This window comes from Sphaeramia orbicularis, chromosome 4, assembly GCF_902148855.1.
Source record: "Sphaeramia orbicularis chromosome 4, fSphaOr1.1, whole genome shotgun sequence".
NCBI classification, from domain to species: Eukaryota; Metazoa; Chordata; class Actinopteri; order Kurtiformes; family Apogonidae; genus Sphaeramia; species Sphaeramia orbicularis.
The window spans coordinates 44,727,504-44,849,276 of NC_043960.1; the positions used below are offsets into that span (position 1 = coordinate 44,727,504).

At 37.8% G+C, this 121,773-nt stretch overlaps 7 protein-coding genes and 1 long non-coding RNA gene across 22 annotated transcripts; 3 read left to right on the forward strand and 5 right to left on the reverse strand.

Annotated features, from left to right (window-relative positions):
• Positions 1–1,904: 1,904 nt before the first annotated feature.
• Positions 1,905–13,181, reverse strand: olfml2ba (olfactomedin-like 2Ba). The gene is made up of 8 exons (XM_030132815.1): positions 12,723–13,181; positions 12,337–12,600; positions 12,026–12,133; positions 10,872–11,057; positions 9,245–9,470; positions 6,114–7,028; positions 5,113–5,289; positions 1,905–2,653 (listed from the first exon to the last, which is right to left on the reverse strand). The coding sequence occupies exons 1-8, from the start codon at positions 12,885–12,887 to the stop codon at positions 2,040–2,042; spliced, it is 2,655 nt and encodes an 884-aa protein (XP_029988675.1). The 5' UTR covers positions 12,888–13,181; the 3' UTR covers positions 1,905–2,039.
• Positions 13,182–13,508: 327 nt separating this feature from the next.
• LOC115418389 (torsin-1A-interacting protein 2-like) lies at positions 13,509–20,113 on the reverse strand. 10 transcript variants are annotated; one of them, XM_030132841.1, is made up of 8 exons: positions 19,976–20,113; positions 19,233–19,415; positions 19,039–19,128; positions 18,868–18,951; positions 15,531–15,725; positions 15,272–15,409; positions 14,988–15,152; positions 13,509–14,878 (listed from the first exon to the last, which is right to left on the reverse strand). In XM_030132841.1, exons 2-8 carry the CDS (start codon positions 19,270–19,272, stop codon positions 14,118–14,120), a joined length of 1,473 nt encoding a protein of 490 aa, XP_029988701.1. In that variant the 5' UTR covers positions 19,273–19,415; positions 19,976–20,113; the 3' UTR covers positions 13,509–14,117. The 10 variants fall into 10 exon arrangements, with proteins under 10 accessions (XP_029988701.1, XP_029988704.1, XP_029988703.1 ...); XM_030132844.1 differs by having other exon boundaries at positions 18,868–18,948; positions 19,039–19,125; positions 19,233–19,323; positions 19,976–20,104; XM_030132843.1 differs by having other exon boundaries at positions 19,039–19,125; positions 19,233–19,323; positions 19,976–20,104.
• Positions 20,114–20,134: 21 nt separating this feature from the next.
• On the forward strand, positions 20,135–25,409 carry LOC115418386 (torsin-1A-interacting protein 2-like). 3 transcript variants are annotated; one of them, XM_030132835.1, is made up of 9 exons: positions 20,137–20,359; positions 20,529–20,630; positions 20,718–20,852; positions 21,128–21,232; positions 21,645–21,749; positions 22,473–22,613; positions 22,892–23,014; positions 23,244–23,297; positions 23,393–25,409. In XM_030132835.1, exons 1-9 carry the CDS (start codon positions 20,287–20,289, stop codon positions 24,169–24,171), a joined length of 1,617 nt encoding a protein of 538 aa, XP_029988695.1. In that variant the 5' UTR covers positions 20,137–20,286; the 3' UTR covers positions 24,172–25,409. The 3 variants fall into 3 exon arrangements, with proteins under 3 accessions (XP_029988697.1, XP_029988695.1, XP_029988696.1); XM_030132836.1 differs by having other exon boundaries at positions 21,134–21,232; XM_030132837.1 differs by lacking the exon at positions 22,473–22,613 and having other exon boundaries at positions 20,135–20,359.
• A 3,231-nt stretch (positions 25,410–28,640) lies between these two features.
• LOC115418416 (uncharacterized) lies at positions 28,641–30,296 on the reverse strand. The gene is made up of 3 exons (XR_003935285.1): positions 30,233–30,296; positions 28,774–28,854; positions 28,641–28,706 (listed from the first exon to the last, which is right to left on the reverse strand). It is a non-coding gene; the product is annotated as an uncharacterized LOC115418416 (long non-coding RNA).
• A 152-nt stretch (positions 30,297–30,448) lies between these two features.
• LOC115417589 (putative ferric-chelate reductase 1) lies at positions 30,449–38,524 on the reverse strand. The gene is made up of 6 exons (XM_030131608.1): positions 38,398–38,524; positions 36,675–36,864; positions 36,444–36,580; positions 33,092–33,183; positions 32,892–32,974; positions 30,449–30,456 (listed from the first exon to the last, which is right to left on the reverse strand). Exons 2-6 carry the CDS (start codon positions 36,862–36,864, stop codon positions 30,449–30,451), a joined length of 510 nt encoding a protein of 169 aa, XP_029987468.1. The 5' UTR covers positions 38,398–38,524.
• Positions 38,525–41,072: 2,548 nt separating this feature from the next.
• xcr1a.1 (chemokine (C motif) receptor 1a, duplicate 1) lies at positions 41,073–42,505 on the reverse strand. The gene is made up of 2 exons (XM_030132867.1): positions 42,445–42,505; positions 41,073–42,288 (listed from the first exon to the last, which is right to left on the reverse strand). Exon 2 carries the CDS (start codon positions 42,270–42,272, stop codon positions 41,259–41,261), a length of 1,014 nt encoding a protein of 337 aa, XP_029988727.1. The 5' UTR covers positions 42,273–42,288; positions 42,445–42,505; the 3' UTR covers positions 41,073–41,258.
• A 1,554-nt stretch (positions 42,506–44,059) lies between these two features.
• On the forward strand, positions 44,060–68,514 carry fyco1a (FYVE and coiled-coil domain autophagy adaptor 1a). 4 transcript variants are annotated; one of them, XM_030132801.1, is made up of 18 exons: positions 44,060–44,118; positions 44,939–45,051; positions 47,928–48,034; positions 48,223–48,348; positions 48,816–48,922; positions 49,435–49,578; positions 49,785–49,878; positions 50,947–53,451; positions 55,479–55,571; positions 56,310–56,428; positions 56,524–56,691; positions 58,131–58,283; positions 58,715–58,944; positions 59,489–59,639; positions 64,495–64,587; positions 64,704–64,914; positions 66,608–66,717; positions 67,779–68,514. In XM_030132801.1, exons 2-18 carry the CDS (start codon positions 44,991–44,993, stop codon positions 67,852–67,854), a joined length of 4,548 nt encoding a protein of 1,515 aa, XP_029988661.1. In that variant the 5' UTR covers positions 44,060–44,118; positions 44,939–44,990; the 3' UTR covers positions 67,855–68,514. The 4 variants fall into 4 exon arrangements, with proteins under 4 accessions (XP_029988661.1, XP_029988660.1, XP_029988663.1 ...); XM_030132800.1 differs by having other exon boundaries at positions 44,062–44,124; XM_030132803.1 differs by having other exon boundaries at positions 44,076–44,118; positions 44,942–45,051.
• Positions 68,515–74,229: 5,715 nt separating this feature from the next.
• Positions 74,230–117,694, forward strand: ghrhrl (growth hormone releasing hormone receptor, like). The gene is made up of 13 exons (XM_030132856.1): positions 74,230–74,518; positions 93,114–93,219; positions 94,974–95,081; positions 96,531–96,622; positions 98,595–98,698; positions 102,600–102,732; positions 102,899–103,049; positions 106,551–106,611; positions 109,325–109,394; positions 109,755–109,846; positions 113,399–113,528; positions 116,131–116,172; positions 117,048–117,694. Exons 1-13 carry the CDS (start codon positions 74,465–74,467, stop codon positions 117,147–117,149), a joined length of 1,245 nt encoding a protein of 414 aa, XP_029988716.1. The 5' UTR covers positions 74,230–74,464; the 3' UTR covers positions 117,150–117,694.
• The last annotated feature ends 4,079 nt before the right edge of the window (positions 117,695–121,773 follow it).

Sequence of the window (121,773 nt, forward strand, 5' to 3'; positions counted from 1 at the left end):
TGAGACTGAATTATTCTGTATGTGAAACCTGAACTAAAGTGATTTTAACATCCTTGACTGTTAATATCTTCAGTGTAATTTTTGTGCTTCACAAATTCATCCCACAGGCCAGATTGGACCCTTTGATGGGCCGATTTTGCCCCATGGGCAGTATGTTTGACACCCCTGTTCTAGACAAACTGCAAAGCCAGAACTTAAGAAACTGACAATGCACCCATGATTTATGTCAACTTAAGACCTTAATATAACTAGACTTGCAATATCAAAGTAAAACTAATTCTGTCAGCCAGTGTCTCTTCTACATTTGTAGTCTTTTGTCTCTGGTTTTTCGAGCCACAGATGGTGAACTGAATAGAGGTGTGCAGTAAACTCAGGATGTCAGATGTGTCAGCTGTCTAACCACTATGTTGTCGACTGGTTCCCAGTTGTGTAAATACACCAGGTGCTCCATATTATTGATTAAGAATTGCAGTTGTTGTTTTGGAATCTTTGCACTGTGCTTCACTATATTAATAAACAGACTGAAATACATATTTATTTCTATAATGGTGGGACAGTAATGTGGAGGCTACCGCTCTTCTCTGCTGTCTAAGGTTTCTTACGTCAGGATTTATTGGTTTTTATTTTCGCTGAGTGATTACAAGCTGTGGGAACTTTTTTATATTGTATCTAAAATAAGCTAATTCTGATTAGGACAAGGGGACACATGGTCAATTTTTTACTTTGGGATTTCTTTTCTGTTATTTTATTAGATTGGACATGAAGAGATTTTATATTCTAAAACATGACTTTCATTTCATTAGATTTATGTCAAATTTCTACTCTATCATTGTAGCTAAAGCAAGTACTAGTGACAAACACAACCCCTCCGTCCATTTCTCTTTACACCCCTTGTTTAATGAAGTTATTGAATAAATAAATAAATAAATAAATGGTCTCCGGAATTTGCACTTAACATACAGGGTGTGGGAAGTTCCTTGATTCTTTTGTCTGTAACCTCATTTTGACTATTTGTGATATCAGGTGAAAATGCGAAAATTGTACATAATAATTACACATTAAACAATATCTAAAGTAAACATTTGTTTTTGCATATGTTGTGGTGGTTTCACGTCTGTCTCTGAGCGTGAATCTCTTTTAGCTCTATGATTGTACAGATGGTTGTGTTTTAGCTCAACAGATGCCCATAAAATTCTGTTCTGAAAAAAACATGCCCATCACTTTTGCTTTTTTGGCGCCTCAGACCTTTTCTCTGTGTTCCTTTTTTTCCTCTTTTGGTTTAAAAAAAATATATCTGATTCACCGCAATGTTTTCTCTGCATCCCGACTGTACTTAGGGATAAAGCCTTGGTTTTTATATTCAGTTGTGTGCATAAACCAAAATAAACACTGGATTTTCTCTAACTATACCTGTGTGTGTTTTTATGCTTTGTGCTCAAATTCTATAATTGCTTCACTGACTTCATTATTTTCAGAAACAAGTACAATAGATTGACTGTTGCTTCATGTTTTCTTGAACTTCAGATGAGATTAGCCAAACAAAGAAGACACTGAGAGTTAGTATAACTGATGTTTATTGCAAATTGTCTCAAAACAGTCTGATATGGAGGGAGTTAAGCGCTTTCACAAAACAAAGTTCAACAGAAACATCTGTGATATGAACCACACAGGTTCTGTGGTATATGTTGCAAATAATATTAACATAACATAATGTAATTAGAATTTTGTCCACAAATGATTTCTTGGTAGAGTAAGGTTTTCTTGAGCTGGTACTTAAATGTGAGTTGTACCAGCTTTATACCCATTAACTTATTCCGACACCTTTCTGTATTCATTAATCTCATAGGGCTTTTGTACAGTTTTACAATATATACAGTACAACTTGACATGTTGACTGGGGAACCAAGGACATTTTTTTCTGAACTGATAAAAAAAAAACAATAAAAATAATAATCCCCATACATGGGCTGCCATGTGGACTGATCTACAATCCACTTCAATGCAGATTAACCTCTAAAATTCCTACAGTCTAACTGTTTCTAAGGCTCTACATAGGCAAACTTAATGTTGTATGTGACTTGATGTCCATTGTCCCACGCATACAGCACACCCTCTTTGGGATTGTAGTCAATATGTGTTGTGTAAGTGTAGTTGTTGGTGAATGGCATTCTGGGTATCATCTGTGTGTTAGTGTGTGTGTCAAAAGCATATTCCAGGTTGGCATCCCTTTGGTTGTAGCTGTCAACAGCATACAGGACACCGCACACGATGAAGCAGTTCCCATAGTGATGTCTCCTGAGCCCCGTTCTCCACGTGGTCTCCCTCTGCATGGTGAGGTCTGAAGGGTTCAGTCGACTCAGAACAATCACTTCCTGTAAGAAGCCTTCGTCGTCCAGCGCAGGGTAGATGATCCACAGGCCGCTCTCGTCCACTGCTATGTCTATGTCCGAGTGACTGCGCCACTCCCACGGTGACGACGACTCCTCAAACAGGGCGTCGTGCAGCATCGTCCAAGCAGCAACGTAACGCTGACGTAGATCAAACTTGATGATGTCACGAGAAAAGGCGCGGTTGTAGTAGAAGGCCCCGTCATAGACCACATGACCTGTGCCGATCCAGTTGTAAGGGAGCTTGTAGGAGTTGGTGAAACGGCCTAAGAAGGATAAGAGGAGATGAGATTAATAAAGAATACAAGAAAAAAAAAAAAAACTACATCAGCACTCTGACAAACAGGACAAACAAATCTGCACATTACACCTGTTTTAGCTTCTTTACACTGGTTCCTCATTGGTTTTAGGGTTGATTTTAATAATGATAATAATAATAATAATAATGCATTGGTTTTATATAGCGCTTTTCTACGTACTCAAAGATGCTTTACAATAAACAGCCTAGGGACAAACACACAGCAAACAGCTAAACAGATTCGGAGTTAATACTAAATGGCAATCAAAGAACAAATACAGAGACAAAAAAAGAAAACACATGAGAGAAGAATTCAGTCATTGCTTTTAACCCTTAATCGAGCAAGTGACTATTTTGGTAATTTCTGTATACATTACGAGGACAGTGACAGCAGCAGTTCCAGTGAGGACAGTGAGTCAACAATCTCAGGTCCAATGTGGTCTACAGGGTCTGTAAGGTCCACCTCTGCATGAACAGTGAGTGTACCTGCTGTGTTAGGTACCATGAAGTAATGGTACTAATGTAAGGAATGATGTTCAAAGGGAGAATGTGGATGTGGACAGGGGTCTGGATCAGCACTTATGTTGGTCTAATGTTCTAAAAGTGATGTTCTAATGTTCTAAAATACATGTTCCTTTCACTTGAATTTCCCTCGGGATTAATAAAGTATCTATCTATCTATCTATCTATCTATCTATCTATCTATCTATCTATCTATCTATCTATCTATCTATCTATCTATCTATCTATCTATCTATCTATCTATCTATCTATCTATCTATCTATCTATCTATCTATCTATCTATCTATCTATCACATGTTTTTCGTGTATTCTTTACATATACTTCTTGTATTTTTTTTTTTGCTACTCATGGGTAAGGAACCAAATATAGTAACTTTATTGACTTTGATTTTCTACATAATAAAAAATTCACAAAAGTAATAAAGTCTTGTTATGTCCTCTAATAAGGTTAGAGGACATCTACTAAGGTTGAAATTTTGAATTTCAGAGTAATTCTGTGAGTGAACTATAAAGGGTTAAAGCTCTTCATGAATTGACTCCAGACTAGATTTGAGACTTTTTAACTCAGTATCAACCTCTGCTCAATCTGTGGTCCTTGGGCAGTGGTCTTCTTCTGTACCAGTGTCCAGGATGAAAACTAAAGGGGGTTGAGGGAGACAAAGTCTGAGTCTCTTTTGAAGTCTTTTCTGAAAATACACTTACCAGAAAGTGTATCGTGTTTTTTTTTTCTGCTGAGCTTCTTTTTCTGTTTTCTCTTCTTGCATTTCATCAATTTCTTTTTAAAGCTCTTTGTACTTTGTATCCTATAGATAAAGACTATTATTAAAAACTACTGCACTGTAGTGACTGAACTGGTGACATATTTGAGCCAAATTAAATACATTTTTGGAGTTTTTGGTAGATTTTCTTTTTACATTTTGACATAGGTATTGGATGTTTGGATATCAGGGCTTTGAGGCCTTAGTGGAGGTAAAGCTCTAGTACATGATTTGTTCCAGAATGTGATGGGTTCATCTTGACATCCACTAAGTTTCAGGTAAATCAGTGCAGTGGTAACCTTGCTGACCGGGGGCCAAACAATATCCACTGTGTTTGTCGTTGCATCATAATCTTGAGTTATGTCTGAACATGTTCTGTGCTGTCACAGCGACCTTGACCTTTGGCCTCCTAAACCGAATCTGATCAAGTCTAAGTGCCAAATGTATAAAATCAAAAGGGGCCACACCTACCAAGGGACAAAAGATAACTTCCTTGGTGGAAAAACAATGAGACAAATTAGAATTAGAGAAAGCTTTGATTAATCTCAATGATGTTTACTTCTATATTTTTTTATTTTGGAAGGGCCATGTTCTGTAATATAGGTTCTATCAAGCACACCTCTCTTAACATTGTGACGCTTTAGGGTTTGGTATTATTTTGATTATACTTTTTTTTATATAAACATGCCTTACATTATGTTACATATTTTTTGGGCATGTACATGTGTATGTGCTTACATGTACATATAATCTATATGGGAATGTATGTTATTTTACATTTTATATGTATATGTGTACGTTTGTATTTATATGTATGTAATGTGTGTGTGTGTGTTTTTTTTTTTTCCTTTTCTGTTTGTGATCTTTTGTACCTATGTTTAGGTATATGTTTGCGCATTACAAACTCTCAGTTACATTCATATTGTCCATGGTGATAGGTGGCTTGTTTTGTTTGTTTTTTTGCTCTTTTCTGTATAAAAAAACAGTTTTTATTGTCTTGGCATCTTTTTGCACTATTGCTGTAAAAAAAACTCAATAAAAATTACTTTGAAAAAACAAACAAACAAACAAAAAAACATGACTTGCTTGGTGGAAAAACAATGAGACAAATTAGAATTGTAGAAACCTTCGACTAAAATCTCTCACCTTGTTTAAAAACCTCCAGGTTTCGGAACTCCAGGAGGTTGTTTCCATAATAGAAGTTTGTGACATAGATTTTGTCATTGTCAGACTTTGGATCCTTCATCCATGCCCCCTCAGTCCTGCCGTAGGTGTTGTGAGTTACCGGTTCTGAAATAGTGGCTAGCGTGTCCTTGCAGTCCCCTGTGAAACAACCAGAGAACAACGGGTGAGGATGTAGAAACACTTTAACATCATCCAGACTTTCTGTGTGTGTCAAGGAGTCTGAAAATAATTAGAGGCTTTGTTACAACCAGCTTGGATCATGGAAAAGACTAGGCTGCCATACAAGAATTTAATTATTAGAAAATCAAAGAGGAAAGATTTCTTTTTTGGCACTTTTTAGGTTCTTAGCTCTTGCTTGGCATCTGTTCTTGCCAATCACCCTCTGTGGTGTTTTTCCCAGGAATTTTTAATAATGATTGATGGTGATGATTAACTTTTTTGGGATATTTAGAGCTGTGCAGGTGATTGCACCCGCCACGTCCACAACTGACAATAGAAAATACAACCAAAAAAAGTCACACATGCAATGTTTGACAGCACCACCTTTGATTTTAATTACAGGAGACATTCACTGACATCTTTTTTGTCACATAATGCTTATGTAGTGTCGCAATAAGGTTCATCATATTTTTTCCATCCATAGTTGCATTAACTCTAACTGATGCAGGAAGTGTCCTCTCATGTCTTTAACATCAAAACGATTGGACAGTGCCAGGATTGATCAGGATCATCAGGCTTGTGACAGAATGGTTGAAGGAGAATGAGACATAAAAAAATATGATGAACTTTATCCTGACACTACAGAAGCATTATGTGGCAAAAAAAGATGTCAGTGAATGTCTCCTGTAATCAAAACCAAAGGTGGTGCAGGCCGGACAGTGTATAAATGCTATTCTAAGTTCATCTCAATGAGGTTTTTCTTGAATCATTAGGATTGGTTTGGACATTTAAAACCTATTTACCAGGTTTCCTTGAAGGAGATTCCTCTTGTCTTTGCATCGGCTCATCTGATTCCAAGTGTCCGTCTTTGTCTTCTTCCCAGCTGATCTTGTATTTCGGTTGGACTGGGGTTGTAGTGGTGGTGGTGGTGGTGGTAATAGTAGTGGCAGTGGGTGAAGAAACCATGGCCACAGCTGTAGTTAAAGGCAGAGTAAAGTGCGGAGTCAAAGTGTTTGGTCTGTTTGTGGTTGGAATGGGTTCATTTTCTTCTTTGGGTGCTTTGGTAGCGGCCTGCGTGAAGGAGGCTGTAGTTGGGTTTACAGATGCTGAGGTCGGGGCAGGGTACGTGGTAATGGTCACAGGGGCAGTAGTGGCAGCATCTGGAGCCTCAGTGGATATATTTGGTCTCAGGGTGCTTGGATTAGCTGCAGAACCACCAGCGGTGGTTTGCATTTGGTCCTCCAGGTCCAGGTCAGAGTCATCCTTCATGGTGGTTCGTGTCTGAGTCTTCGTAAATGCTGTAACGGCGCCCTTCGAGGTCGTCTCTCCAGGGGGTTGGGTTATGCTTGTAGTTGTGGTTCTGTCTGGTTCAGCTGTTAAAGGAATCAGCCTCTGTGTAGTGTGTGGGGCGGGTGATTTGTTTTTCTGTGTGGTGGTGGTCGCTCCAACTGTGACACTTAGTTTTTGGGGTTTTTCAGTTTGTGATGTTGTTTCCATGAGGTTAATATACTTATTCTCAGCTTTTATGGCGGGCTCAGTGTCTTTTGGTTTTGTCGATTGACTGGTCTTTTTGGAGTTGTTGAAAGGCTCTGCTGTCTTGGGTCGAAATGTTCTAGGTCCTGACTTCACGCTGGGGCGAGAGACTCTATGCTGAAGAAGATTCTCCTCAATGAATAGGTTGACTGGGCCATCACCACTAAATCCATGATACTCAAAAACTGAAGAAAGAAAAGAGGCTGAAATTAACTTAAGGAGAGAGGACTTCAGTTATGATGTACAGTGAATTAATGAACTGATGCAGACACATGATCAAGTGTGTGATTTGTAAACATGAAAATTACAATGGAAATAGTTTGGCAATAATTATTTTCATTGTTGATTAATTGGAAACATTGTAATAATTGGAAAATTATGCCTTTAGTCCAGTGTTTTTCAACCTTGGGGTCAGGACCCCCCGTGGGGTCATCTGGAATTCAAATGGGGTCACCTGAAATTTCTAGTAATTGATTAAAAAAAAAAAAAAAATTACTAATAAAAAATATATGGTGAGTTGACAGAGACAATCCCAATCCATAAAAGACATGACGAACTCTGAAGCTGAAACTGAAGCACTGTGGTACTGTTTTATTGTGGTCAGTTTCAGATGCTGCAGCTCTTTCATAATTCATAGTTTGAGTTCTTGTTTGTTCAGTATTAATTGTCAGCCTTGTAAATCCAAGCTGGACTGACTGTACATATCCTGACCAAGGAAAATAAAATTCTCACTTTGTGCAGTAATCTACACCTGGCTTTTCTGCCTCCATCCATAATAATATACATTATATAGACTAAATGTCATCTAAAATTAACGTTTATTTGCAACATAGTCTAGCAAACTATTACATGATCAAAAACAAATTAATTTTAGCAAAACAAATGTCTCTGTTTTGAATGTCTGGGGTTGCCAGAAATTTGTAATGTTAAAATGGAGTCACGAGCCAAAAAACGTTGGGAACAACTGCTTTAGTCTTTAAAACAGGGGTGTCACACTCATTTTAGGGGCCACAAACAGCTCAACAAAATCTCAAGTGGGCCGGACCAGTAAAATAACAACAGTGAAAAGTAAAATTACATTGTGAAAATGTGAATAACATAAAGAACCTGAAATTTCTTAGGAAAAATAAATGCAATTTTAACAATATTATGCGTCCGCTTATCATTTACACAAGTTAATTTTAACTAATAGATTGCACTGGATCTATAAATGTACAAAACATTTAGTAACAAGCAGAACATTGTTAAAATTGCATTACTTCCCGTAAGACCTTTCAAGTTGTTCATATTTGATCAGGTTCTTCATAATTTTTGTGAAAGGATAGTTTCAGGGTTGTAAATATTTTTTTGTAATTTTACTTTTTTACACCAACAGAAAGAGAACAATTTGGAGTTGCCATTATTTCTAGGTTATTATGATAGTGTTCTACTGGTCTGATCCACTTCAGACCAAATTAGGGCTGTTTGTGACCCCTGAATGAAAATAATTTTTACAGCCTTGATTGCTAGTATTTTCAATGCCATTTTTGCATTTCACAAATTCATCCCACGGGCTGGATTGGACCCTTTGGCAGGATTTAGTTGCCAACTAATTGAATAATTGAATAACTGTTGCCGCAAACGAACAGTTGAATCCAACCCAGTTGTAATTACATGATTCAACATCAGGTCCTATGACGTAGTTTTAATCTACTCCTTAAAACACCTGGGTGGAAATATGACAAAATTACTGATACTTTTAAAGCATAGTTTTGAATTAGATTATTACTGAGTAGTTGCACTGCTTTAATATGCAAAATTTAAAGCAAACCCACTGACTTGATATTTACTACAACTCAATATAAATTAGTTTTCTTTGCCAAAGTCCAGCTCTGTGGAAACAAAAGAAGAGAGTACTGGAAAAATTATGAAACCATTGGTTCTGCTATTTATAAGAATGTTGTTTATTCTACAAACTACAAGGAAAACTTTACCCAAATCCCCCAAAATACTGTTAATATCACATTAATCTGCAGAAAATTACAACTGGTCAGAAGAACATATAAGTCATCCCAGCGCAGTGTTTTCAGGTGACAAAGCTACAACCAACCAAGCTAAAACAACTTCATGTTAAATACGACTCTGCCATGTTGTCTTGTTTTAACTTCATAATTCATGCATCTCTCCATGCTTTCCACCAAATCTTCACATTGCTGTTGGATGTTTCATGCGCTCATGATACAAATATAGCAGCTCTGCCTTGTTTGATGACTTGTGACCATCCGTTTTCCTTGTGACAGTGATGTTTTCAATAGAATTAATGTTAGGAAACTTAATTTAATTATTTTTTAGAGGTGTAGTTTTTTCTTTTATTCTTATTTAAATCCATTCTCTTAATGCTGATCGGGGGGGTTGAACTTACAGTTCTCTCCTGGCTCTCCATCATCTGCTACCATTGGATCCGGCTCTGATTTATAGAAAGTCATTCCTCTGATGATCATTCCACTGGACCCGGTCTTCGACACTGGAGAAGACCCCTGGGTAGCTGCATTTTTAACCTGAGGGCTGACCTCAATGATTTCAACATCAGATTCATGTCCATGTAGAAAGGACTGATTCTCCTGGATGAACTTCTCTTCATACTTGTCCTGTTAATGGACAAAAACAAACACAACTGAGACAATGATCCTTTTCTAAGATTATAAGATCTGGTTTTGAAGATGATTAAAATTCTCTCTCAGTTTTATTAATGCAACCAAAATGTATGTATGTATGCATGTATCTATAGTAATCCTATAAATACAGAAACTAGAAGAAGAAGAAGAAGAAGAAGAAGAAGAAGAAGAAGAAGAAGAAGAAGAAGAAGAAGAAGAAGAAGAAGAAGAAGAAGAAGAAGAATTTTCAAATAAATGAAGAAGAAGAAGAAGAATTTTCAAATAAATGAAAAAAATTTTTTTATATTCTACATCCTGTACATCAACTGTTAAAGATTACATAAATGTTGCATGTTTCTATAATATTGCATTAACTGCTCACACATCCACAGTAATACATGGTACACAAGGCTAGTCAGTTAGCTTAACAAGGTAAGGATGATTACCAAAAAGGTTCATTTTAATTAAAATCTGTTTTTACCAACATTACAGTGATACGATAAAAACATTTAAAACCAACTAGATAAATATTTCTGATAACTCAAATCCTAATACCACAAAATACAGAGAGAAAATATAGTTACTGTGCTAGACTACATGGAATTTACAGGATAGTAATATCCATTGCCTTTTGCCTTGATAATCTGTCCAAGCAAAAGCAAAAAGAGGATGGATCCACTGTTTCACAACTTAAATACACTATTGAAACACGAGAATATTACAACTGTTTTAAAAGTTAAGAATATAAAAACATAACATACTTTCTTTTTTATGTTGATTCATGTTTATATTTACTGATGAGTATTTCAGAGTGAGTGGTTTTCTGTTGTCATTATACTGAGGGAAGCATTTTGTAAATATCTTAATATTATATGTCATATTATTAGTCTAATCCTTATCACATCAAGCAGCACAACCGTTATGTTCTCTGATACTAAACAAACTCTGAAATGGTACACCTCATTTAAAATCATTACAAAGATGAACTTTTTTTTTTTTTTTTTTTTTTTTACAATGTATGTCTTTTATGTGAACTTTCACTCTTTATGTTAATGTTCCAGCCATGAGCATCTTTTCCATTACTGTTGTGTATTTATTGTGAAACAGCAAGTAAATCAATAACATAGAGTACATTTAGCTATGATTTCACTTCATACATATTACACCTTATTTTTCAGAACTCATTTTCTTGTGCAAACAAGTAACAAGTAAACACAAATTATGCCCTGTACTAGAGTAACCTTATCTTATTCTGATGCATGTACATAACCTGGGGTTATTTAGTAATTGCTATGTTATTATAGTACTGCAAAGAAATGATGCCCATTTACTTTAGCTCCACATCGCTGACTCTATATTAACCCTGTGATTTCAGCACCATGATGTCACACTTACGTCTGGATTTTGATAAACCGCTGCCCTGCCGACATCACTGAGTGTCTTCTTGTCCTCATGCTGGGGAGGAGGAGGAGGAGTAGAAGGAGGAGGAGAGTGGGTGGGTGGACTTTGAGTCCCATCAGGCTGAAGGGGAGGGCTCGGCTGGGGCTTCACCTGATCCACAGTCTGGTTCAGAGAGACCACCTTCATGCAGTCAACGCATGAACAGATATGGACTGTCAGTGCACTTCGTTTAGAGGTTCATTCCTCAGTGAGCTCAAACTCCACAGGATGATGGAAAAGTCTCTGCACTCCTTCATCCAACTGCCAATAAACCTAAAAACAGTCCCTAAGGGAGGATTTCATTTGACCCACTAAATCCACCCATTCTTTCTCAGTCTGAAATTTTGAACATGTAAAATGTTGAAAATAATATAATTGCTTTTGGGATTCGATCCTCTGGCTCCCATATCATAGACTGTAGGGTTAGTTCATGAGCTTTCTGTCCACATGTACTTGAGGGCGCAAATGTATACATCCAAGGCTCTTCTATCTTATATTGGAGGGGGGTCTACTGTGCACACACCATTTATGATGAGAGTCTATATGGTAAAAGGAGTTCAATCTAACCTACACTAAAGTCTAATCATGAAGAGACAACTGTCTATTCAAGCAGCATTTGGGTCTGAATGAAAAACAAACAGGCAGTCACAGAAGGTATGGAATGCATTATTATAGAGAGGGAACCATAGAACTGCATGGACTGAGTATTAAATATGTTTGAACACAGCCAGTGACTGAGTGAATGACACAAAGTTTCCAATCATAGGCCTATACTTCTACTGTATCCTGTTGTTTCTAATTTTAAATGATTTGGAATGCAATGGAATTCAAAGTCTTAACTGAGGACAAACTTATTAAAACCAACGCTTTGCTTTGGTTCCAAAAGTGTTCACATTAGTGAGGTTAAACTGTATTCATTTTATTAATGTATGATCATAAGAAAATACAGTTTTATGTGATTTGAAGTATTTATTCTGTTCATTTCACTTCAGCCCCTTGAACCCCCACCGGGGCTCTGACCCCGGACCCCACCATTCTCCTGCACCCCCCTTTCTATTTTTCCTGGATCCGCCACTGATGTAGACTATATTTGTATTACTGTGTTGTACCTTTTCAATGTGATCCATGCGATCCAGGAGTTTGCTGGTGATGGAGTGCAGCTTCAGCAGATCCATCCCATAGAAGGAACCCTCCAGCAGCTCCAGAACAGTGGACAGCTAGAGGGATCAGGTAGATGCCGTCAAAAAGCTTTGCCGTTTCAAGACATCACACACACAACAGGCCAAGGCCATCCACAATCTGAACCTGATGTCGTGAATTAAATGTGGAGTTGATGAGAAGTAATATCCACGTCCACAGAGAATCAAATGTGATCCACGAGCAGAACCCATCAGGTGTGTTCTAGCTGATGCCACTTCACCTTGACATGGTCTTTACCAGCCTCTTTAAGTGTTTGCATCCTGAACTCCCTGTCGCAGGGGTTGACCGCAGACGGAGGAGCCACGCACACGCACTTGCACTCTGGTCCAGACGTGATAGTCTCCACAGTGTAGAAGTCCTGTGGATGCGCGTGTCCTTCTTCGATCCGCCGACACGCGCTCCTGCTCAGGGGTCTGACAACACATTTACACCGACAGTCAGAACCTTCCGAGAGGGCTTTCACTTTGTCATAATCACCCAGCAGCTACAAAGAGAAAAGGATGCACGGGTTTCCATAACAACACTCCAACTGACACGTGTGAATGCGTGCGCACCAAAAGATGAAAGATGAACTAAACAAGGACAAGAAAGAGGCTGGTGTCTCACCTTGGACAGGAGGCTGTCCTGTCCGTCCATGTCCTCCTGCACTCTGTCCCTGTGTCCTGCCCCGGGACTAGGGTCCGACTCGGGATCTGCAGCCCAGACCTTTGGCACCGCAGAAGCCCCAGGAAAAAACGCACAGCATGCGATGACAACGCATAACTTATCCATACTATGTGTGTGTGTGTGTGTGTGTGTGTGTGTGTGTGTGTGTGTGTGTGCGTGCGTGTGTGGCTCACAGAGACTCTAACAGGATGCAACAATGGATGCAAAGCAGGCACAGCCTACTGATGAATTTCACTGCCAAGAAAATGTCATAGCCTACTCTGGCTCCGAAATCAGAGTTGTATCCAGTCGTGGAATCTGACAGTTGAATTAACATTTATGTCGCGACATCCTCACACTGACTGTCCCAGTGATCCTGGTGACTATAGAGGAGAAGAGCCGAGCAGTGTGTGTTTGAGCACCGGCATCTGCATCTGCAGGAGGATGACAGGAGGCGGACCTGGGCCCGATGAGGCGGACCTGGACCCGATGAGGCGGAGTTCAGTTCAGCCGCTCCTCAGACTTAAACCTGATCAGCACCGTAAATACACCCCATGTACAGATGTACTGAATTCAAATGACAGCCCCAGTCTGTTAGTTCACTCTAACATTCAGTCAACGACTATTTAAACCCTTCCTGAAATAAAACTACCAGTAGTTGCACGACTCAGGCGACAGGAGGTGATGTGTGTGGATGTACTGCCCTCTGGCCGCAAATGTGTTCACTCAAATAAAAAACACCACAAGTATTGGAATAAAAATGTTTAATTGGACTTAAGGCACATTTCTTGTACTTTATTCAATCTTCATCCAGTAGTGAAATGTAGCTACGTGTTTATGAAATAAATCAACATGAGAAGTTGACTTAAGGCACGTGGTGCCATGAAGGTTAAAAATCTGCAGAAATATGATCTATTAACAGAATAATTCTGATCCCAAATCAACTACTATTAATTGCAACTCTAGGAGAAAAAACACATTTTAATTTAAATGATTTTTAATATTTGTAATATTTTACATTAAAAAAATCTACACACATTATACAATCCACTTAAAACCCAAATTAAATGTTTTTCCACTTGGAAAAACCGTCTCATCAAAGACTAAAACAATAAAGTGCCACAGCGCTTTTGACAGATGTTCTCATGGTGAATATCCAGATCTTTTTACAAAGTTCATAACTGCCTGAATTGTATGTTGTACTTATCCTTGATGCCATCACCTGCAGTGAGCTGCATAATTAGTTTGGTAGATCCATAAAACCTCCAGCATGATGAGGCCTGAAGTGAGAGATCTCATATATATGTGACAGTGGTGGTTTGTCAGAAACTAAACAGGAGTAATGAGTTCCATCCCCTAACAGCCTTTCTGTTCAATCCCTTCCTCTGCTGCCACTGGCAGGATGAGGTGGGAAATGCGGCTCCACAGTCCACCATACTTGTCAATATCCATCTTGTCAAAGGCAGTGGGGTGGCCATGAGAAAGAAACTTCTTCTGAAGGTGATCATCCACCATTTCCTCCACTGCACTCAACCGAACCTTGGCAGGGATCTCCTCTTCTCCGAGCAGTATTGTGAAGATCAAAAATGTTTTCTTATAGGCAGCGTTTTCATGGTCACAATAACGGTAGAAAATCAGAGTGGAGCCGGGAGGTAGCTCCTCAAAGCGGTGAATGACAGCCACAGGTTTGTCTCCTTCAAAAGCTCCCTGCAACTGACTATCAATGTCCAGCTTGACCTGGTCACTGTCCTGACTGGCTTTGCTGACCCCATCAATGTGGAGAACAGAGGCGTTAAGAGCAGTGGAGAAGGCGGAGGCCAGGCCCTTCGCTAAGCACCGTAATGTCCTCTCAGCTTTGAGGCCGGCGGTCAGGATCAGACTGACAGGCTCTGTGGGATGAGCAATCTGGAAGTGCCTTTGCAGGTGGATCTTGCTTCTATTCCACAGCTCAACACGCTGGTTGGGGAACTGAGTCTTTACTTTTGTCATTTCCCTGAGGAACACATCTATTTGTCGGACATCCTTTTTCTGAGGTGGTGACTCATGTAGCAGGAGCTGTTGCACCAGAATGGCAACAAGGATGACTATAACAACTGGGATCCAATATCTTCTATGTCCTGCGGAGACGGATGCACATGTCATTTTAAGATAGTTAAATGTCTTCATGAATCAGAAAGAATAAACAAAATATATATATATATATATATATATATATATAAAAATTACCTTCAAGATTTTTAGCAACCTCTGGAACAATAGGTTTTGTCTCTTCCTGAGTAATAGGACCAACCTCTTCAATGACTTGCTTTCTGAGTGTTGTTGTTGTGCTGTTGTTTGAATCCTTTTGTTTCTCAGGTGTTTCATCTTTCTCAAGTTCTTCTTCTTCATCATCTGATCAAGTAGAGAAAACACAACAAACTAAACATTAATGGAAAAAAAGACACAGCACTGACTCCAAAATGCAACACTGCCACAGTAGGTAATTCTTTTTGGAAAACTCAACCTTCTACCTTTAGACATAGCCTCTCCAGTGTCTTCCATCTCAGGGGATTCTTCATTTTCTACAGAGGATAGTCCATCTGTTTGGTCACCCATGAGTGATGAACAGGCCATTTCTGTTGTTTCTTTATCCCCACTTCCATCTTTATCTAAAATAACCATCAATAACATATATTCATTATTTCCTTACTGCAGTAAAATGGTAAAAACATGCACATCAATTCGACAAGTGATGCTCTCGATTGTGAAAACTCAGATTATTTGTAACACCTGATAAAGGACCCTCATCCGAATGTTTGTTAGTTGTCACTGCTGACTCATGTAGTGTCTCTCCGTTTTTATCCCCATTATCCTGTTCTTCAGGAGAAGTGTTGTTTTCCTGTGCATTCAAGACACTGAGTTCCTCTGAAATGTCACAGGATCCTTCAGTAGAAGGCACTGACACATCCTCAGCTGAACTGCTGCCTAAAAGCACAAAGACAAATAAAGTGTCACTTAAATACTAGATCACATCTGGTATGGTATGGTGATTACACCATCTACTCATTCACCTTCATCTACACTCAAAGGATTTAAAAACACACCACGGTCATTGTTTTTTGACTCAAGATTCCACCCAAAAACCAACTTCTGGTGTTGAAAATCTGAACACTTTCTTTACTCACTGTGAGAGTATTGAAGAATTGGTCATAAAAATCTTGTCTTATATTATTTTAAGTTCAAAATTGAGTGGTGCCTTTTTAAATCTTTTGAGTGAATAGCTTCAACTATGCATCTCAATAGAATGTTTCCTTATCAGCATTATGTTTAAAATGCAATATCTCAGAATCAGCTTGACAATGTGGCTTCAACTATGCTGCAAACATTCACTTGGATTCAAGGATGAAGCGATTACACTTTAGTGGCCAAAGGTTTAAGCATTAAGTCACTAATTAAATCAACTAAAGGTGGCCAAACTAAAAAGTCTGCCTCAAGTTATTAGTAATGAGAGAACTGAATGAGAGGTTATGATGTAAGAATAGCACATACATAAGATGGATTGGACTTGGGGTTTGCGTAGATATCTGTCGGTAACGCTTTACAAAAAAAAACTGTCAAACATGTAGGATACTTGGAGTACAGCACAGAATGTAACCCCCAATAACAGGGCTCAAAATTAACTTTTTGACCTAGGAGCACTGTGCTCCTAACCCTAAAAAGTTAGGAGCACAGGCTAAAATCTAGGCGCACTACTATTATATAAAAAATTTGGAGAACAAGCAAAACTCTTGGCCATACCAAGTAATATTCCTATATGTATTTAAGCAATGTTAACAACCTAGAATAAAGTATTTGAATAGAGTATGAAAGAAAAAGCTTACATTGACACAGGTGCAAAACAATTGTCAATGTGTGGTATATACTTTAGTTGGTTCTTGGAGAAAAAAGACGAATCACACCATTATTTGCAACAACCAACTTTTTTATTTCATGGCCTAAAGGCCCTTAGGGGCCGTTTACACGGCGTCGGCTTCAGTCGACTCCGGGAAGATTTCATCGCGGATTAGCCTTCTGTTAACATGGAAACGGTGCCTAGAGTGCCTGAATTCGGAAACTTTTGATACCAGGGTCCAGGGTGGAACGTTATCGATACGCTCCGCATTCCAGCTCCGTGTTAACGCGAGTTGGAGCGTTCCGGGGTAAAATATGGCGTCACCGCATGCGCGCGCAGCCAAGAACCGCCAGTTAACCCACTCCGGGCCAGTTGGTGGCGGTAATGCGCCTCCAAGGTGGTTTGCCAGCCTCTATGACACAATAAAGCTGCAGAAAAAGAAGGAACAACCACAACAACAATGGCCGGTTTCAGAACAACATACGTGTTGCTAACTGTGCTCAGCTCGTCTGTCCAGACAAAGAAGTCCTGCGTCTTTGTACGACCACTCGCCATTGTTGTTTGTAAATAGTTGTCCGCCTCCTCCTCTTCTTCTTCTTCTCCTCCTCATTTAAAGGCTGTCTAAACCGGAAATTGTTTGTGCGCAGGCGCCTGTTTTACCACCACTGTTTCACTACAGCTCTACATCGCCAGCTACTGGTCTGGCATGGCCACTACAGTGTATTCAGCCGTCCTCGCGGACTCATGTTAACGCAGATCGTTATCATAGCGGCGTCGTCTTAACGCGGAATGATTTTATAACGCAAAGGAGAAATCTTTGCGGAGTGTTGCCGTGTAAACGTAACCTAGTCACTGTGGTCTACACCACGCCTGAAGTCAAGTCTCCTTGACCTGGTGCCCCTTAGTCACTGTGGTCTACACCACGCCTGAAGTCAGGAGATTGTTTCAAACATCGGTGGAGTTATTTGATCCCTTTGTTTATGCCGCCTGCGCACGCGAGGGGCGGGGACTAGATTTTCCGCTTCAATCAGCGGGGCGTGGAGCTTGTTTATTTTCAGCTGACGAGTTACTTCTGCAGCCATTATTCTAGGCGCACGTATTAATTTTCGCTCATTTTTTTATTGGCGCACCGCGCGATCGTAATCTCAAAAACAGTCGCACTACCGAAATTCTCAGGCGCATGCGACCGTAATTCAGTCGCAGTCACGAGTCCTGAATAAACACAGATAGTACAGTCATTAATACATTTAAGTTAAACTTTGAAACAAAACAGTAGAACAAAAAGGGGAAGAGGCCTGAAAGTAGGGGTAGATGCAACTCCTCTGTAACCTCTGTGTAAAACCCAAGACAAATATTCGATGCACAAAGGATTCTAACTTCTAAGGACAATGGTCGCACCACATGATATTTTGTCTGTTGCAGTGCTCAGTGTGTAAGATTAGATGACCCTGGAGTCATAAACTCATGCCGTAGCATGGCTAAGTGACATGTTAGACTACATCTTGTTACCTCTTTGGCGTTTGCGATCTTTCATAACACGTATGAGTAATTAAGACGGCCGTGCTATGGACTGACTGTAGAAAAAAATATGGAAAGGTCTGTCAGAAACCCTAATACTCTGAGAGTCAGTCTCATGTGTCTGAGTTCAGTCTCACAGTAAAAGTGTCTACAGCTTTTATTGTGAATAAATAAGAATATAAGTAGCAGATGTCAGATGAGCTACAGCTGTATGAAGCATTTGTGTAAGGCAATACCTCAGTGAATACACAGTGTCCATGTTATTATTTTATAGATATAGGTGTAGTTTTTAACCCTTGGCCAAGGATGGCGTAAACACTGGTGTGTGTGATACAGATAAGGAACTTACACTGATGCTGCCATACTCATTGTGTTGGATGAGTATTAGTAAAAGCTTAAAATACAACATTGCATCCTCTGAGAGAGATGGAGTCTTGAGAAGTCTACATATTAGCATCTGTATTATCGAATATGTATGAAATATTAAAGGTTGAATAGATTGACTAAAATTTTCCACAAGTAACTCAGGGCAGCTTCTGATCTCTAAGAGGAGTCCTTCCAAATGTCATCCAAAGAAAAAATAACATAACTCATGCTAAGTGGAATAAAGACCTCTACACTTTTTACTATAAAAGCCTCCTCCTGGGTATGAATGTCCAAAAGACTGCACTGAAGTAAACTAAACACAAACATAATAGACGTGAAGTACATACTAACCTTGAACATTAAATGAGTGTGTATCTTTGTCTTGGTAGTTATTATTCTCTTTCTCTGTGGATGCAGGTGGTGAAGTAGAATCTAATAAAGGGGCAAGAGAGCAGATTAGTGTGTAAGACAAACAAATCCATTGATCAAAAAACCTTTGAAAGGATGACTTGATTAGTTTACCTTCAGAGTACTCCTGCTCTGCAGTAGCAGTTTGTGCTTCCTGTTTATTTTCCGAAGGTATGGATTGTATTTCTTCTTTAATGACACCTGCTTTTAGATAAATAATTGCATTACTTGTAGAGTTCAACAAGTTCTGTAAATGTTTTGTAAATCCAGTATCAGAGACCGATCCTCCGTCATAGATAATTCAGTACCTGCCGTCTGCGGGTGGGTATCTGTGCCTTTATCTGCCATGTCTTTGGAGGAGGGTGATTCACTCAAGATGGTGAAAAGGATATTTCATATCTGCATACAAACAAGGACGTTAGTTCAGTCCTAAGTGCACTGATTGGCTTTAGTTATGTTTGGTCTCGTCACGTTCAAAGTCCAGGTTTATGCTGTAAAAGAAACAAAATTGAAGCCAATTTAAGGTCAGCAGTGATGACGTAAAAGAACAAATGTAGCCGAATTAAATAAAAGGTAATTGACAAAAATGTAACATCGTGCACGACTGATACATTGCAAAACTCATTCAACGAATGTAAGTAAAAAAAACTGAACTAACTCAGAAAAAAACATGGCTAATAGCTGACATAACCAGCAGTTAGCTAGTGGTAGCTAATTTATTACCACCCTATTAGCAATAGATACGAAAGAAAACTAGTAATATATGCCCACAGCTATGTGTTGGTTGGTAACGTAACTAGATGGTTAAAGGCATAATTTTTTAAACACATACAATGAAATAATTATTAGGACAATCTACAGTATATGGTTAAGCTAGCTGAATGTTAAGCTAACGAAGCTAACCGGCGGGTTGACGTCCCAGTGCAGTCTTCAGTTAGCACGGCTAATGCAGACTGTAACGCGAATATATACGAACACCTACTCTAACACTTCAATATTATATGTGCACATATCAAAGCGGTTTTCGCCATTACCCCTGAGGGATTCTTACCAAATAAGTCTTTGATTACATCCCTGCGAAATACGGGCAATGACGCTGACGTTTCCCTGTAGTTTCAATTTGGCTACGTGCTCGGATCATGGATATATTATCAACAATATTCTTGCGGAACCTTAAACCGTGTCCGAGTTTCAGTGGAGACTAAGATTAGGGTAGAACTCATTTCCGGACCCTGACGACGTCCTGTCACAAAATGTTTCCCCTCAGGTTAAATACAAGGAAGTCCGCTATAAGTCTGAACGTGATGTTTGGTCGTGTTTAGCTCATGTTTTTAGCATCGTAGTGTTGGGTTGTAAGCACAAATGGACTCCAAGGATTCACAAAATAAGGCAGTATTCCAGTTGAGACGATCGACAAGGCAGTCATCCGTGAAAAGTGAGTAAGCGCTACGTTATTGCTAGCTAGCAGCCGGAGCTTGTATTATCCAACCATACGTAAGTTGTGAACAGACCATGTATTAGAGTAATGGCTTAATTTGAGCCAAATTCTCTTAAAACCTAACGCTAACTTTTGTGTTCTTAAAATCTCTATTATGGCTACCCAGTGCGTGAACCGACTCCCAGGGATCCTATAAAGAAAAGTAAACGGAAGAAGGTGTTAGACAATGAAGCCCCAGATCCAGCTGTCAATGGGTCTGAGGATGAAGGTAGGGATGATTCCGTGTCTTGTCTCTTAATAGGCTTATCCTCCAGTCAGCTTCACTGTAAGTGATGGACTGTGTCTCTTTAAACAGAGTCCCCAAGCAAGAAGATCCGACTGCATCTTAATGGTGCTGGTGACGAAAATGAAATGGACATCCAGGAATCAGGCAAAAGTCAACAGAAAACTGAAGAGCAGAAAATGGATATTGAAGTGGATATATACAGGGGTTAGACCAAATAATAACCACTTTTATGCATATTACGTGCCAGGAGTTTTGACCTGGCAGGTCATTTTTAACCTTTGCTAATATTTAATGGAGTAAGTGGAGAACTATCCATCTTAAATATATTAATTTCTTTATTTTCCGTTGCAGTTGGTTTGTAATGTCATATGGATGTAATCTTATTGTATCATTTCTCACAACTGTCTCACCAGTATCTCATCAAATATTGTTTGTATGTTGTGTGTATGTGGTGGTACATTAATCATTTTTCTTTATAAAAATAGGCATTGCTGGTGATGTGAATCTACACCCCCGTGTAGTGCTTGGTGAGCCCTGCAAATTCAGTCATGTTGTCATTTCAGACAACTTGATAACTCAGAGAGGTATGACAACACTGCAAAATAATTCTCTATGACACTAATTATTGTACATTAATCATAGCTGTGTCCAAAATCCATCACATATTCACAACTCCACACATAACAAACACCAAATAATTATCTAATAGTGAGCAGTGAATTGAGATTCTAGACACTTTTAATTTAATGTATCATTATAGCTGTAAAATGTAGTGTATTGCATTGTAGGATTGTTAACAGAAGTAGCATATACGCCATAGATGCTTTTTTTTGTTCCTTCTGTTGTTGAATAATTTGAGGTGAATTATTATGTGGTGCTTCAGTTTTCATGCTCAGCAATCAGATGGTGAACAGTAAATAAGTATTGTGTACTGTAGTAAATAGGGAGTGATTTCAGACACATACAGTTCACTTAATGTGGCTTGTTTGTTTACAGGTAAACCAATGCCTTCCCTAAACTCTGCATCTCAGATTAGACCAACAGAGAGGAGACACGAAGCATATGCCCCAAATCCTACTCAGATGGAGGAAAAGATCACTGGTATTGTGGACATTTATAGTTCTCAGAATATTAAGCAAGCATGCTGCAAACATTTTACAGTCAGAGCATGAAAAATATTTTAGAAATTTAGAGGTAGAACATTTAAAATCATAGTCCTGAATTAAAAAAAAAACAAACAAACAAAAAAATCAATGTGAGAGAATTTAAGAAAAAAACATCTCTGAGGCATTTTGGAAGCAAAGACAACAATTTAAACAAAACTAAACAATGGAATGGTATTTATCGAAATATAAAACTATATTATGACATTTCTCATTATTGCTTTGTATCCCAGACCTCCGTTAGAAAAGAAACACCTGAATTCCACATGTCCCAATACTTTTGTCCATATAGTGTATCTTAGTATTGCAGTAATCTCTATGATGTCTACTCTGTATCCCAAACAACCCTACTGCATGTTCACATTATTCTCCCACCATAAAGAAGTGTACCAGAACACTCCTATCTTCCTCATCAAACACAAATACGCAGTAGTTAGACTTACAACCAATTTTATATGTGTTTTCTATAACTTTTGAAAATATTAATCCTAAATACATGATTTTACAGAACTGTCTGTTCAAAAGGTATTTATTTATTTTACATTCAGCTGTCAGTTCAGAAGCAGTTGCCTTAAAATGTCAGCTTGTCTCTTGCAGGTGGAGTCTTCTTGTGTTATTTTATCTCCCTACAATTGACTTAATGTGACTTGTGTGTTTACAGTTCAACAATCAAAGAAAGAATCAGGAGCTCCCCCCAAAGTTGCCACTCAAGTAAGACCTTTAGAGAGAAGTCATGATGCACCTGCTCCAAATTTTACCAGTATGGCAGAATACAAGAGGAAGATGGAGGAAAAGATCACTGGTATAGTAGACATTTTTAGTTTACTGAATTTAGTGAAGAATATTGCACTGTTTGCAATGTTGACATTATCACTCAGTGTACGTGTTGGAAATAGCATATTGTATTAAGATATAAAATGTTTATTTGACAGGTTTTGCATTTGGCTACATTCCTTTTTTAATTACCAAATTTTGTTGATTTAAAAATCTCATATCTTGAGAAAAATGTATCTCAGTTGATAACATTAACCGAGCTGAGTTTAGTGTTTCATATATTAACTAATTCTGTCTCCTGTTTAGATACACATAAAGGCAATCACTATGTCCCAAGGGCGTATGCTGCCTCTGATGTGTCTAAAACAACCCGACAACGTGTGTCCAATATTCTACCACCGAAAACAAGTCTCCCGGACATAAAAAAAGGTATTGTCAAGATGGAGCTGAATGATGAAACAATAATGAAAATAACATTTTTTTTTGTTTTTTGGGTTTTTTGTTTAAATTTTCAGTTAAATATTTACAAAGTAGTTCTGTTTGATGAAATGTTCATGTTGAAATATAAGTTTGTAACTTAAATTAACATAATCTTGAAAAATTTGAAATATAGTTGGAATATTTTTTTTCTTGGGTTTAATAAGATGTTCTCATTTAGAGGGAAAAAAGAAAACCGCTGTTAAACCACAAACCTCAGGAAGTTTTTTGAAGGGTACGTTGCAGTCAGATTTATAACATACTCTTTACTCTCATCATTTCTTACAGTCATTACTTTCCTATATTCTCATTCTGTTCTTTTCCTTCCAGGGTCCTTGTGGTATTTATGTCATTTGATTCTCTTGGTACTTGTCAGTTGTGGTGTTTTTCTGGCATACAAGAACATCCCTGTGCTCCAGAGGACTAGGGCTGGTGCAGGGCCTCCACTTCAGTCTGCCAACTCAGGTATATTTATAGACAGACTGTCTCTTCTAGAGGCTCAGTTCCCCAGCCAGCGTCCTGACCTGTGGAAGAGGAGCAAAATCCACCTGCAGAGGCACCTGGAGACGGCCCAGCCCACAGAACCAGTCAGTCTGATCCTGACGGCAGGCCTCGGGGCTCAGAGAACGCTGCGTTGCTTGGCTAACGGCCTGGCCTCCGCCTTCTCTTCTGCCCTCAACGCCTCTGTCCTTCACATTGACGGAGCCAGCAAAGCCGACCAGGACAGCGATGAGGTGAAGCTGGACATCGACAGCCAGCTCAGGGCAGCCTTCGAAGGAGACAAACCTGTAGCCGTCATTCATCGCTTCGAAGAGCTGCCTCCTGGCTCCACCATCATTTTTTACCGTTACTGTGACCATGAGAATGCTGCGTACAAACAGGTGTTCTTGTTATTTACCGTGTTGCTCCCACAGGATGAAGTTGAAGGCCAAAAAAATTTAAAGGAGGTGGAGGAGATGGTGCAGGACTATGTGAAGGAGAGGCTGGTGGGAAATGAAACTGCCTTCAATAAGATGGACACCGATAAGTACGGTGGACTGTGGAGCCGCATCTCCCATCTAATCTTGCCTGTGACATCTGAGAGGGAAGTTGAGCAGAGAGGATGCTGATGAACCAAGAAGGACCCCAAAGTGGTCTGGAAACCACTTTGGATCAGACTATTTGTTCTGTAAGTACTATGACCCCCATTTGAAATAAGAACATATACTTTGTGTGTGGTTATTTTTCACTTGTACAGAATGATACAGTCTGAAATTTCTTTTAATTTCCCTTTGTGTGAGGTTGGAACTGAGTATGATTACATAATAGTAACCCATTTTTTGCCCTTATTCTGAGAACAACAAAAATCCTGATACATTGTTCACAAAGCTAGTGGAAATTTCACCAATATTCTGGTTGTATGCCTCTGTGCACCAACCCCTCCATTTAAAAAAAAACAAAAAAAAAAAAACAAACAAAAACAAATTAACAGATGCCCCACCATGTGAATTGAGCCTCCTTCTTTCATTCTTTTAAATGTGTTTGTGAAAATATCATCTTTTTCATATATGCTCATATCAAAAATCTGTTGCTATCCTCTTTCATAATGTTTTAAAAGTAGATGTTTTTCTCCTTCTGACTAGAAATCTTTCATTTCCATCTGTCTCAACCCCTGGTTAAACCCACAAATTAGATGTGTATTACCAATGCAACGTATACATGTCCTAAGAATCATGACAAAACGAGAAAAAATGTTAGCACATGTCTATTTGAAACTGCTTTATTTGGGGGAAAAGCCTAATTCAGAATATACAGAATGACAGTCCTCAAATTCAGAGCAATAGTGGAGTATTAGTCTATATGTAAAGATACTCTGTTCTATTTTTTTCATTCCACTTCCAAGGTAAGTAATCTGCATGTTGTGATGCAGCTTTAGTCGATAATATTTACTACCTTGATAAGATGTGTTATTTCCTTGCATCAATCTGTTTGTTCAGCAGCTTTTTATCTACATTTCTCATGTCATTAATGGAGACTTTCCATCTCAGAGTGGTTCTTAGTAACTGATCAGTGTTCATCACTGGGAGACTTTCCTGTGGACCTTTTTTTATTTTCTCATTTAATATCTTGTGTGAAATCTACTATACAACTGATGGTTCATGTTTGTGTCTGTTTATATGTCCTGATTACTGAGTGTCACGTTATTAAAGTCTGATATTTACACAGTTTGGTTTTGCACTAAAATGTTAGATTTTTTTTTTTTTTTTTTTTTTTTTACCAATGCATTTAGAGGACTGACTTTTAAAATATTTAGTTAAATTTTTTGTTTGCTGCCTATGTGAATATTTGTGATATATTGTCCTTTTTTTATTTATATATATATATATATATATATATATATATATATATAGTTACAAGATATTTGTTTATGCACCAGTTTTCACAGAAACATTGGAATACTCTTGCAGTGGTGGAAAAAAATTTAAACATGTTGATGATTTGACTTTGTTTAAAAGAAAAAAATCTTTTGACCTAATGTTTCTCGGCAAGTCACAAAACGTGCCTTAAAGTCTCATTTGGAAAAGATAAAACTTTGTAGTGTACTGAAACATTCTTAAATCATTCGATGCTGTATCAAACAAGGTTTGGCTTGTTTTAAGTTTTTTTTTAAAGTGTCTCCTGTTGATATTACATTTCTCTTATAATTGCAAGACAGTTTTAAATAAAGGTTATTTTGATACCTGGGTGTATTATTTGTTCAAACTGTGTGTCATGATTATGTGCTTTAGGCAAAGAATTTATGAGGGTAAAAATCAGACTGGTCCCATTTCTTTGACTTTGTTTTGTCTCTGAGCAGTTTGGCAGTACTATAACCTTTTATAATGGTAGTAAAAGCATTACTGTTTTGGGTTCAGCTGTCAAAGTGATAACAATGGCACTGTGCTGTAGAATCTTTACATGACTGTGTCAGTAATGAACAAGGAAGTGAAAACTTTATCCCACAGTTGGAGATCAATCATTTATAACCTGTTTAGACTGGCTTTTAACCTTTAGCACTGAGACAGTATTCGGTTTGAATCTGCGGTCTCTTATCAGTGTTGTCTCCTATTGTTTTATGCATATTTATGGTGCTTGATTAACCAGTTTTTTTATCTTGTAATTTAATCATGCTTTTAGATGTAAAGCACTTTGGGCTTTGTTATGTTGTAAAGTGCTATAGAAATAAACTTTGATTTGATTTATAAAGCAGTTAAACAATTCTGAATCAGTGCTTCAGTAAGTCATCTGAAGCATGAGTCTGAGTCATGTTTATAGGTGCTTATCCTTTCCATGGAACTGCTAAATTTAGTTATTGTGCCGTCACAGCTTGGAAATGTTTGCTAATGGGGTGAGGCTTCACACAATGTTTTCTATTATGTTGTTTTTGAACAACTTGAGAACTTCACTTGTACATGACAAAATGTAGTAGCTCAAAATCTAGATGTAGTCTAAATATTTTTTTTTTTTTTTTTTTTTTTACTGGGATCTATTATTTTCACACTCTTGATGTTGTATAAGATCAAACCCATCAGGATCTTAGCTCTAAATATTAGGTTGGTGAATGAACTGCAACACTTGACACCAAAGAGCAACAACACAAACAATAATGAACTGTTTTTGAATACTTACTTTACTTATTAACTTAATAACTTCCATATCAGAGCAACAAAGTAACAGTTAATCAGAACAGGCTTTTACACAGAAAAATACATTCCACACAGTTACTGAAAGCATGTACCATTACAAATATTCCTGTTCTATTCTTTGTGATGACTGGTGGTGTCTGGTACAAAGAGATTCAACATTATATGCAACTATATTAATACCAATATCCAGGGACTGAAGTTAGTAAATGGGTCGTTCCTGTTTTTAACTTCATTTCCCGTCATGCAGCGTGGTACTGCACTTCCCATCAACCGTCATGGGCAACGCAACATGATTATAAGGCTATTGTATTCCAAAATGCTTAATATCTCCCAAATATTGGTCCTATCAACTTGCCAAGACATTTCATGTGGAGATGGGACTATTCCCCAACTGTAGGTACCAAATTGGTCAAGTAAAAACATCTTAATTTTTCAGAATTGTGCTGACACACACACACACAGACGCTCTGAGGCCTTCCAGTATAATGATATAGATTATGATGTAAATGATTTGACGTCAAATAAAATATGTAACATATACATCTGTAAGATTCATTCCTAAAACTGAAAAAAATAATAAAGGAAAATGTTATGTGTAAACACTGAATCATCAGTTCCCAGCCTTCCCAGTTTAGGGTAGTCAGTTTAGAATATATATGGTGCTATGTGCCTTTACTGTGTGTATCTACACAATATGAGACGGAATCGACTCATAGACAGATAATAACTAGAAAGAATGCCACGGATCCAAGAGTGAAGATTACTGAGACACTGATAGCTGCCCCGAGCTGCATCTAAAAAAGATTAAAGAAAAAAAAAGAGAGACATGAAGCGGCATATTTACCATAAAGCATGGTCTATTATGATTATGTTACCATGACAATATAAAATGTTATACCACCACAGTGGATCTCACCTTTTGATTTTGTCCTCTGTGGTGCTCAGAGCTTCTTGAATTTCCTGCAACAGAAATGAGCAACCAGTTAAATGGTTCTTTTCATAAGAATCCATGCTGTCACTAATAGAGACTGCTATCTTTTAAAAAAAAAACAAAACAAAACCTGCACCACAAGTAACTCACCTACTCTGCTTTTCCAAAGAACTTGTCTTCTGCGAATAATTAAAAAGTAAATGATTCCATACAGGAAAATCCATGCTGTGTAACCAGCCATCACTTTCAGAGGTAGTAACTCCATCACAACCACAAAAATGAAAGCAACTGTGGAAAAAGAGAAAAAATGACCTACAATCAGTACCAACAATAGCAACAAAGTGAGAAGTGGCATGAATGAGCCCAAAACAGTCTGAAGTCTAAAGAGTCAATCATGGCTCAACATGAAAGAATGAGAGAATAATGTTGGTGGCAAAAAGTTGTGGATTTTTTGTATGATTTTGTCACTGAAGTTAGTGAAATTACAGTGTAAATTGTACTTCACAATTCCTGATATTGTCATGTTTTGATGTGCCATTTGCAGGTGTTTTTTTTGAAGCTGGTATAAGTTAAGCACCAAAAATTGTACAGAATGATAATATGAAAAAAAAAACGTGTTTAATATGAAAAATAGGCAGAGAGTGAAGGCACATAGCATCAAATGTATTTTATTACACTGTACAAATGGACTGGATACACTTAACTGGGAAGACTGGGAACTGATGATGCAGAGTTTACATATTGCATTAAAATGACCATGATTATCGATTAGTATTTTTCTAATCACATGAATATCTTACTTGTAAAAATGTTGTGGAAGACAGAGCACACTTCGACAGCAATATCACATATCTCCTTTCTAAACAGAAGATAAAAAATAATAATAAACTGAGAACACTGTACCGAGTTGGTAGCAAAGTCGAATATACATGTGGAAGAACAGAAATTAATCTTACAATTCATGAGTGCGTCCAATTGGTAGACAGCAGATCACCAGTTTTATGAAATGAATCCCTATTACCACAGACACCAGGGCAATGACAGTGACCTAAAACCATAGGCAGAGATTAATACATGTATGATATTTATCTATTACATTATTTATTTTTACTTACATCTGGATCCGTCACACAAACAATTATTAACGCTGATATTTCCAATGCAGCACAGAGCAAACCGAAGCATATCTTTGAGACCTGGCAAAGACAAGGAATGTTTCAGTCATTTTCATGATGTTGAATGATAAGTTGTGTTTGTAGATTAACCCCCCTGTGGCTCTGAGGTCAGTTTTACCTATGTTCAAGTTTGTTTTTTCTTTACCTGATTTGGTTTTCTTTCATCCAAGTGCCCAAAAAACAATTCTATTTTCTGCTCTTTGCTGATAAAATTAACAACTCTTACTTTCAATGCATTATGGGTGTTTTAGTCAAAAACCTGTGGTCTTGATCCACCTGTTTGATTTGACTGTTTAGAACACATAAATCACACAAAATGCATTGTTTCATAAAAATAATTGAGAATTTCTGTTCATTTTTTACCCAGAATGATGGAAGGTACACAGTTAATAGGAAGATAATATGGGGGTTAAGTGTACTAATAAACACTATAAAGAGCAAAAATTCATGTGAAGGAATGCTTCTAAGGACCAAAAAAGAGTTTGTTCGAGATGCTCTTTGGAAAAAGGAATTCATAAAGTAGATACCAAACTGGGAGAAAAACTCCAAGGCACTCTCTTTAAATGTTAAAATGCCTTTATTACCATGGCATGGTCATATCTAGACCTTAACCCTTTCCTGCATACTGGTCACTCCAGTGGACAGTTATTCTACAGCTGTTCTTTTGTATATTCATGTTTTTTTTTGTTTTAGTTCCATATCAGCCAACACAGTGGACACTAATGCAACATCCCATACACTGACATTCATACCATTACTGTAACTTTGCTGTTCTTGATAAACCTGATCTGCAGTAATATGTTTCAGTGTAAATCAATTGCTAATTATTACTAGACTGTAATTAACAGTTTTCTTAATCTAAAAGGTTTGTTTCTTGCATTTTATCTCCATGAAGTGAGTAATAACTAGTATTTGAGTATGTTAAAATGTGAGAAAACAGATTAGCTGCATGAAAAATGTTTTTATTTCATAGTTTTCACACAGTATATCACTTTCTGATGATGGGTTTTAAATATATGGTTCTTTGCTTCAAAAACTAAACGCATGGTGTCCAGCTGAGTGGACATTTTTGTAACTCCATGAAAAATAGGGTCATCAAAAATTTTCAATTGCGTTGTTTTTTTCATGCCTAAAGAGGAATAAAAACACTCAGGAAAAATATCTCATTTAAGGTTCTCATAATTCATGCATAAAAGGGTTAAAAACGTGTGTTTTTAAGGTCTAGACATGCCATGGTAATAAAGGCATTTTAATGTTTAAAGAGAGTGCCTTGGAGTTTTTCTCCCAGTTTGGTAAACACTATGAAGAATTTAATGAGCATTTCAGATTATCATCAATAGGATGTTGAGTAAATATGCTATTACTTATCAGTTTTAGGTTCTTGCAACTAAGTTCTTACCTTATTCACACGAAAGGAATAAGGGCTGTTAGGGTGGGCAAGAGTGATTATGTGAGAATTCCCCTAAAGAAAGAGAGGCAGAGATGAGACTAACAGCATAACAGATGTCAGGCCCACAGATAACGGCTTTTGAAGGATACATGTGCTCATAAACAGCAAGTTAATGAAAAGCATACCATTCTGATATTCTCCACAACAAGGTCAGCAGTCATCAACTCAGCTACCTGAAGAAAAAAAATTAAAAACACAGGTTGCAGTCACAGCTCACTAATAACATAGTAGTAGTGGATTAGAGTTGGTAATAAACTGGTAATCATACGGTAATACCATGTAATTGCCAAAGTAATAGCCATACACTAAGTCCAGCAAAAAACAATGACACCTCTTAGAAGTAGCAATAGTAGTTTATCACAATACTGAAATTAAAGGTGGGGTAGGAGATGTTTTCTTGGAGCATTTTTACTATATTGGTTAAAATCCCCTTCATACCCCAAGTGCAACCAGTTAATTAAATGCTCTAACACAAAAATAAAAAAAACTGTAGTCACCTGTGGAACACACAGGACTGAAAAAACATCATCCAATCATTTTAACCGGCCCATCGAAATGATTGAACAGTGATATGTCTATCAGACTCAACTGCCATTTGACCCTCCCCCCCTCCCCCCTCTTCAGGCATGAATCGCATGTTCTCAGTGGCTTGGAGCATTTGTACAGGAAATGCAGCCAGAGCCAGAGCTTGGCTATATTAGCTGTATTAGGATGGAAAGTTCACCGGCAAACTGTTTTGTCACTAACATACATCACTAGAGAATTTAACATTAGCCAGATAGGTATGAACTGGGGCTGTTCTGCCGACAAACAGGGGGGTGTTGGAGGAGACTAAATGAGATACAAATGGATCCGGAGCCAGGGTCTGAATTGGAGCTGGGCCTGGGGTCAGAGCCGGAGCCGAGGCCTGGGCGAATTGATGCAGTGCAGTGCTTGTGAACCCTCGGGAACAAGTGTTGTGCGTGCCAGTGCTGTAGCTTTGGGGAGATGTCTGAAGAAAGGGGTTTGGACTTTTGAATTATGTATTTTCAAAATATAGCTTGCTTGAACCGTTTTTCCAAGATCTCCTACCCCACCTTTGACCTTCCTTTAGGTTCCACACATTCCCTTTTGTTTCAAAAATAATACAGTACAAATAACATATTGTGAAATAATTCTGAATCAAGGCTGCTAATTCCAAACAAATCCAAACAAAACCAACATCAAGAAGCAAGAGCCAATCAGGACCTTGAATATATGTCAGGGTAGAGACTGCGATCTGGTAGGATCGGCGATTCTACCAGTAGAGACTCCGATCGCAGTCTCTACCCTTACATATACACAAGAGGCTCAGTCAGCTTCTACCTTTAGTCATTACTACTGCACTGTTTAGACTGGGACACTTGATTTAAAACGTCCTGAACTTGTTTGGGGTTTTTTCCTGTCCCTCGTTTAGAGCATTACTAAGATCTGCAGCCATGAGGTTTCTCAGAAAAGTCACAATACATGACATTTTCTCATCTGCTCTGAGGTCTTTGTCATCTCTGCTCCCTTTGGCTGACTGGTCCTCTTGTGTGCATTTGAAGTGCTGATCAAGTCTAGTTTAGAATTATTAAGAAAATGCTACAAAATCAGGTAGTTTTGCATTTTGCAGCTCAGATGGTCAATGCATAGACTATTTTATTACCCCACCCCCAAGGGGAGGCAAGGGGTATTGTTTTTGGTTCGGTTTGTTTGTTTCTTTGCTTGTTTGTTTGTTTACACTGTAGCAACAACTATTGGTTGAATTCATACCAAATTAGATTTATAGATTTCCAGTGACCCAGAAAAGATCTGATTACATTTTGAGAAGAGTAGCTCAAAGTTCACATTTTTTAATACATTTTTAAAATCTTTTTCTTTTTCCCATTTACTTATAATGAGTGACATTTCACATGTCAATAAAAACATCAATTTTGTTTCAATTTACTTTGCACATATATAGAAGCTATTGATATGCTGACATCAGCACACGCATAGACATGATGACATCAGCTGGATCGAGGCCAAAATAAGCTACAATATATGCGAGGGGTGGGGTTTGTTGTGCCTGGCACCACTTGTTGCAATATGTATTCAATTGACCTCATCTGGGAAAAGTAAGCAGCATCGCCATATTATTATAATGTTATTCTTGAACTGTAATGTAGAGTACTACCAAGAAGAAAAAATAAGATAGAGTTACTCCTTACCCCTACGCTGTAATTGCCATCCTTAGGGGTTGGGGAAGGTGAAATATTCCCATTAACACCCTTATCAGTCACTGTAGAGCTTGCTGATGGACTTGATTCTGGAGTAGCTGTTGTATGTAGTTCTGTAGTAGCTGTTGTGTTTAGTTCTGTAGTAGCTGTTGTATGTAGTTCTGTATTAGCTGTTGTGTTTAGTTCTGTAGTAGCTGTTGTGTTTAGTTCTGTAGTAGCTGTTGTATGTAGTTCTGTAGTAGCTGTTGTATGTAGTTCTGTAGTAGCTGTTGTGGTTAGTTCTGTAGTAGCTGTTGTGGTTAGTTCTATAGTACTTGAGGAAGTACTTGGTTCTGTAGGTGTTACAGGATTTGTTGTAGTATTCAGTGTTGTAGTACCGGGCCCAGTACTTGGTTTAGGAGTTGTGGTGAGAGAAATAACTTCTGTGTCATTTGGTCGCCAAAATACGGAGTATGTCTCTACAAATGTTGCTCTGAAACATATTTTCACACAGAGAAATAAGTATAAATCATCTTGTTTCACATCATGATACTAAATGTAACTGGTTTAGGCCTACCAGTAATCCATGTGCACACACTGAACAACTAACCTGAAGAAGATGTCCTGGTCTTGTCCATCTGAGATCCAGTCTACTTCGACCTTATCTTTTTTTCTGTTGTTATGATTACTTACAGCTGAGCCCTGAGAAGAGAGACATAAGACAGCTCACCAAGGCCTCCATCCCGAGTTAATGGGATTAGTGTTGAAAAATGTGTTCATTTAAATGGAACTAATCTGCAAAACTCATTTCTAGAAAAGTTGGGACTTTAAAAAAAATGCAGTAAAAACTAAAATATTGTTTGCTGATTTGGTTGAACTTTCATACAACTGACAGACAGTCTGGTAATAGGTAAGTGGATCATGATTTGACATAGAAGGAGCATCTATCAATAGTTTTTCCACCATTTTCTTAATTTCATTAGATAATTATTAATCAGGATTTCAGTCTTTCACCATCTACAGTTCATTCAGGGAGTCAAGGGAGATCTGAGTGTGTAAATGCAGAAACCGCTGTTGGACCTGTGTGACCTTTAAGCTGTTGGGTGAGTCACATAAGAAACTGTTAAGATACTGGGATGGATACGACACATGGGCTCAATGGGGCTGAGGAAAACAGTTCTCACTTAAAGCAGCATATGATGTTTGTCACCAGTTTTTCATCAAATCTGTAAAACACGAGTAATAGCCTGTCTGTCTATGATTAGTCACCTGAATCACTTCCCTCACAGTGAATAACTTCGAAGTGTACTTCATCACAACCAGTCCATTTGTTTACATACCAAATCAAAACCAAACCGTCACAGGGCCCTTTTTGGAATTCCACGCGGCCGCAGCAGCAAGAAGCAATGAAGCCGTTTCTGTGTTTGTTGCTGCTACAGCCATATTGTGGCTGCATGGAATTCCAAAAAGGCCCAAGTGACGGTTTGGTTTTGATTTGGTATGTAAACAAATGGACTGCTTGTGATGGAGTCAACTTTGAAGTTGTTCACTGTGAGGAAGTGATTCAGGTGAGTAATCACAGAAAGACTAGCGAATAGGCTATCACTTGGGTTTTACAGATTTGATGAAAAATTGGTGACTAACATCATATGCTGCTTTAACATAATCCACGACTGCATCCAGAAATGCAACATTAACATTTAGTACACAAGGAGGAAGAATGTCAACCATGTGCAGAAACACAACTAAAACTCAACACAAATGGAGTGAAAAACAATGGAAACATGTGTTTGGGACAAACCAGGCCATGTTTCAGCTTGTTTTGTGGTAAAACAACAGATGTTGGGTTTATTATTATCTATTTATTTAAGAAAAGGAGGAACAATGCATATTAATGAACATTTAAAAAAAAAAAAAAAGTAAATATTACAGATTATAGTCAAAGGCTAATTTCCATCTGTAGACCTCCTGGCAGGTTGATGTTACACAAAAACACACAAAATACATATAGGGACTAATACAGATACCATAAAATGCAACACAGACAATGTTAGCACAGACGTTTAGTACAAAATAATTTAAATTCATCTGTATTGCACACACCATTAGCCTACACAAAATATTGAGCAGAAAAACCCAAGTGCTCTATTTTAAGGATACACTAAATCTAAACAATCTCTATTCAAAAATATAAATATATTGCACAAGGCTCGATCTCATCTTATTTCGTGGTCACATTCTTGATTGTCTCTCAACTACAGTTTCAAAAGTCTTTTAAAAGTAATGAAACTTGTGCATTCCCTCACTGAGAGAGGGATGCTGTTCCAGAGGCTTGAACCCTGGAATGACAGAACATTCTTTGAGAATGATGTCTGCCTAGAACTGATTTCACAGTCACCTCTAACAGTGGCTCATGTTACTCGAGAGCCTGAGATTTTTGCTTGATAAACTCCTTCAGTGGAGGAGGAGCTAAACCATTAATAACTTTGTAAATTAAACTAAGTGACAAAAGTCCATCCAGACTGTTATCAGTAAAAGGAATGAAAGCTGCATCTATGATGTCCACATGCCGACCTGCATATGTGTGAAGGCATGGATTGAATTTTACAAAGACATATAGTACCATCATGTCAACATCTTTTCTCTGAAGTCTGTAACTATCTCAGAAAGACAATGCCAGACCTCATTCTGCACTAATTCAATCAGCGTGGCTTCATACATCATGTTCACACTAATATGGATATTTCTCTAAATTAATATTTTCCCCATTTAAAAAAAATATTGTCCACGTGACCTCCATTTTACTAAATATCAATTTCCACTCTATAACAATGACAACTAACTGGTACAAATGCTTGGACAAACCATTACTTGTGGTGGACGTTAAACTGTGGACACTGTGGACAATACTGAAGGTAGCAGACACAGAAGTTATGAAGGTGAGCGGTTACTTAAGTCAGGTGTATCCTACACATGAATTTTGAATGAATTTGTGCATGTCTGGTCCAGTCTGTTTCTCAAAAGTGTCCATGTTGACCTAGATCTCTTGCAGGTCATACACTCACTTATATCCTACACTATATGTATGGCCCACTCCCAGTTCACCACTTGGCCCTCCCCCGTACCCCTAACCCTTGGGCCTTGCACTTGGCACTTCTCCTTGAAACGGAGTTGCAAGGGGTAGGGGTTGAAACATTCCCCTATGAAACGAGACAACCCTTTGAGACCTGTAATGTCATCACGAGTCATTGATGCCGCTATAAACAGATGCAACAACTTTTTTGTTTCCAAAAGTATTCCCCATGTCGTCAGTGGCTGTAACTATCTCTGTTCCATGGGCTTTGATGATCTTTTTGCAGCTATCAGCTATAAACTGCAGAAATATGGTCTATAACACTTTGAAATGGCATTAAACAAATCATCAAATGCTAAAGCTGTTTACGATGAAAATATGTACATTTGTGTGTTTCTTTCATCATACTGCTGCACTTTTTTTGCTGTGTTTACCTCCATCTTGCCGATGATTCAAACAGAATTATGGGAGATGTCTCATACCCCTCCAGTTGTAGTGTGGTCCTGAAAAATCTTCTTTTCGAGGGCCAAACAGTCCTCCCCCTTAACCCTTCCCCTCCGACTCATTGAAAATTGGGACACCCCTACTCCTTCACATGAACACGCAAAATGGAGGGGTAGGGGTAAGGGGTAGGGTCAAGGGGTGAATTGTGTTTGGGCCTTAATCCCCTGTACTTGATATTTCAGGTGCAGGTTCGTTACACAAAGCACCAATACACATGCACAAATTGGATAGTGACACCATCTCTTTGCTTTCTCTACCCAGTGAAAAGAATGAAAATTTTTAAAAATTAAAATGCCACAGCTTTTCTGGGAATGGGTGACAAATGGTAAATAAATAATTGACTTAACATCAGTCATAATTGTGATCAAGTCTTGTCATTACTTACCTTTACATTATTGCATGTCAGGAGTCGAATGAGACTAGTGTCAGCCACTATAAATGTTCCAACAGCATTGGTGTTTGGTCTTCGAGCTTCCAACATAAACCCTCGAAAATAATGTCCAGGATCGGCCTTCAGAGTAACTGCAGAATAGTATGGAGAGTAATCATGTAAGGAACATAGGGACAGAAAAAGAGAAACATCACATTGCGATTACAATCCTAAATGTCAGTGTACCTCTAATTTGTTGTCCTGTGGGTGGATGGATCTCAATCTTATAGGGTAGTTCAGAGTTCTGGGGATTAATAGGTGTGGACCCGCTGTTATGTTGAACTTCCATTGAGTCACATACCTGTGGGAAATAACCATCTGCATATCCTTTCACTCCTGTGATGATGGCAAGAACTGTCAAAATCCACATCAACATCTGAAAAAAAATTGTGCATTGCCATGCATTACTTTTACTATAATAAAATTAAATGTGCAACTTTCAAACTGTGATAACTACTGCACTGGTGCTGTATCTCTTTTTATAACTTTTGTTAATATCTGTTTTCACTGGAAAATACAAATACCTACTGAGATTAAAGTACTGATTGAGAAAAAACCCACACAAGATCCAGTGTGTAGATGTAGGGTGTTAAGAAGGATCTAGATCAACAGAAAAAAACAAATCTGTTCTAGGGCTCCTGGGAGGATCTAATTGTAGAAATGAAATGTAATATTAATAATTATGCTTTCATTAGTGTTTTGCAATAGGCAAAATATGAAAATGAGAGTCACTGTCTTTTCATTATTGTTGAATAATCCTTTTAAGTCTACAGAAGAAGCACATTCAGCATGTTTGCAAATTCCCTTGTTACAACCATTGTTTGTTTTATCCATTCTGGGCTTTTTCTGTCAAAGAGGTCAAGTTTTATTCTATAAAAAATAACACTCATAGCTGGTTATTTTACAGCTAGTCATAATAACGTGTGTCCTATATTGTTCACATGATGCATCAGCTGATAGTTTACATTACAGCTCTGTTTTTAGATATAAACCTGCCACGGTAAAGCCACAGATCACCTTTGTTTTCTGTACAGTTTGTGTTGTCAATAACTGAACTAAAGATCTGTTTGGAATTGAACAAACAACGTCAGAACTGCCACTGTTTGGTCTGAATCATAGATCAACAAATGGCCATCTTAGCAAAAATAACAACATCATATAATAACTTTCCACCTTCATAAATGGAATAATCAAATCACCCGTTGAGAGGAAATGCTACGATTTCAGCATCGGTTCTTTTACTTTAGAGCTGTTGTCCAGTGGTGAAAACAACAGAGCTTCTAGTTATTATTACCAAGTCACTTTCTTTGACTCTGAAAGTTGTTTCTTAGTGGTTCTCATCCCCTCTTTCACTTTCTGATGCTTTGGTCAAAGACCCCATGGTGTTAGTTTTCATCACCGTGGGAGACCGGCAGAGTGACTCACTCCTCCCTCTAGTGGTCACATAAATCTGACAGCCCATTGGTGAATAGATGCTGCTCATATCTCTCCAAGGTAGCACATTGGCAGCTTTAGTATAATATCAGAGCTTTTTATTGTCAACTCTATCCCTTTTAAGAGAATATTAACTGATCCACAGTCAGACATAGTAGGTGATTAAAATACCCTTGATGCTTGATGGCACTCACTATGAAATGAAATAAGATAATAAGACATCATCTTTTAAAGAAGACTGACTTTTTTGTATCTCTATTTTTATTATACAATATGGAAACCATTTCTGAATAAATATTCAATTTCTGCAATTAGATTTTCCTAAATCCACCTTAAATCTCAAACACAGTACTTTTAAGTCAGCAAATGAACATACGTGTATAAAAATGTATGAATATAAAAAACAACCTCTTGACTGATTCAGAATAGAAAATTAACAGTTGGTCTTAGATCTAACAATATATCTTTGTCTTACTTCAGCCAAGTAGCACAGTTGTCCGTTTCAGGAGACCATAAGTTAAACTGTCCCTCGGTGATCTCAAACTCTGAGCAAAATAAAAGCTGCTGAGGTTTCTTCAGCTCGTGGAATATCCTCATAGAGTTATGTCCTCCTTCTGATACAGTCCATCATATACTTGTTAGTGTGTAACACCTGAGTGGACTGAACAAGGAAGTAAGAAATGGACTCTGGGCCAAAGGACTAAACCCGCCCACAATAACTGTTCAGGCCATGAACAAAATGCACTTTTTCTTTTTCCTCTGACTTGGATTTAATCCCAAAGAGTTCTCACAGTGTTTTTTTTTTTTTTTCTTTTTAAAATAGAGTTTACATTATTCCTCAAATTTCTCCTAAAAATCTACACGACACTTCTCAAAATGAATTAAATCTGTGACTGCAAAGAAATACCCATATACAGAGACCTGTCTGTAGAAAAATATATGGTATTCTGAGAACTTGAAATAGAATGGGTATCAGCAACAAAGTTATGCAGACAGCAAAGTGTAGCCTTCCTAAATGAATCACGCATCACTGATTTCTTGGAATATACTTTTCTAGCAGACAGTGTGAAAATAGAATGTCCAGTACTGCATTAGTTGGGTTATTTTTGGGTATTTTTTAAGTGTAAGCAATTAAAGTAAAGTGGTTAATTGATTATGGTGCTTAGTAAAATGTATTATTTTTCATTTTTAGTGATAATAAGTAAATTAAATCAAACCTTAATCTGGATTTTTCACATGGATGATTTTCTCGCCTAAAATAAAGTGTCCAGATTAAAATATGTAGTAAATGCACAGGATTGCATTTAATTTATTTTGATTCATTGGCAGTGAGCTTTAGTTACAATTTAAATTCTATTTTCTTGTTTAATGGTTTGTCTTCCAGTGTTACAGGTTACCCCTACACTGTAAAAAATGACTGAAGAATTAACACCAAAAAGTTGTAAAATTGCAACATAAAAAAAGCTGAAAGTGGAAAATACAATGCCAAGTTGTTTATTTGAAAAGATTTTTGTGTCAGCGATTCAATCAAATATAGCTACAGTTTTTCAGGAAGAGTATGTTAACAAAACCAGATTTGTATGTAGAAATTATGTATTTCTATTGTTTTGAGAAAATAAAACTGTAAATTGAAAAACAGTGTGGTGCCATTTAAATTGCAAGACCATAATGTTGTAATAACAGCCTAGTCTTTTTTTTTTTAATATATAAAAGTAATTTTAAAAAAAAGTTAATTTAACATTTTAAACATGCAAGTATTGCTGAAAACCAATATTAAATCTACATGTTTAAAATGTTAAATCTACATGTTACTCCATAAATATGTTTACGGTTTGTTGTGTTTTTTACAGTTTTGGTCTGGTAACCACAGCTACCAGTTTTTGTTTTGTTTTTTTTTTCCATAAAAACAACAGTATGTATGTATGTATGTATGTATGTATGTATGTATTTATTTATTTATTTATTTATTTATTACAGTGTATACTACATTTTATTTTAGTATATCATCATAAATTGGTAACAATTTTACAATACTTGCACATGCCATGTAATTTTCAAGACATTTGATGAAAAGTTGCATATACCTTTTCTAGCAAATTTTCTGTGTAGCAAAAATATGTTTATCCTATCTATAATGTGTTTTTCTCTAAATAAAAAGAAAATGAGTAGACTGTGAAAATACAACATTTTAATATTGTCATGAAAAGTTTAACAGCCATCTCACATTATCACAGACACTGGATGTAAAACTAATTGGGATCAGTAAAAATATCTGGTTGCTGCTTTCATTTACACTTGGTCACTACTTACATTGTTGAGTGCTTATGCAAACATGACTTAAATGCACAGCAAACATGAAAACATGACACTTCGAATAAATTGAGTGAATCAGAGTAAAGAGGGCAGGGATAACATAACATGATGCTGTCAAATCAATGCAAAAATGAACGAGTGAGATAAAACAACATCATGTATGAGAATATAAATCAATAACCAAACAGGATAAAATTGAAAAATTAAAAATTAAAAGGGACAAACATCACAGAAAGGCAAGTCTATAAAAATAGGTTTTAATAAGAAGTGATTTAAAAGATGTCAATTTTCTACTGTACACTCGATAAAGTCAATTATAAAATGAATAAGTGGAAGTAAAAATGAGACAAGAGGCCTCACGCAAGAACATTTTCGACTTTATATGTGGAGGTACTTTTAGTTCTCATTTTTCTTTAACCTCAAAAATCTGAGGAAATGTTCCACATAAACATGATGAACGCCACTTCCGCCACCAGATGAGTTAAACAGAATGTCAATCCATAATGAAATTTATAGGCTTTTCAAGATCAAAACTGTAAAAATTATGAACTGTTCAATCATTTGGTGAAAATCATTACAGCAAACTAATTACACATGAGTCCTACAGCAGGTCTGAACCAGTCATAGGTTGTGTTTGTAAAAAAAAAAAAAAAAATGTATGAATGGCACAAGTTCTCCTAAATCACCCACTGGTACTCACTTCCTGGCATGGAAGTACATTAAAAAACATACTAGCAGGTTTCTACTCTTGGTCAAAATCGAAGAACTAAATATAAATACAGATGAACCTAATGGTGGACAGCAGTAGCGTCACATCTGAAGGAACCGGATCTGTGTAGTACGTTTTACAACTTGAGAATTAAGTCCAGAGAAGGAGGCAGATATGATTCCTCTCAGGCCACTTAAATGACAATACACTGAAATATAAATATGGAATTTGTACCCAATAACATTCCGCACTGCAGCTTTGAGAACACTTTTTTTTAGTATAAGTGGTTCTTGCATGAGACCCATTGACTTGAACTAGTACATTGATCCGTGCGAGACAAGGTGTTGCATCCTAACCTGCTGCTCTTCTACCGGACTTTGACGACTGAACATTCGATGCAGCAGTGACTTCAAATGACTCCTAAACTTCACACCAACAAATGCATAAAACACAGGGTTGAGGCAGCAGTGGGAGAAAGCAATGAGTCGACACACATAGAAAGCATAGTCAAGCTGGATACTTGCTTCGCATTCATGAAATGGTGGCACTACATGGTCAGCCAGAACCCTCAGAAAGATCACCACATTGTATGGCACCCAGCCGAAGAAGAACACTGCCACAATGGAAAAGACCAGTTTCACCGCTCTGTTCTTTGTGTTAGATCTGGTTTTTGTGATTTTTCCCAGTATCTGAATGTAACAGAAGGCCATCACTGCAAAAGCAACCAGGAAGAAAATGTTCTGTTGGATGACGGCAACATTTTTCCACACAGTTGCTTGGTATTCACAGCCCCACGTGTGTCCATTCTCCTGAGGGATCAAGATGAGGGAGCTATAGAGCAGGGAGGGCATAGCTGCTCCGATGCTGATTATCCACATCAGGACTGACACAAAAATCCCCACGCTGAGTTTCCCGGTGCTCAGTTCAGAAAGCGGGTGAACCACAGCCAGGTACCTGTAGATGGTCATCACTGTCAGGAAGAGGATGCTGCTGTAAAATCCCGTGAAGAAGATGAAAGTGACTATTTTGCAGTGTAGTTCTGAAAACAGCCACCCCCATATGTGGTAAATGGCCCAGAAGGGTAGACCGGTGGTGAAGACGAGGTCAGAGACGGCCAGGTTGAGAATAAAAATGTTGGTGAGAGACTTGAAGTTTTCATACAAACCCAAGATCACGAGCACGAGGATGTTTCCTGTGAGGCTCAGTGTGATCACAATGGAGAAGAAAACAGGGATGGCGATGGACCCGAACTGAACCACCCCTGCTTTTCCACACACTTCATCAGGGTAGTCATAATCATAATATGTGTTATTTGAAGATATATTCATGTTGTAAAACTGGAGCCTAGAAGAAAAAGAAACAGGGACACTTTACTTTTGTGAATAAAAGTGAATGCAAGACTGCTGAGTGTACTCATACTCTTATGAAAGATACATTTAATGGCATATTACACTTTCAGTTGTTGACAGCAATCAGCAATCAATAATAACAAGAACTTACCTGTTCTCTGATAGGGCTGATATGGTGTTGAATACGACTCCTGCTATCTACACAAAGCGAGATAGCAAAGGAAGGTTTTAAATCATTTCAAACCCAGCAGTATTTTCTGTTCCTTTTTCTGAACCTGCCTTGTTTAATTATACCACACCCTCTCCTATACATGGGAAGACATGTGATTTTCACATCTCTGTGGAACAAGTATTGGTGACTCTCCTATCATGCCTCGAAAAATGATCCTATTTTTGAAGCCTGTGACCCGAATACACATATACACATGAACAATTTAATTCTGAGACACCAAACACCAAGTAGTATTCATAAAAATAGGTCTATATTGATTAACCTCAATATAGCCCTGTTTTAAAGGCTGCGTATTATCTGCTCTTCATAAGTATAGTAACAGTCCAAGTCTAACATTAATAATGCACAGATGTAATTACAAACACCGTCCAGCAGAAATATGGGGCTAATCTGTCATGATTTTGGTGGTATTTTACTTTTCACAGACAAAACAATTACAAAAATTACAAAAGGCAAAATAAATGTTCACAATCTTTTTCCATAACAGATAAGGGATAGCTGTGACATTTAACATATTTAAATAATCTTTGGTCTTGTTTCAGGATAATTCGTGCTGTTTAAAGTGTAGAATATTGTTCAAGTGATATTGTCTAGTGATGTGACGTTCACGAACGAATCAAATCTTTTGAACGGCTCTTTGAAGCGAACGATGGGAACCGTGTCTTTGTAAAGAGGCTTTTTTTTTTTTTTTTTAAGGAGGGAGTGTCTGATTGCCTGTCAGTTTAGCGTCACTGGGGACGCACTGGCTTTATACACAGAGTAGAAGTGACAGAACTCCTGATGTGGTATCATTCTGATGTTTACATTAGAGATATTAGGTATTTTGCAATGTTACTTGAAGTATTTTATTTGCACTACAGTTTTTTTTTTTTTTTTTAGGTATTTAAATACTGTAATTGCAGTGATTAATCACTGTTGTGTTTTGTGCAATTTTTTCCGTATGTTTACACACATTTATTGTTCTTGTTTTTGAGGAGTATAAAATGTTATTTCATAAGAAAATGTTTTATTTTCTTCTTCATTTTTAGGCTACAGACCAGTCCACATAATGTACCATGACGTTTTTCTGTCAAATTCCAGCATTTGCCTAATGTCACCTCTCATGTCATGTATTTAGCCCACACATTTGAACTAACTAGTCTTTTTTACGGTAAGATAATATTTACTGCCGCACCAATTAAACACCTTTAAAATGTAATGTCAATCATCACATGTAGCCTATTTAGTCATTAAAACATTGGTGTTTCAAAATAATGCAAAAAACATAAAAGAACCAGTCTTTTGAACGGCTCTTTTCAGTGAACGGCTCCTAATTGAACGGCTCCCTTCAAAGAGCCAAAAGTCCCATCACTAATATTGTCAGACAAAGAAGTGACAGAAACTGGGACAAGTGTGTATGTTGATCACATGACAGCACTGTTTACGCTGCTACGCCAACCAAACTTATCACTTTACAAGTCCCGCCCACTAAATATATTGTCATTGGATAAGGGGCTACATGCCGCTATGTGAGTGGACGGCAGTAAAAGTCGGTCAGGAGCAAGTTAATATGAGCTCATAAACGACCTGGGTTGTTATGGACTTACGTATAAAGTATATGTCAAAGTTTGTATTATTTTTTTATATTGTACAAGTAACTGTTTAGGAACAGGTTGGTGATTATAAAAGCTATCGTATACATTCACGTCGTGGTCATTTTCAAGATGACTCAAAGACTAACTGTGTCAAAGCTAAAAATAACGTCACTGAGAAAGGCTCAAAGGACACAAAGTAGTTTAGAAAAGATTGAACTTTGTTTATTTTTTTTCCTTATAGTCTAAGATAACATGTTGATACTGTTAATAGGTAGCTAATGTTGAAAACTGTTTAACTAAGTTTTCGATCTGTTGAAACCCAAGTACTTTTACCTAAGCTAACCGTAGCTGTTAGCTAAACAATGGATAATAATCATGGATTATGCTATTACTTATACAAACCAGCAATAATATCTCAGCTCTTTCTAGATGTATGTGCACACGTAGTTCAAGAGACGGGGTTTTAGCTTATAATATTTGCTCAATAAATGGAAAGCCTGGATTTTACATGTCTGGTCACAATATTTAATTACTGAAGTTAATTGGGAATGTACTGTTGTTTTTGTTTTGTTTGGAAGTGTGTCATAGAATTAGTAACATAAAAGCTGAGAAAAAGTTGAAGCACTTAAGTTAAAATTTGTTATTTTAACTATGTGATCAATGATTTTATGTACATCAGACAGTCATTTTGTTTTCAGGGTGCCATTTTATGTAAGTGTGCAATCTACACATTATCTAATCATTTACATATAGACCCTTATGTGGCCATGAGAGGTAATGCTTGTACGCTTGTCCATTCATGTCATTTGTTCCTGTGTGATTCTGATTCTCTGATTCAGCAGACTGGATGTGACCCTGTGAACCCTGGTTGCCAGGGAGAGTGGTGGGGCCATGGCTGCGGGGGCTACAGTGGGGGAAAGCCAACTCCAGAGGATTATCCGAGATCTGCATGGTATGCTAACTTTATGTGTGTACGTATCTGCATGTGAATAGACTGGCAGCAGGCAGTTGGTGGCTGACATGATGTGACTGAAGAGAGGAGAAAGAAGAGTTAGAAACCTGTGCAATGATGCCATGGTAGAGCTTTGTGTCGAGTCTCGGCATAGTCTTTACACCTGGAATTATTGGACCTGCCTTGAAATCACTTGGGGAACTGTGAATCTGACCTCATGTGCTTGTAAAAAAGGGTGTGGGAAAAGCCTCATTGAGCATGCAGCGCGACACAGAGTTGTTGATGAGGCGACACCCATCACACGTGTCCTTCCAGTTTTTACGATGGATACGAGGCAAGTTCTGAAAGCACACGATGGCTTAGAAAAAAACAGTAAACAAGGTGTTGGAGTTTTAGAGACCATGCTTGATTGTGAGCTTTCCAGCTTGTGTTTGTGTCCAAAATTTACTAAATTTTTTAAATTGGCAAAGTGGAATGCATATCTTTCTAGATGTTTTCCAACCAAGAGCCTTATCTTAGGTCTTAACAAAAGATCTGCTTATTTTGCTTTTTACTTTACTGTTGTCTGTGATCCTGGCACCAGTGGTAACCATAATGCCTCAAAGGCTCCATGTGTAACATTTTAGGGTATTTTGTAAAATCTAATGACAGACGTGGAGTACTTTGCATACTTCTATTTTAATGACTTTTTAATTCATAATATTAATTTTGGTACTTTAGAATGACCTGTTTATATCTACAGTGGAAATGGTGCTGCTGTTCACAGAGTCTCACCGTGTTGCACCACTGTGTTTCTACAATAGCTCCAAATAGACTTCCTCTTATTCTTTTCTATATTTCATTGCAGGTGGCATCCTGTGTTAAAGTGAATTACCATCATCTGCTATGACCAGAGTTAACATCCTAACTAACTGAACCTTAAATAAGAAGGCTAGAAAGAAAAAAACACACTGGTTGAAACAATCAGTTTCAATTAAGACTGGGCAGTTGTGCCAGAACATCAAATGATAGTATTTTGGGGCAGAATCATGATCGACAATGTAAATCACAATTTTCTCATATTTTCTAAAATGTAGGTCAGTTGTGCCCAAACTATATCCAGTTTTCCTCTGGTTTGTGGAGTGAGAGGCTGTGTGAAATATATTTGCCGACTATTTATTTGACTTAATACTCGGATGAATGAAACATTAATTGACATTTTCTTGTACCTGTACATACATCACTGACAGCTACAGGGTTTCCATCCACCACTGTTTTATAATCACCTGCACTTTTTACACTCTAAAGCAGGGGTGACCAACCCTGGTCCTGGAGAGCTACTATCCTGCATGTTTTAGATGGATCCCTCTTCTAACACACCTGATTCAAATTATAAGCCTATCATCAAGCTCTGCAGAAGCCTGATAACAACTGTCAGGTATGCTGGAAGAGGGAAACATCTAAAACATGCAGGATAGTGGCTCTCCAGGACCAGGGTTGGCCACCCCTGCTCTAAAGCATCTATCCAAGTCAGAATTAGTGCATGTCTGAGTTCATCGTTATTTTTTTAGCAAACCAACACAGTCTCTTCAAGTCAGCATATACAAATCCCAAACACTTTGATGTATATAGATGCTAAAAACACACTGAAATAAACTCACTAGCCTAGTGAACTGTGGTAGTGAGGGTAATGCTACAAACCCATAAGGTCAATGCAATTTCTATTTGGAACACTCAAATATTATACAAAAAATACTGTAATTACGCTCATAAATGAGCCATTTGAAACAAAGTTAGCTGTTTTGACAGCACTAGTAAATATTGGTTTAACTGATAAATATCTTATGAAGTGATCTGCTTGATCTCTTTAAGAAGTAGATCATCTGTTGAATAAAGAGTGATCATTATCTAAGACTGTGAGATCACCCAGCTCTGCTTTTGCTGTAATTGTAGGTCTTGGGATATTCATTTGGCTGTAATCTGCATCTTCACAACTATAGACACTTTAAGTAATGGTTAGGCAGTAATGATAAAATTCATATATCAATATATTTTCCTTACATGGTGGTGCACAATATAAATTACACCTTTTTTTCTGAAGTGGGTTCAATTTTTAGTTGTTAGCCAATGCCATGCATGATGTCACAACAATGACTTTACAGTGGCAGTTAAGTTACAGACACTCCTGTATATTAGAATGAACCAACCAAAGACTGGTGCTGACTGTTTCTAAATAATCACTTCAGTGTGCTTAAATGCACATTACCTCATGCTGCCAGTTTTCAAAAAATGATTTGACAATTTGATAGTCATTTACTCTGTCCCATTTAGAATAGGTAACGTTCAGGCACAATACATTCAATAGAGATATGGCCTGGTCCTAGTTTTAAGAAGATCTGCTCTATACTTGAAAGTATAGAGGTTTTTTTGGTGTTTTTTATTGTGTTTGTATTTATCTGTTTGCTTTTTAATGTGGACCATGAGTCTGAAATAAAGCCTATCTATCTATCTATCTATCTATCTATCTATCTATCTATCTATCTATCTATCTATCTATCTATCTATCTATCTATCTGTCTGTCTGTCTGTCTGTCTGTCTGTCTGTCTGTCTGTCTGTCTGTCTGTCTGTCTGTCTGTCTGTCTGTCTGTCTGTCTGTCTGTCTGTCTGTCCGTCCGTCCGTCCGTCCGTCCGTCCGTCCGTCCGTCCGTCCGTCCGTCCGTCCGTCCGTCCGTCCGTCCGTCCGTCCGTCCTCTGGCTAAATGCATTTAACAGATACTGTGTGTTGTGTATTTACAAGGTTATTCTGTCTCATGTAGTTTGTGGAGTATAAAACTTTGTTCTTGTTCCTGATCTTGAATGTTCATCATTGAGCTCAGTTTGATTTTGTGTATTTCAGAGGCTGTTGCAGAACTCGCGAAGGAGTACAGAGAAAATGGGGAGCCAATCACAGATGACAGCACCAACCTGCACAAATTCTCCTACAAACTGGAATACCTGCTACAGGTGGGTTTTACTCCCTTTCCTCAGTTACTCTGTGAAGATGTGACTGTAATGTGAATGTATGAATAAGTAATCTGTTCCATAAAGAAAAGATAACACCTACTAGAAAAATTTAATATCTGTTCTTGCAAATTATGTTAGTAAACTGTAACAGTGTGCTAATATTGATTCCAACTGATTCCATGTTTCAGTTTGACCAAAAGGAAAAGACCACATTTCTCGGGACAAAGAAGGATTACTGGGATTACTTCATAGATTGTCTGGCCAAGATCAAAGGAGCCAATGATGGGATCCGCTTTGTCAAATCTATTGCTGAGGTAAATGTTGTTTTTCAGAGTGACACCAATTAGCAGGTAACTTGTAAGCTAGCTGTTTAACTCCATAATTACTCTTACTGATCATGAGACGACTGAAACACTGAGGGGTAATAAATATCGAACACCAGAAACTATTTACATTCATAAAGCACATTTTAGAGCTTGGTGGCTCTATCAATTACATATTGTCTCATAGCAGACAACAGAGGACAAAAGGTATATTTGTATCTTTTTCCAAATAACGGTTAATTTGTTAATTTCTGTCCTCATTACTATTGTGAAATTAGAATTTTTTTTATGTCAGTACCAATCCATTAGTTATTCTAAAATGAGTGTGTTACAAAAAATGTCTGTGTTATGTGCATTATGGGTTACAAGATATCCCTAGATTACAAGAGTAGTTATCAGAATTAAGTAAAAAGTAGATAAAGGTTTGTTTTAAATGATGTCTGTATTTTCTTTGACAGTTGAAGACATCTCTGGGGAAAGGACGGGCATTTATCCGCTACTCTCTCGTACATCAGCGTCTGGCTGACACTCTGCAGCAGTGCCTGATGAATCAGAGAGTGACTAGGTAAACCTGTGAGGGTTTAATAGAACCATTAAGGTCCATTAAAAGAACAAACTTCTGCTTTTGACATTAAGTGGATTTTGGTAATGTGCAAGTGAAGTGATTGGAAAATTAGAAGCACTTCTTTTGCAATGTAGCACTTTACCAAAACATTTATTTGTAAGTTTTTATCAGAAATGGGCTGAACCTTTGAGTGTGTGTGTGTGTGTGTGTGTGTGTGTGTGTGTGTTTGTGTGTATGTATAGGTGTGTGTGCGTGTGTGTGAACTCCAGTGTTCATTGTGGTGAAGCTTCCCCTTTCACAGTAAAGCAAATTTTCACTTTAGGTTCCTCATTTCCCAGTTGTTTGCAGTATATTAACATTCAATAAATTGTTTCACTTACAACAATATTTACAACAATAACTATAGTTTTTTGTGCTGATGTTTGTGTTATTGTCTGTAGGCTCCATTATTGTTTCTGCTCTTCCTGCTTTGTCCTTCCTTTGTGACCTTTCCCTCATGTCTCATTCCACAGTGACTGGTACTATGCAAGAAGCCCTTTTCTGAAGCCCCATCTCAGTGTGGATATTGTCAATCACCTGTATGAACTTAATGAAGTCCAGTTTGATGTGAGTTCCAGAGGACATGACCTTGATGCCTCCTGGCCCACTTTTGCAAGGTAAAAAAAACAACAATAACCATAACCTCGAAAAAAAACAAAAACAAAACATTTATAACACATTGAAACTATGATACATAAAAGAAGACATTAAAAGTGATCACAAATGTAAGTGTATACAAATATAGCTGTTGTTTGCACCAGGTTTGTAGTAATTTACTGGATATTTACATGTTTCAGTGTCAGCATTCTCTTTTGATCAACAGGAGGACACTGGGAAGTGCCAACTCCCCTGCCCACATGTGGAAACCACCTAGTCGCAGTTCCAGCATTAATAGTTTGGCCAGCACGTACTCCCAGGTAACCGACATACCACAAACTCATATGGTCTAAGTACTAGCCAGATATGATAAACCATAATTTCTAAAACACACCTGCCACTAGCTAGAAACAGACCTACATTAGACCCACTTTCAAAAATAAAACACTGTTTTGTGGCTTACCCTAACCCTAACCCAAAATACTGTCAGTAAAATTAAAAGAAAAAACCTCTAACTTAAAATATCACATAAATCTCATCTCAAACACTATAAACAGGATTTAGGTGCTTGTTGATGTTTTGGAGAGAAGGTCAGAAATAGAGGATTTTGATGAAGAGTATTAAGAGTGCTGAAGGTACAACTATTTACAACAAACACAATTATTTGTTTTCCTGTTGACAAAGCAAATTTTTTTTTAGTTTAGAGCCATCGGCTCTTGTGAAAACTCTGTGTCCATTGTCTTCGTTAGCAATTTCTTCAAACATCTTCTGCGACAAAACTATCGGATTCATTTAAAATTTTGTATGTAGCTTCCTTGGGACAATGTCTACAAAATTTGTTTAGATTTTTGAATTTTTTGAATGAATTTCTGAAATATTAAAAATGTGCCTTTACTTATAATGGGTCACATTTTGATGGCTTATAAAATGGAAATGGTTACAGATATCAATATAGTTACTATTGGGCACTGATAGGAAGTCATATATGGACTTTGATTTAATTAGTTGAGTTCTCCTCCAGTGAAAGTACCACCCACTTCTATTGGGAGATTGATCTCCTGCATCCAGACCACAGGACTCTAACATAGCGGCAGAACCTGACAACCTCACAAATTCAACTTGTTATTGATTCTTGATAGAACATCCCGGTGAGATACAGGGACATCGGTCCTATTTTTATAGTTTACATAGTTTGGGGAAAAAAGTGTTATATTTTTTGTATATGTGTTTGATTTTTTTTTTTTTTTAGTTTTGACAAAAGGGGCACAGTTTCAGAATCTGTGTTTCAGCAACATTTTCTTCATGTATATTTTACTCAAATTTTTACAAATACATGTTTCTTCCTGTGTGTCTGATCTTCTTCTCTGATTTCTCTTACATCCACGCAGCAAGCACCCGAGTTCCCTTGTAGTCCAGACTATGGTCAGAGTCTGCTGAATGATCTCAATGAGTCTCTGCCTCCATGCAGTGAGGATGCAAGCACAATTGAAGACCTCCGTCTGGAGCTGGACCAGTCTGAGCTGAAACATCGAGAGCTCCTAGATAAGATGCAGCAGCTGGGCGAGGAGGCTGGTGAGCTCCGGGGGGTTGTGGTGGAGCTCCAGAGACAACTGGATGTGTCACTTGCTGCCCAGGAGGAGCAACAAGGATTGCAAGGAGAACTCGAAGCACTACAGGGCAGAGAGGAGGCCCTGTCAAAAGAGTTGACAGCACTTAGGACTGGAGAAAAAGCCAGGGAGGCTGAACAACAGCTCCTCCAGGAGAAGTTGGCTGTAGCTGAGGGGAAGAACATTGAGCTTCTGGCCAAGTTGGATGGGGTTTTGAATGAGAAGGGCCAACAGGCGGCAAGTTACTTTGATTCAGCACAAAAGATACATGAGTTGCTGGACAAATTGAAAGAGGCAGAAAAAGGGAAGATGGAAGCTGTAGCTGAGGTAGAAGAGAAGAAGAGGCAGGCAGAAAGGCTGGAGGAGGAGCTGAGAGTGAAGGAGGCAGCTGCAAAGGATGGGGAGACCAAATTGGAAAGAATAGTTACATCTGCAGCTGAGGAGAAGGCCAGGTTGGAAGCTCAAGTGGAAGAACAGCAGAGTGCTCTAGATAAGATGCAAGGGGCCTTGACTTTAAGAGAGAAGGAGGCCTGCAATCTACAAAGACAGCTACAGGACCTCCAAAAATCTGTGGAGGAAAGGGAGAAGGAGGTGGAGGAGGTAAAGAGGAGGGCCCAGGAGGACAAAGATGAAATGCAGAAGAATGTTGATGGCTTACAAGAGTCTTTAGGAGCAAAAGTTACTGAACTTAAAGTGCACCTTGACAGAAAGGAGGCAGAGCTAACCTCCAGCAGCAAGATGGTACAGGAGCTGCAAACCAAGAACCAAGGCCTGATCACAGAGCGGGACAAACTAACCACTACCTTGACTGAACTGGAGGACAGTGTCAAAGAACAGGCGATGAAGATCGAAGACTACAAGGTACAGTGTGGCAGTTTAATGGAATTAAATGAGAAGCTGCTGAGCACAGTGAAGAGAAACGAGGAGCTGAAGAAGGAGATGGTAGAAAACAGAACAGTGCTGGAGGCTGAACTAGCAACTTTAAGGGCCTCTGAGAAACAACTTCGAGGCCAGCTGGACGATACAAAAATTACAGTGGATGAAAAAGAGACAAAGTTACGAGAAGAGAATCGTAAGCTGGATGAGAGTCTGCAGCGAGCAACAATGGCCACAAAGGTCTCAGAGGCCACAGCAAAGCGGCTCGAGCAGGAGAATCAGAGTCTAAGAGAGGAGCAAGATACTGTAAAAGCTGCTCTTGGCCGCATGCAAGCTGACCTGAAGAGCGTCCATGGGCAGATTGGAGAGTTGGAGAAGAACTTGGGAACCTCACGGAAGAATGAGCAAAGCCTTCAGGATCAGCTCCAAACAAAGGAGTCGGAGATAGAAAGCAAAGAGAAGAGCATTACCGAACTCCAGTCAAGGCTACAAGATCTGGAGGCCAAAGAGAAGGAACTTAAAAAAGCCAAGACTGACGCAGAAGCAACCTGTGCTAAACAGACAGAAGTGATTGAACGGGTTACCTGTGAGAAACAGGCGATGGAAAAATCTCAGCTTGAAAGGAACTCTGCCCAAGCTAAGGAGAACCAGGAAGTCGCTGGTAAACTGATAGTGGTCGAAAGCCAGTTGGAGGTGAGCATGAAAGAAGTAGCCAGGCTCCAGACAGAGGTCCTGGACCACAGAGTGCAGGTACAGAGACTTGAGGAAGAAAAGCTCAAGGCCCAAGCTCAGCTTGAGGTGACAGAGGCCCAGAGAGATGAACTCAGGACTCTGACTGAGCAGCTTAAAGCCCATACTGAGGCACTAAATCAGAAGCAGGTAGCAGAGCTGATGGAGTGCAAAAAGAAAGAAGAGGAGCTGATTGTACAGCTTAACAGAGAAGGAACTGCCAGCGCAGAGTTGGCTATCACTTTGGCCGCTGTTCGAGATGAACTGTCCAACCTAAAGGCAGAAAATAACCGCCTGAGCATTGAGAACAGCGAGACCCGTGAGGGTCTGCACCGGGCCAACACAGAGATGGCAGAGCTAGGGATCACAATCTGTAAACTGAGCACTGAAAAGGAGGAGGCCACAGCGCATTGGGCAGAAGACGCCGCCAGAATTGAGGAGCTGGAGAAGGAGACTGAACTTCTTGAACTGCGCATGGCAGAACTACAACAGGAGAATAAAAGACTAAGAGAAGAGCTGACACAGATGGAGACGCTTCCAGGGAATATTATGGAGCTGCAGGAACAGTTGGAAAAAGCCAAGAGCCAAACACAGAGTCTCAAGAATTCAAGCCGAGAGGAGATGGACGCGGTTAAGTTCCAGATGAGCTCAGAGAGCATGAATTATCAAGCCCAGATGAAGGTGAGCAGGACAGAATTTGTTTATCATCTACTATGTCCAACTTAAGATCTGATTTATACAGATTTTGTGTTGGTGTATCAAGGTCCCCTTGGTCATTAAATACCTGGAAAAGTCAGGAAAATATAACATCTCATTTTCTTAGCCAGGAGTAGTCAGAAAGCCAGTAACATAAAAAGTTTTAGAAAAGTCAAGGGGTGTAAGTGAGATGTCAACAATATAATTAGGGATGCACCAATCCAGTACCAGTATCAGGGATCGGCTCCGATACTCTGTGTGTGTACTCGTATTCGTACTCGTAAAAGTAACCCAATACAAATGCACCGATACCACTTACAGCAGTGTGACATTCACAGTTAAGTGCAGCAGGTACACGGCAGTGGAATAATGTGTGGGGAGTGTGAAGAGTGTGGAGATTTTTCAAAATAAATGACGGTGATAAAAGTAATGCTGACTGCAAGTAACGTTAAAGACACAGACAGATAGGATGGAGAATTCCGTCCGTCCTCTGCGTACATTCCATCCGTTTTCCAGGTGCAGGCGGATGCTTACCCAAATGGAGAATACCAGCGGGAACCGAGGAGGTAGAGGATCTGTTCAAAGAGCGACTGTTGGAGTTAGAGAAAAACTACTGACAGATTTATGACAACTACCCAGGGCTGGGCCGGGGGTACGGAGCGGTGCAGACCGCCGCCAGCGGAAGTGAAAACGAAACTTATCGCTCATTTATCTTTTCCCTACCCGCTGAAGCTTTTGCGAAAACGCTGCAATATTAGTATCACATTAGTGTTGCCTCTGTTGTCTCCATGTTTGTTATTACTGACTTTCTTCTTCTCAAAAAACTTTAGTCCTCTTCATGGTATTTGTCCAGTATGGTTAAGAGTGGCGCCCCCTGGTGGATTAATTGAGATATGCTCATTCCAACACATTAAATGTCAGTAGCAGCACTTTGTTCCTGTCAGACTAATGACAAAGACAATAAAGCACATTTACAAAAGGAACTAAGAACTGGAATGGGATTATTAAGCACTTGTATTGGTACTCGGTATCAGCAAGTACTCAAATGTAAGTACTCGTACTCGTACTCGGTCTGGAAAAAAGTCGTATCGGTGCATCCCTAAATATAATCAAATAAATAAAACATAAAAATAAATCAGTTTAAAATATTAAAAATAAGGTGAATGCAGCCTATGCTACTGAACAACATTAATGAAACTGAGAAATTCAGACCACATACATACATTTTGGGGGGCTTCAAAATTAACTTTGCTGAGATTCACATTTCACTGAAATAAATTACAGTGCTTTAGAAGTAGTGCAAATGAATTCAAAGGCAAGGTCTTCACATATCCTGATATAGCCACAATTTAACCTCCTGAGACCCAGGAAATGACAGCAAAGTACAAGCTTTTTTTGTTTTTTATTAAATAAGTGCCTATATTGGAAACATTATGATGCAACAGTTTTTTCAGATGCAGTTTTTAAAATTTTTATGGAATGTCCTTTGTGGTGGACAGCTTTCTTTTCTGTTTTTTTTGTATAAAGTTGTGAAACTCTTGTCCACAAATGTGGACAGAAAACCCATAGCTGGGTCTTAGGAGATTAAAGCTGATATTTTCCAAAATTGTCTTCACTATATTATTTTTGTAAGGAAAATCACAAAACCTATAAAATTAGATTTCAAAAATGCTGTAGACATCAGGTTTTTTTTTTTTAGGTTTCCAGAGGGTTTAGGTGATACATTGACTTGTTTCTATTTGAGTAAAAATACGCTTGGATCTATATTTTTACAATTCTTATAAATACTCTGTTGGTTTTTCTATTTGAAGTGAAGATGAAAATAATCACCAACTTAATTAGAAGAAAAGTTCCCTCTGTTCATGTGCTTAAATGTTGTGAACGGTGGTGGACTTTACCTTCTCAGTTCTTGAAAAAGTCACAGAAAATTGGTTATAAAAATATGTTAGAACCTTCATATATAGTTTTATTTTTAATGTTCATTTTATTCCCATGGTACTCCCGTTTTTCAGGCTATGAATGAACAGCTTGACCTGGTGAAATCCCAGCTGCAGGAGGAGCTGACGAACGTGTCTACCTTACGGGCCAAAGTGTCTGAGATCGAGGTCTGTATTAATATTGGAAATTAATTTTTGTGGTTGCATCATGATCAGGCAAAGAGGTGTTGAGTAGAACAGAGTAGAAAATGGACGTCTATAATTAAGTGAATATGGATGATACATAGAGACCATCAGTGCAGCACCTTCTGCATAGCATGTATTTCATTCATTGCAGAATAAATTTAGACAAAGAAACCACATGGGGCTCAGAGCAGGGAGTCTGTGTATTCATTTTGTGCATACATCCATTCGATCATTTCAGTAGAAGTAGATTATTGATTTTGCCTTTCTCTTTTCTGGAGATAAGGAGGCACATTGATCACTAGAGCAGTTTATTTTTAATTGCAGAAGCAACAGCAGGGGCTAAATAATCAGACTGCGCTGCTCCTTTTCCACTTATTAGCTCTGTTAAATTGCTTTGAGATTGGAATTGGCCTCCACAGTTTGAAGTGTTTATTTATACAGGATTTGGTTTTTGTTGATTTCACAAAGTAGTTTTGTTGGTCTAGTCCAAATTATTGCTGTTTCTCAATGAGATGTTCCACATTCCATATATTTTTATTGCAATGGGCATCACCAGATCAATTTTGACACATTGCAGGTACTTTTTATTTTGTAAGTACAATATTACTGAATTTTATGTACTGGTGTTGCAGTGAATTAGGAAGAATTTAATAATGATAGAGCAACAACTAAAAGTATTTGTACTGATGGATGTTTTTGTACGTTTTCTGTTCTTTAAAGGCTGTGAATGAGCAGTACTTGCAGTTAACTGGTGAAAAAGATGCTCACATCACAAAGACAGAAGCCACTATTCGTGAGAATGAGAGCAAGATTCAGCAGCTACAACATGCAGCTAGCAGGTCTGTGCACAACCAGTGATACCATTGAAGGTCATTTTATTACATGAACAAAAAAAAAGCTTCTTATGTATTTATCTTTGATTTACTTTGTTCAGTGCTAAAGATTCACACTTGGCTGCACAAAACCTTTGTGAGGAATTGAGCCAGAAACTGAGAGCAGCAGAAGCCGACAAGCAAAGTCAGTATCTGACGATGTCTGCAGAGATTGATGACCTCAACAGAACCAAAAGCACCCTGGAGGAGCGGCTCATCGAGCTTATTAGGTATGACCTGTCACTGATAAAGGTGGCAAAGTGATACTAAGGCTGTTGATTGCAACACGTAGAAGATATAATAATAATAATAATAATAATAATAATAATAAAGTTTAAGTTCACTGTCACCTTTGGCATTTCTGACTTGTTAGTATAAGTGTGATCACCTGTTCTTTGATAGTCCTACTGAGGTGTGTGCGTTTTAAATGTGTTCTTTAGTACCAGTGAAAGATGTTCTCTAACTGACAGCGATGTTTGACAGTGATGTCTTTGAAAGGTGGGATAATTTAATGAGAACACATCTAAAAGAAAGACTTTAACAGAGAAGAGAGTGCCAACAGTGCAGGTAACAGGATGACATGAGGACAAGTACGTCAGGAGAGACACTTCTGCTCTTTACTCTTCTGTAATACATTCACCAACCAAGATTGTCTAACATGTCACAAAGCTTTCATACTCTGCAAGAGATTAAATACCAATACAGCGATTCATTTAACACCCTTGGGATGTGCCCATTTAATTGCATGTCTCCATCAGTTTTATCAGCTTCCTTTGTTGACATGTTGCTACTTCACAATAATAGGTTGTATGTAGAGGGCATGTATCAGTATTAAATGATACATTTTCATATTCTGAAGTGCAAAGATATAAGCCTGAAGCTGCATGAAAGTAGTTTAGGTCATTACAGTTACTTGAATAGTTCTTACCAGAATGTATTTGGTCATTTCTGTTTTCCATCTTCAGTCCCTAGGAAGGAACATACAAAGTGTAATATGGTGCCATAGTTGTGGTCGTCGTGATAATGGAGTTGTGGTGGATGACATATTGTCATTGAAATAATTGATAAAATAATTGTACTATTTGTTCATTTCAGTATTGACGAGTTTATTTACAGCCTCTTTGTATCTTTTGAAAATAGCCATTTAATGGCATTAAACTCTGTAAATCTTCTTTTTAGATTTGTAAACAATGAAAATACCTGAAGTATACTAAGAATATTGCACTGCTAAAGCACTTATAATTGACATTCATGTGGATATATCAGAATCACAAAACTTTATTAATCCCTAGGGAAATTATTATGTGTTACAGGGGGATACTTATCCAGCTGTTTATATAACTGAATGGAGATGATCACAGCAATTATGCAGCATAATTGCATTTAATGCCAGTAATTGAGATATAGAGATAATTTAATAATTGGGACAGGCCTAATGTTAATAGAAGTGAAGTTACCACATAGTCTTAAAACAAAGCCTGTTGACATCTGCCAGTACAAAAGCTTTGAATGATTAGTACAGAACATTTTTATTTCTAACTGGAAAAAAGTAACTTTTCTCCATTTTCTGAAAATTAACTCTAAAATCTTCTGAGCTAAAAAATGTTGAGCCAGGAGTACACTAAATGACACTAAACTTACAACCCTTTTTAATTTTTGTTCATAACAGGGATAAAGATGCCCTGTGGCAAAAGACGGATGCTCTGGAGTTTGAGCAGAAACTTCGAGCTGAGGAACGCTGGTGGTTGGTGGATAAAGAGGCCACTCACTGCCTTGGCTGTCAGGGCCAGTTCACCTGGTGGCTGCGCAGACATCACTGCAGGTGGGCTTTCAACTGTGTCACCACTGGGGATTTGTACATGGTTTTATAAATGTCACTGTCTTCTCAAATCTGCACCTACAATCCTTTAAAGATGAAGAGTCTGCCCTTTTGTAAAAATGTTATTTACCATTATACTCTGGGTGGCACAGTGGTGCAGTGGTTAGCACTTTGGCCTCACAGCAAGAAGGTCCTGGGTTCGATTCCAACACCAGGGATCCTTCTGTGTGGAGTTTGCATGTTCTCCTTGGGTACTCCAGTTTCTTCCCACCATCCAAAGACATGCATTAATAGGTTCATCCAGGGTGTACCCGCCTTCACCCATAGTTAGCTGGGATAGGCTCCAGCACCCCTGTGACCCTCTCAAGGATAAAGCGGTTCAGAAAATGACTGACTGACTGTTATGTTCTTTGGTCTACTATTGCTTTCTCTAGGCTTTGTGGTCGCATCTTCTGCTACTACTGCAGCAACAACTTTGTGATGACCAAACACAGTGGGAAGAAAGAACGCTGTTGCAGGGACTGTTACAGCCAACACAGCGCCGTGGTGGAGAGGTTCACAGAAGCAGAGCTGAGTCCTTCAGACATCCAGTCTCCTCCACCTGGAGCTGGACCTCAGCCCCCCCCTCAGCCAGCCCCTTATAAACCCACCCCCAGGGTAACAGGTAAGACTCATATTTGGATGGAACTACATATTAAAACTGTCAGAATTATTTCCATGGTAGTTCTGTGACCTTTTTACTGCATTAACTTCAGTAATCATTTGACTTTCTCTACATTAAGTAGGAACTTTCAAGCAGAACTGAAAAGGCAGACTTTCTACTATTGAGGAACAACAACAAAACTTTAGTCATAAAATTCTTTCAATATACAAAAGGGAAAATGGTGACATTTCCTTTCAGAGCAAGAAGCTCTCCAGTCATTCAAACATATTGTCAAAATATTTTTTTTTTCTATTTGCATGAACATTAAATATATATGTATATATATATGTATATATATATATATATATATATGTGTGTATATATATATACATATATATATATATATATATATATATGTATAGAGAGAGAGAGAGAGAGAGAGAGAGAGAGACATACATACTTTGTATTGTCCAACTTTCAACAAGATCACAGAGGTTTGCTGTGTTTCTGTGAAGCAGTTTTCTTGGTCGGTTGTTGTTAGTTAAAATGTAGGTGTTTCTTCTAGTTTCAGACCCCAGCAGCAAGTCTGATGACGGAGCGTTTGACATCATCACAGAAGAAGAAGTGAATGGCGTCTATGACAGTGACACCACCTCCCAGACCACAGGAGGCTCCTTAGAGGGAGAGCAGGACAGACGGCCTGGAATACTCAATATGTGAGTTTAACATTTAGAGACAGACAGAACTGAGGGTTGAAGAGCAGACCTGTCTCAGCGGGACACTTTGGGAGACAGTAGGACAGAATCACGCTCATACCTTGACATAACCCTGCATGAATGAGTAATTGGTGTTCATCTGTTAATATGCTATAGTTCAGAGAAAAAAATAAGTAAAGAGAGAGACAGCTACTTGTATGTCAAAAAACACATCTGGAATCTCTGAAAAATCAGTCAAAACTGACCAAATGTGATACAAAAAGAGTTTATTTGTGACAAAACAGACAAATACATCATTAAACAGGTCTGAGCTCAGACCGACTACATACCCAGACCTTTTGGACTCTGTACGTCCTTTTAGCTCACCGACCGATAGACCATGAGCTATGGTGAAGGTGCTGTCCTCTTTGTCATCGTTGTCTTCATCATCATTGTCTTCCTCATCATTGTCTTCGTTAGCAATTTCTTCAAGCGTCTTCTCTGATGAAACTACTGGTCAGAAAATGGACCATATTTTAATGGCTTATAAAATGGAAATGATTACAGATATCAGTATAGTTACTACTGAGGTTTGAGAGGAAGTCATATATGGACTTTCTTTTGCGTCCATGACCTTTGACCTTGAGTGACCTTGAAGGGTCAAACTCAAGATCACCAATGTCTACATTTCAACAATCTTCTTCTCTGAAACTACTGGTCTGATTCATTTCAATTTTTTTTTAAATGTTTTTATGTTTTTTATGTCTTCCTTAGGGCAGAATTAGAAAATTAGATTTTTAAATTTTTGCAGAATGTTTGAAATATTCAAAATTTACCTTTACTTATAATGGTCCATATTCTGATGGCTTATAACATGGAAATGGTTACAGATATCGCTATAGTTACTGTTGAGCACTGATAGGAAGTTATATATGGACTTTGATTTAATTAGTTGAGTTCTCCTCCAGTGAAAGTACCACCCACTTCTATTAGAAGATTGATCTCCTGCATCAACATCACAGGACTCGAACATAGCAACAACCTTGCAAATTCAACTTGTTATTAATTTGTGATATCACTTACCAGTGAGCTACAGGACCCTTGGGCCTATTTTTTTAACTCATGCAGATCCCCCTGTTTTGGTCTGGTTTCTTAGATTTTAGCTCCAGTCAACCAGGGAACATCTCAACATTTCTGCTGATATCAAGTAGTTATAAGTCCAGCATTTCTCAACAATTTTGGCTGATAGTGGCTGAGAACCACTGCCGACTTCAGTATTTTCACTTGACAGTTTGCATTGTAATGTTTTGTTACATTTTATTGATACATGTAACAAAAAATAATTTTAATGTTTTCACAGAAAAATGGTTGAGTGAATTCTTTAAAAAATTGATAAACAGCTCCAGCAGGATCATGTCCAAAGTCAAACTGGTGACACTGTTGAGGTTTCCTTTGCTCTTAAAAGTCTGTTTTCAGTGTATGAGCAGTGATGATTTCAGCATTCTAGGTTCCACCGTCGTTCTTATGTTGCTGCATATATTACTGAGAGTGCCAAATATACCACAAATCCTGCATGTCTCACTGCACTCACCAAGGGCTTGGTAATAAAACAGCCTTAAAATATCCATTGTTTTGAACATTAATAAAATATGACATTGAAGCACACCTTGTACATTCATGAACCTATGCTCAAATTGCCACAAACATTGTTTAAAAACTTTACATTTATTTTTCACATATAATAGCATATCTCTCATTACACTCTGAAGATAATGAGGAGAGGATTCTTCCCCAATATAAATAACCCACTTTCAGGCATTATCAGGATATTGTTCCAACTGGCAACATTTATATTGATACGGTTAATATTCTGATAATATTTTCTGCCTTATTGCTGAGCCATATATTAAACTAGATTTTATGTGAAAATAGTTTATGTATGAAATCATTCAGTGCAGAGACGAGCAAAGACGAAACCCCAAAACTGTTTTTCAGTGGAGGAGGGACTTAAATGTACTTTACTGGTTCACTAGTTGGAATAAGTAAGATACTACATATTGTATATTAATGGGTGGTGACTTTCTATAACTTTATCTTTTGGGAAGTTGGAAATTGGGAAGTGTTGTACTTCCCCGTTTTCACAAATGTGATGACAATTGACTGATCGCAGAACTCCACCCTAAAATGGTCCTCGTCCAATCCTATGTTAGCAACCGTTACTAGGGAGCGGAACCTCCAATAAACAATTAGCATTGAACAAAATGTTGAAGCAGTTTGCCTATGGAACCTGTGATTCCGATAGCAGATATCCTGAACGTTTGGAAGGACATCTTCTTTCACCCATTCCCAAAGCCTAAAACTCAACCACAGAGATGTCTTGTGTTGATTAAACATTGTGGCAGACCCCACCATCAACATCTTTGAACCATGTTACTAACAGCTAGCATTGTTCGTAGTAGCTACCATTTAGCTTATCATAGTATTTATTGTCATTTGTACTTTGAGAGACTGATTCCATGAAATTGCGTTGTATGTCACACCAGTTCTTATGGCATTTGGCGTGCTATACCTAGCACATTTTTGACCTTTTGCTTGTTATTCAACCCTGCATGGTATTTCACATGGCGTGAACATACACACAGAAAGTTTATAATGCATACAGATAACACGTCAATTAAAACTGTTATGTATTTACACAAGTCATGATATCACATTGCCTAATGAGGATGCTACAGCTTTTCAGTTACAACAAACACAATTATGATTCACAGAAAATCTTCCCTAGCAGTGCAAGAGCAGGACTGGTCCAGAAGGGTTTGCTGATTGCATTTGATATACAAATCATGGGACTTCTCCTGTTTCATTTGGGACCGGTATGCTTTTGCCTCGATCAGAGTTATGTCTCCATCCTTTCTGAAGCTGATGTTGGGGATGCAACTCTCAGCTGCATATTGCAGTCCCTTCTCCCTTGATCTTCATGAAATCTTGGAGCTATTACTCCAGAAAGCATCACTGACACTTGAAGATACAGCTGCCCATGCCATGACAGTCATCTTTTACCGGAGTTTCAGAGAATGTGTAACAATAAATAAGAATTGTGGATTTCAAGGACCAGTTCATTAATGTTCCTCTATAGAATGCATGGTTTAGTTCTAAGATACGTCATTATTTCACAGAGTAGCAGACATTTTTTTTCATCAATGCGTCGCATTTTCAATGTAAATCTATGGAGAGATTCTGGAAGCTTGTCAGACGTAGCAACAGTAACTAAGGGGGCGGGGCCCCACCAATCGGTCAATTGGTCAGGAATAATGTAAAGTGACATTAAATGACTTCTACCCATCTGTTGACTTATATTTGATTACATGTAGAGAAATTTTTTGGCCAATTTTCAACAAAATAAGTGATGGAAAGTTGTTCTGCATGTTAAATTGGCAGCAGCACATACACTATATTGCCAAAAGTATTTGCTCTCCTGCCTTGACTCGCATATGAATTTCAGTGACATCCCATTCCTAGTCTATGGGGTTCAATATGACATCGGTCCACCCTTTGCAGCTATAACAGCTTCAACTCTTCTGGGAATGTTGTCCACAAGGCTTTATAAGTGTGTTCATGGGAATTTTTGACCATTCTTCCAGAAGCACATTTGTGAGGTCACACACTGATGGTGGACAGAAGGCCTGGCTCTCAGTCTCCGCTCTAATTCATCCCAAAGGTGTTCTATGGGGTTGAGGTCAGGACTCTGTGCAGGCCAGTCCAGTTCATCCACACCAAACTCTGTCATCCATGTCTTTATGGACCTTGCTTTGTGCACTGGTGCACAGTCATGTTGGAAGAGGAAGGGACCAGCTCCAAACTGTTCCCACAAAGTTGGGAGAATGGAATTGTCCAAAATGTCTTGGTATGCTGAAGCATTCCCAGTTCCTTTCACTGGAACTAAGGGGCCAAGCCCAGCTCCTGAAAAACAACCCCACACCATAATCCCCCCTCCACCAAACTTTACACTTGGCACAATGCGGTCCGACAAGTATCGTTCTCCTGGCAACTGCCAAACCCAGACCCGTCCATCAGATTGCCAGATGGAGAAGCACGATTTGTCACTTCAGAGAATGCGCCTCCACTGCTCTAGAGTCCAGTGGCGGCGTGCTTTACACCACTGCATCCGGCGCTTTGCATTGCACTTGGTGATGTATGGCTTGGATGCAGCTGCTCGGCCATGGAAACCCATTCCATGAAGCTCTCTGTGCACTGTTCTTGAGCTAATCTGAAGGTCACATGAAGTTTGGAGGTCTGTAGCCATTGACTCTGCAGAAAGTTTGCAACCTCTTCACACTATGCGCCTCAGCATCCGCTGACCCTGTTCCATCAGTTTACGTGGCCTACCACTTTGTGGCTGAGTTGCTGTCGTTCCCAAACACTTCCACTTTCTTATAATACAGCTGACAGTTGACTGTGGAATATTTAGGAGCGAGGAAATTTCACAACTGGATTTGTTGCACAGGTGGCATCCTATCACAGTTCCACACTGGAATTCACTGAGCTCCTGAGAGCGACCCATTCTTTCACAAATGTTTGTAAAAGCAGTCTGCATGCCTAGGTGCTTGATTTTATACACCTGTGGCCATGGAAGTGATTGGAACACCTGATTCTGATTATTTGGATGGATGAGCAAATACTTTTGGCAATATAGTGTATATCTGCAGTTGAACCCTGAAGTTGACGCCATAGTAAAGAGTCGGACATATGCACCATTGTTTCCACTCTGTACTGCAGAGAAACATTATGCAAAAAACAACGACACTGAAGAGTTAAACAAAATAAAAACCTCGTATTCTTTACTTACAACATATTATTCTTTTCTTTTGTGTTACAGAGGTACAGGAGATGTGACACCTGATGACGCTGAAGACCATGTTCCCACCGTTCAGGATGCAGAAATCAATCTTGTCAAGTCAGGAGAAGTCACGTGAGTGTTGACTTGAGCTGTTTTTCATATTTGTTTATATTTCAGCATCATTTCATGACAGTTGTATTAAGACTGCTGCTTTAATGCATCTTGAATTGGATGTGTTCTTGTCACAGGATGGCTGTCTCTTTTAGCATTGAGGATATTTCGCAGTTTGGTGACGCTTCCAGGGAGCTCTTCATCAAATCCAGCTGTTACAGTGTGATAACAATTTCTGTGAGTGACTGTGGACCTACCATCAGCTGGATGTTTTCCTCAGAGCCAAAGAGCATCTCTTTTAGTGTTGTCCACCGGGAGTCCACTGACACTCCATTGGAACAGTCAAAGGTAAATGTACCTGGTGTGTTTTAAGAACATGCAAAGCACCAGTTCCTTGGTCTTGACAAAAATAGACGAACACACAGACTTCTTGACTCAGTCCAGTCAAGAAAGGCAAAAGTCAGTGAAAGCCTTTTAAAAATAAAGTGCTTCACAAGAAGGGAGAAAAAGCTACTCTACTGTGGAGCAAGGCAACCATTCTGAAGCTCACAACTGATGCTTCAAAATCTGATGTTATTACCAAGCTTCAATGGACTGAACCTGTGCGTGCTCTTTTTTTTTTTTTTCTGCACCTCTCACAGAGAGAAGCCCCACTTACTCTGGTCTTTCAACTCCAAACGCTGCAGGTTTCTCAGCATGCTGAAGCACACATTGTGTGTTAAAAATGTCAGGGCTTTTAATTGAGTTATGACCTTTCTTCTAACATTCACTACATTCAGACAGCAGGTCTTAATGCACAGTTTGGATTTTTTGGTGAAATCTGATTTTTTTTTGTGTGTGTGCTCGTTCATATTACACATTAAATGCGACTTCTATCAGTTTTGAGTATGAACTGAATGCGACCCTGAAGTGACCCGCATCATGTGCAAAAGAGGTCCTGACGTAGTGTTTATGGAAGTAAATATGGAGGCATCTTGTCTCGGCACAGAATTGTGACGTTTGTGGCATTTCAATGATGTAAAGGTCAGATAAATGTGATTTGGTCATTCAGACTGAAGTCGCATTACAAAATATCAGCTATGTATCAGAATTAGGACCACATATGAAAGTGGCCTGGGTCAGATTTGAAAAAATCGGATTTGTGCTGTTCAAACTGTCTTTAACAGATGGCATACTGGTCACATATGGGCAAAAAAATTGGATTTGGGCCACATTTGCCTGGAGTGTGAACGTAGCCATTATTACCTCTTTCCTTTGTTGTCAGTGTTTTTAGCACTTACTGTTAATGACAGTAATTGATATTTCCTCTATAGCTTGTACTGTTATTTAAAGTCACAAAAACAGAAAAGCTATATCAAAAGTTGAACAGACCAGTTAACAAAAAAGATCACACTTCCTCTGGTTGAACTGGAGCTGGAAAAAGTGTACAAATTCTACAGCAACAGTAAAAATATCACATTGTACAAATACTATTTACAAAATCTTAACTTCTAAATGTTACCTGAATAAAAATACAGCAGTATTTTCAGTAAAATGGGGCCTATTCTCCGTGCAGACTGACTCTTTTCAAGGTGTTATATATAATTACAGAATATTCTTGAGTTTATCCCCAACAGCTGCTCCACCCCATATACTCCCCCCATATACTGTCCACCATGCACCTTAATAACAGATGATGATGCTGTGAAAGTCACTACTGTCACTTTTATTTCTATTCAGCTTTTATGTGTTTTATTTTGTATGTTATCCTTTAATCTTTTCTCACCCTACAAACACCAAGACCTGGGTAAGAATATTTTGTTCTATCACGTACTATTGATTGAATGACAATAACGCTGAGTCTGAGTGACAAATACATGGGAGTGGGAGTATTTTTTGTTGTAGGAAATGGAAAAGTAAGTCACATATCACAGTATTTTTATGCATCTTTGAGCCAGTTTAGTTTAGGAGTGGCACAAACAGTGTTTTGTCTTGTTTGTTGACAGAGAATTGTCAGATGACAGAGTTTCACTTCAGATAAATGTTTCTGTTCTTCTCTCAGGTCTTGATTCCTCTCACTCGCTGCAATTCCCATAAAGAGACAATTCAGGGGCAGCTCAAAGTGCGACACCCCGGCCTCTACACATTGATCTTTGATAACTCCTTCTCTCGGTAGGGTAACTTTGTTCTGCACCTGATGCTTCTAATTTGTAATGGTGTGACAGAAGACAAGTGTTGAAAATCCTATTACTTTTTTCTGCCACTGTGTGTGTACAGGGTGGGGAAGCAAAATTTACAATGAACATTTAGTTGTTTTTTCTCAGCAGGCACTGCATCAATTGTTTTGAAACCAAACATATATTGATGTCATAATCATACCTAACACTATTATCCATACCTTTTCAGAAACTTTTGCCCATATGAGTAATCAGGAAAGCAAACGTCAAAGAGTGTGTGATTTGCTGAATGCACTCGTCACACCAAAGGAGATTTCAAAAATAGTTGGAGTGTCCATAAAGACTGTTTATAATGTAAAGAAGATAATGACTATGAGCAAAACTATTACAAGAAAGTCTGGAAGTGGAGGAAGCAACAAAAAACGTACCAAAGCTTGTATTAAAGCTCTCAAATCCAAAATCCTAAAGGATCCAACCAAATCCATGAGAAAAATGGCAATTGAACTTGAGGTAGACAACGAGACCGTTAGAAATGCAGTAAAATATGATTTGAAGTTAAAATCTTACACAAGAACACCGAAAACACTTGTTGACAACAGCAACAAATCCAACTTTAGCAGTTTTTGGGAATCATGTTTATGGCTGCCTTCTAGCCCAGATCTAAACCCTCTGGATTATGCTATTTGGGGCGTTTTAGAACATGCTACCAATAGAACATCAAACAGCAATGTCGACTTTCTTAAAGATACTATTAAAGAAGAATGGGAGAAGTTGTCACACGAATATTTGAGGAACACTTGCGCAAGTTTCAGGAAGCGTGTGAAGGCAGTTATTGAGAAAGAAGGAGGACACATAGAATAAAAACATTTTCTATTATGTCAATTTTCTTGTGGCAAATAAATTCTCATGACTTTCAATAAACTAATTGTTCATACACTGTCTTTCAATCCCTGCCTCAAAATATTGTAAATTTTGCTTCCCCACCCTGTATGTGTGTGCATATCACATTTTATTTAATTGGATTGCAGTACTTTGATCAAAAATCCTCTTCAACAGGTTTATCTCCAAGAAAGTCTTCTACCATCTGACCATGGAGAAGCCCATAATCTATGACGGAAGCGACTTTCCCTGAAGCTGCAGAATGTGTGCTGCCACAGATCCAGCAGCAAGATGTGTTGCTGGATGCACTGAGCCTGATTATGGCACAGACTAAATAGATGGCAGTTGGAAGGTTCTGTATGTAAGATTTGCACATCGTTAGCCTCGTAGCATTATTATCTGTCATACACTATATAAGCAAAAGTATTGGCACACATTATATTCAGGTGTTTCTTTTCTAACAGGGGTCTGGGATACAAAACAGTAATGACAAACACCATAATATAGTTTTATATTCTGATAAATATCATGTTGATTATTAATACTGATGTTTATATCTCAAAACAGCATGAGCAGGACATCTTACTAGTTGTTGCCATGATGTGTCCCAATGTTTTTGTCCATGTAGTTTATAAACATCAATATTTCCTCAAAGTTTAATGGGAGATTTTTCTTTCTAAGTGAGATGTCAAGAAAGTAGATGGTCAGTTGTGGCAGAAAATTATGATATACAGTCAGAGTATGAAAAATATTTGAGAACTTTAGATGTACAGAACATTTAAAATCTTAGTCAAGGATAAAAAGAAATCATTGTTGAGAGAAATTAAGTAAAAACCATCTCTGAGGCATTTTGGAAGCAGAGATAACAATTTAAACCAAACTAATCAATGTAATGATATTTATCCCAATATAAAACTATATTATGACATTTGTTATTATTGTTTTGTACCCCAGACCCCTGTTAGAAAAGACACACCTGAATTCAATGTGTCCCACTACTTTTGTCCATATAGAGTATGAATTATAGCAGTTATGCTATGAGGCTAACAACATGTTCATGCAAGCTAGTTTTGTTTTGTTGCTGCTGTAGAGAACATGGGTGTATGGATGTAAGGATTTTGTGGAAAAAACAGCCAGTCATTATCTTAGAAATGGACAAGCTAAAGTCAACAAAGGACGGGCACCCAGCATCAACCAGACTGACTAGAATCCTGTACAAGCACAAAGACATGCACAAATCTTACATACTCAATCTTTATGTTTTTAATTACTCATTACTTGTTTTGCTCTTTTGTTTCCAAATCATTTTGACCCATCTGTCTTATACTGACTTATTCCACATGTAACTGTGGCCAACATGAGTTGTTGTCATGAAGGCAGAGGTTTTAGAAATTTTATGCAATTTTTAGCACATCTTTTACACAATAACCAAGTAGTACCTTCAGTTAAATTAGGTTTTCAATGAGTAAGTTGTTAGTTTCAGGAATTTTATGGTGTTATTTTTTTCTGTAATTTATTCTACTTTGTCCTCTTTTCCCAATTCAATCATGGTTAAAGATACATCAGAAACTTTTATATTGATGTTTACCGAAGACATTGGAAAACATATTTTTCTGAGTTGGATTTTTTAAATAGTGGCCAGTTATGTCACAATCTCAAAAGTTTAGAAGGCTGTTTTCAAATCAAATGATCAAATGAAGCAGGATTTATTTCTGAAACAAACACTAGGAATGAGACTAAACAGTAACTATTAACTGAGGTGTAAAAATCAAGTTTCTTTTTGATGTCAAAGCATATGCACTTTGTGCAAATCTCAGGAGAGGGACATAAAAATTGTCCCCCAGTAGTAGCGTGTCCAATGTAGGTTTTTGGAGAACCGAAAAAAAAAAAAAATCTAACTGGGTTTTTCCATCCAGTTTATGGGATCTAAATAAGCAGAGTATCTGTTCTTACACAGGTTTCAAGTGTTGTGACAATGACTCGGTCAAAAATGCTATTGACCGTCAGCTTATGAGCTAATGTACTTTCAAAGTGCCTACTAACTTTCACCAGGGATTATCTTATTTTTGTAACTGTATTTAACTCTGTTGTCTGCACAGACCATGATTCTTTGATTGAATGCTACTCTTGTGTTAGAAAAAAAATCCAACAGAAGCTTGCAGTACGCGCAAACATCCTGTTTTACTTCTAGTATCAATTGAAATGATTTTTCACTTTGGGTTTGAAAATCTTCACTTTATTTTGTCAAGTGTTTAGACAACCCTCAGATTTTCTTGTACTCTCAGTGAACAAATGGTTGTGAATGTTGTTTGCAGACTGATGTTATCAAAGCAATAAGAAAAAAAGGCTTTCAAAATGATCACACTACTAAATGAAGGGCTTTTCTCAGTGCTGTCATTGTAGAGATCTGCTTACTTTTCACACTCAGATCTATTTTATATTTTGATTGTGATAAAGCTGTGCAATTTGTATTCAAAGCCTCTTATTTTCTCTACAGAGCTGCACTTTGTGGTTATTATTTTTTAAATTGTTACAAAGATATTGAATTTGTCAAGTTTACATTGTCCTTATTAAAGATTTCACACAGGGACAGATTTTCTATTTTCTCTGTTTGAAGGCTAATTTTTCCTTCATTTGTCCTTCAGATTGTTTTATAAACCGTGTAACTAATAGATCTGTTGGACACCTCATAAACACAAATAAAGTGGGAGAGTGATGAAGCCTCCTGCATCCACTAATCTGTGTCGTGTTCAGTGTTTAACACCTCGGAGCAGCAAGATCAACACATTATCTCTGTGGCATTTCTCTCATTTAGAAATGTACCATTATTAATTTTTATCTATGAGTTTTTATAAATCTACAACAGCAGCTATGTGAATTCAAAACTGATCAAATTCCAGATTTAGAGGTCCACTGTTTAACATTTAGGGAGTTTAAGTGAATCTAATCCCAAAAATGAATATAATGTTTTCACTGGTACCTAATTATATGAAAATGACAGTAAGTATGATTTGATAAGCTTTTAATAAACTGTTAACACCTACAAAGGACCACAGAAGCAAACAGGCTAAATTTTACTGCTTTTTTTTTTTTTTTACCTAGTTTTCAATCAAACACAATGGAGTTGTTGCACTGCTGATACACAGTGATATTCAATTATCAATATAAATTGCTTGACGAGAACAAAGACAATGGCCTAAGATTATCTTTCCCCAAATTAGGGTTGTGGGGCTCTTGTAATTGAGTTGACAATTATTTATGTAAAATATAAAAAAGCTGATTTACAATTGATTTTAGGGTCTGGAGCACAAAAGTTTCGGGAACCACTGGAATAAGAGATTAAACATTTCTAATTCTGATAAATACTTTCATTTTAGACAAGTCGCTCTGTTTCTTCACAAAACTGTTGCAAGGGAACAATATATATTTCAGTTCTTGTCAGTAAGTTTTTCGAAGGGTGTGAGTCTGCTGTGTTTCAGTGAAACGGGATGTGGTTGACTGAGTCTATGAAGTCTAGTGTACTCTAGTGGTGAAATTCCAGGTTACACCTTTGACCTCATCTCACTCACCCGCGGTGGCCGTAAGGAATATGAAAGTTAGTGTTTGGACCATTTTGGTCTTTTTAATAATGAGGATATTATCTGTGTTAATACACAATAGCGGATTTACCTCTGCATTTACCTCTACCCTCCGAGCCCCACCGTTTGAACATGTAAATTGTTGAGAGCACTATAATTGCTCTTGCTGTGATTTGAACACCTGTTTCCCAGAGTGTAGACCCTATCATTACTTGCTGAGCTATCCATCCACATGATTTTGAAGTGCAAATTTATGCGTTCCATGGCTCTTCTATCTTATATTGGAGGAGAGTCTACTGTGCATGTGCCATTTATGACAAGAGTCTATATGGTAAAGGGAGTTAAGTCTAAAGTCTAATCATGAAGAGACAACTATCTGTTCAAGCAGCGTTTGAGTCTGAATTGAAAAACAAACAGGCAGTCACAGAAGGTATGGAATGTATTATTATACAGAGGGAACTATAGAAGTGCATGGACTGAGTATTAAATATGTTTGAACACAGCCAGTGACTGAGTGAATGACAGAAAGTTGTCAATCATAGGTCTATATCTCTATGTATCCTGTTGTTTCTAATTTTAAATGATTTGGAATACAATGAAATTCAAAGCCATAACTGAGGACAAACTTATTAAAACCAACGTTTTGCTTTGGTTCCAAAAGTGTTCACATTAGTGAGGTTCAATTGTATTCATTTTATTAGTGTATGATAATTAAAGAAATATACAGTTTTATGTGATTTGGAGTATTTATAATGTTAATTTTGCTTCTCTTTGCCCCCTTGAACCCCCACCGGGGTTCTGACCCTGGACCCTACCACTCTGCCCCCCCCTGCCCTCCATTTTTTTTCTGGATCCGCCACTGACACATAATGGTCCCAGTAAATGAATTATTTGACAGTAATTCAACAAAAAGGACAGACATTGAAATACATAAAAGAAAAAGAGAAGAGAGAAGTCCATCAACATGGTTGCACTACATCCCAGATAGCAAAATCATTATGGCTTAAATCTGGTGCAAAACTGGCATGCCATTTGGCAAAGTTCTGAACGGATGTATGGGCCCTAAATGGCCCAAAATAGGCAAGCCAAAATTAAACCAGAAGGAAGCCAAAATTCACCCAAAACTAATTGCGGACTTCCAAAATATGGCCATAATTGTCCCAGAAAAGCCCCAAATCCCCATAATCCAGCCAAAAAGTAGCCAAAACTGATGCAAAGAGAGGCCAAAAGGAGGCCAAAATTCACCCAAAATTTGTGTTGATCACACTTTTAAAATGAAGTGGGGTTTTCTCTGGGTAGAAATTCCTGCTCTTTGCGCAGTGTTTTGGCTTTACAGAAATATGCCAAAACACAACCAAAACACATCCATATATGGAATAAGATGTTGCCGCTCTTTAGTCAGTCTTCTGTCTTGCCGTAAACATGCCATACCATCCCTATACTTGACCCCGCTCTTTGCTCAGTCTTTTGGTTAACCACACATATACCATAACTCAGCCATATACCGCTGGTGCCTCCATATCTACACTGAACAAAAATATAAACGCACCACTTTTGTTTTTGCTCCCATTTTTCATGAGCTGAACTCAAAGATCTAAAACTTTTTCCATGTACACAAAAGGCCTGTTTCTCTCAAATATTGTTCATAAATTTGTCTAAATCTGTGTTAGTGAGCACTTCTCCTTTGTCCTTTGCTGAGATAATCCATCCACCTCACAGGTGTGGCATATCAAGATGCTGATTAGACAGCGAGATTATTGCACAGGTGTGATTTAGGGTGGCCACAATAAAAGGCCACTCTAAAATGTGCAGTTTTACTGTTTTGGGTGGTCCAGGGGGGTCAGAAAAGCAGTCAGTATTTGGTGTGACCACCATTTTCCTCACACAGTCTTCTTCATGAATTCTCTGAAACAGCTTTGGAGATGGCTTATGGCAGAGAAATGAACATTCAATTCACAGGCAAAAGCTCTGGTGGAGATTCCTGAAGTCAGCATGCCAATTGCATATTCCCTCAAAACTTGTGACATCTGTGGTATTGTGCTGTGTGATAAAACTGCACATTTTGGAGTGGCCTTTTATTGTGGCCAGCCTAAGGCACACCTGTGCAAAAATCATGCTGTCTAATCAGCATCTTGATATGCCACACCTGTGAGGTGGATGGATTATCTCAGCAAAGAAGAAGTGTTCACTAACACAAATTTAGACAGATTTGTGAGCAATATTTGAGAGAAATAAACCTTGTGTGTACACAGAAAAAGTTTTAGATCTTTGAGTTCACCTCATGAAAAATGGGAGCAAAAACAAAAGTGGTGCGTTTATATTTTTGTTCAGTGTATTATGGATAACCTTCATCATACCACAGTAAAGCCAAAGGCTTTCATGATGCCAAAAGAAAGCTAAAAAGGCCAAATGTGTGCCATAATACTGCCAAAATATTTGCTATCTGGGATGATGGACTCCACAGGCATAAACGGTGATATAAGGTAACAAAAACACATTTCATTAGCCTCATAGCATACTTGTCTAAGTCATATTTTTGGCCAAATTGTGATATCTGCATAAAATGAAGCTTCAGTGTCAGGAGAGTGAAGTTAGATGTCACCTTGAAGCTAACGATTTGGATGGTCTCGGTTCCATGTTATCGTACACTAATAAACGCAGTTGTGTTCTCCACACAGACTGCTGATGAGCTGAGGTGTCTCAAAACTGAGACACAAAGTGAGACCTAGTGTATGAGTGTTTCTAACAGACTGTGGGTGACATTCATGGGCTAATGTTTGAGGAAAACACATGAATTGTATCCGTGTCTCCTGTCATACTTCCCACACATCTTCCTAAAATAAGTCCAATTTAGTAACGAGTGTTTAGCGACACGGTGCGGTGGTTCCTGAGTGGAAGACATCCCAGTTGTGAAACTGGTGTTCAGTTAAAGCCTGTGTGCTCCTTCAGATTAAAAGTCCTATGTCGCCACATTAATGCTGGACTTTGCTCAGTAGACCGTATGTTCCCTCCGCGGTGTCATGAACAGTGACGCTTTTCGTCTCTTTGTTGACCGTAGAAAAATAATATAATACTTTATTTACGCAAAATCAGACCAGTTTGTTTACTCCTAGTTGTAAGTGGTGATTTTATTTTGAAAACCCGCCCCGGCATTCTTCTATTGTAGCTGAGTGGAGGCTGTGAGTGGGTTTGATTCAGTGTTCGGAGAGGAGAGGGGGACTCCGCATCCTGATGGAGGGGGACTAGGTCCAGTCTGACTGACAACAGCTCTGCTGAACAGACAACATGCCCCGGCTCCATCTCACACGGATGTTTCTCCCACTGTGTTTGGCTCCCACTGTGAGTAATTCACTTTTTCCCATTTGTTAAAGAAGGAATTTTTCCACGCAGAAACTTCAGGCTTTTGTGTTGAGTGTGTTTGAGTTGTTTGTTGACATCAGTTTAGATGAATTTGCTGAAGCTGAGATTCACAGGCTTATTGTCTTTTTCTCTTCTTTCTTCTGATCTTATTATTTATTATATTGATACTGTATGGGCTCTGGTTAAAACCAGGCATACTCTGGTAGTTGACTGATTGATTTGATTGTTTTTCCCCTGTAAGTGGCTTTGGAAAAAAGCGTCTGCCAAATGCATAAATGTAAATGTAAATGTAGTTGTGTTAATGCTTTTGTCTCATTTATTTTCAGCCAAAGCTCCTCTATAATAATATTGGATGCAGCTGTTTTATTCTTACAACAGGTTGCCTTCTATTAAATACATGTTGCATTGAAAAACGCGCTGCAGAAGCTGAGGCTTTTTAATTTATCAATCAAAATAACTGAATGTAGGGGAGACCGGGTATGGTTGTAACATGGGGTGAGAATCAGTGAGGAATCCTATGGTCACATGACAGATGTCAGCCTTCTAATAACACACATGCAGATGCAGTACAGAGAAAAAAAAACAAAACTACTTATAATGCCAAAGAATGTGCTCTAACCTCATACTTAAATAGTTTACATAAAATCATTTGATTTGATTGTAGATCACATTGTAGTGTCAAGAAAAATGTGATGTGTTCTACCTGTTCATGTGAAACCACCATGCTAATACAGTAGCTGGAGCTGGGTGATATGTCCAAAAAACTGAATCTTATTCTTTTTTTTTTTTTTTTTTTTTTTTTTTAATGTAATGGGTGATTCATGAATTAAATTTCTGGCTACATGAACCAAGGATAAAAATTTGTTAAAAAACCTACTTACTTTGCTAAAAATATATTTTGTATCTAACTGAGAAATATATTTATAATTAATATATTACAAAAAGCCAACTGGTTGAATTTAGATTTTTTTTGTCAAATTAGAAAGAGATGCATAGGAATAATCTTGATAGAGATGGGGTGAGTTGTAACAAATCTCTGTCATAATAATATAATTTTAAAAAGAATCCATCCAGGTTTTTAGAGTTAATTCCACATTTATTAATTTACTACTGTGATTCAGATGTATTTATTGAGGTATTAATTACTTTAACTACAATGTTTAGTTTTCCAGTTATTAATCCTCAAATAAAATGAAAGATAATTTTAAAAGACAGTTCATTTCACACATAGAGTTAGGTATCGAGATGTTGGATTGGAGGATGCACACCAATCCTCTGATCATTATCTGATATCTGGAGTTGTCAGATTATTCAAGTTATCTTGTAAACAGGATAGTCTGTTGTGTTTTATCAGATAACAGCAGTAATCTGGATTTCTCCTCAATACTCCCATGTCTTGTTGCATGTATTCAGGTCAATCTGATTTATTTTGTTCTTTTACATCTGCGCATGTGTAAACAATTAATATAGTAGAAAACAGAAGTTACGTAGTCAAACATGGTAGACAACAGGAAGTTTGAGTCTACCATCACTATGTACGTACATACTCCAAAGGAAATGTGATAATGGACCAAGCGTCTAAACCAAGGTTTATCAATTATTACATTTCTTAAGTGAATGGAAACACGTCAGATCTGATTATTACAATTATCTGTTAAATTGGATAAAAAAAACAAAAAAAAACCCACCCCACCCACCCCACCCCTCACCGTCCCACTCCTGGTCCTACAAAATACACTTAATGATAGTGATGAAAAATACCAAAGTACTCATAAAACAAAAGAGGTCAAATTAAAAAAAAAAAAAAAAAAAGAAAAGAAAAAAGAAAAGAAAATAATAGAGGCAAAGAAAAGAAAAACAGCCTAGCAATAGACAAATCTGCTCATTCACAATTACGTCCTACACACAAGATATGGACATGTAGTGTTGTTAATATTATTAGAGAGTACACAAGTATATATAGCACACCACACAGGGGAAACAAAGGTGTGTATGGGAAAACTGCACTAAAAGCTTTTTTTTTTTTTTTGTAGTTTAGAGTGTTTAATTGAATTTTTACGGTCATGTCAAGGGGTTCATTAATTTTTTAAAATTTTTAATGACATATATTTGTTATCCAGGCATAAGGTGGGGCTGAACAATTTATTAAGACCTATTAGTGAAATCGCACTATGACCATATTTTCTTGAAGAAACTATAAATGAAGTATAGTGGCTTTAAAGAAATGCTTTCATATGATGTTCTCCAAGCATAAATGATCATACTTACCAAAACTGTGATTAGCAGTAGTTTCTTTTATTTCTACACCATTTTTTACAGCATATTATGATATTGCCTCTGTTTTTGCTTCTTTTACTTGACTATTCCAACACATGTCCAACAAAGGAACAGCATCGATCTGACATTAACTCTAAACATTTGTGACATTCATGCAGGAGGCTGATCTGGTGTGAGCTGCAGTCAACTGGCTATTGAGTTACAGGTGCTGTAGCAAAAAGTGTTACATCCACACCCAGTCTCCCCTTAAAGGCAATATTTCGCTGCTCTGTTTGACATGATGTGACACAAGGTAGCAGATATTTATATATAGCCTTTTCCGCCTTTATTTATGGCTACTTGTGTGTCTGTATACTACCTCTGTATTCATGTAATGTGATCCATTTACATGTGGTGAAAGACAAACGTGTTATATTTGTAGAAGACTCCCTCGTTCAGTAAACAGGGAACAGCAGTAGTATATCAGTGTGATGGATGCGATGATTGAGGCTTCATACTGTGGAAGTGAAGCAATTTGCTGATTACTCTATTGACAGATAATTCATCACCACGGTTTTAAATATCCACCTAATTGTTTGTCACTTTTGTCAAGGCATAAATATCAACTACTCACAAGTTCCAACTTCCACTTTAGTTAATAAAATGACTCTTTTAGGATTCTCAAAATGCACTGATATCATTATATAAGCAGTATTTTGGCTATTTTTTGCTTTCTTTTCTTTCTTTTGATTCGCTCAATTACATAAACGTAAATGACTTCATGTTACTGAGTACAGCGATTGTGTAATTTGTTTTGGCCTCTGAGTGGTGAAGCAAGACACAAGGTTGAACTGTACACATTCACACCTCAACACTGGCATATGCTTTTTTTTTTTCAATCAACAGCTTTCCAAGGTTATTATTACATGACCGCCTCACTAATTTCCACAACAGAATAGAAATATGAGAAGCAGGCAAACGGGTGGTATGATGATCAGCGTGGAAGTGAGAGAATGGGGAAGAGGGCAGACACTCATAACTGTGTTGCTCTTCATTCTATTCTCTTTATCAGCTCAGGACTGCAGAGAATTCTGATGAATTCCATTAAAAAAACCAAAACAAAACACCCATACACACATGCACACATAGAAACCACAGTCACAAAAAACAAGTCAACTAATAGTGCATGACTGGTCTCTTTAGAACATGAAAGAGAGAAAGAAATAAGTACTAGGATGGAAAAGACTAAAATAGCCTGGTAGCTTGTGGTAAAAATGAGTAAAGTGTTGGATCTATCTTGCAGAGCCGTCTCATTTATGTTCATATTGTTTAAAGGGGTCATAGTTTGCTAAACCCACTTTTATTAGTCTTTGGTTCATTTATTTGTGTATTTGGAGACTGTAATAGTTCATAAAGTTTGAATTTGAACCCTCCAGGTGCTGCAAAGCTATCTTCATATTCATTCTTGCAAAAATTGAGTGGATTTCTACAACCCGTTTCAATACCTGCTTAATTTGTTAAGTTTTATAACTAGTTACATCGTGACATTTGCACAAATAAGGTCAAGACTTCCGATGAACATTTCTCTGAGTACGCCATAGTTGTTTAGCAGCAGCAGCGGTTGTAGTCCATACTGAAAATACGTCCAAACTTTGAAACGATTAATAAAATGTTCAGTTGTTGGTTGAATGGGACAGAACAGCACAGTCAACAACCTGGAGGGGGTGGGGCGTTAAGTGGCTCATTTGCATTTAAAGGGCCAGCGCTCAAAACGACCTTTCTGGTGTCATTACTCAGAAATAGGGTTAAAGATGGACCTGTGGAGTTGAATTAATGAAGAATTCAGACCCAAACATAGCATTTACAGTTCATGTAGACCACAGGGAAATGTTTTAAAATGCATGATTCCATTTAAAAAAGCAAAATATCACTCCTTTAAGAGTGTTTTTTTTAACCTAGTTTTACATTTTGAGAGGGAATCGATGAATGTCTTTACAAGCAGTCACTTGCACTTTTACAGCTCCAACTGAATTTTTTTTTTTTTTTTTGTACTTTATTTTTTATTGTTTTCATATAAAATACAAAACAAAAGAGAAACACGGTCACAGGTCACAGGTACATTCACACATTTACAGACTGTTTACTGTCCACAGATTGAATGAAAAAGTCCCATTTTTTCCAGTACTTTACACCCTTATGCTGTTGTAGGCGGAGATTGTATGTCATCATTTCCATTAAATGGATTTGGTTGACAATTTTTATCACCAAAGAAATTGAGGGAGGGTCCTTTTTAAGCCAGTATTTGGTGATGGCTTTTTTGCCTGCGGCAAGCAGTATTCTAAATAAATATATGTCTCTTTCCTGTAATTCCTCTGGGGGAATGCTAAAAAACAAAGTAGCCAATGACATATCAAAATGAACACCAAAAACTGAATACATCAACTTAATCATCTCTCCCCAAAAGCCAACAATACCAGGACAGGACCAGAATACATGTACTTGATCTGCCTCGAGTGAACCGCACTCCCTCCAGCAGGAAAAATGAACTCCAGAAGAATGTGATTTTCGTGCAAGTGTAATAAAGAAACGGACCAGACATTTCCAACAAAAATCCCTCCATGATAGTGAATTTGTAGTACAGTTTTGAGACTTCCACCCCTCTGACCATATCTCATTTGGTATTTCCTCTTGCAGGTCCCTCTCCCATTGTTTTTTTGCGTGAAAATATATCTCATTGTCTTTTGAATTCAAAGCTGTATAAATTTTACCAGTGATGTTTTTGTTACTGGAACCTTTATAGGCTTCTACCAGTATTTGAATTAGATGAGAGGGAGTCTGTGTCATAGAACATTGAATTTCCTTTGCAAAGTAATCACGGAGTTGGAGGTATCTGAAAAAATCATGTTTACCAAGTCCAAATTTGAGAGAAAGATTTTGAAAACTGTCCATCTGTCCTTTTGAAAGTATCCTGCAGAAAGCAGTTAGACCATGTTTAGACCACTGTCTAAATCTGTAGTCATGTAGTGCAGGTTGAAGTGCGGGTCACTCACAGGCCAGTTTAGGATCCTAATTTGTTTATGAAGACCAAATGTCTTGACCACTTGTAACCAAATTTTAATTGAGTTACATACACATAAATTGTCCAACTGTAGGGCTGCTCTAGCGCAGTCCAGACAGCCAAGAATTGAAGGTAATGGAACTTCAGTGGAGGAAAACTCCATGCCTTTCCATTTGGCTGTATAGGACTCACTACACCAAAGTACTAGTGATCTTACTTGGGCTGCGATGTAATAATGTTTAAGGCAAGGTAAAGCCATGCCTCCTCTGTCCCTCGGCAACTGTAAGACAGAGAGCTTTATACGTGGTCTTTTTGTTCCCCAAACAAATCTAGAAATATGCTTGTCCCATTCTCTGAATTGTTTCACAACTGAATTATTTTTATACAGTGGACTAAGGCTGAGCAAGCCGCACAAAAGGTCATGTGACCATCTTTTGAGTTAGAATCACTTTCCATGATCTGAATCACAATTTTCTCAACTCTTAATAAGTATAGGTGATTTACAACCAAATCGTAAGTTTTCCTCTAGTTTTGTCTGGTTTCTGGAGGCTTATTCTGTGTGCGATGGATTCTTATATTTGTTATATTCAGGTGAACTAAGTTGAGCCACTGGAGTTTTATGCTTTTCAACTCTATAAAGTAACCCTAAAGCATCTGTAAATCACACTCGCTGCATGTCGGTGTTTAGAAGCTCAGGCTCCAGTTGATGGATTTGCAGTAATTCTTCATCTATTATTTCTTCCTCAGCGAAACACTTTACACCACCTCTGCAAGTGAACACGGTATAACACACACATTTAAGTGCAGTACAGTACTACAACACTCTTTGTAAAAGACTGTAATTTCACAAGCTGAATATTTAAAACTAGTGTTACCGCTGTAGAAACATTTTTGACGGTGGGCTTGTTTATTAGTTCACTGGGGTACTGAGGTACTGTCTCTGTCGTTGTCTTTGCCGTTGTCTTTGTCATTGTCTTAATTATTGACTTCATTAGCAACATCTTCTCCTACAAAATTATTGGTCGGATTCGTTTAGAATTTTATCTGTAGCTTCCTTGGGACAATGTCTACAACATTTGTTTGCAGTTTTTAGAAATTTAGATTTTTGATATTTTTATGACATTTTTAAATATTAAAAATTTACTGTTACTTATAATGGGCCATATTTTAATGGCTTATAACATGGAAATGGTTACAGATATCAATATAGTTACTATTAATTGATAGGAAGTCACATATGGGCTTTCATTTAATTAGTTGAATTATCCTTCAGTGAAAGTAATGCCCACTTCTATTGGGAGGTTGATCTCCTGCATCAACACCACAGGACTCTAACCTAGCGGCTGAACCTGACAACCTCAGAAATTCAACTTAGTATTGATTATCGATAGAACATTCTGGTGAGATAGTGGGACATTGGTCCTATTATTACCCCACCCCCTGAAGGGGAGGCAAGGGGTATTGTTTTTGGTTCGGTTCGTTTGGTAGTTAACACTCTAGCAGCAAAACTCTTGGTTGAATTCATACCAAATTGGGTTTATAGATTGCCAGTGACCCAGAATAGATCTGATTACATTTTGGGAACACTAGGTCAAAGTTCAAATTTTCTATGAATTTTTAAAATCTTTTTTTTTTTAAATTTACTTATAATGGCGAAATTTGAATTGTCTGTAGCGGCAAAACTATTGGTTGAATTAATAACAAATTGGGTTTATAGATTGCCAGTGACCCAGAACAGATCTGGTTACAATTTTTAAAATCTTTGTTCTTCTCTCATTTACTTATAATGGGAAATTTCAAATGTCTATAAAAAACATCAATTTTGTTTCAATGTACAATTTACAAACTTGGCACATATATGGAGTCTATTAATATGCTGACATCAGCACATGCATAGACATGATGACATCAGCTGGATCGTTGCCAAAACAGACAGTTTCCGTCCTATAATTTTGTCCTTATAATAAGGGGGGTATGGGGCAGTGTGGTCCAAGGAAATGAAAGTGAAACTTAACGCTCATTTATCTTTTCCCTACCTCCTGAATCTTCACAAACTTTCATCGGAGGGGGCAGGACGTTTATCCTGCCTATCATATATTACACATATATATAATAAGTCTAGTGTGACGGTGATGGTTTTTTTGTTTGAAATGTATGGTGTGGTGGCATGGAGTTTGCCGTGGTGCACCTTACCAGCAGAAACGCTGTTAAGGAGTGAATCTCATCAGGGGCATCTTATCCAAAGGGCAAGAGGTAGAGGTGGTGCCATCCTTATCACATATGCCATGTCTTCAACATGACTGTAGCTTTTTACAAGCATTGTCTTTTAGGAGACACCCCCATCAAGAGCTGGAAGTGACTGTGATGGAGCTGGCTACCTTTTAATTCTGTATGCAGAAAAAAACTTGTAAATATGCCTGTTTTTTTTTTTGTTTTTTTTTTCAGTAAAACTACTTTAAGTGGATACAAATGCAAATGAGATACATGGTAATGTGTATGTAAACTTCTTTTTGTCAAAATGGGGAACTGGTATTGAAGCCAAGGTACTTCAGTACTAGTATCAAAATCTTTACAAAGATACTCAGCCCTGGTCTAATTCACTTTTAGATTGAATAAACATATACTCTGATCCTGTTCAGAATACTGTGGAAGCAGTGTAAAATGTACCTCACTCACTGTTGAAAATAGAAGGCAACATCTGTAAAGTGAGCCCAATCTGATGGCCCCTTTTTGGGTAGTTAGTGGATAATGGCTTCACCTCTCAGAGAACATTTTTGCAGCAGAATACGCACCAACCTGGCAGCGTGGAGGGGCCTTTGGCTTTGCATTTAGTTTCATGGCTCATATTACCCAGATTTTTTTTTTTGCAGAGCCCTGTCTATTTCTATTCCTATATCTGTGTTCTTGTCTCCTAAATGCAGTCTATAGTGTCTGTGTTTGTCCCATCATGCAGTTGAAATGCGCCAGCACGTTATACACCGTCGGTGCAGGTAACCATCCAGGCTTGACTCTCGCTTTAGTCCTTACCCCCTGCTATTCACAGCTCTATCTGTATTCCTTTCAGCTGCCATTTTTTATGTAGAATAAAATGTCTTCGCAGCACTCCCTTGCATATAAACAGGTTAGTCATGTGTGGTACATGGCCTCCATCTGCGGTACAATGTGCCATTTAACAACATCATTCAGCGTGGAAAATAAATGACCTCCCTGACTGTTCACTACATGCGCAACAAATGAATGAAAGCTGCACAACCACAGTTATCCAGTAACAATATGCTGCTGTCTCTGCAGACCTTATCCCTCACTTTGAACCACACTTGCTGAAAACTAAATTTTATCTGCAGGAGATGAAGTAAGCTATTTTTCCACATAGCTTGTCTGCCTTTGAACATGAAGAGGGGTATTTTTGGAGTAAATAGCACAATAACACCGCTCATTAGATTATTAGGACAGCATTAGGAGCAAAGAGGTCCAGCAGGTTGCTTTGAATGCCGCTATATGTTATTGATGGAGACAGTGCTAGTAGTTATATCCAAAGAAAATGACAGGAAAGCAGTTTTCTGTTCAACAGCGGTCACTAGGATTGTGTACTGCTGGATTTTTGTGCTGTTTGTATTCTTTGGTTGTTTTTTTTGTCATCTTTACTCAAGGGGTTTGTTATTACACATAAAACACAAGCTTTGCCACATTATCATGTCTTTGTATGAGGTGAAGAAGTTGACAGCTATAAAATGAGATGAAGGGGTTGAGGTGGCCAATTGTGTTGGAGAAAGACAACAAATAGTCGTGTTCCAAAGGAGGTTCTGTATTTTCTAATACACCTTATATATCCCATTATGCCCATGGAATGGCTCCAGGTGTGTTTGTTGGGATGCAGATGGTGCTGATTCCTCACAGTGAAGCTCATGGATGTCTTTAATGGAAATGTTTATATGACACAATAAGAATGTCCTCCGGCTGATGATGTGAAAGCTTGTGAATGGAGGAAACCGCAGTTCTCCAAAGGGAGTATTTGTGCTCCCAGAGGAATTTTTCGTATGAAGTTTCTTTTCATTAAGACTTGGTTCAATCTTGTCACAGAAAGATGTGTTTTCCCTCAGGTTCTTTTTAAATGAGATGAAAATTAAGTGAATCTGGGACAAAAGGCAGTGCAATGTTCTTGTCAAAAGCAGTGATAGCTTTATTAATTGGTATATTTGTGACTTTTGTTGCTGTCAGGCATTATTTGATCCATTTCCCTTCCCCTAGGACCAAAGCAATGACCCACAATCTCAGAACTGTAGCACAGAAAATGCAAAAAGCAGAACATCTTTTTCAGTTTCAAGTAATTCTGAAAATTGAAGGGTGCCATGATTACATGTCTGCCTATACTGTGAGTGCCTTCTGCTTTTCACTCTCCTTTCTTCTTCTGCACTTTTTTATTTCACATGTCTTGTTCTTTGATGCTATTTATGCAGACACACACATCCGATTGTATTCCTGCTGACATCACTTTGTGCCTTCCACTTCCAAGCCAAGCCATTTTCTGGGTCTATGCAGAGACTTAAGACTTGGATACAGTGAAAATTAAACTCCCACTGTTTTACTGGGATGTAGAGATATTTCTTTATTTTTTTGGCACACTGCAACACAGCCTCTCTGAAATGTATCCCGGAGACTTTCACAGTTGACAATTTGGCTTTAGTTAGAACACAAAAGCACAGGTGTTCAGATGAACAATGGCCCCTTCCATTTAATTGTCCCTGGAAGCCACACTAGCAATCCACTGCGTATGTTACAAAGACCCTGATGCTGATACATTGAACCAGAATGTATTTTTAGTAGGCCTGTAACGGTACACAAAATTTTTGGTCCGGTACATTTTCGGTTTTCAAAGCCACGGTTCGGTTTTTTTCAGTTCGGTACAGGAAGAAAGAAAACCCCTCAAAATGTCTATTAATGTATTTATGAATTTTTTAACATTTTTCCCCCAATTTTTGGAGACATTAGAATATAGAAAAACAGGAATAATATAATTCTGCTGCTGCAAATCAAATAGAAAATAAAATAAATTATTATTATTACTAAATGTATTTTAAACATTAGTATTGCACTTTTCCCTGAAAGGTAGTTTCGAACAAACAAGAAAAGTCTAATCACAGTTTTGTCAATTCACATTCAGCATAAAAATAACAAAAAAATTCCACATGAAGTACAACATTAACAAGAGGGTAAACTGGTATTCTGTTTAAACAAACTGAAGAGAAACACTGACAACACAATGAACCAAATTATTTATTTTAGGACAGAGAACAAACTGTTTAGGACACTGTGTGTATTTGTGTGTGCCTGTGTGCACGGGGGATTTTTTTTTTTTTTTTTTTTTTTTGGCGGAGTCGGGGGGTAGGGTAGGGTAGGCGCGCAGTTATATACCTGGGGGTGTGGTCCATAACTAACATAACGAACGCTGTCGTGAAATGAAAGTGAAACTTTACATACTTTCAACGTTCTATTTATTCCTATTATACAGCGTGCGTGACAGACAGACAGAGCTAGTGTAAGTGTTTTAGAACTACCGTAGTTCCTCGGGGCCAAACAACGTTCGTCTTATCATTGTCTCTTTCCTTGTTGTTGTCTTTCACCTGAACCTGAACTGATCCAAACTGGACTGTAATGATGGTGGAGGGTCTTCAGTCTCTTCCTTCCAGGTTCACATCATATTTGTTGTTTTTTTTTTACCTTATATCAACTGCTATTTCATATTTAGGGTCAATGTGTGCTCCTTCAATATGTCCGTGTGAAACTTGCGCAGATTTAAAGTTCCGCATCGAACGACGTCTTTCGTTCCTTTTTCTTTTTCTCATCATACTGTGCCGTTTCGGTACAACTGTGTACCGAACCGAACAGGTGCATACTGAAACGGTTCGGTTCGTGTACCGTTACAGGCCTAATTTTTTAGATTACTTCAGTTAAACTGTTCCTATAAAAGCTGGGACAATTTCTACAGTGCATTGAAAGATAAAACATAAACTAAAACCTGTAGTTAGTTAATCTGCTGAACCTTTATTTAACTGATAAAATTGCAAAGAAAAAATTAAAATGTAGATTTTGGTGCCTTGCGACACACGTAACACTGTTCTGTCAGACTCTACAATTATTAGCTTAATTGACAACAGGTCAGAGACTGGGATTTGTCTTTACAAACAGGAGTTGTGCTAAATTCAAAAGGAGTATTTCTCAGTGCAAATTTGCAAAGAATTTTGGTCTTTCATGCCAAAGATGAAAGTGACCATCTAGACTGCAGTATATGGGCTGCATCAGTATCCACATGACTGACCTCCATATGTGTGACAAAGGTCTGGGCACTCTTGTATCAAGTACTGGACAGTCACACTTGAGTAGAAGTACAGGTACCTTACCAAAAAGTTACTTTGGTAGAAGTTCAAGACACCAACTGAAATGCTACTCAAGTTAAAGTCTTTAAATATGTAGTATTTACTGGACCTAAGTGTATCAAGTAATCTACAATTAAATGCACTCAAGTGATAAAAACAAAAGTACCAGTAAGTGTTAGGACCAACCAAAGGCAGTCAGAATATTGAATATTATGCTGCTGCTCACATCAACAGATCACCGACAGGTTGAGTGTGGACCGTCATTTGCACTTAAGCATTATGTGATTAGACCCAATGACAAATCAGGTTCCTGACTTTGTTGCAGTCACTGGTAATCTCAGTGGCGAAAACACCAAATTTCCTTTAATTATTTTTTTTGTAATTAGTAACGATACTGTGCATTAAAAATGTATCAGAGAAGAAGTAAGCAATTGAGTTAGAAAATGTAGTGAAGTAAAAGTGAAAGGACACAGAATAAAACACTCAGTAAAGTACAAATTCTCCTAAAACATACTTGAGTACAGTAGTGAAGTATTATTACTTCATTACTATATTACATTGGGTCTGTTGGATTGTAATTTAACATATATAATATATTTTTCAGAGGATTGTATGGATTGTGTAATTTAAAATAACAACACTGATCCTGATGGGTTTGTAGCATTACTGTTATTAGCATAGCTTTCTGTAAGTTTATTTCTGTCTGTTTATAGAATATTTTAGCATCTACTCACGTTCAAGTGTGGTTTCAGTCTTCATCAACTGGTATAGTTTGTGTAAACTTAGTTTGGTTGAAACTTCCCTGTATTTTAAGTGATAAGGAGATTGTGACTCAGATAGTGAATTGTTTTTCAAAACATCATCATATGACCTTTTATCCAGTTTGTCCTGCCCTAGTGTGAAGGCACCATCAACATGAAGGTTTAGACTGGCATTTACAGAGATATATGCTGACATGAAGTTAACATCTTTTCTGTGGTTACTTCATCAGGACAATATCTGACATCATTCTGTACCAGTTCATAGTCACAGAGCACTGGTACTGGACTGTCCTTGTCTGTAGTCTGCATCTGTCTCCTATTGAAAATATGTGGACATCTAAAAGATGAGTCAGGCAACGGCCACCACAGACAGTAGCATTTTAAGGTTTATAAACAACAAGAATGGACAAAACCCAATATGCAAATGAGTGTCTTCAGTTCCCAAATGATTTAAGAGTCTAATAAAGGGGAAAGGTGAAGTAGCAGTGATAAACATGTCTCTGCCCCAATGTTTCTGAGTGTCCTGCAAGGATCAAAAATCTGAATCTGTATTTTATTCTGTGCTTACAAAGCACAGTTGAGTTGGTAAGTGAAAACTCTGAAATTGAATCTTCAAATACAAGAGACTTTAATTATAGCTGTAGTTTTAGGATATGTAACAACTTTTCTGGAAATGGGGTGTGTATATTAAAATTAAATATATACACACTACATAAATAACATTGCCAAAAACATTTCATCATTTAACAAACTAACAAAAGTAGGTGCTGTGACCTTTATAGGCAAGTCTAACCAATTCCACTGGTAGTATGAAATAAAAAAAACAATGCTGTCTTACTTTAAAAGACCCATGAATTTAACCTACAGGGCTGTTGAGTATCTAGATATGAAACTCCACCTTCTACTGTCAGTTTTTTGATACATAAAACTTCTTGTGACAACTCAGTCAGACTTGTTTTCTTGGTGTACACGGTTGATATTTGGGAATAGTGACGTTCGTTTTGACATTTCAAGTTGATGCTTGAAAGCAGCATAGTACATACAGAATAAGTAGGAGTAAGTATTGGAGGTGACTATGTACACCTAACACCAGACAACAAAACAACAGGGGACATGATGGATTCTGGGCCATCTTACCATTTGGATCCCCCTGGGCATTCCTGTCATCTGAAAACTCCTTGTAGACATAAGACTGTCTGTTAAATAAAATATATTTAATAAACAAACAAACAAACAAACATTGCCATATGGAACCTGCAGTGATCAAAACATTGCTCAGTGCTCTCAGCCAACAACAACATCTGTTAAATTCAAGAAATATTGTATATTGCATAATATGTAATTGGCTTGTGTAACACAGTTGGATTGTTGTGCAACATTCTCACACAAATTGATTTTTACCATCTTATAATCCCCATGCGTAATGTGCTCATATTCCCCGCAACAAAACTTGCACAAAAGTCCTCTGTACATAATATAACTGAATTGAGAGGAATGTAATTGTAGAAATGGAATATAATGTTCATGATGTCTTCCATCCTTTCCTTTATGTTTTCCCTTGTGTATACTCACAAACATGACAATGACTGTTACATGCCTGAGGTCATGGGTATGTATATGTGTGTGTGTTTCTCCTCCCCTTCTATTCACTAGGTCGGGGATGGCTGGTCGTCGGGTGTGGGCATGGTTCTGGGACTTCCTCCAGGGCTGTACCTGAAGGGGCCGGCTCAGGTGAAGGAAGGAGGAGCAGTCCAATCCTGGCCGGCCACAGGGACTATAAATCCACCCCTGCCTCTCTGTCTGGGGCTGCTCTTGTTCTGTCCATGCTTTGTCAGAGCCATTTTGCTCTTTTGTGTCCTACCTTTGTTCTACTGTGGTGAGTTGAGTTGGGTTTAGTTAAGATGGGGTACCCTATACACTGCACTGAGTATTGTTTTATGTTATACACACTAGATTAGTTGGTTGGTGCCACCCTCTGTACTTTTATTTTGGGATTAACAAGGAGGTAGATGTTTTTTTTGTCCCGCCAGTTTCTTTTGGTAGTGCAGGGGTCACCAGTTAGTTTGGTTTTGGTTTGCTGAGTTCTTTGATTTATTTTGGTACCACCTTTGTCCAATTGTACTCACCCAGATTACTTTGTTTCATTCTTTTTGTAAACACCTTGTTTAAAGAAAGCAGCCTTGAATAAACTGGCTTTATTGAGAAACCTTTTTTCGTTGTATGCTTTTGGAGACCGAAGAGGTGTGACACCCCTCCCTCTCCTGGACACCTTTATATGGGGGGGGGGGTGTAACAATGACTGCATCACCGTAGAATGAGTTTCTTATTGCTACAGAGGTAGCGCTCTATCTTATGGCACTGTGTGTGTAAAGTTGCTCCAGTATTTCCTATTGAGATAGATTTTACTTTATTTGTGCCTCCGTTATCTTGTACTTTTTTGCATTTTGTCTCCACAGATTTTGACCACATTAAGTCAGTATTTTTATGCATATAAATGAATACAGCTGCATGTGATGTACACAGTCCTGTCCTGTAAGGCTACACTGTCTGACAGATGTCACAGTCATTCAACTCAATTAACTAAGGGTTGTTAAGCATTCTGTTACAAAAGACATGTCTATGAGCTCACCTTAGCATTCTCATGCTACAGTTTCCCTGCTATCCTTGTACACATTGTAAGCATCTTTGTGTTTTACTGTGAAGCTGAAACCATGTTATGTTGACTGAGTCTCTGGGCTGAAATCAAGCCTCTGTCTTAACACAGATCACACTTGTATACAGTGACTGATATTCTGCTGTTTGCAAAGAGATGGAAGGTGTCTTGCAATGTCTGTTGAGTATAGGTCACAATTTGCCACAATATCTCTAAATTTATTATGAGACTGGTGAACCCCATTAGACGTAGCAGGCTGTACACTCCAGAGGTCTGAGTCCTATACCTGTGCAGCCATTAACATGGCCTGGGTTACTCACCCAAATAAAGTCAAAGTGTGGGAAGCACTGAGCTCCAAAGAGACTTCAGGTTTTTTATGTTTTATAGGCCAGATGGTGTCATTTACCACAATTGAGCATTATGTCACCAGAGATTTTTGAGTGTCTACCAGAATTAGTGTCCTCTTACAGGAGCTAGCAATATGTAATATTGGTACTTTAAGATGTTGGAATTTGAGGGAAAAAAAAAAAGAGTTCTAAAATTATGCAAAAGATTTCCTAGGTCAGTCCTGTTGTATTGCCCACAGAAGGGCTGTGTCTCACCTTGACCGTCACAGTGAGTACTAAGCCGGTGTGAATCTGCTGGTCATCGAACTATCCTGTAAATCATGCTATAGGGGCGCCCAGTATGTTGGTCAGGGATGGCCTGCATGTACTTGCCACCCCAACCCCTTTCATTCATGTGGAAGGACCGAGATTGAACTGTCAACACAGTGATAATGGCTTTTGCTTTTCACAAAGCGAACACTCTCAGACTACCACCCGCTGCCACAGGAAATGACATTTAGAGTCAAAGAAAAGTGATAAAAATAGACTTGCTGTTTTCCATCACTGAAAACAGCTCTAAAGTAAAAGAATGAAGTTTGATATTACATTGTCAATATAATTCAGTTGAACTGTGGGGAACTGAAAATGGATCTTTAGCGCAGCTATTGAGAACGCAGTCCTTACAAAAAACTCAAGTGATTTGTGATTTGCTGTGGCTTTTTGTGTTGCTAAAAATAGAGGTGTAATTATAAACTCAGCAGATTCAGCATGTGCAGATTATAATACGGCAGTTTTATTTTGACAGGCAGGCAAACTTTGAAAAAATGTTTGATACATGGAAAGACAGAGGAACCAAGCAAGCACAGAGGGACAAGTTGAAGCAAAGCAAAAAAAAAAAAAAAAAAAAAAAAATGCAGGGTGATGGTCAAACACAGATTCACAAAGGCACTAGGATGCAGATTCAATACACTTGGAATAAGGAGACGGTGGCTGTTTCTAGCTATCATGGAAGGATCCCTCAAGGAGTCATTTGTATAAAACTATGTCCTCCAACATTTAAAAAAAGATATATGTAGCCCCTGAAAGCCTTCAATGGCAACTTACCGCTCCAAATGGGCTACATGCTAATGCTAAGTACTGTGTGTGTATTAGGATGGTGAAAATGCAGAGACTGAATGTTCCTGTGGCGATAATAAAGTAAATTTTAACCTTTTTAACTTTTCACTGGAGGACTGTTCAATGTCTAGGATCCTTCATAAGACTGAGTCTTTCTTTCGCAGAAATTTTGAGGTTGCGTCTGTGGATCCTCTGTATCCTTTGCTCTATTTAAGTACCCACAGTACTCTGCACAAGTCTTTTAAAATTGCCACTAAATGAAAAAAGCTGAACACAACCGTAAGTAAATCCTCAAGGGGGAAGAATGAAGAGCTGATCACAAAATGTATTTAAATGTAATCATCAGGCAATCTTGTTAGGCAAGATGATTTATTTACGTTATACAGAACAATTGATACACAAAGGTAGTTCAGTGTGCTTAGAAATAAATAAATGGAACATCCAGAGGAAAGCAAAAAAATGAAGTGAAAGAAATATTGAGACAAGAAAGTACAGATTAAATAAAATATTAATAAATAATAGTATAATAAAAGACTGATTAAAGTGATTTATAGAAGGAACAGAGCTTCAGAATGACGCAACAGTTACATCACACAGTACAATTAGAATGAATTAGTTAAATCACAGGCAGGGAGGTGTGTTATTTTTCTTGTATTTAAAAATATCTTCCTTTGGGATAAATGTTAATGAAGTTTGTTTCATGGTGCAGCAGAACAGATTTGTGCAGTTTCATCTTTATTATTGCCCGTGTAAATAACCGTATTAGTTTTCTATTAAAATTCTAGTGCCATATGTGTTAATGTGTCAGTTGTGTTAGACTGCTACATTCATGAGTGAACTGTTCACGTGGAAAGACTCAGAGAAACAGTGAATTATAGTGCAGTAACTATAGGTTGGAACCATGTTGGAGCCAAAATACAGTTTTGTTTGTTTATTCCTCTTTTTTGTTTTGACCTTAATTTACTAATTGTTTCGTGGGTGTGGCTGTGATTGCCACAGGTGCAACTCATCTTGGGTGTGGCAAACTTGCATATACCTGCTGTGTGAGGTGGGCGAGGTGTGTGTGAAGACAGCCCCACACAATTTTCAGACCATGAAACGGTGAAAGCGAGAGATTGAGTTGGTTGGCGTTTGGAATGTTTTCTTTTGTATTAAGAAGCCTATTTTGTTTATATGTAAAGAGTATTTGGAAAGACAGTAGTGAACTGTGATGAACTCTTGGACTTTACACTGGAAAATAAATGTATTGGCGTATCCAAACACAAAGAAACCCAGCCGGACATTCATTCATTCACGAGTCGAAAATACAACAGGTTGAACCCTTCCACACCGTTGTAGTAGCTAAAGGTAAAGCCACTACAAACCAGTCGGTTTGAATCTATAACTTCACCACTACATGTTATCACATATTATACAGTGAATCTTATAATCTGCACACACAGAGACACACTTTGAGGCACAGCCAGAATAATAATTTGCAGTGTTGATGCTCCTGTCCTTCCCTTTGTCCCTGCATGGCCGTAGAACATCCACCTGGCAGCAGTTCTTTCTTTCAAGATACACATTGTTCTTATTTGTTTTAGTCTGAGATAAATGTCAAGCAGAAGTCAAGTGCAAATCCAGTTATTCTCATTTTATTTGTCATCTGAAAGCAGACAGATCAGCAGGGGCAGACAAACACAGGAATCTCTGGAAGCTGAACTCAATAGATGGAGTGCAGTGCGGTTGGAGGCCAAGACGATCGTCTGTGTCCTCAGGGCCGACCCTGTTTAATGAATTTTCTGAGCTTCCCATCTCTGTATGCTATAATGAAAGATCATTTCACTTAATGTCACCAGTGGAAATAGGTGTGTTTTGCCAAAAGGTAATTGTTTAAGTGGGGAAGTGTTTCCTGTTAAATGTACCGCAAACTCAAGTGAAATGAGTCACTGCCCTTTAAAAAGTAACGTGCTGTACCTTGTCTAAATTGTCAGTGTAACATGTGTAAATGTATTTGTATAAGACCCTCCTTCCTTCTTTCTTGCCTGTAGGTTTTGTCGACCCTTCACCCTGAATGTGAATACATATTTCAACTGGAGAAAGAGGAGCGCCGCTGCCTTCAGCATATCACAGAACAAGGCAACAGAAGCACAGAAGGTGTGTGTTTTCCTTTTCCAGTTCAGTCGTCGTGTTTGTACGGCTGTAGCAGAGAAATTCAAGGACAGTGGATTCAGTGACATAGGTGTAGATTTCAAGAGGTGGATGGTGAGGCATACCCCTCAATAAAAAACATGAGTTAAGCATAATCGTTTCTCCTTTTGTCTAATTTAGAATATGGTAATTTCAGACAGTGGTCCTCATTTTCAGTGCAAGTTCCTTATGGATCAGTGAAAAACATAACCTAACTCTCAGAACATTGTTTCCTGCAGTTACATACATGGTTAGCCTTTGTTGCTAGAAGTTCTCTGCCAGAATAAGCATTTTTCAGTTGTGCAGGGTTCTCCTTCCTTCTATGTGTCAGTAGGTTATCACTTTGAAACTCCCTCTCACTACATGAAAGCACAACTTCCAAGCTGCAACTACACTAAGATTCACTCATTTCAATACCATGAGGCATAGATTCCACCAAAACAACTTCTCTCCGGACACTATTTTGCAAATTCACTGTCACAGTGTCCTGTGCTCAGCACTGCCCAAAAACGAGGCAAACAAGAAAAGCACTCGGAGAGCGCAGACCTCCGCCAAAGCAGATCAGTGGCCCCCCCATGGCCCCCCCACCCCCAATCACTACCAAATTTTAATCATTTGTTCCTTGTCCCAGTATCAACATTTCCTGAAATTTTCATCCAAATCCATCCAGAATTTTTTGAGTTATCTTGCACACAGACAGACAGACAAACCAAACCAAACCAAACGCCAACAAAAGCGTAACCTCCTTGGCGGAGGTAATAAACCAGACCACTATTTATATTATAAAAACCTAGTGGCCTTTGTGTGTGTGTCTTGACAATCACACAAAATCCTGAAACAGCTGACTGCTACAGTTTGGCATACTTATGTATTTTTGGTCAAGGAACAGACAAGCGAAAACAGCAAATTGATAGGACCAATATTTTGGGAGATATTGGTAATTACCTCGGCCAAGGAACGACGGAGGTTATGTTTTCATCATTGTTTGTCTGTTTGTTTGTTTGTCTGTTAGCAAGATAACTCAAAAATCCAGTATTTTTCAATTAAAGGTTAAAATTTCACATAGTTTGGAACCATTATTATACCTAGGTACAATAATGTGCAAAACCAAGAGTAGAAAAACAACATCCATAAAGCTAAAAAAACAAAACTTGCTAAAGCAGTCCACTTGGGACCAAATGTTAGATGTGGGAAATGTAATTTATTCAGTTTTGATGTTCTCAACTTGAATTTTTCATTAATCTGTTTTAGGCTGCTGCACGTAAGCTGTATAATAGTAACGACAATCCTGCGATATGCACTATAAATTTTTAATAATAGAATCAAAGCTTAAGTAAATGCTTCAAAGGGAATCACAAGTTGTCATCTTGGCCTCTGAAGGCGTTCATAAAGCAGGAGGAATATGCACTAGGAGATGTATTACCATGATGGATCTGCTAAAGAGAACATTAAGGAGAGGCATGTAAAGGTTTTATGTGTGTAATCCATCTCAAGATAATCTATTCTCCCTATTCTTGTCCAAATGAAATTGTTAGAAGTATTGTCCATGATGCGCCTCATTTACTCCTTACTTTATTTCTATATAGAGCAACGCTAGAGTATAGACGTAAATGAGTGTATGAATTAATGTTTATGGGATCTCTCTTTTGATTACTTCCTCAGACAGACACATATTCATACTTTCTTTGTCTTCTTTTCATTCCTAAACCTCGTCTGTAAAGGTTGTGGAGCCATCTGGGATGGGGTCGTGTGCTGGCCTCACACTGTCTTTGGGGACACCGTCCACAGAGGTTGTCCTGCAGTCTTCTCGCTCTTCAGAAATAATACAGGTAGCGAAATAAATAGAAGGGGATGGGGGAGATCAGGAAATAAGTTGTGAATAAATATCGGTGTTCTAATGCAAGTTTTGATTCTTATCACTTAAGGATATATTTGTTCACTCTTTCATTCATGTGTTTTTGTGTGTGTTATGAATTTCACTCGTGTCACCATCAGAGCTCAGTATTGCTTGATTTGCTAAAGAGACCAAATAAAAGCAAATAAAATTTTCCTTAATGTGTAAAGTTATAGATTTGGTCTATTAATAATAATAATAATAATAATAATAATAATAATAATAATAATAATGGATTACATTTCTATTGCGCTTTTCAAGGCACCCCGCTTTACTTTACTGATCCATTACTCATTCACTGTCACACTCCCCCTCTGGTGGTGGTAAACTATGTATCCACAGCTGCACTGGGGCAGACTGACAGAAGCGTAACTGCCAATTTGCACCAAACGGCCCCTCCGACCACCACCGAACATTCACACACATTCATACACCAGTGTGAATGACACTGGAGGCAAGGAGGATGAAGTGTCTTGCCCAAGACCACAACGGACTGACTACAACAGAGTGGGATTCAAACCACCAACCTTTCAGTTATTGGACAACCCACTCTACCTCCTGAGTCATATAGGGATTAAATACACTGGGTATGTTTATATACATGTTATTCTGATTTTGACATGTGTTTTGAAAACAGCAAATTCTGAATTAGATCTTAACCACGTGGAGCATTTTCAGAAGTGATTACCCATCATGCCTAAGGCCTACAGTACAAGGCTGTGGGGGCAGTGTTATGATCTGGGGTTGATTCAGTTGGTAATGTTATGACATTGCATAAGCTTCTTATAACAGTAAATGTGTGCTGTAATCAACGCTAAGGGTGGTCCAATGAAGTATCAGATTATGGCTTTTTTTTTTTTTTTTTTTTTTTTTTTACCATGTTGTCTATGTTGAATGTGTTTAATAATTGTGTGGATGCAGCAGGATAAATTTCCCCATAATGTGGAACAATAAAATTAATCTTGAGATGCACAGTTCATGTTTACAAGATCCTCTTTGGTAACGATGCTCCAAAGAAAGGCCATATTTCTGGTCTGAAGGAGAAAAGCACCTACTTGTAAACATTACAAATAAAGATATCAACACGCTTATTAACTGCTGATCTTGTAAAGAGGGTATTTGAAGGAAGCCTGAGTTCACACAGTGGAGTGTCTGCCACCAACAGAGAAACCTTATCTTTCATCAGGATATGCACAGCAGCATGTACAATAAGCGTGAATATTAATGTCAGATTCATTTTCATTACCCATGGGAACATTCAATTAGGAATTTGTTCTTTTTCAGAATAAGGGCAACAATCAGAATATTTTGTGCAAATAAACACACTCAATAGTGTCTTGTCTCAGCTAAGTGGACACTGTGAACCTTTGACCTTTCACTTCAGGGACCGTGAGCCGTAACTGCACCAGCAGAGGTTGGTCCAGACCGTTCCCACCGTACCACATCGCCTGCAGTGTAGATGATGACATCCCTGAGGTGAGAGTATGAGGCGAGCTTGGCAGGTGAAGAAGTCCAAAGAGAGATCTAGAGGTTCAGGTGGGAGAGAAATCTGAAACAGGAGGCGGAACAACATGAATAAGACGATTTAAAAAAGAAATCTGGCAAGAATCACCAAAGTAGAAATAATTACAGTCTGCTCATAATGGAGCACAAATACACTCCATGTATATACAGGGTGGGGAAGCAAAATTTACAATATTTTGAGGCAGGGATTGAAAGACAGTGTATGACCAATTAGTTTATTGAAAGTCATGAGAATTTATTTGCCACAAGAAAATTTACATAATAGAAAATGTTTTTATTCTACGTGTCCTCCTTCTTTCTCAATAACTGCCTTCACACGCTTCCTGAAACTTGCGCAAGTGTTCCTCAAATATTCGGGTGACAACTTCTCCCATTCTTCTTTAATAGTATCTTCCAGACTTTCTCGTAATAGTTTTGCTCATAGTCATTCTCTTCTTTACATTATAAACAGTCTTTATGGACACTCCAACTATTTTTGAAATCTCCTTTGGTGTGACAAGTGCATTCAGCAAATCACACACTCTTTGACTTTTGCTTTCCTGATTACTCATATGGGCAAAAGTTTGTGAAAAGGTATGGATAATAGTGTTAGGTATGATTATGACATCAATATATGTTTGGTTTCAAAACAATTGACGTAGTGCCTGCTGAGAAAAAACAACTAAATGCTCATTGTAAATTTTGCTTCCCCACCCTGTACAGGGTGTCCACAAAGTCTCTTTACAATTTAAAAAATGTATTACAAAAGCAATTGATGAGATATGTTATTCAGATTTGTTCTATGTACGCAGTGGTTGTAAAGTTTTTCATCACATTGTGGGATCATGTGCAATAGAATCATTACTCCATTTTTCTTCAGTGAGAGATCAATTATTGCAGATGTTGACCTGGACCTTTAGACTGAATATGTGTCACCACAACTGGATGACCTTCAACCAACCATCATTTTCCAGGTAGATGGTGCACCATCACATTGGGGACTGGATGTTGGTGGGTTCCTAAACCAAACGTTTCCAGACCAATGGATTGGAAGGGATGGTCCAATACCCTGGACACCTTATTCACTAGATACCACTCCCCTGGATTTCTGTTTATGGGGCTGTGTTAAAGATATCGTGTATCAAACAAAGACACGGGACATCAACGACCTGAAGTAAAAGATCAATGATGCCATTGACACCATTGATGAGGCTATGATATAACCAACATGGCAAGAAATCCAGTACCGTCTGGATGTGTTTCATGTAACTAATGATGCCCATATAGAGGTGGATTAAATAAGGCAAAAAAAACTTAATATCTACTTTTCATTTTGTTATTATTACCCAGATTTATCTATTTATTTGGTTTTGTAATAAATTTGTTAAAGTGTTAGAGACTTTGTGGACACCCTGTATTTAATTTTTGAGTAGTAAAGATTTGGGTGCTAAGATTTATTGACTTTTCAAAGGCAGAAAAGAAAATCCAGTCAAACATAAACCTGCTCACTGAAGAAACCAAATGTCAGCCATCAGGTAATAGATGACATTATCTTATTTCAGAAAAGAGGGAATGGAGCATTAATCATACTGAGCTGTGTTTTCTGGTAGACAATTACGTAAAAATGTGTTGGTGCAACAGTATAACCAGTATACAGAGTCATTTTTACACACTTGTGAAAAGTCTCCAATTATAAATTCTGATGTCCTTGTAATTAAGTTGCTGTTACCTGCCCATTCAGTGGTGTGAGTAGTCAAGTCCTGGCTGATGTTCAGTTCAATATGAAAATAGATTTTTTTATTTTCAGACTTCTCTTCAGCACATTGGAGTTTAAAGTTCCTCTGCAATTTGGTTTCATTTTGTGACATTATATTCATTTTAAATCCAGCAGCATTTTGAAAAGCTTTGATCTTTCACTCCTTCTCGTGTGTTTTTGTGCTTTCAGACCGAGCAGTCGTACTTTGCCACCGTGAAGCTGATATACACCATTGGGTACAGCATCTCTCTCGTGGTTTTAACTATTGCCGTGCTCGTCCTGTTGCTTTTCAGGTACAAATAAATAGACGAAAGACTTGAAAGTAATTACAGGCAGACTTTAATTACAGCTTTAATTAGCAACACAGTAATTTTCTGACATTGTCACCATGTAAACAGACTAAGAAATTCAAGCACTATCTGTGGCTCCACTTTTTTCAGGACTAATTGGCCTGTTTGGGATCGTACATATATTGTGCACGACCTTTATGGATCTATGACAGCAGTGGTTTGATAATAATCTTATTAGGGGAGCAGACCACAAGTCTCCAGCCTTCGTTACATGTCATTCTCTTGTTTCTTTGGCATTGTCTGTCCTTAACTGAATGAGGACAAAATGCCTAGAAACCAGAGGTAGGAGGTAATGAAAAACCAATACTTTGCTGCTGTAATTAAGAAGAGCTTTGAAGTATCTGAAATGTGGCTGTTGAATATTATTACTCGCTACATTTTCATTCAAATATCTGTACTTTCTACTTGGTACATTTTTAGTTTTAATGGATTTCAGAGGAATCATCCAACATTTCTGTTTTGCGTCATTGTGTGAATTGGCCATGGATCACTAGACCAGCTCTTCACCCACTACATGGCACTAGAGGGTTCATGGAAGGCTGCCCAACCAGACCACAGGTGCTTTATGGATTTGGAGAAGGCATTCAACCATGTCATTCTGGGTATCCTGTAGAGGGTGCCTCAGGAGTTTGAGTTTCCATATATATTTTTTAATATTTTAAAATGTATATGCATGATGAATTTAAAAAGACAAAACTGGATTCTTATTCAAATTTAAGCTTCCACAAGCTTGTAGAAATGCTTCAAAGCCATCTAAAGTTTTCTTCAGCTCTGCGTGGATGAACCGAAACACTTATTTTCTCATAGATTTTGTTTGGTAATAGTGCTGCGGACAGTCTGACATGTCATTCCTAAGGTGTTTAAATTCTGTTGTCCTTCTAGGCATCTGATTCACACCATTTCCACATTCATCAGGTTTTTTTCGTGAATCCTCATGTGTTGACTCATCTGTATTCAGTCACTGTGCACGTGTCTATTCATAGCTCTGTCACATGTTTGTAACCACTTCAGATGCCGTCCAGGGGTATTTTATAACAGAAGAAGACAGTGCTCTCATATGAAGAAGATTTAAAACCAAAAAAACTGACATATCCCAATAAAATAAAATAGTTTTTTTAGGCTCAATATGTGACCATAATGTTCTTTTAGCCATTTACGTATTTCCATGTTGCACCACCAGTTTCAGTATTCCATCTGTGTTTTTGACCCTCTTTGACCTAAAGTGTACCTAACAGGTCCTGTAATCCATTTAGTAAGTGACAAAATGTCATGGGTCTCCTCACACGTATCAGCCAAGCTCTGGAGCATGGAGAGACACAAAACCTTTTAATTAACCCCTCCTCCATCTGTCTGGTCTGCGTTTTAAAAAAATACACTGTTTAAATATAGTTAATATACTCCATCTGCACTCTTGTATGTTACTTGTAGTTCTCAAGTTACATCTTGTATGGTTTTCTTTTCTTTAAGTCCTGTCTATAGTGCCTCAGATGTTTTCTTTTTGTATTGCTTTAATATCCAGGTGAAAGAACAATTCTAATGCCGATAGATAGATAGATAGATAGATAGATAGATAGATAGATAGATAGATAGATAGATAGATAGATAGATAGATAGATAGATAGATAGATAGATAGATAGATAGATAGATAGATAGATAGATAGATAGATAGATAGATAGAGTAAAATAAATCTTTTGCACTGAAGAGGGTAAGCTCTACCCAGTTTTGTTGTATGGCCATTGTACAATGACATTCTATTCTATTCTATTCTATTCTATTCTATTCTATTCTATTCTATTCTATTCTATTCCATGTGATTGTGTAAATATTCACCACCTTGTAAGTGACTGACCCAATACAACAGAGGTCCAGTTAACTAGTACCAGTGGTTTTCGAAGTAGTGAAATAGAGATCACCTGGGTTCAGTCGCCATCTCTAAAGTGACTGTAGCATAAAGATATCTGTTTCTAGAAGATCTGGTTAATCAGTATTCATGGCTACAAGTGTACCATCAACACTAAAGAACACTCCAAGCAGCTGAGGAAAAAGGCTGTTGATAGAGGGGATGACACAACAAATTTCACAAATGTCACTGAATATCAAGCAAAGCAAAGAGGTATAGGGGTGAACAATCATCTTCAAGGAAGACATTCAAGATTCTTTATTGTCGTTCAATGTTGGTATGATGAATGAAATTATGATCCACAGGATAGACAGTGAAATGAACATTTACAAAACACACACATTTACAAATCAACTTCCTCTTTGTTCCAGATTAACCTTTATGTTCATTTTCCTGCCAGGTTCTCTTCTCTTTTTGGCAATTTGCCTTGTGTAATACATAATGCACCTTTATTTTAAATGTAAACATTTTAAGCCCTTTTTGTGTTAATGGAGAAGCTTGGTTTAACTCTTCTGTGTTTGTTTGCTTCTTTTGTATACATGCAAAAAAAAAAAAAGGAAAGGAAAAGAAAGGAAAGGAAATTGTGCAAGAATTCCTTTTCAATTGTTAGGATACAATGTTTATATTGCTCAATTTCTGTAAAACTCCAAATAAAGTTTTGGGGAAAAAAACACAAACACATTTAAAATAGAAAAAATAGAAATAGAAAACAACAGAGCAAAGTTCAGATAATAGTAATTGATAAATTAACATAGAAGAGGAGGAGAAATGACTGAAATGTAAACAGATTATTGCACGTATATTATAGTAAGTAGATTGCGTAGCTGAATGGAGAAGCTTGGTTTAACTGTTCTGTTTGTTTGCTTCTTTTGTATACATGCAAAAAAAAAAAGGAAAGGAAAGGAAATTGTGCAAGAATTCCTTTTCAGTTGTTAGGATACAATGTTTGTATTGCTCAATTTCTGTAAAACTCCAAATAAAGTTTTGGGGGAAAAAAACACAAACACATTTAAAATAGAAAAAATAGAAAACAACAGAGCAAAGTTCAGATAATAGTAATTGATAAATTAACAAAGAAGAGGAGGAGAAATGACTGAAATGTAAACAGATTATTGCACGTATATTGTAGTAAGTAGATTGCATAGCTGAATGTTGTAGTGTTATTATATTTGCACATTATGAGCTGCACCAGAGTGTAATGGGGTTGGGGGGGTCCTGAATGTTTGTGATCATGTAAACATTTGCAGAAATCAAATCATATAAAAATCAACATTCAAAGCCATTGCTATGTTTAATAGTGAAAGTAAGTTAATTAAAAAAATAAATAAATAAAAGGTTTGAATTTTCTAGAGAGCATAATGATTGGAAATTTTTTCAGTGGGAAAAGGTCATGTGGTCTGATGAGTCTGTTCCAGAATGATGGATGATGAAATGGTTACCCATCATGCCTAGTGCCTACAGTACAAGCCTGTGGGGGCAGTGTTCTGATCTGGGGTTGGTTCAGTTGGTCAGGTCTAGGTTGAACATTATGTGTCTGTAAAGAGTTCAACTGACCCTGAATATACTGAGTGACCAGGTCTGAACAAAAGTAGATTTTTTCTTCCCTTTTGACGCAGACATATTCCAAGATGACAATACCAGGATCAGATTAGTGGTTCATTATTTTCACACATGGATTGGCCAGACCTGAACCTTTTTGAAACTTTATGGGATGTGATGGAGAAGACTTTACATAGTGGTCTGATTCTCATCATCTATAAAAGATGAAGCAAAATATTAATGCAACAATGGATAGAAATGAATGTTTGGACTTAGTATATGTTTATTGAAATGATAAATGTGTGCTGTGATCTAAACTAAAAGTGATCCAACAAAATATAACCATCTGTGGCTTTTTCATTTTGCGGTGTACACTTAAATTCTTGTGTTTGTTTTTCAACAGGAGGCTGCGGTGTGCCAGAAACTTTATTCACATCCAGCTCTTCATTACTTTCATCCTAAAAGCTGTGGCAGTGTTCATAAAAGATGCCACTCTGTTCTCAAGTGACGACACCAACCACTGCACCCTCTCCACAGTAAGTTAATAACAGTGAGGACAAGAGGTTCATGGTTGGATTAAAAAATCCTCCCAGGCACAGTTCCCTGTTCTCATATTTATGCATGTCTCTGATTGCATGTTGCATTGCTCGTCTCCTTCCTCATACTAATACTTTTCTCTGCATGTGTCTTTTTTCTGTTCAGTTTGCCTGTAAAGCCTCTGTCATTTTCTGTCATTACTGTGCAATGGCCAATTTCTTCTGGCTCCTGGTGGAGGCGCTCTACCTCAATTCCCTGCTGCTCTCCTTCTATCACAGCCGTCGGTGTTTGTGGGGCTTCAGCTTATTGGGATGGGGTGAGTCATTCCCCTGAGATTGAACTTAATTTCATTTTAATTTTTTAGGCCTGAAATATGCCGGAGTGCAAAGAAGTCCTCATTAGCACCGTCTGTTTATTTGGTCCATGCGGTCGGTGCACACTGTTTTTGATTTAAGACAGTTGAAAGATAATATAGACTGTTTTTGATTGTATCTTATTCCATCTTCATCCCTTTGATTTGATGCATCAGTGATTTCTTTTATTCCTGAAGCACTTACACACTTACACTGCAGATCTGCTGCACTTCCATTGCATCAGATTTGTAAGGGATTGGAAACTTTGTTGTTTAAGAAACATTTTACTCTAGATTTCAGGAATCAAGCTTATCTTGTCCGCCTACATGCTTCTATTTTAGACTTGATTAGACTTATTGATAGCGTGTTAACCCTTTAGCACCTGATGCGTCTGTGGTGGTCATTCTAAGTGTGTGATTTATGTTAAATATTCATAAAAATTCAGCTGTTAGCTCAATTAGAAAAATTTCAAAGCATGCTGATAGAATAGACTTTTTGCTTTCCATAGACATCTGAGCATGCTCAGTACACTCCCTGAAGCCTGTGTAATATGTGGCAAAACACTGAACAATGACTGAGACCTACTCACTCTAAAAATAGGCGGTTTTGGCTTTTTTTTTTTTTTTTTTTTTAACACAGTTTTCCTTGTTGTTTTTTGTTTTTACTGTTGTTTGCAGTGTTGTCATAATTTTCCTTTATTTATTCATTTTTTAGTGTTTTTACTGAATTTTGACTGTACAGCTGCTTTTTAGAGTTCAACCAGGTGCCAAAAAGCAGCTGGACTAATTTAGAAAAAAAAAAAAAAAGAGCCCAAAAACGTAAACTACTGGGCCAAAATTCAAATACTTGCTGTTCAGTTTGTTCCAGTGCACAGTTCATGTTCAACATCCTAAAACCTCTTATTGATGTACATTTTGAGTGCCTTATTTAGTAAAAACCTGTAAAACTTAAATTCCTTTCTTTGTCTTTTTCTGTTATTCCACCCTGTTTTGACCCTAAAACACACAGTGAAGTAAATGACTGAAGAAAAGGAACACAAGCACATATTCACAGCAGCTTCTATGACACTGAAACACACACAAATTCAAAGCAGCGTGTTTCACTGAAATAATATTTTGGGGGTTAAAGGGTAAATACTAGTTTCTTAATGACAGTACACCCTCTGCATTTTTATTAACGCTAAAATGGATGAGTCTCCTGTATGGTCACAATGAAAATGTAATTCAGACATTTGGTTTAATGCCCTGTGGTTGATTTTGGTGTGTTGAACTTTAGTTGGTGCCATCTAGCAAAACACTGAAAAGCTTTAGGGTTAGTAGAAGTCTTTTGCATGTTTTCTTTCAGAGGCCAATGTTGAGTGTCTTTATAGTCTAGAAAATGAGGCGAATCAATTTTTTTTTTTGTCCTGACCTTTGACCCTTTTCAGGATACTAGTGTACATGTAGGGCTGGGCAATAAAACGATAACGATATATAGCATGATATAACTTTTCCTCAGTAGAAATATGAGACAAGCTTGATACAATTTTGACAAAATTCATTCATGCATTTTTTGACTGACATAAGAACAGCCAATCATAATTAAGTAGCGCTGCACTGAACCAATCACACTAGAGCCACAGCAAGTTAGGTTGACGTACACAGCACAGGTGTAAGAGCAGCCGCAGCACACACGCTAATGTTTGGGCTGCAGCGGGAGGTAATGAGTGTTCCCTGAGGAGAAAAAGTAGGGCGCGGCATAGAAGCAGAGAGTCAGATGTTCAAAGCATGTTAAGTTTAATTTTCGGTCTATACCAGTTATGGCAACTGGGGCATTGTTTCATGAAGATGGTCTGTTTTGTTTGTGTTCTCTTTTAAAACTTGAAAGCTTTTGCCTGCTGGTCAAACTTTTAGTTCAGTTTTAAATGTATGTACCTGTTTTTTGTTTTTGTTTTAATCTGAAACAGTTGTATAATGTTCTTCAGCACATCTGTCATGTTCAACCTCTGACAGAAAATGTATCATATTAAAATCAAAAATAACCTTCTGACGTCTTCACAACTAACTTATGAGTAACAGAAAATTTAAGTTTGACAAAAATTGTCACAAGTTAGGTTAGGACCCAAATGCAGTACACCAGGCATAGAATCAGTTCAGAAATGTCTCTATTGAAGACACACAGCACCAAGATAGGAAAAGCAGAGTGAGTAAACAGGGAGCAGATGAAGAGACATGGTCCAGAATGGAAGGCAGGTAGGTTACTGGGAGACAGGTGAGGAGACGTGGTTGGGCCAGGCAGAGTCAAAAGCAGGAAAATCCAGAATTACAGAACTTAGTCACAGACAGAAAACAGGTCAGATACCAGGACTGAGGCAAAAAGACGTGGTCTAAATCAGGGAGGGGTCAGAAACAGGAAAGTGCATTCAGATATTGCTGGAGAGTCTGGCAGGTTCCAAAGACAGTCAGGCACAGACTGGAGTGTGAGTGAGGTTTATATACTGGGCTGACTGGGGGATGATCTGCAGGTGAGGAGAGTTAACCTGATGAGGTGGGTGTGGCTGGAAGGATGAGTGAGAGGGAGCAGACCAGTGGGACGGGTTTGTCTGATTAGGCATGGTGAGGAAGAGGACCGCAGCAGGGAGTCCAGGTGAAACCAATGTTGACAGGGTCAGGAAGGCGACAGCAGCGAAGCAAACTGGGACAGAAAATAGTGATTTAATTTATATCATGATACATGTTGATATCATCTGATATTAAAAAAAAAATATCAAGATATGATTTTTTTCCATATCACCCAGCCCTATGGACACGATATCTTTGTTGATTTATTGTAGTTTGTATTATTTAATTTAATCCAATGTCCTGCTGAATTAACTGTTCTTATCACACCTACTATTTTAAACAGTGTTATTAAAGTCAAATAAAATGCAGCATCCCACTGATGTTACATCTGCTGAGTTGGAGTTTTATGAAGCTTATTAAAACCCCTTCATGTTTTTAGATTAACTTTACCAAACTCTCCAGGGAGGACAAGTAGCAGACAGACCGCCCCCGGCCAACATCCCTCACTGGATACTTTGCTATCTTGAGTGGAATCAACTGTGATTAACAAGCAAACCAAATTAAAGCTTACATCCCTTTGGCAGTCAATGCTAATGGACTAAATTATGTTGTGGGATGAGACAGACACAGTTTTTTTCCTAAAAATATTTTAGTTTGTTTGTGAAAGACTTCTGTCTGGGGGGCCGTACATCTAAGAGAAAACAATCTCTACCATGTGATTCAGTAAAAAGAAATGAATGGCATCAATGATGACAGTAGTGTTACATGTGTGTGGTATTCTGCAGATTAAATTGACTACATGTGTAGTACTCTTACCTTCTGGAATGTTCTGTTTATTTTTAATATGAGAACAAGTCATGTCTAGGAAGTAATTTGATAAACTCACACTGCATACATTGATTGTAGTTTTCTGCTTTTCTACAGGTATTCCCATATTCTTCATTGTCCTGTGGATTGGATCCAGGGTGTATTTTGAGGACACCGAGTTTGTATTCTCTCCTATGTCCCTTCCCACAATCACATTTCATTCTTGTCCACATTTTAAAAACTACAGCCACAGGTTAAATCAAAGAAAACTTGTTGCAGCAAAGTGACACATCATACTACTGAGTAGATGACAGTAAAAGAGGTGAAATATTGATTGAATTGTACATGATAAAAAAAAAAAGGACAACATATAATTTATATAATCACGTTAATGTCACAATTTTAGGTAGAGTTAGATATAATAAGTATTTCACGACAAATTAAGACTAAATTTTAGATCTGTTAGATGTCTAAGTTAAATTGTGCCAGAATTTACACATTTCATTCATTTCACAAGAAATCCATTGATCTTTTCTTTACCTCTTACTGGCCAAATTTATTTACAATTATATAAAAAAATATACATTTCTGTTTGTGTCAAGCAGATGCTAAATTAATTGGAGAATGAATTTAACACAGTAGTTATGATGCAAATTAGTGACATTAGAGATAATTGACATAATAGTAATTAAACAAATTTTTGTGTCTCAGATATATAGATCATTTTATTGACACTGCTAGTATTTGTTACGTTTCCCTCAAACAAAATCCAACAAAACTAGCCTGTTCAGCCATCCGTCTCTCAATGAGAAATCTGTTTGGAATTGCGGGGCTTGAATCCAAATATGAAGGCGGGACTAGCAGGTGCCGAGTAAACCAATCACAGATAAGACGGACGTGACGCTTTTGCCAGAGAAACTCAATACAGGGTGTAATCTGTGATTCACTTCTTATTTTTGAATCAAGTAAACGACAGCTGTAAAGAGATTTGCGGACTTGGAACTGACTTTAACTTGAGACAAAAATAAGTTGGTGCGTATGACGCATTGTGAGACACCCACCCCCCAGACTTGTGAGTGGTTTGGTATAGAATAGATTGTGCATATTTCACAGCAACTGGCCCAATTCCAGACTGTTTCCTCAGTATTGAATACTCTGAGAAAACCGGATGACTGGTCAGGCAACAACAAAACATGGACTGGGGTCGCAAGTTGGGAAACTAACAAACAAATCTGCACAAAACCAAGGAAAAGGGGTAAAACCAAAATAGGGCCCTTTTAAAGGGATTCTAAAAGGAGACTGAGAATGAAATTCTCAGTCACCCACTAAGTCTATAGTAAAGATAGAAGAAATGAAAAGGCGGGCCTTAAAAACTCTAGTGTGGAAATGAACAGTGAACAGAGTGAACAAAAAGGATAAAAGATGGCCATTTGAAAAACTAAGTGGGGCTGACTGTCAGACAAACAAAAGGATGCTGCTTTCAGAACAGCTCACAGCCCACTGAGGTGGAAGCTCCAGCTCCGTTTAAAGCCTACCTGACGATTTCCAGCCAGGTGAGGGCACCGTGGCAGGTGAATGGGATAATCCCCAACAACCTGTGGCTGATGCTGCATTCCAGAGTCCTGGGAGGTAGAATATATCTCACTTGGAGTTAACTACATCCCACCTCAAAGTATTCCAGGTGATCCATGTTGAACATAAACAACAAATATGGAGATCGCAAATCTAAACTCCTATTTGCTTTGTTACTGCTTTGTTTACTTTGTTAGTACCTGTAATTATACATTATATATATACATTATATATATATTATAAAGTTTCTTTTTATTGCAGATTTTCACACTGTGCACCGCCGTTGTTGTGTTGACGTCACGTTGTAGTTTGCGGTGAGGTCGGGGTACTTCGATCTGGCCCGACTTTGCAACTAGGACTTCCAGTTCAGACAGGTGTTCCAATGCATTTTGCTGAGTTGGATGTCGGAAAATTCCCATCTCCCAGGACTCTCGAATGCAGCATAAGATTCTGTTGGGTTTCTGTAAATTAGCTTAGAGTCTGGTTTCGACTAACTCTATATGTAAAGTATCATGAGATAACTTGTTGTGATTTGGCGCTATATAAATAAAATATGATTGATTGATTGATTGATTGATTGATCCTGAACCCAAGTGAAAAACCATTGTGGGGTAATTTGGGCCTGTAACAGTATTCAATTTGTCTAGTCACAAACAAACAAACAAAACAAAAATTATTCAGAAACCATGAGATCATGAAATAATTGACACCGTTACTGAAACAGGACTTTGAAACTGATTCATGAACGTAAGGGATCATAGATTAAACCAGGGAACATGTACATTCAAAAAGAGTGTTGAGCAACACCCCATTATGAATACAAGTGGAATATTAAGGCAAACTCCTTATAATAGTCTTATAAAGGGTTTGCATTATGTGTTCAATAACATTATCATTTTGTTGCTACAGTTTTATTTATTTCCACCCAACCCTGTAACATGGTTTGTTGTTTGTATAAATTACATACATAGCACACAATAAATGAATGCAATTCATGGCAGCATGTACACGTGCAAGTATCACTAAACTTTGTTTATTTATCTTTATTTTTTTAAAGGTGCAAAATTATTGTAATCAGTTATGTTCAAATAAATGCTCTTACTCTTTCATTATATTATTATTACTCAGTGTTATATACTTTAATTGTTTAATTATTAATTGGTAAATTATGTAAATGTGTTTAATCCAACTTAATATTAATTAAACCCCCTTTAGTCACTTTTATTAAGTAAGTCTTACGCATTTAACAACTTAGAATTCAATAAACCTTGACAAATTTTGCATGTTGTCTGATTTCAGTATATTTTTTTCCTCAACAGATGTTGGGACATCAATGAGGAATCTCATTTTTGGTGGATCATCAAGGGTCCAATTGTTGTGTCCATCGCGGTAAATGTCTCATAATCTTGGAATAAACCCAATGATGGACAGTTAATCATGCACGGAGCAGGTTGCAGATTGTTTTGCTTTGTTTAGCTTCTTTTTAGTGACTATCTCTGAGAAATGATGAGAAAAAATGTCCTTTAGGCTGTTTCATTACAATAGTGTGCCAAAAAAAACTGTCTTAACACAAGTCCCAGTCAATTACACACATGGCTGCTTGTATTGTTGCCGTGACGTTTAACCAACCACAATAATCCGGTTTTTTGAAGGGACATTTCATGCAGTACCTGTGCCTGATATTAGCTCATTAAATAAAAATCTTCCTTTTTTTTAACTTGTTTTTTTCTTGCTTGTTTTTGCCAACAGGTCAATTTTATGCTCTTCATGAACATCATCCGAATACTAATACAGAAGCTCAATCCTCGACTGATCCAGTTCAATAACTCGTCTCAGTACAGGTAATCATCCAGACACAATATGAAGTGACAACTCTGTGAGACAATATCTACTTCTTAATACTTCAAAGCATTTTCAACACCTGCAGACATGAAAAGGATAAACACCATTCCCCCTAATAATGGCTGATTGTATGCATTTTATTACTTATACAGTTTCATCATACTTAACTTTAACAGTTTCATTTTCATCTTACCTACACCTCACTGGGTTCACAGTTGTGTCTGGTATTATCTGGCTCAAACTAGGATTCTTTGTAGTATTGATATTACAAACTATCAACAGCAGGTGGAAGCCCCGTAACAGAACACACTTAGGACTAAAACTAAAACCACCAGTGAATCAATGCTATGTATTAGCGGGCTGTATCACTAACTGAATTATAATAAAACATAAAGCTCATTATTTACACACATCTGTTTTATGGTATTAATAAGTTTTGTCCCTCAAATAAAAAAACTTATTTTGACACCAGGCCAAAATAACAGTTTTTTTTTTATTATTTATTTTCCATGCAGTTTACTGTGTCAGCTGATAGTTTACATTAGGGGTACCCAACCTTTTTTAAAGCAAGATCTACTTTACAATTTTCTAATCTTTTGAGATCTACTAGTTATATACATAGATACACCCAGATATAATAAAAAAGTATAAAATATTTTGTGAGTTGCTGAAACATGACAACTAATGCATTTTCCTACCTTAGTGGGACCTCTGGCACTGGGAAGAGGAAGCTAGTTTCTCATAGTCAGGGCAGTAGGAGCTGGTTGCAAGTTGCAGGCAAGTCACAAGGTGGTCATCTGTCATTGTAGATCTGTACTTTGACTTGATGATCTTCCTGTGAGAGAAAGCAGCCTCACACAAATAGGCTGATCCAAAAAGTGCTGTCAGGTTGAAGGCACATCTTCTGTGGAAGGGATACTTATTTTCCAGGAGTAGGTTCCAGAAGTCTCCTTTTGTGCCAGTACTGCCCTGGATTTGATCTCAGTGTCACCTTGTAGTGTGAGCATCTCATTCTCAACAGCACAGTTATCCAGCTGAAACAGTGATGCTACCTTGGAAGAAATGCAATCTACATCAATACCCTCTGCAAAAGGAAAACACAGATAACTATGGATGCAAAATCAGTAAATGTCTCTCAAATTCACACAAGACGCTCTGAACTTGCTCTTCATAACGGGGTCTATCAAGCTGTGCAGAGTTTTTGCCCTGACGCTGAAGTTCTGCTTGCATGTGGGGAAATTGTCACAGGTCACAGCGTTGCAGCCTATTTGAAAGCAGCTGCAGCTTGATTTTGAATGTGTTCACCGAACTGATCATGCTGATCACATGTTTATCCTGACCCCGGAGCTCTAGATTCAAATCATTGAGCATTTCATTGACATCTGTCAGAAATGCTAAGTCCAAAAGCCACTCTGAGTTCTACAGCAGTGCGTATTCTGTGTGCTTTGAAAGCTTTAGAAAGTCTTTGATTTCAGGCAACCACTCATTGAACTTTGCCAAAAATGTATGTCTGTTGAGCTATCTCACATCTGTGTGAAGCAGCAGGTCTGTGTCTTCTGCACCTGTCGCCTCCAGGTGAGCGCAGAATAACCTTCTTTGTAGGCTTCTGGCCTGAACAGAGCACCCTATCTTCATAGCAACATCCAGCACTTGTTTCATGTTTGAAACCTTCCCACACAATGCTTGCTGGTGAATTTTAGAGTGACAATTAAGGATATCTGGGAAAGATTCACTCTGTGTGCACAAATGTAACTGGTGTGGCCTACCATAGCCGGTGCACTGTCAGTTGTGATTCAGATGAGCTTGAAGAGGGGCAATTTATTCTGTTTAACAAAGTCCATGAAAGTGTTGAAAATGTCTTTGCCTCTTGTGTCTCCTTTCAAAGACAAAATCATGAGCAGCTCTTCTATAGTAGCCATGTCTTCAAAAACAATTCTGATGTAAACACATAACTGTTCCACATCCACTGCGTCAGTTGACTCATCGAACTGGAGGGAGAAACACTCACATGCAGCGATATCCTTCTTTAACTGCGCCTCAACATCCTCTGCCATTCTCTTGCACCGCCGTGTTACAGTATTCCATAACTACATGTCCTTGATCGCAGCAATGATCTTCGTTTTGTTCTTAAACTCACCAAAGAGTGTATCTGCAGCCTTAATGAACACTTCTTTAACAACTTCACCAGGGGTAAAAATTGTACGTGACACCACATCTCCGTGTGGACAGCCGACCTGACCTGACTGACCTGACAGCCACAACAGAGTCTTGACAACTGTTGTCAAGGCTACTTTTCGTGATCGATTGACAATAAGTCTGCAATCTACTAGTCAATCGCAATCGACTAGCTCTGTTAGCTTATTGTGCTGGTAGCTTAGTGTTGTTTTTTTAGACAGAAAACGGCCACAGTAAAACCACAAATCACTTCTGTTTTCTGTACAGTTTGGGATGTCAATAGCTGAACTAAAGATCTGTTTGGAATTGAACAAACAAGCTCAGAACTATCACAGTTTATTCTGAACTGTGGCTCAACAAATGGCAGCAAACATAATAACATAGTAACTTTATACCTTCATAAGTTTCAAAATCAAAGTCACCAGTGGAGAAGAAACACTATGATTTCATCATCAAACTCCATCCTGTGACCAGTGGGGAAAACAACATCAGTGCTTCTAGCTTTTATCGGTCATTTTCTTTGACTCTGAAAGTCATTTCTTAGAGGATCGCTGGTCAAAAGGTCTCATGACGTCAGTTTTCCTCACCATAGGAAACTGGAAGAGTGACTCACTACTCCCTCTAGTGGTCACATAAATTCACGGGACCATCAGCATAAGTTCATATTCAGTTTATCTGTGCTATCCAGTACATTGGTGCCTTTGGCATAACTTCAGGAGTTTTCCTTCTAGACACTAATGATACTTTTAAGACATATTTTAATGTTTTAACATAGACATACTACATATAGCTCCTTTAAGGTTTTTGATCTGGTGGGTGGCTTTTTGGTGACTTCTCCATTCCCTGGGATTCTTTTTTACTCTGATCAGACAAACACATGGACGTTATGTAAAACCTGTTCAAACCACAGTGGGTGATGTATAATTCATTGACTAACTGCTGAACCACTCCCTAGTCTGTTTGGATATGTCTACTTTTCTACCTCCCAATGGGCTTATCAGAATTTGTAATTGGCTGAAAGAGTTCAGGCACAACATTTATGTCCAGATTGTATGAAACACACCAAGTGATGCTTGACTTAAATGTACCACATGGATTCCCACATACCCCTGCAGATAAAAACATTACCTCTGCACTCTTATTTAAACATTTGAATCAGGCACCTGCTCCTACCTCCACTCATACACAAAAACCACATACAGGCCGACACACATACACAAGTGTCCTCATGACTGACTCCTGATGATGCGTTTGTTTCCATGCAGGATGTTATCGGCTGCAGCAGTCAGATGAGATGGGAGCTTAATGGCTCCACTGTCCACATCTTTGTCACCTGCATCATATTGTTTCCTTTCTTTTGTTCTTCTCTGCAACAGACGCCTGACTAAGTCCACCCTCCTCCTAATCCCTTTGTTCGGCACTCACTACATGTTCTTCAATTTTCTGCCCGACTACTTCAGTGTTAACCTGCGCTTCTGTATCGAGCTCTGTTTGGGATCCTTCCAGGTACTCACATAAAAACACCACAGACAAAAGATGAAAACACACCCACCCACTGCCAGAAAATCATCTCAGATGAGATGATTATTTATGTTAATGTCTCTCTGATGATTATAAATCTAAATAATCTATATCTAATACAATAGATGTATGATGAATATATTAACAGTAGAAGACTAGAACATGAGGTGAATGGTTTACACACATTATGCAATTATACGTCCATGTCACGTGTACTCATGCTTCATTACCATCTTTAAACAACAGCTATCAGCACGTCTGTTCCTATTCAGTTATTTTTCACCAGACATGTTAGTGTTCAGATGCACACACTGAATATTTCCTGAACTATGTATCTGAACACACAAATGTGTCTTGTACACATTTCTGAATTTAGTCAAATCTACTTATTTCAGCCCATGTTTGGCTGAAATTATTTTACAAAATTGTGAAATATATAAATGCCACTTTTGTCTGTGTTTTTTTTGTCTGAACCCACAAACTTAGTGTCAAATGATCCTTTGAAACATTTTAGCCCATAGCTGCTGAACACATTTATGATGTTGTCCTTCATTTCGTGTTTGGTCAATTTTGGTAAAACAACCTCCAAACAGCATGAGAATTTGGACTTTTATAACATATGTATTTTTTATTCAGTACAAGTTTTGTATGAATTCACCTGTAAGATGCACTGTAAGATGTTTTTTTTAATTTTTTTTTAAGAAAGATCCTTCTCACAGGGATCAGCATATCTATGTATGTGTTGGCTGTCATTTTGTTTCTTAAGCAAAAGTGGAAAATCATTCAATATTTTTTCCTTTCCTCGCTATAATTTATCAATTTTGTGTTGCATTGGTGCCTTTTGTTATTTTGTCTGATGTCGATCCATTTGTCCATCATCCCCTTTGTCATCAATTTATTAGCGGAGCACAAATAGAAAACCCTTTTATACTTTTTCAGTGAACTACTCGAGAAACTACTTGACTCTTGAAACTACTTGAAAATTAACATCAGTAACATGTACCACTTTTTAGTCCAAGGGTCTTTTTAGTCCAAGGGTCTGATGGATTATTGACGTCAGTTGTCGCCCGCCTGTTGTCTGTAAACAATTTTTCAAGAATCTTCTTCTCTGAAACTGTCAGTCAGAATGACTTGATATTTGTTGTGGAACATCTTTGTGGAAAGGTCTACCAAGTTTGCTCAAAGAATTGGGAAATAATGATTTTTGAATTTTTTAAAGAAGTTTTGAAATTTTAAAAATCCCTATTTGTTTATAATGGGACAAATTTCAAAGTGCTATAACTTGAAAACAGTTGAAGGTATTGATATAATTACTATCGGTAACAGATAGGAAGTCGCATATGGGCTTTCATTTGGTGCCATGACCTTTGACCTTGAGTAACCTCGAAAGGTCAAACAAATGTCAATTAATGTCTTGAAAAATACTGTTGGAGACCTTTGGTCTTATTTTTTATTTTGTGGAGGCTGGGCAGCTCTTATCACCTCCACCAAGGAGGTTAGATTTGTCGTTGTGTTGATTTGCTAGTAGCCTAGCAGCATTTTTTTTTAGTTCCTGATGATAGTGACTGCGATTAAATATTTACTCTTCTACATCAAAGGCCATGGTCAGCTAATTCCCCAACATCTCAAATATTCTCATTTTTTTAACATAGGGCAGAATGTTTGAGAGCATCATGTCAAATTAGTTTTAACAGAGATATAACTAACTTACTGACACTGTGTGCACAGAATATTGATGCCTGATAAGAATCTCAGAATCATTGTCTCAGATCCATCATCATCCTTATCACTAAATACAATCTTGAGTAAATTTGCGTAATGTATATCATCTCCATGAAATCAGTGTAATTGCAGTGGATGGCATGTTATTATATATTGATTGAAACAACACGAGTAAGATTATACAGCAAGTGCATGTAATTCTCAGGCCAATGAATGGATTTACATAAATGAAAGCCACTCAAGTTGATGACTTAAATGTGCTTTCTACATTTACTCATGTTTATACATATTTCACATATATATCCACATTATTGTCTTTGTCGTTTCTACACACATTTGAATCTAATCAGCACAATTATCACTGCATTTTTATTGATTGTGAAATGGTACAAATGTTAGGAGTTATATAGTCTAACAGAAAGTGGAGTAGTGTGTCTGTGGAGGCAGTAATGTTGGGGTAATTGTGCCAGGGGCATTTGCATCTGCTAGAGATATGCATCCATAAAAAAACAGTGTGGCATAACCTGGCCAGATATGCTTTTGTTCCTGTCTCTGTTCATGTTGAGAAATAGGCATGTGAGGGAAGTAAAAATGAAGCCTCCCAGTAACAATTGGGTCTAATTAAATGACTAATTAGGCCTGGTTTGAAAAAGACATAAAGTAAGACCAATTTGGCTTCATGGCTTATAGCACTTCAGCCATGAATCAAAACCACTCATTATTTCTCTCATGTTTGCCCGCTCTGTGAGTAAAACATAATAGATTTCCCTGCTCTCTCAGTTGTACGTGTCATCATTTTCACGTGGACAACCCATTAGCGCTGTTGACTAGATGTGTTACAGATGAGGACTGTCCTCTCTTACAGGGGCTTCTTGTGGCTGTGCTCTACTGCTTTCTCAATCAAGAGGTCAGTCCATCCACACCACTCTGCCACTCTCCACCCAGTACTTAACCACTCACACACTTCATTGGCAGTGCTCGGTTATAATAATAAACCTGTGAAGATGGATGAGATTGGGTGACAGTTTTAGAGTTGTGAGGATTAACCCGTAAGGACCCAGTTCTACTCTTGTGGCAGTTCCCTAATCAATTTTTGTCTCTAACCTTTCTTAAATGATTTATCACCATTTATCATAATATTATGTTCTCTATTTTGCATTTTTTCAGTCAAAATCAGGCATATTTAATTTACTGATCATGTACTTTAATCCTAATGCGTTGATTACATTTGAGTGTTATTATACCAAAAATAGAGAAAACTGAAGAAAAACTCCCTTTTTCAGTAAAATATATCATTAACTTAACATAAACCAAGCATCTCCATTCACGGTCATTTATCAAATTCCATGGGTTTCACTGGTGAATCAATGTTGTAGATGATGATGGTGTTTCCATGTTCACTACAGAGCCCCTGAACGTCTTAATGGGTCATATCTGATGACCATGAAAAGATGACAAACTGCATTTTACACCAGTTATTTACATGTATTGAGGTTTAGTGGATCAGAAGTAATTAAACATTTTAGATCAGTAGATACTTTTGGTCACTGGTGGATATTTGGGTCTTTATGGGTTAATGTGAAGCTGAGTCCACACAGTCTGAGGGCAACAATATTTAATATTCTCCATACAATAAATAAAAATCCATGCCTATCTGTTAGTTGCTATGAAGTGACTATAGATTAATTATTCGTTATCATTATGAATGGCTGGAGTTTGGAAGATAAACAAATCTGGAGTCAGGACTTGAGGGTTTCAGACCGATCCTTTTATGTGAAACAGGTCCAGAAGGAGATCCACATGCAGTGGCTGAGGTGGCAGGAGAGGAGCTACGGGGTGGTGTCTCCTGCAGCCAAATGCAGCCAGATGGATACGCCATTTTAGTTCGACACACTGACAAACCGTCGCCTTCACAGCTGTACACCTCATCTTTACTATTGAGCTGCGCAGCACACACAGACCAGTGGCTGTCAGTTCAGTTCATTGAATTTACCAAACATTAATGGCATAGCAATTTACCAAAGCATGCAATTACAAATGTGTGAATCCATTTACAAGCATCACAGGTTAATACTTTACTACTTAACTTTTGATTCAGCAACTCTGAACCATCATAGTCAGAGTCTGTAAGTTTTCATTTTAACATTTGTGGCAGATTGTTTCACTGACTGGACAAATTGAGACGTAAATACATAATGAAATATGTAACAGATACGTGAAATGAGCATTGATTTTCCCTGTTAAAATAGAAGAAATTTTGCAGAACACACACAAAGATGAAAAAACCTCCAACATTTCTAGAAATAACATAAAAAGCCTTCAGAGACCTTTTTTTGACAGTCAAGAGTCATTAAAACAGATCTACGACCGAGAGCTCATTTACTTGAGCTTAAAACTCCAATAACTGAGTAATTTGATAATTGCTCTAATCAGATGCAACACGTTCACATGCAGTTCAGAAATGTGATAATCGAAAAACCCTGGATTACATGTTTCAGTCCATTGTTTGATTATGACGTGAGACATAACTTCCTGTCATTTTCAAAGCAACCAGTCTTGTTTTGGTGACCATGGCAACGCCTACGGTGTCAACGTTAGCTGTCCTAATGTGGGAGCTAATAAGACTGCAAAATAAGTTGCATGTTGCTGCTATCCTTCATTTCATTTCATTGTTTGTTTATTTTTTTCCTTAGGCTCACGTTGATGCTGCGTAACTTCCGTTTATATAGATTTTTTTTTTTTCTTACACATGCACAGATGTAAAAAAAACAAAGAAATCAGATTAACCTGTATACATGCGTGAAGACATCGGAGTATTGGGGAGAAATCTAGGTGTGTTAATCTGATTTCTCATAATCAGATAACCGCCACTATCAGATAAAGCCTGTCAGATTATTCTGTTTACATGATCACTGGAATAATCTGGTAACTCCAGAAGTTGGATGATGATTGGAGTATTGGTGTGCATGTAAAGGGGCTCACTGACAAGGAGACATCAAATTTTTGTTTTGTGTCTCCAGCTGCCACAGAGGATATGCTTTGACATGACTTTCCCACTGGAAACACTCCCACTTTGGCAGAACTGGATGGAAACATGCAACTAGATCATTGCCTTTAGAAGAAACTACAGTAGCAGGAATAAAATACTTTATTCCATGTTTAACAAACTATACTGTACTTATACTACTACTATACTTACTGTAAAGCCTATTATACTAGCTGCTGGTCAGGTGACTAAAACACTGGCAATAGCATGCTTTTCCCTGCCCTGCTAAAGACAAACACACATGATTTTAATAATATATAGACAGAAATGTTATGAGCAAACTTAAAAAAAACAAGAAAAGCACTGGGAGAGCGCAGACCTCCACCAAGACAGATCTGCCCTCCCACCCCCCACCACCACCAAAATTTAATTATTTCTTCCTTGTGCCAGTATCAACATTTTCTGAAAATTTCATGAAAATCCGTCGATAACTTTTTGAGTTATCTTGCTAACAAACAAGCACACGCATGCACCCATGCAAACACACAAAGCAAAGCGATCACAATACCTCCTGGCAGAGGTAAAAAAAAATAGGTAGTCAGCTACACTTAAGAAGCACTGTCCAATAAATTAACCAAAAACATTACACAAATAATTTTTCAGTATTTAAGGAGAAAATTTTTTACATATTCAATACAATTTAGGCTCTGTGTTAGCCATTTGCTTATCTGTTTGAAGCTAATGGTAATTTTTTAAGTATTACATTGAAATGAAGATGTTAAACTACTGCTGCATGAGAGACTAATGAAGTATGTTTCCTCATAATCACACAGCTCCTTTCCAATTTAGATGTGTTTTTTGTGCTTTTCACTGTATTCAAGTTCAACACAAGGCTACGTTGCCTTTCTGCTACTTCTGCCTTCTGTAGAAAATGATTTTGACAATGACACGTTCCACATCCACTTTTATATCGATCGGATATTATGCAACACATTTGGAAGGATCCGCTCTGGACGTCCTTTGAGACCTCAGTGCTCAAATCGAGAAAACCATTTTCTGAGGTAAAAGCACAGCTTAACAAGTCAATTAGTGATCAATAAGCAATTTAGTATAACTTCTGAAATGTAACAGAAGTAGATTATTTTGTCACCATAGAATGCTCAGTAGTATCACAGAATACAGTACAGGATATAGAAATACTGTCACCAATCCTGTTGGATCAGGGCTTTTTCATTTCATCAAACTGCAGCACAAGTGATGAATGACGCTCCACGTAACAGACATTACAATTTATTCAGTGTCTAAATATTTTTGAGTGGTATTATTTTAACATTACATAGGCTAATTGATATTATATTGTCGAGTAGGCAGAGAGACCAGGACTACTAAATTTGGTGTCACTGAGCCTGTTTACGTGCACACTAATACGCCGATCATTATCCGATTTCTGGAGTTTTCAGATTATTAAAGTGATCATGTAAACAGTCTAATCTGATATGCTTTATCAGATAACTGCAGTAATCTGATTATGAGAAATCAGATTAACACACCTGGATTCCTCCCCATGACTTGGATGTCTTTGTGTATGTATACCTGTTAATCTGATTTATTTCATTCTTTCACATCTGCACATGTGCAAAAACAATATAATCATAGAAAATGAGAGCCTTTTTACATGACCATAAAACTGTTTCCCAACCTTTTTGAGCCACGGCACAAATTTTACATTAGAAAAATCACAAGGCACACCACCAAACAAAAATGTCACAAAAAGTATGTTTATTGAAATATAATGCAAATCTAATCTCAATTTACTTAGTGTGAAACCTGGGCCTGTTTAGTTGAAAACAAAGCTAATATTCTTGCCGGAACTGAAGAAAGACACTGGGGAGTTTGGAACGAGAAAGCTTAGAGGGGTGCGTCAGTGATCCCTTGGACAGACCCTCAGTTTATGGATTGAGATCTGTAAAATAGAGGCATTTCCCCCCGCCCCAATCTGAGCCGCAGTCCCACGGGTAACCCATTGATCCGCGCATCACTGATTAGGGGGGCTTTATCAATAGAACACAGCGCATCAGGGCTGGTTTACTTTCATTTTCACTTTGGAAAGGGAAACTGTTGTTGTGGAGTGGCTCATTGGTGTATCTGCATCATGCCACTCGCTTACAGTACCTATCAGGTGACACTGGATAATCTTTCACGGCACACCTGATGATTTCTCATGGCACACTTACAGCAGCACAGTGGTTGGATAACACGGCCATAAAAGTCTGATAACTGGGAGTAATTGGATAATCGTAACAGTCAGATCCGACACATTTACATGCACTTAATCAACTAAGGTTCAGTGTTGTTGTTGTTGTTTTTTTTTTAATTCACTTTTTATTGACATTCTGTATCAATGTTGACAAAGATATTCATTTTAAATGTCATCAACATTATATTAATCTGAATGTCCCATTTTTTAACAATGAAACAAACAAAAAGAACATAAACAAGTAGGGAGTGAATTGCAGTTATTGCGTTTACTATATCTAATCTTCTATACAAAAATAAAAGTATCAAAGTCCGGTCTGCGTGGCATGATGTATTCCATCCATTTCTTCCACCGCGTAACAAACAAGTCCTTCTTATAGTTCACCTCTGCAGTAAGTCTCTCCATCTTATATATGTCCACTGTAATGTCCATCCACATACTCAGCGTTGGGCTTTCCGATGAAAGCCATTTTCTTGTGATGGCTTTTTTGGCTGCTATTAGCAGGATATTAAATAAATATTTGTCTCTCTTTGGCCATCCTTCTGGTATAAGTCCAAAAAATAAAGATTTACATTCAAAGGATAAGTGGCTCCCGATAATTTCTTGTGTTTCCTTATGTATTTCCTTCCAGTAATTTTCGATAACAGAACAATTCCAGAAGAGATGACAATGATTTGCATTTGTATTACCACATTTTCTCCAGCAAATTGGGGAGCTATCTCTATAGTGGGACTTTTGATGTGGTGTAATGAAATATCTAATCAAGCTTTTCCAGCCAAACTCTTTCCAGCTCTGTGAACTACTACACTTCCATTGATATTCCCAGACTCTTATCCACTCTTCTTCTGTCAGATCCAATCCTCCCTCTATTTCCCATTTTGTTTTTATATATAAAGTGGAATGTGTTTTCTCAGTGTTGTTTTTGGTTTGGTTTGTCTCTTTGTTTCTTTGTTTATTAACACTCTAGCAGCAAAACTATTGGTTGAATTCATACCAAATTGGGTTTATAGATTGCCAGTGATCCAGAATAGATGTCATTACATTTTAGGAAAAGTAGGTCAAAGTTCACGTTTTTTATGAATTTTTAAAATCTTTTTTTCCCCCCATTTACTCATAATGGTCAAAATTTCATGTCTATAAAAACGTCAATTTTGTTCCAATTTACTTCAAACTTGCCACATATATAGAGGCAACTGATATCACCACCACCATCACCACATGCACAGACATGATAACATCAGCTGGATTGATGCCAAAATAAGCAA

Excerpts from the sequence above, each read along its gene's own strand:
- ghrhrl (XM_030132856.1), top strand. The coding sequence starts at position 74,465 with ATGCCCCGGCTCCATCTCACACGGATGTTTCTCCCACTGTGTTTGGCT. Across the intron at positions 93,220-94,973 it reads AGGCAACAGAAGCACAGAAG|GTTGTGGAGCCATCTGGGAT; the intron begins GTGTGTGTTTTC and ends TCGTCTGTAAAG. Across the intron at positions 113,529-116,130 it reads TCTGTTTGGGATCCTTCCAG|GGGCTTCTTGTGGCTGTGCT; the intron begins GTACTCACATAA and ends CCTCTCTTACAG.
- LOC115418389 (XM_030132841.1), bottom strand. The coding sequence starts at position 19,272 with ATGGCAGATAAAGGCACAGATACCCACCCGCAGACGGCAG. Across the intron at positions 15,153-15,271 it reads TGGAGAGGCTATGTCTAAAG|ATGATGAAGAAGAAGAACTT; the intron begins GTAGAAGGTTGA and ends CTACTTGATCAG. Across the intron at positions 14,879-14,987 it reads GGTTGCTAAAAATCTTGAAG|GACATAGAAGATATTGGATC; the intron begins GTAATTTTTATA and ends CCGTCTCCGCAG.
- olfml2ba (XM_030132815.1), bottom strand. The coding sequence starts at position 12,887 with ATGGATAAGTTATGCGTTGTCATCGCATGCTGTGCGTTTTTTCCTGGG. Across the intron at positions 11,058-12,025 it reads GCATGGATCACATTGAAAAG|GTGGTCTCTCTGAACCAGAC; the intron begins GTACAACACAGT and ends GACTGCATGAAG. Across the intron at positions 9,471-10,871 it reads CGGTTTATCAAAATCCAGAC|GACAAGTATGAAGAGAAGTT; the intron begins GTAAGTGTGACA and ends GTCCATTAACAG.
- fyco1a (XM_030132801.1), top strand. The coding sequence starts at position 44,991 with ATGGCTGCGGGGGCTACAGTGGGGGAAAGCCAACTCCAGAGGATTATC. Across the intron at positions 45,052-47,927 it reads GATTATCCGAGATCTGCATG|AGGCTGTTGCAGAACTCGCG; the intron begins GTATGCTAACTT and ends TGTGTATTTCAG. Across the intron at positions 64,588-64,703 it reads GTCAAGTCAGGAGAAGTCAC|GATGGCTGTCTCTTTTAGCA; the intron begins GTGAGTGTTGAC and ends TTCTTGTCACAG.
- LOC115417589 (XM_030131608.1), bottom strand. The coding sequence starts at position 36,864 with ATGTTGATGTGGATTTTGACAGTTCTTGCCATCATCACAGGAGTGAAA. Across the intron at positions 36,581-36,674 it reads CACAGGACAACAAATTAGAG|TTACTCTGAAGGCCGATCCT; the intron begins GTACACTGACAT and ends ACTATTCTGCAG. Across the intron at positions 33,184-36,443 it reads TGACATGCAATAATGTAAAG|GGCTCAGCTGTAAGTAATCA; the intron begins GTAAGTAATGAC and ends CTCTCTTCTCAG.
- LOC115418386 (XM_030132835.1), top strand. The coding sequence starts at position 20,287 with ATGGACTCCAAGGATTCACAAAATAAGGCAGTATTCCAGTTGAGACGA. Across the intron at positions 21,233-21,644 it reads CAACTTGATAACTCAGAGAG|GTAAACCAATGCCTTCCCTA; the intron begins GTATGACAACAC and ends GTTTGTTTACAG. Across the intron at positions 21,750-22,472 it reads GATGGAGGAAAAGATCACTG|TTCAACAATCAAAGAAAGAA; the intron begins GTATTGTGGACA and ends GTGTGTTTACAG.
- xcr1a.1 (XM_030132867.1), bottom strand. The coding sequence starts at position 42,272 with ATGAATATATCTTCAAATAACACATATTATGATTATGACTACCCTGAT.